This window comes from Lepisosteus platostomus, chromosome 13 (genome assembly GCF_059453375.1).
Source record: "Lepisosteus platostomus isolate fLepPlt1 chromosome 13, fLepPlt1.hap1, whole genome shotgun sequence".
Lineage (NCBI taxonomy): Eukaryota > Metazoa > Chordata > Actinopteri > Semionotiformes > Lepisosteidae > Lepisosteus > Lepisosteus platostomus.
In genome coordinates this window covers 17609992-17752769 of record NC_142623.1, presented here as the reverse complement: position 1 = coordinate 17752769, position 142778 = coordinate 17609992, and the positions used below count along the sequence as shown (strand labels likewise).

Genomic DNA, 142778 nt, shown 5'->3' with positions numbered 1-142778 from the left:
GGAAGATGGGATGGGATTGAAGTTGAGTTACAGATATTTTTAAACCTTTTGATCCTGGCCACGTTCTGTCCAAGCTGTTCTTTTTGCTCACTGACTCCCTAATGTTACTTAGTGAGAGGTTTTCTTATTTTGATGGTCCGGGTGAGTTTTTTGCAAGGTTTTGTCGGGACAGCCAGGCTTGTAGCCAGAAGATTTTTTAAACCGTTAGGAGTGTCACTGTGAGGGTACACAGCGTGGACAATGTGGTTGCCTCTCATTCACATCTTTTGCTGTGTTGTTGTTGTTTCAGACCCTACGGATGCTGGAGAACCGGTTGGAGAAAGCACAGCTGAAGGGCCAGGAAGCAGAACACATCATGAACGTGTATCTGAAACTCAAAGCTCACCTTCAGGTGTGGATCTCAGATCCTATTTAATATTTAGGTTTATGGATGCAAATTCGACTCCCTTTATGTACATTTACACCTGGTGCCAGTATTTTAAATCTCAGGTTCTTATTTGCCATGGATAGTTCTTCAAACTTTATTGAATCCTCATTCATTGTAGAAAGCTGTAGTTAAAATCTGTTCTAGTCGGTGACCTAATTCTAGTTTGAACGGCAGTGCTTACCTCTGCGATTCTACAGACATTATCTTTTCGACATACCCTGGCATCTGCTTGTCTGGATTAGTGCAACTGGTAAGCGCCTTTGGGCCCTCACATGAAGGGCAGAGTTTTCAGTCTTTTCTCTCTTGTCCTCACCGCCTGCCTCTTAATTCCCCATGTCCATCTCTTCTTATTTCAGGAGGAGAGCCTGACATTTCAGGTGCAGCTGGATGGTCTGGAAGCAGAGATCCTGCGTCAGCGGCAGGAGCTCAGGGAGCTGCAGATCATGAACAGTGATGCACACCTCTCCAGAGACGCTGCTAAGGTCTGACCGACATCAGCCTGTCCTCATGTACCCGATGTGCTAGTGGAACTGCTGTAGACCAGTGTTCTTGTAGCTGTGTTAATCTATTCAGTTTGTTACAAAACAGCCAAGTTGAAATATTCTGCATCTCTTCATTCCTTATACATTGTCCTTTGCTCTTTGACAAGACATAGCTTCTGAAAATGCAATACATTCAGACATAAGCCATCCCAGTGTCTTGACCAGCAAAGGCCCTCTCTAGTGCTGATTCAAGGTTGGGTCATGTCACTTGCCCACTGTGTCTGAGATTCTCACACACCACAACTCGTACCCTAAACCACGTCAAAGACTTTTGCAAGATCAGCTGAACCGAGTTCAGGCCAGACGCGCTTCTTTCCGATCATGGAAGTGTCTGTGTTCCGACGGGGCGCTATGCATGTGGCTGTTGCAGGCAGAGCTGCAGCGGCAGGAGGAGCAGGTGTACAGGGAGCGGAGAGAGAGGGAGCAGATCCTGGCCGAGTACAAGAAACAGGCCGAGGAGAGGAAGGCCCAGGCAGAGCGCGTGGAGAGGCGGGTAAGGCTGAGCCCGGGACAAAGGCAGTCCTGGTTACTTTTCAGTTTTAATCTCTAACACTGCTTTACGTTCAGATAATGATGTTGTAAATGAACATCAGTCAGCAGCATTCTTTGTTAATTTGTTACTCGTTCATCTGTTATTTAGCTTTTTCAAAAGCCTTCTCATGTAATGTACCTTAGCTATTAATTGTGCCATTGCTGCACTATAAGGACGCACTTCCTGGATGTTTTACTGCTACAATAATGTTGTAATGAACTACTGATGCTGCAGTCTTACTGAGCTGTGTCCTACTGCCTTGTGTTGCTGTGCTTGCGGCCATTCGCAGGCCCAGCGGGCAGCCATGCACCCCGATGAGGCGGGCAGCGAGGCCCACCGCAGCAGCACCAGGGTGGGGGAGGAGGAGAAGGTCATCTCCACCTTCGAGGAGGCTTTCCAGTGTATCAAAGAGGCCACCGGCGTCACTGACACCCAGGTACCGGATCGCGGGGGCTTGAGACGGTCAAACACTGCTCTCGCTTGCGCTTTCTCCATTGTCGTACGCTTTCCCAGAGGAGAATCCCATCATCAGTGTTATTTTTTAAATCAGTATAAATTTACATTAATATACACATATACGTATACATTTTTTTAAATAAATAACTTCAACAAATAGCTTCAAGTAGAGCTTAATTGTTGCCATAATTAATGTAGAGAGCCAAAATGGATTTTGGTTGTGTTTTACACCTGCTCCTATTTGTATGCAAAACTGCTTCCCTGCCCTGGTTGTTGGTATTTCAGATATGCGACATAATCAAAGAGGACATAAAGAATGCAAAACGAATTCTTTCTTTCAAGTAACTTAACAGGTCTCTCGAATTACTCATTTATAACAAGTGAATCGATGACTAAATAGTATGAAATTAGAACTTGTTCTAAATCTTGGGTTCATTCTTGTTATTTCATAATTCTGTGCAACAGTTGACTACTGCTATTTACAATGTAACCGAACCAAAAGATAACCAAACACACCAACATTCTAGTAAATCCAATGAGAAATGAATTGTGTATACTTTTAATGTACAGAATTAACCATAAATATTCTATTCCTTTTTATATTTACAACATTCAACATATTTAGTTTGATAAGTAATTTTTATAACTATAGGTGAAGAGCGAAGGCACATTTTGGCTTGTAGTATTGTACTGAAACATGTAAATATTAAATCACAGTAAATACATTGCATGATTAACACACACAACCTAACATGTTAATACAAATGCTGTATATAAATACAACGCATTATGGTCATTTCTAAGGTATAATTGTTATTATTAGATATGATGATAGTAAGGAGATGTACCTTTTTTATTTTAAATCATGCCACATTATTATGAGCAAACCCCCCTCCCCGCCACAATATCCATAGCAAATCTGTCCCATTTTCTCACAGCTCCTCTGTGTCCGTTGTGTAAATATCGTTCTTGTGCATTTAGGCCAGGGCATAGCTCAACACACAAAGCTGAGCTCTCAGACCCTGCTGAGATTGGTGTGTTTCAGATTCTGTGAGGATGTTTGATGGGCAGCTATGGTGTGTTTAATCACATTGTGTTAGTTACTGTCTTTCAGTAGACCACTGGAAGTACAATTACGTCTTCAGGTGATGAAGGGATTTCCGAAGTTGACTGCTATGACTCAAGTCAGGACACCCTGTTCTCCCCCTGTCTGTGTTGCGCACCTGCAGGAAGTGGTGGAGCGCTTCATCTCTCAGGGCGACACGCAGAGACACCTGGAGCAGCTGAAGAGCGAGAACGAGAAGACCCTGCTCAGGCTGAAAGAAGAGAGGGAGCGATTGCAGGCAGAGTTCCAGGAGATGAAATACTCCGGGGAGGCCAAGCTCTCCAGGTACACAAGTTCCCCATAAGTGCACTGCTCATTCTGTATAACCTGTGTTATGTGTGGGGGAGGTTAATAAACAGACACTACTTGAATTGTTTTAGCTTTATATTTTATGCCCAGTGACTCACTGTGATGTCTTTTCTGTGCTATATCCATGTGATGCCTGTGCATATTAGATGGAGTTCCTGCATTCACTGTGTGATTCTTTACTCTTGTTCTGAGCGCTGTCTGCCAAAGTGACAGCCAGCATACATACTGAGAAAGTGCAGGAGGCGGAGGAATAAATGGACCTATATCATACAAACCTACGACTTTCCAGGGAAAGATTGAAGGGGTACTGTGAGACCCAGACAGACAACAGAAGCAGACATTCCTGGGTGTTAAAACTTTATCCAGAAAAGATCAAAGGTCAGAGAAGCTGGAAGATTACTAGATATGGGTCCACATTCCCTTACTTACTTTAAGAAATAGTGCTTTAGCAGGACTTCAGGTAAACAAGAAAATCTATATAAGCTGTTGAAAACTTTGTATTCTGCAGATGTTGTGCTGTGGTAGTTCTAGCTCATAGTAAAACACACTGCAGGCAGTGTGCTGGACAGCAGTCTCTCCAAGTGATGCTTGGGGGTTGAAAGCAAGTTAAGCTGCCTTTATTTATAACAGCTGTAGTGTGCAATATCTGCAATATGCAGGTTTTCCATATTTCTGAGTTTTTGAGGAGTTATCTACCCCACTACACGTGGTCCTCATCACCATAAGCAGGAAGGATCCCACAGAATTGTGCAGAAGTTACTCTGATCATTGAACAATGTTCTAACCTCCTGAGTTGTTTGGTGTAAACAAAGCTACAGAAATTCTTATGCTACGGTCATTTTTACGTTTTTTTCTTTATGTGAGATTTTGACTCAGGAAAGCAACCCAGAGAAGAGAGCTAGCAACAACCTTTTGAATCCGTCTGTCTTCAGACTACACAAAGCATTTTTAGCACTTTTCGTTTGGATTGTGCACAGCGCCTGGCCAGATCTCCACCTTTTCTTGCATTTTTTTCTCCACCCTTTCCTTGAAATGAAGCACATGCTGTATGCCAGCCTGCTTGTCTAGTAAGGGAATAAAGCTGGTAATTGACTGAATTAGTTTACAGTCCTTAGCCTCCATAATTTCACGTCTCTTACCCGACATCCCTATTGATGCCCGTTCTCTGTCCTACAGCGGGCAGCAGATGCTGGAGGAGTGTGAGGCTCATCTGAGGGCAGAGGAGAAGCGCCGAGACGAGTCCAAGGAGAGGCTGGAGAGGCTGACGCGCACCCTCAACACCGTGAGGGCCGGAGTGGAGCACCTCAGCGACAAACTGCAGCACATCAAACTGGTACCTTTTCCGCAAAACAGATCAGAATCCCAGCTGCACAGAGGGTGGATCCACTTCTTGACTTTTGAGCAGCAGGCTCTTGCTCAGACTGCGCTGATAAAGCACACAAGCAAAACATTTAATACTATTTAAGCTTCATGGAGTCATTAAAATAAACTGATATATCTAATATCTGGTCTTGGTTTATAGGTAAGAGCCTTACAGAACCAGTAACTGCAGAGATCGCTGTGCAGTGGTAGTCTTATCTCATGATTTAAAATTGCAGATAATGACATTTTTTAAATGACTTTAACTTTATCAGCATGGGCAGTGGTAAGGATTTATATGGTATGGGGAGATTGCAAATAAGTGCATCAACATTTAAATAACTCTGGATCAGCCAAATGTTTATTGTTCTGTAAAAATGGGAATTATTTTTTTTCTAATTTGATCTACAATGTGGGCATTTATGTGATTCTAATTTTCTTTAAGGAAGATTTATTTTAAAATGTAGATCAGCAGAAAAAGACCCCTTGACACAGAGGGTGTTGGATGTCTTCCATGAGCTACTGTACCTAACCATCTCTTTGAAGCTCTTCTCTTCTCCCTGCTCCTTTAAGAAACAGCTGGATAAGATCCTGAGATTAGTTATTTCCTAGCAACCAAGCAAGGGAGGCAGCCCTAACTACGACCTCTCATTTGCAATATTCCTTATGCTTTTAATTAGGTTTGCATTGTCCAGCATAAATTAGCACATGCAAAGCACTTTTTGTTCTGTTATATGAGTGTAAACCTCTCAGCTATTGTATAACTGCCTCTTTGAATCTATTAATTTTTGCTGCAGCGCTTCTCAGATTGCAAAATTAGAATATAAAACTACATAATATCAACATAATGTAATGAATATCAACAAGAATAATATGTTAGAATGCTGTGTGTTCTAGATATTGCATACAGCAGTTCTCTTTTTATACAGTAGCTACTCCAGCATCAGAAATACTAACAATGTGTTGACTATAAGCAATATGATTATTTTGGATGCCTCTTGTACCTGAATATGTACTGTAGGATTATAAACAAGACAAACCTGTTCCTACAATCAAACAGCAGCAATGGTATTCTGACTGCTTTAGATTTAACTCTAAATCTGCTTTGGCTATTATTTATATAAATGTGTATAAATGTAATTTCATACTGAAAGGTAAAAATTACACTGAAGCATTGTTACACCATGCAAATAAGGTTTGTACTGATTTTATGCCAGATCCACTGAGCAGCATTTACAATTCTGAGAAAGATGCATTTTAAGATAGCTTTGTTAGATGCTTCCAGTCTTAACTGTAAGCCTTTGTTTTCTGAAGCTAGTCTTGAGTCTTTACTGACGCTTTAGTTTGCTAATCCAACCAGCACTTAACATTTTATTTGGTTCACCTGCATCACACAGTAAATTAAATGCTAAAAAAGTAACCTGAAAGTTTGCAATTTGCATAATTCTAAAATAAATAGGCAGGTTTTTAACTAAATATTTAGGTGGTGGCCAGATAACAAACTGACCTGGAGCTGGGAATCACGTTGTAAACAGCCAGGTTCCATCCTCATGAGAGAAAGGGCATGGAACTAGGTTCAGTCAACATCTCCCTTTCTGTCTCCCAAAGCCAAAAAGCCAGGTTCCGGCTGTCAAGGTACCCCCTACCTCAGAGGAGTATGTCCTGGAGCTGCTGTTTCAGTCAGAGCAGAAACTGCTGGAACTGCTGGAGGAGCTGCAGGGCAAAGACCTTGCTGCCATCCTCAAGGAGATGGAGGAGGAAGAGGTGAGAGCACAGAAAGAAACTGAACAAAGAAACCTAGAATATATTGTAAAAATATTTAAGAATCACTATTTTTATTATGCCCTCCTTTACTAGGTTTCAGTTTATTGGCTAAACTGAAACTTAGTAAAGATGTGAAGCCTGTTAATTTCCTTTGAATCATTCTTGTATTAAACACCAACACCGCAGAACAACAGGAGTGCCACTGTATTCTGTGAGAGAACCGCTATGCTGTGATTATAGGCCACTTAATGTTACCAACCTCTAAACACCTGAAACACATAGACAATTGAAACCAAGTTAGCACAGAACCGTAGCTGAAGTTGGTCATTCCTGACCAATAATGTCACACTCTCGGCCATGATATCTGAGTGTCATCAGGGAGATGAATTTTTGACAAGGCTCAGAAATAAGTATCCTTATATCAGATTTTAATATGGAACTTTGCAACATGTTATACTGCCTCTCAAATTTCATAATCTTACATGCCAAGATTACTTTTTTTGTAGAACAATTACTCGACTGTCACTTTATTTCAGCAGTGCTGGCTAAAATATCCATGCCTTCTAAAATAGCAACATCCTCAAAATAAATGAGTCATTTTGACATGGTATAGCATGTCAAAAAGTATTAGAAATTAGTGATTGATATACTGGGTTCTTTCACTCAGCATGAAAACAATAGTTTGGAGTTACCAGGTTTCTTTGTTTTCAGGTCTCTGTCTCTCTGTTCTCATGCAATGATGAAATGTTCCTGATGTTTGTATCTCTTTATATTGTAAAAGGTTTTTGACTTGGTCAATGTTATTGCAGGTTATGAATTAATAGATATTCACTTTTCAAAAAAACATTTTGTGGTGACAAGAAGTATGCTGCATATATTTATAATTATATTAATCTAAAATATTACTGTAGAATACCTAGTAACGACTTGTTTTCTCTGATAGAGCACCAAAGTCCATTGTCAAAATGCATAATCAAAGCTGTCCATTCACAATATCATAAATAATTTGTTCAGAAAAGCATATGTGGTTTACAACAAAATAAGTATACACCTCATTTAATTAGTGCTTCACATTCTTCGGCATCTTCAGATTCCATTAGAGTGTTTTTTTCTGAAATTTGAGGGTGTGCTCTTTAGCTGGGTGCTTGACTTCTGTGTAGGTCTGTATCGGTTTCTCAAAGAATCTAAGATTCAGAGCAGTATGTTAAATCAGAGTTTTCAGGGGATGTGCAACGATTGGTTGACTGCTGACACCATCTGTCCAGGGGGATAATACTGTAGGAGAGACGTCAGGCAAATTCTTAACGCAAGTTGTTTGTTATGGAAACAAGACTGGCTTTGTCAGCAGGCCATACCTGCTGGGAAATGACTGTGCAGGCACATAGTGTTCTGGCTTTTGGCTTCTGACTTCTGTTGATGATGGTATAAAATCATTCAACTTTGTTATTTTGCAAAGAATATGAGTTTTGCATGTTTCACATCATTATTGACACTTGAGGTCTGTCCTGTCAGGAATCATTCGCAGAGTTGTTTTATACCAATCAGTAATCCTTCTGCTAGCCAGCTCTATGCTTTAAGATTTATTGAATCGATTCCAGATGTCACAGGTTCGAGCCTGAGTTGTGTCAGGTTTGGGATAAGTCAGAGACAACTCTGTTGGTTTTCTGGCATTTTGTGGCTTGTGCCTGTAGGCTTGTTGTGACATTATTGAGAACAAGCTCACAGCCTGTCAAATGACAAAAGTCTCTGCTACACTGTGTTGTGAAAAAGCCACTACTGCAGAGCCTAGTTCTAAGAAATTACTATTAATTGGATAGTTCCAAAACTGAAATAAAACATCAAATCATTTGCCTGTTTTCCTTCTCAAATAATTCACCAATATAGAAGCATAATAGAGGGTTAGAAAACCTGTTGAACTGTGGACATTATTAGAGTTTACTTATTTAATAAAAAAAATATATGTTAATGCCCATAAGGTCCATAAAGAATATTCAGAATATGGTACCTAAAGGAATAAGTGCCTTCCTATTTTAGTAAACAGAAAATATAAATCTTCACTAATATTTCACAAATGCTTCTCTTTGTAGTTCCATACTAGCATTGAGGGAAAACTCCCAGCCTACAACATGAGGATCAAACTCCCTGAGACCCAGAAACAGGACCTCTATGATGGTGAGTGACTTAAATCAGCCAGATTCTAACATACTGTAGTTTGAGTTTTCCATTTGAATTGTAAAAGATGGAACCCTGGGTTTTTAAGCATGTAAAATGCTTTTATTTGGAGCAACTCCATTCCTCCATGGACAAAATGCTGCAAGTTATATAGCAGCTTTTAAATTTGCTAAAGATTAATACCTGACAAACATGTTTTTTATATTTTATGTTATTTTTATTGATGTAATCAAGATCTGAATTGCAATCCTGAGGAACCTGTGAACATGGAAACTGAAGAAGCCCCTCACTAATCTAAGGATTTCTGGAGACAAGGAATTTCTTCTCTAGAATGCTTTAAGAATTTTTAACATGCTTTCAAAATCTGTAATTTTGAGAAGCTGCACATCCAGTAAGTGCTGATAAAACCTTTTGTTGACCGAGTTCATCTTTGCTTTGTGCGTGACATTGTCAAGGTCACTTGCAGGTTGAAGATTTAGGTTTTCATATCTTCGTCTTGTTTTGCATTTTTCTAATTGTTTCCTCAATAGTAATACAGTCTTATTTTTCATTATGTAGGAAATTGGCCCTGTAATAATCTCAGTGAATTAGTCTTGGATCCGTTGTTTTATAAACAATAATATTGTTTCTGTTTAGTATTTAATTCTAGTTAAATCAAGTTGTGGTTAAATACTTTACGGCATACAGAATTGTCCTAAATCAGCAGGGTATGCATTTATTTAGTTCCTCCTGCAGAGTTAAAATCCATATTATGCTTCTAGTGTCTGTTTCTGGGCTCCTTAACACAGCAGCAACGAATGAAAAGTACTGAAGTAAGCAGTGCGTTGCTGCCGAATCTGTGTAATGCAGTGTATAAAAAGAAGTATGTTCTCTCTTCTCTATGCTAGAAGAGGAAGAGAGTGGAGAAGACGAGTCTGACATCGTAACTCGGGCCGCGCTGAAGAGGCAGTCCCAGCAGATCATCGACTCCAAGACCAAGAGGAAGACACGCACCAAGAAGAAGAAGGGCAAGCATTAGGCATGCTGCTGCCAACCCCACCAGCAGTTCATAGGACAGTTTTGGAGAGTAGAGGTCAGGTGGGTTTTGAGGGCAAACCCTGTTGACTTTCCCTAGGCCACTAACGTAGACCCTGTAAATCCAGTTTGACAAAACCAGCTCTATTTGCCAGTCTGTGAAGCTGCTAATTGTTTTACCGTGGTGAGGGTTCTAGCAATCCTGGCTTTCAGAACATCTTGCTTCACTTGCTGCACCAGCTCCAGATGAACTCCTCCCAGTTTTCCAAAACTGTTTCAGTGGAAAGGAAAACTAGAAATCTTTGCATGGGGTCCCGAGTGCAGTCCGCGTAGTGCCATAGTCTAGCAGGGTGTCGGAGCCTCTTTCACATATTTTGACTGAAGAGAAGGGGAAAATAAGTCTAAGGCTTAAAGTCTTTATAGTTCAGAGAGTCTTCAAATGCCTGCTGGACTGTGGCCTTCAAATACCAGAGTAGAAGACCCCTGCTCTATTCTACGCACATATGAGTTCTTGACCTAGTTTAACTTTAAACTTAGAAACTTACTCTGCATCAAAATGTCTACTTCAGTCCCTAGTAATACAGCATTCCAAGCAAAAGAAGCAAGGAGTTTTTATTTAACAAAGTGCAGAGTGTGATTTTTACAGCATTCTCAGTTGGGCACCTACGCACCCAGCCTGATCAGCTTTATATTCTAAACAACCATTTGTATTCATGTTGAAAGCCCTTTAGTGCTGAGGACACAGATCTAGTCGAATTTATAGACCATGTAGTTGTAGTTAATGTGATTTTTAAAACACTGACAATTTCAAGTATGAGCTAAAAGTATGAGCTTTCTGAGCTAAATCTGCCTCCTTGGAACTAAGTGGTTGTGCAAAAACTACATATCTACCAAATTCTTTAGGATACTTTATTTCTCTTATACTGGACATTTATAGTCTTTATCTTTGCTAAATGTATCCAGGATTAGATTGATGTACATACAAAAGTTAAATCTTCAACCCTCAAAATTTCCTTCTTAGTAATTGGGAAAAGATCTCATTGCTCTGTGTAATGAATATATTTTTTGAAGATCTTTTTATTTGCCATCTTTAAAAACAAACCTTTGCTCCCTTACAAGAACAGGCAATAAGGATATGAGGCTGGAAATGCTTTTGATTTTAATGGGTAAAGCTACTCTTATAGTGACCTCAATAACTCAAATGGAGAGAGACAGAGTCTTTTCAGAACATCAAAGCCATTCTCTGTCCTCTACTTGTATTTGAAACTGTTGTATGTGTGATCTGGTCTAGTAAATTTAGTTCTGACCTGCTTTTATTCCTGTAGATATTCAGAATTATGTCCACATTGTCTAAGGCGATGAGAATATTCTCACTTATTAAAATATTACACAAGAAAATTCATTTTCATGTTTATTTTGTTCTTTTAGATGTTTTAATTATTGTAATAATAATTATTAAAATATTATAAGAAGTATTTTGGCACCAAAATTACCACAGTTATGCCATAACCCCTGTGCATTAAATGATCGTGTTCCAGAGTGATCTTTTTTTGGTGTTTTATGACACTTGAAACCAATCCCAAACAGCCAGGGATGTTCTTTCACTGTTCTTTTGTAAAATGCCACCCTTTGTTCTGTTTCAATAGGTACTGTAGCTCCACATGACCTGAAGTTTGGATGCTTTTCTAGTGAATGTAGAGATACAGATAAAGGCACAACAGGAATTTAAGTGCACTTTCAATGCTTTCAGTGTTTTGTCTACGTCAGTGTGTCATGGGAGCATTATCACATAGATGTTTTTATCTCTGGGGTTCTTTAAAGGTATTCAGGGTATAGCATTAGCATCCAGACTACAGTCCTTCACACAAACAAGTGAACATGAATGAGATTAAATGTTTTTTCTTTATCCACCTTATGCTAAAGTGTTCCTTGCCCTGTTATACTTTTGTAAAATGTTGCTCTTCTGAGAGAAATCTATAAGTGGCTTCACCAGACTTACTTCCTGGCCTGCAGTATCTGAGTGTCCCATTCAGACTGTTCTGCTCTGACAGTTACACCCAGTGCTTGCCAACATTATAATGTTAAATGGATATAAATCCAATTAGCCTCTGATGCTTCTTGTTAACCTGGTTAATTGCTGTTAACTGTTGTTTATTTTAACTGCGTAGTTAAACATATTATTGTCAAAGCCATGTAATCTGAGATATCAATTTGTGATTCATATTATTGTAAAATTACTCCACACAAGTTTATCATCTTAAAACATGTTATGTATGCATTTAAAGTTACTGTATATATCCAGATATATTCCAATAGCAACTAATCAACTCTAAAAGCTATATAATAACTGTGGTTATTATATGTTATATGTATATGTTATATAATAACAAAAGTGTTTGTTGTGGATAGATATTTGGACAGTATTTGCATATAAATTACAAAAACCTAATATTTTGAGTGGATAAACATATTCCAAAGGTATGCAAGTATTTTTGTTCATGACTATGACATGTTTTGCACCTTAATTGTATGTCAGATCATTTTTTTTACCCATAAGAAGATTACAGGGTGACCAGAATCAAGTATTTAAGATCAAGGCATTCTATACTCTAAACCAACCCAGTGGTTCTTCAGAGTCACCAGTGAAACACAAATAGAAACAATGGGAAAGTATGTTTAAGACTGTGAACAACTTACACACTGGGCTATGGGAGAAGCTACAGTACATAGCTGTGTTGCCGAAGCTGGTACCCTAGCTTCTTTCAAGAGATGGTGTGTGATCCTTGGCTCAATTAGCTACTAAAAACCAAATGAGACAGGTGGAACTTTCTTATGTTCCCATGCTTTTAGACTTTGTTAACCACAGGCTCATTTATATCGGTAGAATGTAACAGTATTCAAAACTGCCAGTGTGAATGCAGCTGGACTAGAACAGTTGTGGACTCTTGTGGAAAACGGTACTGGACAGAAGCAAATGTTACTGTTGCATTCAATCCCAGTAGCATAAATGCTTGCAGCATCAAGTAGTGATGTGTGACATAGTGCATGTTCTGAAACATTTAATTCGGATAAGAAATAGCAATTTAAAAACTGTACTTGTTATATCTGCGCTAATTATAAGCCAGTTGAATGGTTATATTTTCGCAACTTAGATTGGGACTCTAGAGAGACCAGTTCATTAGTATTTCAAGGTTGTTAGAGTAACTGATTTTCATATCAAAAGCTGATAAGAAGACCTTTCTCAGATGTACTTTGGGTCCTGTAACTTTCCATTTCACAGTGCAGGTGCTGATTGTGCAAGTGTTGCAGTAAAAGGCACTAAGCATCTTGACACAGGGTTTTAACGCCTGGGAGGTGGTTAGTGCTTATGTTTGAATTTAGGAGAGTAGTTGTTCAGTTTTGAGACTTCACAGTCTAACCCTAACCCTTCCTCTTTCAATCACTTGCAGGAATTAAAGGGTTTATGACCAGAGTCTCTTATGGTCATTTGGCTTATTGTGTTAAAAATTGGGCTGCACAGTACTTTCTAGTGCTTTAGGCCCTGGGTTCAGTTCCAGACCTGGGGTGCTATCTGTGTGGAGTTTGTATGTTCTCCTCGTGTTTATGTGGATTTCCTGCAGGTGCTCTAGTTTCCTCCCACCAGTGCAAAGCCATACTGGTAATTAATTTGCTTCTGGGAAAACTGGCCCTGGTGTGAGAGTGTGCATGTCTGTTTTGTCTGTCAGTCCTGTGATGGACTGGTGTCCTGTCCAGGGTGTTTCCTGCTTTGTGCCCATTGCTTGCTGGGGTAGGATCTGGCTCCACCTCAACCCTGAACTGGATAAAGTGGTTAGAAGATTGATGGATTTTTAGCTAGTTAGCAGCATGTCTGCAAAGACAGATTTTTGCAGCATGTTTCATAGATGCTTTAGGGCTAAGACTTAAATAATTTTTATATTCATTATGTCTTAATTTGACTTTTGGTGACATCAACCTTTTGGTAGATCAAATATGTTCAAAGCATAATTGGATGTAAGTGTGCAAGGTGATGTCTCAAATGTCTTTGAGTACAGCCAAGGCCATGTTGAATGCCGTTAACTTTGCTCTTGCAGCACCTCCACTTTTCTTTTTCTTCTGCTGAATTCTGTGGCCTTAGCTTGCCCTGTGCTCATGGATACTCTGGCAGTGTGACTTTCCATGTGATCATTTTTAACATTTTTAATGAAAAATGTTCACGTGCTCCCTGCGGAGCAGTGCATGACTTAACGTTGTAGTTTCATCTGGCAAGTCAATGGAGCGAAACGAGGATTGTAAAAACAATATGCCGCTTGAGAAACCTAGATTACAAATGTGTTTAAATGTAGTATATCTCTGCTGCATATTTATTACAGTTGCCATACATGTTAAGAAATATTTGTTTTAATGTTACTCTAATAAGGCTAGGGTTTATTAATAGTGAGGCTGACATAATCACCCAAAGTATCTAGCAAGGGATTAGATTATGAAAATATAATCATCACAATAATGGAAATACCAAGCCATCTCCTCAGTTCACAAACCATAATTTCCATTTAGAGTATATGCACAGGAGTTATTTATTTTTGTGCAGCTAGCTACTACATCAGTGTTATAGTGTTTCTTTTGAAACCAGTGAAAATCTATCGAGAACAAATCAAAATGTGAGTTAAATTCTGATCATTTTATTAAATTCCGAAATTGGGATTCATCAATCCTTTCTTATGGATCTGTATCCAGTTATTCTCAGAAATATTCTTTATGCATCTACAATAACAGTGCTATTCTTAATGATTCATTTTTATCCAAACCACAGCACTGAGGTGAACTGTAAGAATTTAGGAGTCTCTTGTTACAGTAAGTAAAATGGCAAAAGTAAGTCAAACTTTGCTCTTGATTTGGAGCCAGTGGATAAATTATATGCTGATACACAATCGGGCAGATTAAGAAATATCTGAGTTCTCTTTTTCTTTCACGTTTAAAGATCTGAAAGCACTGATTTATTTTTAAGTGTCCAGACTGCAGTACAATTCCATTGCCTTTGTATTGCAAATGCACAGTAATTGCAGTGGAAAGTAATTTAAATGTAGTTGCATATGCACATGTGCTCTTTGTGTTGTCCTTTTTCCAACAGGAAAAGCAGCGGTGTGTGTGCTGAAAGCGCTGGTCCTGAAAAAGGATGAAAGCACACTTATACAGTTGATATATTTTGAGATACAATTTTCTTTTAATAATAATGCAGACTTCTTGTGTATTGCCACCCAAGATTATTGCAAATATCAATATCTTAGCAAGACAAACCGGTGTACAGATGGAGTGTTGTATTTTTTACATGATTTGGAGTAAGTATAACCAAAATAAGTTTTTAACTCTGTATTAAAGCACAGCAAAGTGCAGCTTTACCTAAAATTGACTTAAAGTGATTAGATAGTAGGATGACACCTTGGCGCAGTGGTTAGTTGTGCTGCCTCAGCCCTGGGTTCTGTTCTGGACCTGGGGTGCTGTCTGCGCGGAGTTTGTGTTTTCCCTGTGTTTGCATGGGTATCCTCCGGGTGCTCCAGTTTCCTCCCACAGTCCAAAGACATACTGGTGGGTTAATTGGCTTCTGGGAAATTGACCGTGGTATGAGTTTGTGTCTGTGTTTGTCCTGCGATGGACTGGCTTCCTGACCAGGGTGTATCTCGCCTTGAGCCCTTTGCTTGCTGGGATAGGCTCCGGCTCCCCCATGACCCTGAATTGGACAAAGAGCTTAGAAAATGCTGTTGCAGTCTCTGGTCATCTGGTCAAACAGATGCTTAATAATACACAAGGAATTATGTTCTATAGTGTTCTTCATCATGGAATGTCTATTGCTGAGTATTCAGTCAATGTCAAATATTTGCTGTTTCTCTCCAAAGATTCTTCTGCACTTAATGAACTGCTGCAGTCTCCAACAAGATGGCTCTATACTTTGCACCACAGTTGAATCTACCTATAGTAAGAGCAATATGCTAATGCTGGCTATGAGGTCTACAGGGAGAGCCATAACAAATGTTCAATTTCATTTGCCTTGAACACAAAAGAAAACCACATAACAAAAAGTATAATACACCTGTATCCACCTCTGTAATTCAATGTAAGAGGGTGGTTAAGAATAGGTCTCTTGGTTCATGCACAACAGAAAATGAATTAAAATGAATTAAAAGGGTAGGTTTCTGAGTGAAGACAGAAACATAATGTACTGTTTGAATTGAATTTGTGGTGGTTAGTGCTGCTGTCTCACATATCTTGGCTCCTGGGTTCGAGTTCAGACTGGTGCATCTTCTGTGTGGGGTTTGCATGGTTCTCTTGTGTCTGTGATCTTTTCCAAGGGCTCTTGTTTCCACCCTCCTTCCAAAGACTTGTTGTCTGTCGACCAGTAGCTCGAAATTGTTCCCATGTGTTCCCACAAAACTACACCTTGTACCCTGTGCTTCCAGGACAGCCTCTGGCTGGCTGCAAACCAGGAATAAATAGTTTTCTTATAAGGGATGGACTAAAATATTTAACAATCAGCCCCATTGAAACTGTCTGCATCCCTCTCTTCAGTGTTCAAGAAAATCCTCTCTTGTTGTAGATTCTATTGTTTTGTGTGGCGTTGCTGAGGGTATTTGCAATGCAAACGAACTCTCTAAGAACAGTGTCAGGAAAGGCTGGGGTAGATGTGTATCCGCAAGGAGAAGCAAAATGGCCTGTTCTTCCATGTGCTTTACTGGTCTTCATCACATCACTCTGCATTTAAATACAGTTTTCTTCTGGATCTGCACTTTGCAGCAGTAAGGGAGACAAATTGGAGGGCTGTACACAGAGGGAGCTGTACTAATGGATGGGCTGTACTTGTATAGTGTTGTATTCATGGAGGGCTGTACTTGTGTAGTGTACTGATGGAAGGCTGTACTAATGGATGGGCTGTACTCATGGAGGGCTGCACTTGTAAAGGGTTGTGTTCATGGAGGGCTCTACTTGTATAGGGCTGTACTCATGGAGGGCTGTACTTGTTTAGGGCTGTACCTCATGGAGGGCTGTACTTGTTTAGGGCTGTACTCATGGAGGGCTGTTCTTGTTTAGGGCTGTACTTATGGAAGGCTGTACTTTTATAGGGCTGTACTCATGGAGGGCTGTACTTGTTTAGGGCTGTAATCATGTAGGGCTGTACTTGTTTAGGGCTGTACTCATGGAGGGCTGTACCTATTTTAGGGCTGTACTCATTGAAGGCTGTACTTGTTTAGGGCTGTACTCATGGAGGGCTGTACTTGTTTAGGGCTGTACTTGTTTAGGGCTGTACTCATGGAGGGCTGTACTTGTTTAGGGCTGTAATCATGTAGGGCTGTACTTGTTTAGGGCTGTACTCATGGAGGGCTGTACTCATGGAGGGCTGTACTTGTATAGGGCTGTACTCATGGAAGGCTGTACTCATGGAGGGCTGTACTTGTATAGGGCTGTACTTGTTTAGGGCTGTACTTATGGAAGGCTGTACTTTTATAGGGCTATACTCATGGAGGGCTGTACTTGTTTAGGGCTGTACTCATGGAGGGCTGTACTTGTTTAGGGCTGTACTCATGGAGGGCTGTACTTGTATAGGGATGTACTCATGGAAGACTGTACTTGTATAAGGCTGTTTCCTTGGAGGGCTGAACAATACAGTCCAATCAATAAGATATTGTTGAATGTGATGCTTTTATGTAACTGCATCTCATTGACTCTCCTTTTAACAAAGTGGGTGTTTTATCTCTTAGAATCACGTTTTTTCTTTTGGATCCCGAGAGAGAGCAAATTGTGGGCTGATACACATTTATTGCTGATCCAGGTTAGAGAATATTTTGATGTCTTTTTATTTTTAAAGAATCGCCTAGATTTAGAAATGCTTGGGAATTAGAGTTTTTGCTTTGATGCTTATTGGTATTTTGATACTTCAGGCACTAGCATTAACAAGACTTGCAAAGGCTTTATCTTATCGCTTTGGTAATAGATGCCATATATGAGGAGATGACAGAATCTGGCATGACATCACAGGTCCCAAACTAATGGATTTCCCAGCAGCCCTGGCTGACTTGACATTGGTGCTGATGTAGCAATCTCTGCAGAAGTGTAATGCATTCCAGGAACAAAACCAGATATTACGGTATATCTTTAAAATAACCTGTGATCATTTTCCACAAATCTACAACCCCAATCCTAGGAAGCCCCAGTCCAGTCCAGCAGGTTTGCTAGGTAATTATCAATTCCTAACAACCTGGACAACTTAGATTGTGATCAGGAAAGCGGGTAATTTCTTAAATTAAGTAACTCTGAGATTATCTGGGGAAAAAAAGCTCTACCATTTTCCCCTCAATGACCAGAATTACTTTAACAAATCACGTCAAAAGATCAATTCCTTGCATGTATTCCCAGCTTTTAGAAACAGGACATCTGGGATGGCCTAGAAAATGTACGGGATTAGTGCTCTCAAGGACAAGAATAAGAGGCTTTGTTCTATGTTGTATCTATCCATCCATTCATTTTCTAAAGGCTTTATCCAATGTGATGGAGGGGGAATGATGTATCACAATAATAGTTTCTCATTCTTTCTATTGAATTAATGATCTTACAGTTTTCCAATAACTGTCATTATGGTGCTGCAGGTAAATACTGTGACATTTATTGCTGAGTAAAAAGGCTGATATGACGCAGTGTAGTTTATTGTTGTAGCCTGTATCACAGGGATTATTGTAGCTCCTTCACTGGTAAGACTTATGGAACTTCAGAGTACTTCAGAATCAAGTCCTTCTCATATATTATACCTGCCTGGAAGAAGTTTTAAAAATCAGCTTTTCAGCTTTGTACCCGCTTCCTGCGTATCAGAGACATTCCACGAGACTGATTCGCTCACGTCATGTGGTGTGATAGATTCCCGCAGCTCCGAGCTTCTGTCCCTGTCATGTGCATCGTACCACCTGATCTCTTGATCGTGCTCCGGGCTTCCTCGCCTAACCAGTCGTGCAATGGAAACGATTCTGTCTGCAATTTCTCTCTGTCTAGCAACTCTGCTATCGCGAAACCCAAGAGAGGGGCAGCAGTCTCCCTGTGAAAGTGCTCAGCGCCTCACATAGGGCGCTGTGACATCAGTACTACCTCAGCCCTGACCAGCAGCACGCCTGCTACTGTACGTGCTGCCATTGTTCCAGACAAACAAATTGTTCCGGCCCACCCCCACCCAAGGGGTTTTCTTTGATCCTCCACCAAGCAACCCCCCTCCCATCGTCTTAGCAACCTCACCTTGGCATACTTAACAAAGCTCAGCTCTGCGGAGAGCCCGTGAACTTGGCCAGCAGCATTCCTCGAATGCTTTTTGATCGAGTATCTTCTATCGTACCTGATTTTAAACAAATGAGGCTTAAAACAATGGATCTCCTACGCAGATTCTTAAATGCCGCGTGCTCTCATGAGACCAGGCGTGCTTGTGACGCTGATGCTGCTGGCGTGAGCAGGGCACGGCGAATGCAGGGATGTGGCGCGGGCAGGGCTGGGTGCATGCCAGCAGTGAAATTGACATGACTGTATTCAGTGTGCTCTGCTCTGCGTCTTCCCCATGGTCAAGAGCTAAGCGAGCAGTCCCTGTGCTTGTGCTGTCCGGATCATGACTGGGAAACGCCAGAGAGATCTGAAAGACTGGGTTATTGGCTCTCCTCTTTTTATCCTCCTTGTCCGTCCATCTGTCGTTTTCTCCAAGTTTGCTTAAAACCTATGGATGTACTATTTGATTAAATGCATTAGCCCTGAGTATTGCTTGTCTTTTGTTCATCAGTACTGTATATCAACAAGTGTTTCACATGCTTCTAATTAGTGTACCATTGTAACAGCATTTTTCGCCTGATTGAAAAGTTGCCTAAAGAAGAAACATTTTTGAAGACAATTAATTTCCAAGAGTTTTTTATCAGTGGTTTTGATTTTTTCAGGATTATATTTGTTGGTGTGGGGACCATTTTCAGCCACAGATAGAAATTGCAGAACTGCTCTGTTGAAACCCCGGCTAGGGTTAGGGTTAGCACTCTCACACTACTTTTTGTACGATTTTTTACGCTCAGTGCTGGGTTTTGGGTTCCAAGTCAGCTTTAGGAAGAGGGATAATTTGCTCCTATCTTCACTTATTTTTCGGAGAGTTTTGGCTGCTTGTATTGTACGTACAGTATTACTATATGTGGCTGTGATTGGGCATTTTCCTAGTTTATGCTGATTTTCAGCATGACAGCAAGGACTGGGGCTGATACTAAATTATTTTGTTCCTCAATGTATAGCTGCCATCTGCAGTATGCTGTGATGGGAATTATTCTTGCTGTCTGCTGTTTCCCTCTGTCTTGCAGGTATAGTATTGGAGAAACCAAAAGACGGTTAGCTGACCACTTTGTTGTACCTATGCAAAGCACTTGAAATGATATCACAACATTTCCCATCGCCCATCAGTACCAGTAGCCACACTGTTGAAGACATCACTATGTCTGCTAAATCCCTCCCTCCAGCAAACACAAAAAACAAAACTAGATGTTCAAACAGAGGACTTCTAGGAGCTCCTGGAGTTCATCCACTGGTGTTGTTAACCATAGCAAAGTGTTTAAATCACTGGTTACATTTCTTTCTACTGGAACACACTCTACCACTTGTCAGAAATGTTAATATATTATTTCAGAGAAGAGAGCCTGCTGCCCAGTTGATTGCACTACTTTTACTGATTTTTATGGGATTGTACCTCAATTAATTTGTACATTTGTTTCTCATTTGTCTGAAGGAAATGCTTTTTGTTTTTTTACATTTAAATCTAGTGTGCATCATAAACACTTACTTTTCTTTATCCAGGCCTTTATTTGTATACTGCAGTGTATAAATGAGAAGAAAAAGTGTGGTAAACCAGGCTTAAAATATTTTTAGAATTATTTATTTCAGGGCATTGGAAAGAAACATTCTGAAAGACAAGAATTTTACTCTTCTGTTATTCATTTAAACCTCCAGTATAACATATATATCTAACCCTCCACTCTGAAGATGTGCTAAGAAGCAGAAGGCCTCTCAGTACTCAAATTAAAATATAACTTTTTTTTTACGTTAGTCCTATGTGAAGAAAATGTGCGTTTAGAGAAGCTGTTTAATTTTTAGGTAGATTTCTTAAAACAAAATCGGCTTTGCTGCAGGTTTTCTATGGCAATGCATGATGGAGAGACAGCCCTCACGGGGAACACGCTACAGTAGCTTGTTCTCAGTAGCTGGGTCAGAGTGCAGCTGGATGGGAGATAGTATCTCTCTCCACCAACGGGGTGCAAAGCTTTGCAAGGGAGCAGTCGGACAATAATCAGCCTCCTAGAGGAATGTCACTGAGACTGCAGTGCTGCGCAGGTTCCACATGGTCAGCGTGTGATCCAAGAGGAAAGGAGCCAGGTGGCAATTAAAGACTTTCAGTGGCTATTCCATGCTCATTTGAGGGGGTGGGCGGGCAGAATGAATGAGTTCTGGGGGCGGAGGGGTGGAGTGGTGGCTCTGTGGCTAAGCATCTGCACCTGTGGCTGGAAGGTTGCCGGTTCAAATCCCCCGGCTGGCAGAGGAATCCTACTCCGTTGGGCCCCTGAGCAAGGCCCTTAACCCCAACTGCTCCAGAGGTGCTGTACAATGGCTGACACTGCACTCTGACCCCAAGCTTCTCTCCCTGTCTGTGTGTCTCATGGAGAGCAAGCTGGGGTATGTGAAAAGACAAATTCCTAATGCAAGAAATTGTATATGGCCAATAAAGTGATCTTATTTTCTGGTTAAAGACGAACTCGGCTACAAAGGCTGGAGACCATAATGTCTAGAACATAAGGTTGTAAAAAAGAGTCAATTTTATCCTATTTTTTAGGATTCAAGAATTCCATCAATCCATTTTTCAATGGGTCCCATGGTGTCAGCCACATTATTTGGGATTTGGTCATTGTCATCTACAAGCCTCAGTGTGACAGAGTGTCCTCGTTATTATGCTGAGTGGCCCAAGTGGAATCTCCAGTTCCTTATGTCATAGCTGAGCTTGTAGGATTGTCTCCTGAATTGATCCGGCCGATGATTTTCAGGAGGTTGAGCAGCAACATCTAGCTCCCCTCATAAACTTCTCTATTCTCTGGCTCAAAATGTTTATTTTCCTTAATTTGTGCAAGTACAGTTTCGTTCAGTTTAGGAATTATTCAGACTGGTCCTCTGTGCTGCCACTAGCACACCAATATCCTTCCAGCAGTGCAGTAACCAAAGCCAAACACAGTATTTCAAGTGGGATCAAACCAATGTATTGTAGAATTTCAACAATTAGTGGTTTCTCCACTAATGATGTGTCCACGCATTTTGTTGGCCTTTTTTATTGCCTCATCACACTATTTCGAGATGGAGAGCAGAGAGCAGAGAGCAAAAGGGCTGCATTATCCCACAGATGGGTGATCATGAATATAAAAGATGGGGAACGGGAGAAACAGAGCCTTGTTTTTGCCTTTAGGAAACAAGCGAAGCTGAATAAGCTGGTCTGACAGGAAGGGCTAGTGATGTGGATTCTCTGTGCCAGGAATTTGTGAGAGAAAGATTCCACACGCCCTCCCTCCCCGGTGAAAAGCACATTGGCCATCACATATTCTTGGATCAGAGGCAAAAATGGAAAAAAATCCCATCACAGAGTCAGTCTAGGAAGCCGAGCCAGCTATACAGTAGGTGGTTTTATTCTTTTCCCGAAGCTTTGCAGTGTCACACTGGAGAATCCCATAAGACCTGATCCTGGCTGTCGGATATATCAGCTTTCCATGCCAGAATTCCAGAGCTGAATAGTAAGTACAGCATTCCTAGGCTTCTTCGTGTCTTCTCTGTATATATTGGGAGGGGATTTGGATAAGAACAGGGTTTTTAGAAAAGTCAGTGCAAGCTTCCATTGGTAACTTGGGTTTACAGAGAGAAAATCCGAGCAGTCTCAGTGAAACCAGACCCTCCAGGGTGAAAAACTCCAAAGAAATAAGGCTGGCCTTTAAGATGATTGATGTAGCACTTCTCTGAAACAGGTATGTTAGCCTGCTTGTTATACAGGTATATTTATTGTGTCACCCAAGAGCACTGTCCTTTCTCGCTATTGGACATGCATATTTAATATTTAGCAGTCTGGAGTTCAATGGATTTGCTTAAAATTACTTGCAAGAAACGAGCCTCTGCATTGTCTTGTTATAGATTATCTTGCAAATGAGAGATTGAAATGCACACAACATATTATCAAATGCGATATTAAGGAAAAGTAATATCTAAATGTATTGTTGCCTTGTTAATTTTCTTTCTTTCGCAACTAGTTTGCACATGCTTATACTCAACATCCCAAGGACTGTAGGACACACAAATGTCAGGGACAGTTTAGAGCCACCTGGCAATGTAGCCAGTATGTCTCTGGGAATAGCAGACCTCCAGGGGAAAACTCACACAGACATGTGAGGGAGAACATGCAAACTTCACACAGAAAGACCTTAGCACAGAATCAAATCCAGGACCCAAGCACTTTGAGGCTGTAGTGCATATATTTCACTTCCTTTATCTCAAATAGCTGTGTGTAGTAGTGTATGATGGTCCCAATAAAGGCTTGGGTTTTCAAAAGCTGTGCCCCTGCACAACAGAATACTCTGGAAGTAACTAACCAGCTCATGAATCACAGAGCTATTAAAAAACAGATCTGCTTTGAAAAGGAGCTGTGCTGTTATTTTTGGATGGTCTGCTGTCAGAGTGTAATCTGGGGGGCGTTCTCGATCGCACCACCAGAATACATTTCCTCCACCTTTCTAAACAGAAAGTGAAGGAGGGGGCACTCCATTTTTTCCACATTGCAGTTTCAAATGACAGACCACGCTGATGCGGATTCCCAAAAAACTCTTAAGTGGAAATAAAGACAACCCTCACCCCCCTGCCAGAAATCACAAAAACACTTCCTCCAAGAGCCTCGGTTGGACTGTCGGTTGTGCTTCTTCTTTCCCTTTTGAGTCAAGATGGAATCCGTGACACAACGGATCAAAAATAGCCTCATTCGAAGAAGGAAGTAGAGATCGTTTCCAGTGCAGTTCTTTTCTCGGACCATGTGGCTTTTGAACCCGCAGCGCAGAGAATTCATGGTGATCAGGGTATTGATCAGCTCAATTCCAAGAAAGAAGACTGATAAAAGGGTTCATTGTTTTGGTTTTCTAGGTGATGGTGCAAGAAGACAAACATCTATGCTGTCTTGCCTTACAGGGCCACTGGACAAGAAATAAAATCAGTGTGTTTGTCCAGGAGATAGCCACAGATGCAGTTTAAAGGAGAACCGCAAGGCTATTCTTATATTTTGGGGTTAGAAAGAATCAGCATTGACGAGTGCATTTCAAACCACAATAAAAGTCAAATGTGCACAGTAACTTGTAAAACATTCAGTTTACATCACAAAATAGATGAAATTTCCAGGTAGGAGCAGCACCATGTTCTGTGATTCAGAACTTCAAATTTACAGTGGCATGATGTGTCCTTAACACATTATAAAGAAGTGAGAATCCACCTCTTTTAATCCAATATAAATATTGATCTGGATATTTTGATGGTTTTGCTGACAAAAACTACTTACTTGTTAACTCTGTATGCAGATAAGTACCGGCACAGCCGGTACTTATTTGCTTGTACATCACAGTACATTACTCATTACAGTGACTAGTGAGCAGGAAGGGCCACATCACATCGCAATCTGTTGGAACTGGAATTCAAGTTGGTGACTTACAGTACTTTCAAAAAGTTCATGGCTTGACATTTGTATATTTGTTCTATAGCATTAAGGAATTGATTTTGTTACCGAGATTTAATAACTGGTCTGAGAAAGTAGGACTGCAGTCTACCTATACAAGCTGAATTTCATTAGAAAACCTAGCACATCCTGACATATAATCAGAAATGTCTTTCTTCTTGCTCCTTCTTAATGGAAACCTATGAGTGGTGCCATGATTTAACCGAATCAAAAACACACACGTACAGATAGTTACATGATAGGAAGACCATACGCTTTAGTCCGTCCTAAGAATTAATTAGTTATGAGTCACACATAGTCTTCTGCATGTGGCGTGCCATTCTGCAATTTCCTTCATTCGTTTTCAATTCCAAGGAGTCCAGCAGGTGAAAGTGAAACCCGCAGCTCGCTCAAAGACAAGGGCTCTGTTGCGGCACAGTGAAAATCCACATCTGAAAGACGGCAGAGGAACGAAAGGGGGAGAAAGAGAGGAGAGCACAAGCAACAAATACTGCCAAGGATTTCCTGCTTGTCTGCATGGGTCCGGACCGCTCTGAGAAGAAACATGCAGCGCCTGCACTGTTTTAGACATGACCACTTTTAAAACCGTCCTGTACAGCACACAGTTTAGATGCAAGGACTGTGGCGGTAGAACTGATGTTTTGTGTTTCCCTCTTTGAGCATTTACTGGCCCAGTAACGGGATCTTTATAGACTACAGTGCCCCTGAGAAAATAATGCTGGTGACTGCAGTGTTTGAGAATCAACATAGGAGAGAGACAAATAATGCGACTTCCAATCCCCGTGTTTCATATAAGCCGAATGCATCATTTAATTATACACAAATAATTAAATTGAATAATTAGTCTTTTGAACTTTTGCCTTCTGGAAGATGTTTGCATTGTCCACAGTGCAAGACAAATAGAAGGACATTTAGCTTTGTTCCAGAGGCCATCAGTCTGGCAAACGATGACTGTAAAGACATTTTATCAATATGATCTCTATTGGATAGAGCCCCCTCTTACATGTACACACACTTTAATACAATCTTAAATATTGCACACTCTTACTCTTGTTATCTACATATATTTCTTAGTAATTTGTTATTTTATTTGGAACATGTTATATGCCGCACCATAAATTGGCTCCTTGGGATGAATTAAGTATTGTGAATTGATTTGAAAATCACGCAATTTGCAGGCTGAAGGAAACAGAAGAAGCCAGTGCAGAGGATCTGAAAAGGCCGGTGCATGACTGGCCCTGCTCTACAGACCTGAGGCACACACCCCTTGTGTTCAGAGCTAAGAGGTTTCGATTCTTTCGAAGACAGCAGGGCGGAAGGTGTCAATCTCTTCCAGGTGCTTTACATGATGCCCAATTGTCCCAGCAGGTTCAATTCACAAGTAATTCCAATGCTCTGAATAGACTCAGGTGGCTGATTTCAATTACAAATAGTGTTTTGCAGCCAAACTAAAAACAAAAAAAAAAGTTAGGGAGGAGATTTTTGAAGTTCTATTGTTTTCCAGTGCTGGAATGTGGTGAGTATCTGGGCGTGCTCGTCTGTCACAGCTGGGAGTGTGCTTGTAGTGATCTTTACAGATCAACACTCCACTGAGCCACTTCAAGCTGTAGCTCCATGTGTGAAGCATGAAGCTCGATGTGGATCCACTGCCCAGCCTTGTCCTTTTAGACAGGAGAAGGAGAAAAAAGTCCCTCCGAGCAGAGATGTTCGAGACGAGGAAACTATTCCCAGGCCAGCGCTGTCTACACTTGGAGCTAGTAGACGTGGTGCCGGGAGTTTGGCTGAAGAGCTTCCAGTCTTTGAACACGGAGCGAGATGATGAGGTCAGTATGTTCCTCCTTCCTAGAGAGGCTACAGATGGGTAAAGGGGAGCTACTGGACTGTGAGTCTATTAGCTGGGAGACTAATTAAGGAGATTAGAAAGAGCAGGATTGAGAAGCTGAGGTGAAGGAAATTACTCACTTAAGCATTGTTCCTTTCCTGAATTGTTTGTCACGGTTTAATTACCAATTAAATACTGGCAAATACTGTACAGTAGTCTTTCTAAGAAATTTAAGACCAAAATGTATTTTTATATGAATTCTACATTTTGCTCAGTGTATTTCTGCAGTTTATCCTTGATATCGATATAAATCTTGTTAATGAACCATGCTTTGTAGTAATTTGGGCTGACTACTGTATATACTGTAGATCAAATTGAGAGCACTGATAAACTATTCAGTGGTTTTGTAATAGCAGAAAGAATGGGCAACTGATGAGTGCAATTTGCTGGCTGCCGTTAGTGGTTTCGTGCCAGTGTTAATTTACCTAAGCTTGATGGTTGATTTTGAGGGTTGGTGGCTATCTGAATGCAGTTTTAGTATCCTAGCTGCTTAAACACAGTAAGGTTTGAAGTATGTTGACGTTGGCTACTGACCCATCATCTGACCCATCATGTCCAGATGGTTTGGGAGTACGCTTGTAGCGCTTTATATGACTTAGTGATAATTTGCATTGGAGGTGCTGAACTCTGATCCCCAGGGCTCACTCTTTCATCCCCTTGGTCCTTGATTGATCAATCGATCTGCTTATTTGATTTTTTGGAAACATGTTTATCTACTGAAATATGAGTAAAGTGCATCTTTTGAATAATGAGTCATCGGCCGAGATCCTGTACAATCCCAATCCAGTGTTATTTTTCCTTCTGTGATTTGTCCAGTGTTGAAGAAACCTCCAGAAATCATGCTGTAGTGTTCCTGTACGATAAAAAGACAGTGTTCAGCAGCATTAAAGATGCAATGAATCTGATCGCTCTCTGATTTGTATTAGGCTGTTATTGTAATTCTCAGATCATTTTTTTAATAATTTTATTCCGACTCTATATTTGCTTTGGCATCAGTTATTTCCAAATGGGTATATGAAAAAAAAAGACCCACTTATTCTCTGTGTTGTGAAAAAGATATTTCTGCTCTGGAGTATACAGAAGAGCAACCAGTTATTCCCAAGCTAAAAAGGAACTTGATTCAAGTATTCAAGGTCCTTAATTAATGAGGATAAAGACAAATGAATTGCGTTATTCAGAATTAAAAGTCAGACTTGAACCAGACAGCACAAGTCGAAACAGAATGCAAGTGCATTTAAAACCGAGGACAGGAGGTGCCCCTTTACACAAAGGGTGGTGGGGGTCTGGAACGCGTTGAACTGCCATGTTGTTGAAGCCGATACCCTGAATCCCTTCAGAAAACAGCCAAATGCAGCCTGGGGTCAGTTCAGTACTAGCAACCAAACTGACTTAATGTTTACCACTGTTCTAGCAAGCTCCTTGACTTTCCTTCTTTTTTTTAAAGTCTGTATTGATTAAATTAATACAAACCTCCTAGAACTTGGACAATCCTGCCTTTAGGAGAGTAAAGCTTCTTTAATTTGTCCTTAACAGATCAGGTGATGGTACTATGACACGATTCCCACACTTTTATTACTTGTGTTTTTGGGCAGTAATTTAAGTAGTCTCTCTTCCCCCACATTAGACTGCAATTGTTGATACATCCGGAGTTCTCTGTTTAAAGTCATAATAAATATTTTTGGGCAAGACATTGACAATTCTCAGAGTCCACACCTGCTGTGCAGTTCTTAGTAAGCTAAGATTTTGAGAATTTTTCTCCAAAGAGTCATTATTTATTTTCTTATGTTCTTCTTGTGGTTTGTTGTGATGATTATTCCCGAGGAAAACAAACAGTGGACTTGTGGAATGACAGAGTCACGCAAGACGTTTGCTGACAGTCCTGGTGCCAAACTAGCGCTGAAAAGCACTGACATGAGCAGGGGTCTCACAGTGGTGAAACCAGGGTGCTGCCAGATAGTTTTAGGGACCCCCTCCTCACGGGTCTGGCACTTAGACGCAGATCGCTCAGGCATTTGGGACAGGGCAGGCTTGTGGCTCGCCTGTAAATTAACACCGCATGTAAAGTGAATAGCAGTTTCTCAATGGATGATTATGTTTTAGCACCGGTAGGCACCAGGCTGGATTGTGATTTATAAAGTCTAAAATATTTTATGTGTGGAAACTTTTGTGGACAAAAAAAAGAGACTAAATCAATTATGTGATTCTGCCCAGATCACGTCTTAATGTGTTTCAGTCCAGAGGCAAGACCTGTCCTGTCTCAGAGTGGGCTGGGGTCAGCTGGAAAGGTAATCATTGTACCCTTTCTCCACCCTGGGGCTCACTAAGTCACCTACTTTGGCAACCTGTTCTAGTGCTTCAGCAAGAGGCTCAGGTCTCTATGAAGGAGTAGAGCTAGGAGGCTGTGCTACTTTTGGACATCAATCCATGTAATCAACTATTCACAACAATTCTACATCAGTGAGAGATATTTTAATTACATGCAGATTTGGTTTGCCGTTTTACTATTTTCATTATATTTAACCAGTGAAAAACGCTTTGAAAGTCGCATACAAGTAAATCGTGTATTAAAGTAACCGGGCTAGTGTTTTATCCTGCATTCCATTGTCTCTCTAGTAGTTATAGTAGTTTTAGTCCACTCTTTCAACTCGGGTGTTTAAAATAAAGTTTTCCCAGTGGCGTCTAGCGGTGTCCTTGGAGGTGACGTTTACAATTTCTGACTGTCATCAGCCACGCTTCCTCCTACAGTACACAGTACGCTAAATGAAGACGCGTATAGCAGGATGCCCTCCCAGCACGGACTCGAATCGCGGGACAGGCCTAAAAAGGAGCCGCCCACCGGACAACCTCCCATCTGAATTATTCAGCGCGCCTTGGGCTTTATTTCTGAGTGGCGCAGCTCTCGCCGTGCAGGTGCTTTTGACGGCGCTAAGCGCAGGGCTGTAGCCTTGGAGCAGTTCCGTACTGTACTTCTGAAACAAAACTGATTTTCCGAATTCAGAAGCGCTCTCAACACGCTTTCGGTCGTTTGTAAGACATCTGGAGACGGAGCAATAACAAAAAAATATATAACAAGGTCTTTCCATCATCCGATCTTTACTCCCTTATAAGACAGCCATGCACAAATATTCTTTTTTTTCTTTTTTCTCTCAAGTTAGATCGATCGGATGGAAGTCTTAAATATCTAAAATGGACTAGTGCCTCAGTAGTCAATGCACCAGCTTCGCGTGTGAAATGTGAAAAGTGAAGCGAAGACGGAGTTCCAATTTTCGAAAAAAATGAGGAAATAGATCTGTTTAAAGCTGGGATTGTAGTGTCCGCAAACCGATCTCTTTCCACCGTCGACCTACTGTGAATGCTAGGAAATATGGGCAAGGAGATAACGATGGTAAGCATTATGAATCGCAGTATAGCGTGTTTATGTATTGTCGATTTTGTTTTTTGAGTTTTTGGTGAAGTTGCGTCGGCAGCAGTCTTTTAAACTTTCGTAAATCCATAATGTCAGGTAGTTATACAAGTTATACAAGGTTTGACGTCAATAATGATGATGTACAGGGTGGCTCGGTGGCACACTGGTTAGCATTGCTGCCTTCCAGACCTCGGGTGCTGTCTGTGTGGAGTTTGTATGTTTCCCCTGTGTTAACGTGGGTTTCCTCCAGGTGCTCTGGTTTCCTCCCACAAGAAGATGGTGGTACGCTAATTTTTTGCCCAGGGTGTACCCCGTCTTGTGCCTGTTTCTTGTCAGGATAAACTCCAGCTACCCCTCAGCCCTGTTCTGGATAAAGCTGTCAGAAAAATGGATGCATGAATGATTTTCCTTAGTCTTTGAAACTAGGCTTGCAAATCACTTAAGAGTTATTGTAAGATATGGCATTAAATATCTATATACAGTATATCCAGTACAGTTGTGGATATATGGGCGTTAATCGAACAGCCACTCTGCGATGGCTTAATAACCGTGTGTCTCTTGGACGTGTGGAGAAGTTGTTCCAGTGCCCTTCTCTTAGCCTGTGACCGAAAGCGCATGTCCTCCTGCCTGCGTGTTTGTGTGTTCTTGTGGTATGCCTGGAGCTCTCCTGCTGACCTCCCGCAGTACCTGTGCAGGTGGTGACAGGAAAAGGGACAGAGGCACAGCTGAGTGCAGGTACTGAGGGCTCTGTATGCAGCTGTGGTGGGGTGGCCTTACACATGTACAGCAGAGAGGGTGGGTTGGGACTTGTTCCGTAGCTGTTCGGGGGAGAAATGGTTTCAAATGCTTTCATCTGCAGCCGGTTTCAGTTTGCCCAGAGAAGGGTCTGCTGTGGCCCTGGACGGTCACAGTCTGGCAGGTCCTTGCAGGTGGACGATCTTGCTTGGCGATCAGCTCAGCAGATCATGCGCTCAAGTTGAGTCATGGGTTCTTGAAGTCTGGGTCAGAGCCCCGTGGGGATCATGAGCATCAGCCCGTTGGGTCCCAGCAAGGGGCCTCAGCAATCTGGGGGTGACCACATGGGGCGGAGGGAGACATGACCCCCCACTTTCTCATCCTGTGTGTTTGCATCTGTGTTGTGGGGGTGCTACCGTTCATGATGGAGACCCCTCTGCCCAGAAATCTGGATCACGTGCACACTGTGTGTGTGAGAAGACATTCTGTGCCGAAAATGATCGCAGCCATTTTTTCCCCCAAGGTGCCTGGTCTCTCCTGAGTTAGTCCACTGGCTTGCCAAATCTGCAAATCGTTGTGTGGCCAGAAAAACTAAAACTGGCCCCGTTTCCAGCCCGATTGTCACTCAGTGCCTGTGCTGTGGTGCTGTCACAGCGGCAGGCGAGAGGGCTGCAGATCCCAGCGCTGATCTAGGGTGTGACCATGGGGAACTGCTGCTTTATTGTGTGGGATCTTAGCAACAGACACCTGTCGCAGGAAACTGGCAGTAGTTATTTAGTTATCCTCCCCCTATTATTCAGAGTTGGAAATTGCTCACTGTCCCAAATCGGTAGAAAGGAAAAAAACGTCATTAAGTCCCGAGCTTTGGGAGTTGTGGCAGGCAACCTGTATCTCTCAGAAGAGATCTGATTTTTTTTTTAACTTTCCTCTTTTTTTTTGCTTGGTCTTTTAACTTTAAACGCACAATAGCTGAGACAGCAAAAAAGATGCCGGAGTCATCTTTTTTTTTTCTTTCCTGCCATCTGCATTCAATGCAAAAGAAGGAAGACAGATTCCCTGGCTCAGACTGAAGAAGGATCTTGCACAAATGTGTTGGGCATGACTTGATTTTTCACGGGGAGAGAGAAACTGGATCTTGTTTGCCGTGCGCCATTAATAGGCGCTGGGAAATGCAGGATTTATTTTCCGCCTGTATCTTTTCCTGAAATATAACGCACAAAGCCAGGTGCGATATTGTGCGAGACCCTTTATAAAACTACAAGAGAATTGCGTGTTCATGACAAAAGTCCTTTTTATTGTAATCCGCTGCAGGTTTTTGAGAAGGCATTCAGTCTGGACGATTTCTGTATCTTTATTCCCAGCAGCTGGAAAAAATTGGTCTGCGTTTACGGAAGTGAGAGGGATTGCTCGATCGCGCTCTCTCCAGCACTGAAGATCATGAAAGAGTGTGTGTTCATGCATGGCCCTACTGCCACGCTGCCCCGCTTGGGCTACCACATAAAACCCGAGTTTATCGTACTTCAGAAAAGCTGAGTGTCTCTGAGGGGTCTGCCCACTCTTCCTCACTCTCCCGGCTTGTGGGCTATGTGTGGGGTTTGTGGCTGTGAGCTGAGACCTTCAAAACACACCAAATCTGGTGGGTGAAGGACACAAAACAATCTAATTTCTCTTCAGAAAAACGGGGGGAAATATTTGTGTGAATATTCATATTCAAATGTGCCCGAACAGAACCCACCTCTTTGAAGGGCATCATCTGCACAGGAGTCCTCAAAAAGCCTTTGATGAGTCAAGGCATCTCTTTTGCATGTGGGTGGACAGAGAAAATAGTTTCTTTCAAACACAAATGAGATGTAAAGTAGTCACGGTGATGGCTTCAGAACAGGCCTAGCTGGAACTGGACCGGGCCTGTCACTCAGTACCTGCCAAGTTGAAGACCATCAGCAGGTTAGCGCCACCAGGCTTCTGTCTGGGCCTAACAAACACATTTCTTCCTGCTTGGAAAATGGCTTCCAATTCGACTTTCCGAGCCAGTCCCACTACCTGAAGGGCTGCAGGTGTTTCAGTGTGAAACCAGATTCACGTCGCCAGTCTGGTCAGCAGATCTTTATCAATCTTCACCTCTCTCGCGAAACCTGATGCTGCGGGGGTTTTTTGTAAAGCCGAGAGACTTTTATTTTTGCTGCGGAGTTTCCACTCGCAGCTGAGTTTTCTTTCCGTCAGCTGGCCCCCCGAGGCGTGAAAGAACCCACCCTTCTTTTCCCTTCCTCAAAACCATCAGCCGGTAAGATAGGTGAACCGTTGTGGAAGAAAGGAAGACCATTCTGGCAAAGGTATCTGTGTCCTGATAGGAGAAACCCTGGCGCTCTTAGTTTCCTGACCCAAGGGCAGCTGAGCCCGTAAGGATTTTAAGTAATCCAGGGAAAGACCAGGAAGTATTTTTTCCAACTTTTCAGGTTTCTCCCTGTGAGCCCACGACCTCCATGAGGTTGCGCGATGTTACAATAAGGAGGCCCTGGATTGTTTTCTGTGGGATATTCCGCTTGGAAAATGACAGGGATCTGAATACAGCCTGTGCTCTGTGCAGGTGTCTGGTGTCTGTTGTCTGAGCCACAGCGACGCAGGTCTTGATCTAAAACTGTGCCTCTTAACCTCTGAGCTCAAGTGATCTTCTATACAGGTCACATCAGCCTGCGGCCATCTGGTTGGAGACTGTGTGTGTGCCTTGGCCACCGGAAGAGAATTTCTGTATTTTTGTCAAGCAAATGCATTACTAAGCAGGCCCTGATGTAAACAAGGCAGCGCCACAGCGAGGGTCTGTGGGTCCCCTGGCTGTGATAAGGATGTGTGATGAAATAAAATGCATTAAAGAGGCTGAGTGGTTCGTACCAGTCAGTCAGACTCTGTAGATCAATCCTAAGCCTATTATTACATCCAAGACTGGTTGGCTGGCTGTCTAGCAAGTAATGTCACTGAAGGACTTGGAGCACGCCGGTTTTTAAGAAAAATCTGATTCCCACCTGTCACCCCCATCATTGGCCCTGTGCTATTCTTTTTCAGACATAAAATCTGCTGAGTGCTGGGTTGTCCCAAGCACACCTAAGCCAAGGAGCTCTGTATTAATAAAACTCCTGAAATGCAATTAAAAAAAAAGATTGCTGGCGTACACTGACCTATTTTGGAGGTGAAATCAATAGCTGGCATGTAGTTGCAAAATGCTGCTCGTTGGGCTGCCAAAAAGAATTGATGGTAACCCCGTTGTCTCGTTAATTGATGACAGCCAGTGCGCTCTTCAGTTCGGTTTGATTTCTTTGTACCTGGTGCAAGAGTTGCAAGCCACTAGCAAGTATTGTATGGGAAAAATAGAAGATTTTGTGAAGCTTAATTTGAATTAGCTTTTAACCCCTGCTATAAAGACTCCAGATTGTCTTACAGGTTTTTTGTGAGATTAAAGGGATGTTCCTGTAAAGTCCTAGAGGAGCTGATGTACCTGTTGCGATCACATCGAGGGTCATTTTTCCAGAATATCATACTGTGCAGGACAAGACCGCAGAAACAACACATTCTTGTCTTTGCACAGACTTTAAACATTGCTGGGCTATGCATTGTAATGTATTATGTATAATATCCTGCGGTCTTTCCTTACGTGTTAGTAGCACTTGAGGGTGTTAAATTAACATTTAGTAAGATATAGAGGACAGATTACTTATCAATGACTTGGTATTGGAGTATATGGCAGCTGATTTAGTTGCAAATAATTCCTAAACTGTTGTTTTATTCAGTGCACCAGGTACAAAGAAACCAAACAAACTGAAGAGTGCGCTGGCTTTAAAATGGTGCCTAGATTTAACTCGCCTTGTTTTTAGCCTTTGTAATGTAACCAAGGGTTTTTGAAACGCAGTACAGTCCCACTCCGTATGGAAGAGTAAGCGGAGTTTACTTGACTTCTTCGTGCGTGTGTGTACAGCGAAACCAGGGAGTGTGAGTTTGTATTGGCTACAAAGCACTCAGCCATGCTTTCATGTCCTTTCGAAGGTCACCCGGTGACGTGCGGGCTTCTTGTTTATCGTCTTGCTTATCAGCACCTGTAGTCTAGCGAGCCTGTGAGGGAAACAAGGGTGGGGTGTACTGAGGAGTGGGCCAGCCACAGGTCACGAGTGGAAGCTGTGTGCAAGTTTCCTGAAATCTTCCCAGCAACTCTGTTTTGTTCTTTTTGCTTTCTGCACACGGCCTCCAGAGGTTTATTCTTCATTCCTCTTCCACCTGTCATTCTGCCTACAGCAGAGTGGCCCCGGGTTCTGGAGATCCCCAGTCCTGCCGGTCTGGGAAGAACCTGTGTGCTTCTGAGGGGCGGGTCTTCTGATTCTAGCCTCTGCTAAGCTTTAGTTTTTCTTTCAAGGTAATAGACTCCGGAAATCTTTCTTCCTCTCTGCAATTTCATTCCAAGGCAATAGAATAACTTTCTTATCTTCTGAGATGCTGGTGTGCTGAATTCTTTGTGGGTGGTTTGTTTGTACTGCTGTGTTGAACTCTGCTGTTGAATATATTTTCCCCAGGGGCTAGAAAGGCTTAAAGCGTGAATTGAATTAATGGAGCCAATCACAGTTTTCAGGCAGCTGTCTGTTTAATGAGGCTCACTCAGTGTGCAGTGTGACTGAGTTGCCCATTAACCCGTTGTTCCCGCATAATACATAATAAAGACCCAATTCTGTTCTTCTGCCTAGGGAACTAGATTCCGCTTTTCCAAATTTTAAAATGCATTGATCCATCTTTAGGAATACATCAATTCCCAGGAACACCACTGGGAAATGAAAGAGCCTTTAAGACAGGGGGAGACCCTCCTTTGCATGTAGGATTGTGGGAGTCTGGGACCACGTCCCGGGCCATGCGGTTGAAGCTGACTTTGTGGGAACCTTTTTGGACCAGACTGAATGGAATTCTGGGATTATTAAGCGACTGGCCATCGACCCAAGCAGAACAGGGTCCGGTGGCTTCATCTTCTCTTTAACTGCTCATGTCCTTTCTCTGTTCATTTCTCAGAACCCGGTCCAGGAGTGGGGGGAAGAGGTGGAGGATGGGGCGATCTACGGGATCACTCTGAGGAGGGAGCCGGTACAGCCCCCCGAGGACGGGGAGGCCCAGTCCACCTTCTGCTTCGTCCAGTACAGGACCTACAAGGTGCGGCGGCTCAAGGCGGCCACTCTGGACAAACTGACCTCTCGGCTGCTGGAGCCCGGCGACGACCCCGACTTCGCCAAGATCTTCCTGGCCACCTACCGCGCCTTCACCGACACCAGCACGCTCATCGACCTGCTCCTGCACAGGTGGAGCCACTCCCCCCTCCTCTTTGAGCTCTAACTGTGCGGAGCCCTGCTGTGATAAAGCCGAACTTCCTCGAACGTATCGTACTGTGGCCCTGTTATACTGTGAACGTAATAAACAGAAAGATCTGGCTTTCTTCCTGCATGATCCTTAGAAAAGCTCCCTGCGGTACCCCATGGTAAAAACGGAGTAAAGTGAGGAACGTTCGCACAGGCCTTTTAGTGGGAAATAGCAGAGTGGGTGATAGGAATTCTGGGAAAAGACCACGGGAATCAGGCTCTGACCCTCTTCAGTTTCTTCAATGAACAGCTAGTCTCCTATCTTTTTTCTCTATCTTTTGTTTGTGTGGGAATGGTGTCCTATTTTGAAAGGGTGGATGCTTGCTTGTTTTGTGGATTAAACCGGCTTGTGGAATGCTCCACTGTTGGACTGCTCTTCTATTTTAAGGCAAGGGTTGGTCCAGCCGGACAATGGCTTGGGCATTGTAGAGGGTCATGGATGGTAATAGATGATAGTCTTGTCAAGCTACCCCCAGTACTGGCAGAAAAACAGCCCTGGACACTTGAAGTGACCACTTTTGTTGTTGTCGTTTTTCAGAGATGACTCCATCACTGATGTGGACAGCAACGTCTGCCACGTTCGTCCGAACAAGAGGTGAGGGAAAGGGTCAGTCTTTGAGGGCCTGCTTTGATCTTTCCTCCACATGCTCCCCGTTTCCAGCTGCAGCAGAAATCTGTGATCCTCTCTTGAGCAAACTGCGGAAGACGTAGCACGGAGCTTTTGTGTCACACTGGAGCGGAATTAACTCCTAATTTGCACAATATCATTATATAGGCTCAAAGATGCTATTCTTGGTTGGGATGATGAAGAAAACAATGTTAAAGTGTTACTTTTTGTTTTGGGAGGATTTTGAGGAAGACGAAGGTGCAGTTCTGTAGTGAACCTGTTGTCTAACCTCTGTGAATCCCCTTCAAGCTTGTGCGTCTCATCTCTCCCTCCCTTTCTCCTCCTTTCTTTTCCTCAGCACTCTGATCCCGCTCATCCAGATGTGGCTGGAGGAGTATGCAGAGGATTTCCGGGATCCCCCTCACTACTCTTGCCTGAAGGTGCTGCGGGGACGCCTGCGCAAGCGTCTGTGCTACCGCCGTCTATCCCAGCGTGCCGAGACCCTGCTGAAGAAGTTTCAGGATGCAGGTACGCCCACGGGTCACACTGGAAACCTTATCCCCGCCCCCTAGGTGATTGCCCTGGAAACCTTAGCCTCACCCCATGGGTCGCCCTGGAGACCTTAGCCCCACCCAAGGGTCACCCTGGAACCTTAGCTGCTGTGCTCTGTGATCATCTTCCCACTGTTCATCCCTCACCCACCCTTCTTCCTGCTTCTCACCTCCAGAGAAAAATGGCAGACAGCAGGCCGCCCTTGGCTCTGGTAAAGGCGACTTGGAACAGGACTGCATTAAGGTGGTACGGGACTTCCTGGACTTCCCTTCCACAGACATTGCAGAGCAGCTCACCCTGCTGGACGCGGTAAGTCTCAATCACTCTCCTGTTGTGACAGCTTGTGATTGTCCAGGTACTATATTGCAATTGGAGCTACAGCCTGATCAGGAAGGGCAAGAGACCCAGGCCTTCACCTTCAGGGATATTGCCCAAATTGAGGAAACAAATTATTTTTGGAGATTTTATTCACTTTCTATGTTTATGGCTTTGTGGGAGGAAGAGATCTTCCACTCTCTTTTCTTTGATGGCCTGCAGCTAATCTAAGCAGCATACAGCCCCAAAAAGAGCACAAATCTCTCTGAGATCTATTCAGGTCTGTGCCCTTACTGTCTGCAGGTGCTACAGCATTGGCCCTTGGCATGATCTTGATGTCCGTTTTGAATTGGACTGTAATGCCTCTGTCTCTCCCTGTCTGATGCCTGCAGGGGCTGTTCATGAAGGTGCTGCCATTCCAGTGCATGGGCTGCATCTGGTCCCAGCGCGACAAGAAGGAGAACAAGCACCTGGCGCCCACCATCCGCGCCACCATCGCCCAGTTCAATATGGTCACCAACTGCGTCATCAGCACCCTGCTGTGCCAGCCTTCCTCCCAGCGGCCCTGCGACCGTGCCAGGGTCGTCGAGAAGTGGATCGAGGTGGCGCAGGTCGGTCTGCTCCCAGAGAACCGCCAAAAAAAACAGACAAACTTTGGCCCCGTTCTAGCATGACCCTGTACACAGTGGTTAAAGACATTGAGGCTGTGATCCACAGAAATCTGCCATCACAGCTTATCCTCCTATACATATTGATCTGAGTAGCAATCAGTGAAGTCTTTACATCTTAAACCCACAATCCTCCAACACCAGAGATCTCCACCTTCGAACCGCATTTCAGCGCATCGATACAAAGGGCTTTGGCTCCTCCCCTCTCCCCATCCAGTGGGCATTTAATGGAGGTCCTTCCTGTTCTCTGTGTTGCAGGAGTGCAAACAGCTGAAGAACTTCTCCTCCCTGCGTGCAATCCTCTCTGCTCTGCAGTCCAATGCCGTCTATAGGCTGAAGAAAACCTGGGCGTCCGTCTCTAGGTAGCACACCAACCTGTTCTCCCAGCCTACAACAATGCTCCATTGAGAAACCAGTTTCCTGGTCTTTGTTAAGCCGGTGGTAATTTTAAAGTTTCCACCTCTGGGTTTGGGAATTTTGCCTCCTATGTGATGCCTTTTGTCCTTTGTTCTTGATTGGATTTTCAGTCGGCAGACAAAGGGGTTGTATTTTTGTTGTCTGTGAAATTCCGTTTGCCTATGGATTGAAAATGGTCCAGTCTCCTCGCTTTTATGTGATGTGAGGACTCTGGATCCCATTTCCACCTGTAAATATGTACCTCACTGCTACATGGACAGCGATTGCTGAAGATCTCATGTTTTTATGTTGATTTTTCTCTTCCAGAGAGAGCATGACAGCCTTTGAACAGCTGTGCCAGACCTTTCCCGATGAGAACTGTGCCCTGGGCAGCCGAGAGATCCTTATGGAGGTAAAGAAATTCCTCTAATCTGCTTCAGTCAGCAGTGATAAGGAGATGTTGTGGCTCATGCAGGCTACTTAGGTTCTTGAGATCCCCAGTCCAAATCAATCAATCGATCAATCAATCGCGCTTTTCAATATAGCATTCTTGAGGCACTTTACCTAAATTATACAATAACTACCTTCATTTGTCATCTCTTTTTTAAAACATTTGTTCAGTTTGTATCATGCCTCTTAAAGGCTGAAATACATGCAAACTGAGGCTGAAGCTGTCCTGAAAGGACAGTTAAAAACCTAACACTTTCCTTTAAAATGTAATGAACAGCACATGCTCCACGTTAACTAATGTAAGTTCTCCTTCATTAAAGTGCATGCTTCAAAAAAATGAGGAACACAATTTTTGGAAGACATTTACTTTAAGGGGAACTGCAACTTTTTTTTTATATTTCACGGTGAGAAAGAATCACGATGAGTGCATTTCAAACCACAATGAAAGAAAGATGTACACAGTAACGTGTAAAATCTCCAGTTTACATCACAAAATAGACAGAATTTCCATCATTGTCTGCGATTCAGAATGAGGCAACAAAACATCCAGTAAGGTGAAGCAGCCCTGTGATATTGCAAACAAGTAGGCTTGTGAACCCATGTCTATTAATCCAATAGAAATAGAAACTTGTAAACTCTACATGGAGAACACATTGGAACATTTCTGCAGTGAAATGACTGCCACACAGCCTGTACTTACTCGCTCATTCATCGCATTACATTAGTCATTACAGTGACTAGTGAGTAGGAAGGGCCACTTCGTGTCACAATCTGTGTGAACTCTTGCTCTCGCCCGTAGTGAGACCAGTGGTTTGTGACAACATGGCGACTTACAGTAGTTTGGCAAAGTTAATGATTTTGTGCTTATTTTCGGAATTTGTCAAATTTAGAGATACCGTCAATTTTTTTCTAACCAGATTTTAGAACCAGTCTAGGAAATTGGCAATACAGTTCGCCTTTCATGTAAAAAAATCTCCTGCTTAATGAATCACAATTAACATCACAATTTGTTCAAGACCTGGAGAAACTGGTAATTTAATGCTTATAACAAGGAGGTGAGTCCCTGCCTTGTAATTGTCAGTCCTGCATCGAGGTGTTTCCACTCTGAGTTTCTCTCTCCAGCCCTGCTGTTCTGTGTTCACGGAGTACAATGACCCTTAAATGTTCTCTCAGAAACTCTGAGCTCCACAGTGTTCCCAAGACCTTTCTTTGTAAACACTCTGAGTGCTGAAGTGCAAATTGAACCCAGGGAGTCTTACCTAACAGCCTGGAAACAACTGGCATCTTTACAGGCCAGTAAACAGCCATTTGAAAGTACAGTTAACTGGGAAAGGTGATCCCAAAAAAGGACTTTTTTAACATTTTAACACACCTGTACAGCAGGCAAGAACAGGAGCAAGTTTAATAATTAACCCCCAAGCGCTGGGCCTGGGATTCTATAGAGAAGGGAAATGTGGTGTAAATCCTGTCCTGTAATCAGTGCTGGTGTTTGCTGATCAGGTCCTACAAGCCGCTGTTTATTCTGGGTTCATACAAGTATGATGGAGAGAAAAAACAAATAGTGTCAATACCATTAAAAGGCCAATGGAAAGCTGAAAAGGTAGTTCTTGGCAGCTTTTTAGTTATTTATGGCTTTTGAGCCTCATTCTGTACAAATATATTTTCATTCAATATTTGTGAATGAAGTCTTGTAATTACTGGTTTCATTTCCCCTAACAAGCAGATAAAAAGTCTGGCACCTGCGACCAAAGTTAAGCTGATGTCGCAGCCCAGATGGGATCAAAGTTTTGACCCCCCCCCCGCAAGACTCTAGCCCTCTATAAGGGTTGAATGAACGAGTCTCTGACAATCCAGGCTACTGTAGGGCTTGTGATTCATGATGGGGAGGCACAGAGGCCAGTGGTTTGACTGTGGCAACAAAGATGATGAGACTTATCTGGTCAAGTATGGTTTTGTTTGCAGGACCGTACCCATCTGTAGGTCTTAGTGGGGTGATCTGGGAAGTGTCCCACCTTGTAGAAGTTCTGGTGTGTGACTGATTTCTCTCTGCTCTCTACACAGGATGGCAGCACTCCAAACGACGACGGCTCCTGCCCCAAATCTCCCAAGCACTGCCCCGTTGCCCAACAGACGGTAGGTCCCACAGGAAGGTCCTCCTGGCTCGAAGAGCCAATATGGACTTTAGTGCTAGTGTTCGGAGCAGGTCATTGGTGTGGATCTGGAGAAACTGATGGAACAGTACTAGGGGAATTACAGGAGGAAGGCCATAAAAAGGGACTGCAAAACAAAGGTTGGGGAAGTAGTCCCTGGGTTCAGTGATGAGATTTAGTTCAGGAGAAGTCACAGCAGAGAAGGAGGTGCTGTTAAAACCCCATCTGCAGAGCAGCAGTGAAATAAGTGATTTTTTACACAAATTAGCAAATTAGTTTCCCCCCCCACCACATTTAAAATGGCGTCAGTGTTCCAGTCATAGCTTAGGGTCTTTATTTTGCTTTGCAGAAAGGCGCCAGGCAAATAAGACTTTGTGTGACCAACGTTTTCTTCCTGTCTGTCATACAGACGGGCAGAGTATGAGGGGCACCCCCCTCTCATACTGGGGCGGAGCGGTGGCTCTGTGGCTAAGGATCTGTGCCTTTGGCTGCAAGGTTGCCAGTTCAAATCCCATGGCCTGCAGAGGAATCCTACTCCATTGGGCCCCCGAGCATGGCCCTTAACCCCAACTGCTCCAGGGGTGCTGTACAAATAGCTGACCCTGCGCTCTGACCCCAAGCTTCTCTCCCTGTCTGTGTGTCTCATGGAGAGCAAGCTGGGGTATGTGAAAAGACAAATCCCTAATGCAAGAAATTGTATATGGCTAATAAAGTGATCTTATCTTATACAGAGCACAGGCAATGTCCCATACCTGGGTACTTTCCTCACTGTGCTGACCATGCTGGACACCGCCCTGCCTGACACAGTGGAGGTGAGTGGACAGACCGACTGCTGACCGATGACGGACCCTGGCTCCTGCGTTATTCTGATGTGCTGCCATCTCAGTTTTCTGACTTGGGTAGAAGCGTGCTGGGGGAAAATGTGCCCACAACCAGCATACCAAGCACAGCCTCATTTAACTGCCAAAGCAGGATTTCAGTGAGATGGCATTCGGGAAGCTGCACAGTTTTTCTTTGCTGGATTGAAGTGAATAAGTATATCCTTAATTTACAGATTGTAAGACAAGCACAGAGAAATGCCAAATATTGTCACTTGTTCTGCAGTGCCCCTGCACAGCTACAACAACAAGTACTTTGGCAGGAGCATCTGTCAAGAAACCCCTGGTTGAGGTCCTAGAATCAATCAGCCACTAAAAAATCAAATGAGTTAGATGGGCAAAATGGCCTGTTCTCGTTTGTAATTAATTAGAATGTGGTCTGAGTTGGGCTCAGAACATGACAGCAGTTTTCTTGGCTCGGTGGTGCTGAGGACTCACTCTTCTTGCCTCTCAACCTGCGTTTCTCTCTTTTTCCTCCAGGGGGGGCTCATCAACTTTGAGAAGAGGAGAAGGGTGAGTGTTACTTTATGTCACTCTGCAATTATTTTACCCAGTTAACCCAGAGTAAGGGGAGAGCACTTACATTTACTTTGGTTATAAAAAGGGAAAATATTGCTGTTGACCTGTAATTATGCCCATGAAAGAGTTATATTTCCATCCTCATTAATTTATTGGGCTGACATTTTTATTACTTTGCAAGTGACTCATATTATTACATGTTGAGGCAATTTTACTGTAGTATCTTGCCTGGAAGTACAATCCCAATTCCCTGCCTCGAATGTAAACATTCAACACTGCTCCATAATACAGCTCTCAAATATTTGTCTACTAGTTTTATGGGGAAAAATGATAAAATGGTTCTCGTGCCTCTTTCTAGGTGTCAGCTTTAGCTTCTGTGTTGGTTTCTGTAAGGTTGCCAGTGACGAACTGTAATTATTTCTCGTAAAGCTCGCTGCTCATTATTTAAACCTGTGCAGACCATGATACCTTTTAGATTTAGTAAAATGAAACTTGTATTATTTTTGGGGATGTACAAAGGAACAAAAAGTAAATGGTTAACAAGCATGTGGAGAAGCTATGCTTTATCCATAGAAACGTCTCTGAGTGTCATGGAAATCCATTTTGAGGTACTGTATCTCTTGTGGCAGGTGCCTATGTAAAAGTCTTGCTGGCATTCCCTCTCTTCCCAGGAGTTTGAGGTTCTGTCTGAGATCAGGCAGCTACAGGCCGCCTGCTCCCAGTACAGCCTGAGTCATCATCCCTGCGTCTCCACCTGGCTGCAGAGCCACAGGCCGCTGACCGACCAGGAGAGGTGAGGAGCTTTGGGTGCCGGTGGGGAGAGGACAGATATCCATGGTTCACAGGCGCTTGACACAGCTCTAAGACCACCTTTGTTGGAGTCTCTATGGTACTTTGTGGAGTCCAACCGAACTTCTTCGTGACCTGATAGCAATGTCGTATCCGAAGACAAACACTGGCATTGCTTGGCATAGATCCTGAGCGTTTAGAGATGTAGGTTTTGTTACTACCCTCCTGGCAGAGGAAATAAGGATTTGGGCACAAGTGCGCCGCAGTCAGAGACCCGCAGCTTCCAGCGTCGCTAACAGGAAGTGAGGGTCAGGCCACATGGGTGAAAATAGGGGTAGGAGTGATGCGGAGGGATGAAGGGCAGGACAAGGGTACATTCTTAACTGAGTTATACTTAATTGGGCATAGTAGAGGGATTCACCCTCCAAATTCATTTAAGACCTTCCCCAAGTCCTAAACAATTGATAACTCAAAGATGCCTATCCATTCTTGTTGGGGTCTCTGTGGTACTTTGGGGACCTAATGAAGGTGTACCCTGTAATTCTAGAGTTTTCCCTCCTTTGGTGGCTGACCTTTGAACTCTGTGTCCTTAGCTATGACTTGTCATGTCAGCTGGAGCCCCCGGTGGACACCTGCCCTGGGTCCCCCGGCACCTGGACCCACCGTCTCCTGGCCAAGAAGCTGACCTCGTGAGTATCCCGACCGAGAGAGATGCAAAACACTGCAAATTATGTTTTTTGGTGTTAGGAAAAAAACGACTTTTTAAGTGGAGAAATGTGTTCTTCCAATATACGACTTGTTGGCCATAGAGTTCCCGATTCAGGGACTATTCAGGGATTTAAAAATCAGTGATATACGCATTCAAAAGAGAAGCTATTGTCTCAGATCGGAGTCTCGCACTCTGGGTAACCTCATTTTCCTGCTAACAATAGGCTGCTCACCGTGACTGACGGATCCAGTGGGAAAACTCTTCCTGACCAGATCAGCGTGTCCTCGTCGGGATCCAGTGGATCGGAAATGGAGGATGTCTCCTCGCCCCACTCCCCTTTGAGGGGCAAATACAAGGTACCAAACAACTTTTATAACTTTTACAGAGGGGAGCTAAGGCTGGTCTTGGAGGAACAGATATTGCAGCTTCTGGGAAATCTGCTGTGATCAAGAAGTACGATCTTGGAGAAATCAGCTGGGGATGCCCTTCCAGGATGTGACCCGGCCCTACTTGTCTCTTGCAGCCCCTGTCCAGCTCCTGCCAGGATGTGGCCGAGGAGGTCTTCTCCCCCACGGGCTCCTCCTGCTCCTCCAGCTCCTGCAACTCCCAGCCCGACCTGCCCTCCACCCCCGCGCACCTGCAACACCGGCGCTCCATCTCCATGAACTCCCTGCCTGTCTACAACCGGCAGGTAGCCGACTGCTGCGTGATCCGGGTCAGCGTGGAGTGTGGGAACGGGAACGTCTACAAGAGCATCCTGGTGAGTGCGTTCACCCCGAGCTTGTGCTCCGTCAGCTAGGGGGCAGCTTGTGGCTTGTGTTACACATGGAAGATCAGACATGGGCCAGATCCAGCAAGGGGGGGGTCCTGAGAGGGGAAAGAACAGTCCTCCTTGTTTCGTCTGTGCATGGCGTTACTGTCACAGCAGGCCGTTTTTCCTGTACATTGAATCTCGGACTTCCAGCTGCAGAAACGTCTGGTTTTATTGCCATTGCCGTGGGTGATTGGGACACATCCAACTCCTGAAGCGCGCAGCAGAAGGATGAGCGATTAAGTAGATTCCATCGTTAAATGGGCTGGTGGATGGAGTGGTTTGGGCTCCTCACGTTTTGCTTTGGAATTTAGCCTGCTCGGGTTTTAACCTGAATAAAGTGCTTCTGTGGACGATTCTTCTTCGTTTGTGGAAATTCCTTCAAGAGGTCCCCACCTAAAGCAGTCTTGTAGGGGTTATTGTTTTGTTACTGGCACTAGGAGTGAGAATGGGGGTGTGGCATGTAGTCCTGGGGGCGTGTCCGGCTGTGTTCTGATTTGTGGCGTAGGGGCATGTCCGGCTGTGTTCAGTAACAGCTCATTTTCTTTCTCTCTGTTTCCATCTCCCGTGCAGCTGACCAGCCAGGAGAAGACGGCCCAGGTGGTACAGCGAGCCCTGGAGAAGCACAACCTGGAGAGTAGCAGTTGCAAGGACTTCTCGCTCAGCCAGGTCCTCTCCCAGGACAGAGGTGAGCTGCAGTGTAGAGTCGGTACCACGAGTGTCAGAAACCTCACCTCTAGACCACTTCCGTAGAGATCCTGCTACCTCCTTTACTTGTTAGTAGAGCTTATCTTTGTACTTACCTCACTTGGAGGCAAGATCAGCTGTTTCTTATTTTGACTAGCCTTTACTGATATGAAATAAAAGAAAATTTAATTGTAGCAACAGATTTATCCTGTTGGGATCTAGGAGTATGTCAGGGGTTCTCTCTCTTCTGTTTGACTGCTATCGTTTGCTTGCTTGCTCCGCAGTGTCAGTCCTTTCACTTGTCGCTCTGCTTTCCCCCGTGTCCCCGTGCAGAACTGGTCATCCCTGACAAGGCCAATGTCTTCTACGCCATGTGCACCTCTGCCAACTACGACTTCATCCTGCGCCGGAAGTGGCAGGGCAACACAGCGCTGCTAGCATCCCCCTCCAGCATGGGTTCCCCGAGCCGGCCTGCCAGATAACAGGTTTTCGGCACGGCGCCATCTGCTGGAGAAGGGGAACACCGACAACAGAAGTGGGAGGAATCGCAGCAGAGGGAATGTAATAAACTAGAGATCGAGGTGCTCCTGCCTCTTGCATGTCGAAAGTAATGACTGATGACAGAAGAAGATGATTTATGTTCAATCTGACTGATCAGTAGGGCCCTGGGCCTGAGTTGGCTCAAGGATATCGGCAGTAGAGCAACTTCAGCTACCTGAAAAGAACTGTTACAGACTTCTTCAGGCTATGAAGCACTTTATGTAGATGACCTGTCTTGGTGCAGTGAAATACATTGCGCTCGGATTTTCACTCCTATTCAACAAAAAAGCTACGGAAATTAATTCCAACGGGATCCTGTGCAATATTGAGATTAACAGCACAGCAGAACGCTGAGGAGCTCATTTGACTTGTATCAGCATCGTCCACAAAGAGTGACGATTTAGTTCTGCAAAGCAAGAGCCTCTGGGTACAGCGCAGCAGCCAGACACCTCCAGAGGGGGTGGAGTGTAAGGCTCTGGGCTTACAAGAGACCTGAATCCCTGCATTTGTGCCCTCAAATGATCCTTGTTCTCCAACATCTGTGGTCACTGGGTGGGGGGGAGTTTGTAGAGGAGTGATCACTTGCTTTTACGAACTGGATACATTGTAACATCTGGGTGGGCAAATGCATGAAAGGCTGGGACAGAAGAGAAACGGCCCACTTGCAAGGACCTGTGGAAAGGCAGAGTTTCTCGGGAGTGTCCAAAAAGAGCTTTTTTTTAAACCCTCAGTTTAAAACTACAAAAAATCTTGCCCTCTTTAGCACATAGGTATTTAATTTAGTCGCAGCTGCTGTGCAGTCTTGGTGAGCCCTGACACTATGCTCATGTTTCTGATGGACCCTTAAAAGCCCTTACTGGGAAGCACTAGAAGGAGAAGGATTGTGTTGAAATGCACTTGGCTTTCTGGGGCACAGAGACTGTCGGAGGTGCAGCACCGGTGATGGAGTTATAACTTGAGCGTTACTGAGGTTTATTGTCCAGCAGGTTCTTTGTGTAATTTTACCTGGGAAATACTGGTAGTTTTAAAGAAGATGGGAGCTGCTAGATTGCAATGACTTATGTTCCGAGGAAGAGCAAAAACGTTTTCCCTTTTCTCCTCTGTGGCTCCCATCACATGCATCGTATTAAAGGATGGAATGAGGGGGGCCATAGCCATATGGGCTGCCGTCATCTGTAAAGGAAAGCAGACTTCTTAAATACCTGTTCGTTGCATTTCAGTGTTAATTGTCCCAGTGGATAGAGATGATTTCGACAACACTGCAGTCCTGGGCCCTGTCTGAGACCACCTGTAGCTTGACCCTAGTAGCTCTGGATCACATTCAGAAGCTAACTATTATTCTCAGAACCTGGCCAGCTGTTTCTAAAGACCAAGGTGTAGGTCAATCAAGCAAGTAATTAAGTAATCTGGTCCATTGGGACTGGGACTGAAGGCCTTTTGTTTCCCAAATTATTTCTAAATTCCTCCTTTTAAGAAACCAGCTGCTAAGTTTATTGCAATGAAATTGTTCTAGGTGTTTGGAAAGTGCTGATTTAGCCATGGTCTATGAAACCTGCTAGATTTGATGCTCCATGGGACAGGACATTCCCTCACTCTTATTGGAGCTGGTCAGAAGAAAGCTTGGGAGTTGGGGGACAGTGTCCTTTGGGTGTTCTTCGTGATCGAACCCTGTGTCCAAGTGAGAGAGGCCTGGGCAGCAGGAGATCTCAATGAGCCCGAGCAGGGAGTGTCGGTACAGGTGTCTCTGATTTGTGTCGGATAACAACAGGACATCAGGAAGGGCAAAGGGAGAAGGTATAAGCTCTAAACGTTCAAAATGCCGGCTGTATGTCACATCAGAGCTCATCAGAGGCTCGGAACACCTGGAAATTCCAAAGGACTCAAAAAAGTGCAGTGTTACCATAGAGACAGGCATGGCAGTCCACTTTCCTTTACAACGATGGCAGGTGTAGAGAATTTATACAACACATGCTCTGGAATGTATAAAACGTCCTCCGAAAGCACTAAGCGCCATCTTTAAGAGACGCAAACCAGTGGTTAAACCATGAGGCGGTGAGCTAATGAACAGCAAGGCAGGCCCTGCAGTCAGGCACCTTTGTAAGGAACCAAGCTTGCCTGATTGGAATAAGCGTCAGTTTAGATGCATGCCGTTCCCTCGGGACACACACCCTGTTCTTTCTAAATTTAGCGAAGTGTGGGTTACAGTTACTGCCTCCAGCAGGGTTTTTGCTTGCAATTGGAGATGGTGATGACATCACAGCCTGTTGGAGTTTCAGTGTGGATTCCTGCCTGTGTAACAATGACCCATTTTTTGTTCCCCGCTGGTATTGTATTACAGCCTTTGCCAAAAAGCAAATCCTGGAACACGTGCTCTTTTCACAGCTCTACAATACCCTGACGTCACCCTCCCTGGCCAGGTGATGTCATTCCCTTCTAAATACATTACTCAAGGTTTTTTTCTCTTCACAGGAGGGGGCAAATATTAATATTTTTTTCGGTTCGCTTTGTGATCAAAACGCAAAAACCCCCTCGCAGTATTCATCCCTGATCCGCAGGTGGATTTGGAGTGTGCTTTACAATTTGCAAATGAGATCAAATTGCTGTGCTCCGAGCAGACTGTGGACTGTTTTTGTAGTGCGAGTAGTCGTGAGAAGGTGATCAAGACCTTTGCTGTCACTGCTTTTCAGAGGACGAAGAGTCTCGGAGGACAAACTTTGAGCTGGCACACGGGCAGGATTGTAAGATTCTCCTACAAACGCTATGCTGAAGTGGACCCCCAAAGAGTGGGTCCGGAACTAGCAGGTGCTCAGAACTAAAAGCCTAGCACTGCGTTAAGAGACACTGCACTTTTAGACGCACGTAGTTCCTGATACTGTTGAGTCAAATGTACTTCCTCCTGCTTGGACTGAAAAGAGGAAGTTTAGAGATTTAACTTTCCGAACCCATATGCTAACACCAAGTTTCAGTATTTGTATTTTTTTGGGCAATGAAGGATTTTTATGTTTGTTTGTGTCTGTATTTATGTGTGTAAGGTCTGTGTTCATCAGGGACATTGGATATAAGAGCAGGCAGCACCTGAACTCTGGAATAATTGATTCCATTAAGGATGTGAATAGTCAACCTTCTCTTTCAACAAAGCATAGTAGAATTATTCGGATTCTTTGGCGAGACCCTCCTTGAGTTCCTGTCCGATGTCAAATGTACATTTGTGTTTTTATAGAACCATTTAACTTAATTTAAGCACTTGTCTGATTGTTTTATCCATATATTTATTGATGCTAAGGATGTAAGAAATTAATAAATGTATTAGTTCCCTACTGGTGTTGCTGGTTTAATTAATTTTGCTGTCTATTGCAGCAGCATGGAGGAGTGGTTAGAGCTCTGGCCTTGGAATTGTAAGGTTATGGGTTCAAATCCTGTGGTATCTCTGAGAACAGTGCTTCTCTCTAATTGTTCCAATGAAATACCCAGCTGAAATAGATACATAATTACCAGACTTATAACAGTCTGCAGTGCACAGCTGTAAGGGTAAAGTATGGGATGCTACACAGAAGATTGCTGATGTGCAGCTGTACTTGGTAAACATGTGAAATATTGGCAGCCTGTTTTAGCAGGCAGGTGCTTTTAATGAACTGTAACCATTCAGGAAAACAGTCTGTGCCTGCTTGATGGTCAGGAGTGAATTGAGTGAATTGGCTGATCAGCAAAGTTACGGAAATCGGGTTTCATGAGGTGGGTGGTCGCAGTGGGAAGAAGTGCCTCATGGCACTGGGGCCCTGGGTTCAATTCTGAAGCTAGGGGCTGTCTGTGAGGAGTTTGAAGGCTCTCCCTGTGTTCGCATGGGTTTCCTCCAGGTGCTCTGATTTCCTCCCACAGTCCAAAGATGTGCTGATGTGTTAATTGGCTTCTGGGAGAAACTGGCCCTGGTGTGTGTGTGTGTGTGTGTGTGTGTGTGTGTGCGTGCGTGCGCGCGCGTGCATGCCCCCCTGCGACCCTGCATTGGAAGAAGTGGGGTTAGAACATGGATGCAGGGGTTTAATAAACCAGACAGCAGTACTCTGATGGACTACACATGAGGTGAAAGAAACTTTCCACAGGCGGAAGAAAAAAGGTCCCTCTTCTCTCCTGTCCCATCTCCTCTGTGCCCCAGCTGCAGTTTCACATGCTCAGACGCGCTGCTCTGTGTCTCTCCAGCGACAGAGATTCCCTGGAGCCGATGCTGTAGCCTGTCCCTCTGTCCCGGGTCATCAAGTGGATTTGTATCGCCTGGAGAAAAAAAAAAGGTTTCATGGCAACAGGCTGCTATTGGAAAGATGTTCCAGCTGACAGTTTTACCAATTACAGCAAAATACTTCACATTCTACAAACATAATTTATCTGTAGAATAGCTCATGTACTGTATATCAACTTTATAATTTACCAACTTGCATAAGGCTTTGGTAACAGTAGCAGCTATATCACCCTGCAGCCCACTGGAGCTCATCAGGTGTGAACCTGGTCAGTACCTGGATGGGAGACCTCCTGGGAAAAACTAAGGTTGCTGCTGGAAGAGGTGATAGTGGGACTAGTGGGCACTCACCCTGTGGTCTGTGTGGGTCCTAATGTGACAGTATAGTGATGGGGACAGTTTACTGTAAAAAGGTGCTGTCCTTTTGGATGGAATGTAAAATTAAGGTCCTGACTCTCTGTGGTCATTAAAAATCCCAGGGTGTTTCTTGAAAAGAGTAGGGATGTAACGCCAGTGTGCTGGCCAAATTCCAACTGGCTTTTACCAATCACGGCCTCCATATAATCCCTATCTATGAACTGGCTTCATTACTCTGCTCTCCTCACCACTGATAGCTGGTGTGTGGTGAGCGTACTGGCGCACTATGGGTGCCGTTGCATCATCCAGGTGGGGCTGCACACTGCTGGTGGTTGAGGGGAGTCCCCATTACCTGGAAAGCGCTTTGAGTGGAGTGCCCTGGTCCTGGAGGAACGCTGTCTCATCTGGTTTTTACCCCAAAAGAGTGCTAAATCACAGGGTACTTAATTTTAGGTTTCCATTTAGGGTTCAGTTGTGTAAGGGAGATCTGGGCTGGAACAACACACGGCAGGTGTGCATATGTGTGTGTGGTGTGTGAGGGGTGCCCAATACCAGGATTATGAATATATAATCTTGAATACATATGAAAAAAAAACAAGACCTAAATATGTAAAGCTAACCTCCAGCTTGAGTTCAATCTTCCTAGCTCAGTTTATAGGACATGTATAAATACCCAGGAAGAGCCATGAAATACAGAAAAACTACACAATTCTTTTGAATTAGGTTGTAACTTGAGTGGGTTTCCTCCAAGTGCCCATGTTTCCCTCCCACTGTCCAAAGACAGTTAACTTACTTTTGGGAAAACTGGGCTTGGTGTGTGTTTCTGTCTGCCCTGCGATGGACTGGTGTCTCGTCCCGCCTTGCGTCCTCTGCTTGCGGGGATAGACTCCAGCTTCTCCGCAAAGGTTTAAATAAAAACCTTCACATTTACGGAAAGCACGTAAAATTGTGCTATATTAAATTGACACCGATGTCCTTTAACCCTGGGCTTGTTTTCAAGTGCACATGTAAACGTTTTCTTAATTAAAAAAGCCCGTTTCTCCCAGCGTGACCGACTGTACGCATGCGCGCTAGCTACGCGCTGTGTCCGAGAAGAGCTCATGAGAAGCTGCACGTGAAGTTGGCCGATTTTCAAGATTTGTCTCTTGACGCAGGAAGCAATAGACGTAAGTAATGGAAATAAAATTAAGAAGCTAAAGTTGGCTCACCACGTTTTTTTTCGGTAAATGTCATTGGAGTAGGAGCTGTTTAACAAGCTGTGTATTCAAATACAATTGTCAAACCCTAAAAAGCACAACGGTATCTGTTGGGTTTCATCCTCAACAGAAAACGCCGCCGTTTTTAATACGCTTAATCTGTCTTACAGTGCTTATCAGTCGGGTTTCACTGTTTCCCCACAAAAATAATGGAAGAGACCTTAGAACTGTCTTCACCCTCTGGGAAATTCTAACTGACATTGCATGAAGGGGCATTTTCGCTTCCTTGTAGAGTTTTTTTCCGAATTTGCACATTCCTGATTGGGCTCCTGCACGCCGTGACCGCAGCCTTCTGCTAACGGGGAGATGGGATATTGGCTTGTTGGACTCCTAAAACCGAGTGGGACACTAAGAATAGCTCATAGGTTCAGCTTTTATTTCTATATGTATATGACTCAGTATATAATGCGTTGCCCCTTTTAGTCCAATCTTTTCAGATGTTAGAAGTTATGCCAGGCTGGGCCAGGTCAATAATGGAATGGAAGGCTTCTAAAGAGCACCAGGCTGCTGCTGTAATTGATGTTGTAGACCAGTAGGTGGCATTCTGGACCTGATATTCCAAACCAAGGCCCCAGTATGTGGTGACATTGTGCTGTAGGAGTGCCATCCTTCAGATAAAGACAATAAGCTGAGATCCTGACTACTTGGGCATTAAAGATCCCACAGCACTGTTGGTTGGAGTAGGGGTGTTAACCCTGGTGTCCTGGCAAAATTCCCCTCTGTCCTTCCTAAATGCATCTGGTGAAGCACTTTCTTAAGTCTCCACCTGATCAGCTGAGTAGTGGGGCTGTCGCATGACAGTGGTGGATGAATTGGATCCCCTTCACTATTATTTTTTGATCATGCGGTGTGAAATATTGTCATCTCTTTAGGCCTTGCACAGTGAAGTTGCAGACTGCTCATGTGACCTAGTATTCTTGCTTTGTTTCAGCTGCACACTCAAGTCCAGATGTTCTTCATGAAGAGGGGTGCTGGCACAACTGGGCGCCCCTGCAGTGAAAGCTCTTGGAGGAGGACTCTGCCCTGACAGGTGCCCAGGGGTTACCCGACAGGTCTCAGTCTATGGCAGAGGGGCAGCTTGAATCAGTGTGATCTTCCCATCGTCCGTTGGCCTTTCAGATAAGGTATGTTGGTGGTTTCTGTGACAGTACCAGTTCTTTAAAGAACAGTTTAAACAGCTCTACATCAGACCATCCAGCCTGTATCCATGGGCATGCATGGTAACATGAAATGTGTGTGACACCACCTAAGAAACCTATAAAAGTCAACTTTTCATTTTATCTTCAGTGTCAATTTGCTTGCCATCCTCCTCTTTGGTCATTTCTGGGGTCATAAATGACCAAAGTATTTTATGGGGTCACAGCAGTGTTCAAGCAGGTTGTGGTGCTGTCGATGCCTGATCTGTGCCTCTTCAGAGAAGGCAGTGGGTTTCCTGGAATACATTGTTCTGGCACTAGATGGTACTGGTACACAATGCAAACTAACATTTCTGTTACGAGCAGTCCAGCACTTAAAATTTGTTAAGTGCAGCTTAACAAACAAGTCTTACATTTTTGTTTTTCTGCTGTTTGTTGACTGATTATAGGCTTCCTTTCTCTTTTTGGTCTTTATTTCTACCTCTGTTCCTTTCTGCTTTTTTCTTTTCTTCTTTCATCTCTGGTCCATCTTGCTGGCCTCACTTTCTTGTCACTGGTTGGACTGTCTTCACTCTTGGTTCCACTAATTTATGTTGATGTTTAAGGTTTGTATTGTCTTTTTTTTTATTCAGACATGGTCTAGATCTCTGGATTCCCTATATCTTCAGCTCTGTGTTGCTGATACCTTATTACCCCTACACTTTCTATAGATTTCCAGAAAACACTAAAATCTTGGAAGCATTAGGAATTCATCTTACTCTGTCCCCTCTCTCTCGCTCTCATTCATAAAGATGGTGTGTACTGTATATAATTATGTAGCTAAGGTTTTTCTCCTGTCCTCGTGTTACCAGTGGGCACACTTTCATAAACGCACCACAAGATGGCAGGCTTACCCCACATGTTCCCTACACGTTTGATTTTTTTTGTTAGCTGTTCATTTTATATTTTTAGTATTGTCCATCATGTTTTAGGGAAGTGTCCTGCCAGTGGGGTCAGGAGGCAGGGGTAGAAGAGAGAGAAGGGGAGGCCGTGTCAGTTAATATTTAGAGCTGAATGATTGTGAGAGCATAGGAGGCAGTGCGAGTTACTGGGTACAGGAGAGGAGGCAGTATAGAGATGCACAAGTTTGGGTAGGTATTGCAGACAACCACAAGAAGGAGCAATTTGATTAAATGTTGTGGTACTGGTGGCGATCAGCTGCTTTTGTTTGTCTTTTAGAAATGTTATGTACCTTAGGAAGAAGTGTATGCTCTTTCTTTAAAACTCCACTTTAAGGTTTTATTGATTCCCCGCTGATTTCTTTTAATTTTATTTTACGTAAAGGAATGGATTTATTGGTGTTTGTTTCTCTTGTACATTTGAATAACTAGTTACTAACTAACTAGTAACTGTTCACTTTATGCTTGTTAACTTTCTGTTCATTTTTATGTAGTTTCAGTCCAGCTGCATGGTCACAAAAAGCACAATTTATTGTTTGTAGAGAGACAAAACACAATTACCCCATCTGTGTTTCAAACAAGGGTGTGGATAAAAATGATAAAAAGTAGCTGTAACATCCTTGATGGCAGTTAAAGCTTTACTTTTCTTGATGATTACTTGTAAATGTTTTTACAGAATGTGTTCATGCCATACAGTTAATCCCAGTTAATGTTTTAACTTTATGACAGAGGAAGATGATATTTATGAGAGCAGCTGTATATAAACTGTAACAGAATCCAGTGAGGATTTTCTCAAGATTTATAGATGCCATTTTATGAACAGCACGATTTTCAAACGGTTTTTAAATTTGCTTGTAACTGAAACAAATTGCAGCAAAATGCAAAAGAAGAAGAGTTTCCTTGACATAGCCCCCTTGCCAATTTAACTTCTAACAAATAAAAAGAAATACTTTGCTACATTCCTTAAGTATAGTTTTCTAAGATGTGTACTTGACATAAGTGTTTTATTTTCTAGATACTGTACCATTTAATCAAGTACTTTGGTTTAGAAAAGACAGTACTTTTACCCTACTACATTTTCCAGAAGCGTTTCAGTTACTCGTTCTGTCCTGGTTGTTGATGTTTACAATGGATGGGATTCTGATTGGGTGAAACGGAGGCGTGTGTGCATAGTGTCTTCTTGCTTTCATGATTTTGAAGCCCAAAAATAGACTGATGTTTTTTAAAGTAACCATTTAACAAACACAACAATACCACTAAAAAGGAATGTGGAATTCCCCTTTTAATGTCCTTATTGTTAAGCAGGGAATTATTTCCAATAATAAATAATGGGAATAGGATTAATGGGGACCAGGAAGCTGTAGATTTTCCCTGGAGGCTCAAGTGTGACATAAGAATCAATGTATTTCAACGGTAACACATGACATGCCGATGCAAGTCTACAATAGCATACTTTCATGTTTTCAATGCGTAAACAGAGTGCTTACTGTAATGACCTGTTAAGTTGAGCACTTAAAATGTAGTTTGAAATGTTGAAGAAACGCTTAAAATTTGAAAATTAACAATGAATGAGAGAGAGAGCTTGTATTTGTGTGTGGGATGAACAACATTTTTAAACATTACTGTTATTTAAATGTGAAAATTTTAAGTTTAGTCATTTTACACGTGTAATGCATCGTCTATGTACAATAAACATGAAGACAGCACAGCAAGTATAAATTAAAATTCAACTTGTTCAGTTCATCATAATATTGTAATATTAAATGAATCTGCTACTGGTCTCACTGATGTCTCGCAGTCATGACAACCACACCTTCTCCTGCTTTCATGGGTTTGAATGACATAAATATAGTGTATGATCTATATGATGTGCATGCAGAAGAATCACATGGTAAACTGCGAAAGCACAGATATTATGTTCATAGTCTCCCAGCATCAGCTTTACAGGGTGTGTGTTAATGCTACTGAAGTCAAAACCTTGTTGGAATTTAGAAACCATGGTGTTGCTTTGAACCCAGTGTTGTTGTTTTTTCAAGTTAGGAACGTAACTTTGGATGTCTCTGCGAGAACTGTCGTATTTATCCATACCTTTTATTTCAAGGTGCTAAACCAGCTTCAAGTATGCCCAGGACTGTAGGTCATGTGTTAAATAAAAGTAAAGTGCATGTGCACATAATTCCTGTTCTTTGGAAATTAAGGTAAGATCACTTTATTGACCATATACAATTTCTTGCATTAGGAATTGGTCTTTTCACATACCCCAGCTTGCTCTCCATGACAGACACAGGAGGGGAGAGAGAAGCTTGTGGTGAGAGTACAGAGTCAGCCATTTATACGGCGCCCCTGGAGCAGTTGGGGTTAAGGGCCTTGCTCAGGGGCCCAACAGATTAGGATTCCTCTGCCGGCTGCAGGATTTGAACAAGCAACCTTCCAGCCACAGGTGTAGAGCCTTAGCCACAGAGCCACCGCTCCGCCCTCAGTTAGACCATCTCTTTGTGAGCAGAATGTTAAAGTCTTTCACATATAAAGCACTGGATGGTCCAGCTCCAGATTATTTTAAAGATTTACAGTATGAGTGCGCTCCTTAAATCTGGGTTACGCTGAATCAGACCTTCTTATCATGCACATGATCAGGCTCCACACAACTGGCAATGGAGCCTTCTCATGTACAGCACCATCTCAATGGTAATCGCTACCTTAGAAAGACGCTGTCTTTCAACAGTTTGAGACATTTTAAATCTCCTTTAAATTCCTGTCATGAGAGTTATAATAAAGTGTTTTGGTTGGGGGAGATTGTATGTTTTTATAAGCTGTGCATAGTCCCGTACATCTAATCTGTGTCACTTTACTCTTTGCTGATGCTCTGCGTCTGTGTGCATTTCAGAAACGACAAGTCCACTTCTCTTCCCTAAAAGCCACAGATCTGAGCACAAGACCTCAGCCAAGATGACAATTTTGATAAGGTGAAATATATCCTGGCAGCACTGCATTAGCTTTTCAACAAAGCGAGCATTTCTGGGTTTCGAGAAGTGGTGATTGAATGTAGTGTTCTCAGTCAGACCCCTCGCACTCCGGGAGAAAGTCAGAAAGGGGAATTCAGCGTTAACAAAGGGCAAGGAGTCCTTCCTGGCAGTAAACTGTGACCTAACAGGTGGCTTTTTAACATGTTCAGCAAGCCCTCAAAACCTCAAAACCCGGAAATGTAGTTTTGGGCACACGTATTCCCAGCCATGACGGCTTACAGTATGCGTTGCAAGGAAATTCAAGGCAAAAAACCAACAATAGCTTGAACTTTTTGATGCCGGAGACTGAGCTGAGAAGGTACACAGTATCTCATCCACCTCAAACATATGAATTTCTTCCTAGTGCACCTGGTAAGAATGACTGTGTGGTTGGGGGGAGGGTGCACGTGTTGATTTATGAGGAGCGAACATGCCTGTGATGGTAAAAAAAAAAGGCAGTTGATGTAATTTTTCTGCTATTTCTTTTTTACCCAAACCCCAAGCGAGACAGCTCTGCTGAGTCATGCCGATTTCTGCCTGCACATTGAAAGTGCATGTCCCCTGGAAGGAGATTTTAGAGTGAATGGTAGCTGTGCTAGACATTCCCCATTATTTGGTTAATCGGTTAATTTATTGGTTAATTTGGTTAACTGCAATTGTGGGGTGTATTAGAGAGGGGAGGGAGGAGGAATATAGGAGCTTGATTACCAATTTTGTGGAGTGGTGTCATCTTAACCATCTCCAGCTTAACAACAGCAAGACCAAAGAAATGATCTTTGATTTTCGAAGGAATAAGTCTCCGCTGAACCCTGTTTCCATCCAGGGTGAGGATATAGAGGGCATAAATTCCTACAAGTACTTAGGGATACACCTGGATGATAAGCTGGAGTGGTCTGGTAACACTTACGCCCTGTACAAGAAAGGTCAGAGCCAACTCTACTTTCTTAGGAGACTCAGGTCCTTTGGTGTGCGTGGAACACTGCTACACATTTTTTATGAATCAGTGGTGGCGGCGGCCATCTTCTACGCTGTTGTGTGCTGGGGCAGCAGCATCATGACAAAAGATGCAAATAGGCTCAATAAACTTATCAAGAAGGCTGGCACTGTGTTGGGGATGAGCCTTGACCCCATGGAGGTGGTGGCGGAGAGGAGAATGCTGACCAAGCTCACAGCCATCATGAACAACACCTCTCATCCGCTTCATGGGACTGTTACTGGGCAGCGGAGCACATTTAGCAATAGACTGCTCCAGCTAAGGTGTTCAAGGGAACGTTTCCACAGGTCTTTCCTCCCAGCGGCTGTCAGGGTGTATAACGCTGCCCTAGACTAGGACTGTTAGCCCTTCATTTGCTCCTCTATGGACAGCATGTTTACTCCATTGTACTTTTTGGACAATTAGTCTGTATAAACCTATGCACATTTTGCACATATTTTATTGTTTATACAGTGACTATGATCAGCACATTTTGCACACACCTATGTATTTATTTATTTTTATTTATTTTGTTGTCTTTTGTTTTATAACTATTCTGATGTCTGTTTTGCTTGTCTTGGGCTGGACTGCTGTAACACATCAATTTCCCTACGGGATTAATAAAGTATTATCTATCTATCTAATTCAGATGTGCAGCTAAACCCATCCATCACTTCCAGATTAAGGTTCGGATGAAGCCAGAACCTATGCCAGCATGTAAGGTGTGCAAGGCAAGATACACCCTGGATGGGACGTGCACGAACTATAATTCCAAAAGTTTTGCTTCTGGTTAGGTACAGCAGTTAGTTTTAATGCATTCTTTATATTTTAAAAAGCAACCTTTTATGGGGTGAAATTGATTTCTTTTTCTCTAAGCAAGTGGCTTCTTCACCTCTGCTCCCACCCCCTCAGGAACAAATAAATCTGAGAAGAGTTAGTCTATAATGTCTAGGTGTTTTTGTGTATTAGCACATCCTCTTTTTTTGCATTTTTTACCTTTACCCCACATTTCTCAAATACTGTCCGGAATGGTTAATAAAGATTCTCTGAATGCCTCATGCAACATGTCTTGCTGAGTGAACAGAGCAGCTTCCTCTTACTATCTGTACAGTAGGTATAGTAAGAAGCAGAAGGGTTTCATTGTTTTTGAAGTTTTCTATGATTCATCAGATAAGATCGTTAGGGAGAGGCTTGAGTGTAGATTTAGAAATGGTTTCTGAGCTCAAATGGTGAACAGAATGGGACGAGGAAACTCGGGTGCCTTAGTAAGGCTTCTTATTGAATACTGTCTACAGTTTTGGTCGCCATATTATAGAAAATATATTGCTGCTCTGGCATCAGTCCGGAAAAGAGCAAGCAGGTACATTTCTGGGCTTAAGGGGAAGGAACTGAACTAATATTTATCTTTGGAACATAGTATTCAAAACTTTCAAATGCTTTGACGGTTAACCCAGCGAATGACTTCAGAATAAATACTGAAACACAAACCAGACAAACATGTGAAAAACAATTTAAAACCAAGAACAAGAAGTGTTTCTTGACACAAAGGGTGGTGGGAGTGTGGAACAAGCTCCCCAGCCATGTCGTTAAAGCTTATATTTTCTGTAAAGAAATGGCTGGGTGAGATTCTCGGATTATTTAACTCCTAATTACCAATAGGCTAGGTGAGCCAAATGCTCTCCTCTACTTCCTAAATGTTTTTATTGGTGTATGTAATGTTTTTTTGGTGGGTTGTGCTCCTTGGAGAAAATGTTTTTTTTTTTAATTTGGAATCTCTGGTTGTGTGTTCTTTAACCACCCAGACTGCAATCGCTGGGTGTGTCATGACCTGGCTCTCTGGCATCGACTCCTGTACCCACTCCAGAGAACGATCATGTGGTTGTGCTTCACCAACACGCCCACCTGCAGCATCTTTCGCCATTTGACGTGCTGCAGGCTCCACAGCGACTGACCAGGGGAATTGATGCCGGTTGCAGGGCTGGCGTGTTCCTTGCTGACATCACTGCAAGCCTGCAATCTTGCAGGAGATGATGCTTGCTGGAAAGCCGAGAGAGAGAGCCCAGGCCCACCTAATCCCAGCTCTCCCCACGTTCATTTGGAGGATCCTGGTCAGAGCTGGCCAGTGATGTCATCCGGGCTCGATCTTGCAAGCTTGCAGCCGCTGAGCTTACCCTGCCCACAGAGTGCGTGCCCATCAGAAGCCCTGTACCCCCGAAGAGTTTTAAACGGCCTCATCAGCATCCCACTTCTATAAGATAGCCCACCTTCATCAGTATAAATCTGTGGTTGCTTTCGGTTCCATCTCTTTATGAGTTTAAACCGAAAATTTGCAGACGTCAGTCATGGTTCCTGCCATCTGCCGTTTTCCTGTTTTGAGTCCTCTCTCACTTAATTGCCTGCATTATAGTGTGATTCACTCTTTTCTGTGCAGATAAATCGCTGTGCTTCTGTGCGTGATTAGTTGATGAAAAAGTATTTTCTGAATGGGATCATTACGTATGCAATACCCCGTGGAAAGTGGATGCACTTCCTCCACCCACTTCCTGCTATTCAGATCTGATGCATCTATTCAAAAGCCAAGTGTCAAGTGTCAGTGGGGACGGTTCAGACTGTTACTTCTTTGTGCACTGTATTTAAAAGGATCTCCTTACGAATGCCCATTTACTTCTGAGTTACTTCACAAAGATGTACAAGGGCTCCAATTTTCACTGAGGTGGAGTGGATATTGCGAGTCATTTAGGGCCATTGCACTTTGAAGAGCAATTGAGAAGCAGAGGAAGATGGTCAGGTTCAGTAACCTCTTTGAGCCAGCCTGTCAGAGTAGCATAGTTGTAGGTATGCAGGCCTGGAGAGGAGAAGGAAGGTTGCTGGGTATGTAGATGCTTGCCCGTTTAACCTTCCCTGTAAAAATAACCCTGCAGCTTGGCTTATTCCAGTTGGATCTTGTTGGCTAGGCTTCCTTTGGCCATAGTGTCCTGTTTTGACACTTCTAGTAGCAAGCTGGCAACTGGAGGAGATAGGAGCTAGACCTAAAGTTAGTAACTCCAAATGCAGCAGTAGATCCCAGTCTGTCTGGTCTCATGCCTGTTTACAGTTGCACTTGTGTAATTGCGAATATGCTGAGGAGCAATACCTTTCTCAATATCCTGTATTCATTATGGAACCTTTAATGTGTGCCAGTGGCTCAGGAACACGTATCAAGTAGTGACTTACTGGTGTAACTCAACTGAATTGGACCAATGGTTCAATTACATGAGCAAAAAGCTATTATGGCCAAGGTTTGTGTACAATTACTATAATATGCAATAAATTTCTCAGTGCTAGTTAACACCAGGTCTGAGGAGCACAAGATGTACAGTAGTTATTTGGTATCTCCTTGGTAAGGTAGGGGGGCTTAGAATAGAAGTGATGTGTAACAGCCTCTCACAGCTTGCCATTTTCTTTTTCTGAATTTGGTCCGTCTTTTTTAGAAAGTCTTTTTGAAAGTACAGAAGTGGAATTCAAACAGGAGAAGGAGAAAAGAGGCATGAATAGCGTTTTTCACCATTTATTTGGGTCTGAAAAACTGGAATTAGTTTTTTTTTCTACCAATTAATCTGAAACTGATTGCAGACCCGTACATTTGGAATTATCCTGTCTTCAGAGCACACTTACCTCCATCTTATTTCAGACTTTTCATAAAAAAACTGTAACAAGGCTGAATCTACCTGAACCATTTCCCTTTCCAGAAGATCTGCTCAAAACAAACTTCAGAGCCCTTCTTGATTGGTTAATTGTTTTGTTTTCTACAGAAATGCATTTTGGAAGAGGTGGCCTGCAGCTCAGATGTGATCTCTCTTTGATTATCCTCTGTTTCTTTTCTACCTTGTAAGGAGGCTTAAAAATTGTATGTCTTGTGCTGCCCATGAGTGCCATCCAAGATGCGCACAGTATGTTAATACTTACACACTGTGCCTCAGGTGTTGAAGTGGTCAGCGTTAGCTGACTCGGCTTACTGTATCTGCGTTAGCATCCCACAGTGCACCTCTTGAATAGCTGCTTTGTCCACCATTACCTTAAAGCAGCCCTCTTAGAGTTGAGACCATGATGTTGTTTTCTGAATTTGTTCGCCACAAGGAGCCAAACTAAAGATGCACCTCAGAAAATCATCAGAATGGGAGTTGGCTTTTTACTAAGGTTTAATAAGGTGTAAAGAACTGGAACATTTATAGCAGCGACTGAACTGTATTTTTTGCTTGAGGTGTGTATGAATTCAGACATGACTGACGTGACTGACTGAAACATTTCTGATTGGCTGTCGGATGTGCTGCAAGACCTGTCAAGGAAAAGTCTGTAGCACATTATTTAAATGCCACTGCAGTGTTCTCTTATGCACAATATAGTCTGTCAGTTGTGGACTTTCTTGGGCAATGTTTACAGTGGGTGTGAGAAAGAACTTCACAAACCAAATTGATTTGGTTAGTTTAAACTTTAGTTTAGGGTTTAGAAAGAGACACTTAGAAAGAGAAATGGGTAATAGATCGCATGTTCATACACTTACATGATATTAGAGATGGAACGAGGTGCTTTCTTCAGATAACCTGTAATTAAGGATATAGTTCCATCCACTGTCATGATTAGGGGTTTGTTGCTAATATGCATTAGACTAATAAGTCTAATCGGATAAGTCATCAGATTGTGATTCTACTAAAAATGGATTAATATTTAACAAATATTTATAAATGGCATTTGAAACCTCCAGTTTAGCATGCTACCTGCATTTGTGAGTCACAATGTTGTGCAATCCTTATAACCCCAACATTCATCATTGTTAATTTTTAGAATCTTTTTAATGGGCTGTGGAGAATCTTTATTTTTGTCTCGGATGTTTGATAATCTCTTGATAGCGGATATTGCTTTTTTTTTAGGCGTCTGTGACTAATGACTTTAAAGAAATGCTTTAGACCTGCATAAAGACAGGATTGATTGAAATGTATTTTTGTAATGTTTTTTAAAAACAAGAATGTAAAAAATTCGATAACTATTTTTACATGATAGTGTTATGATTCAGTGAAACAAAGCATAAGGAACTGAAACTTTTAGACTCTTGAATGGGCTCCTTGGTTGAGATGCCATACTGAGGCCCTGACTGCTTGATTGTTAGAGAGTCCATGGCTTTAGCTGTTAGCTGAAATGTTTTGGGGAGTGTTTTTGAAGTTTAAGTGCAGAAACAGAAAACAAACATTAAAATGATCTAATCAAGCATGAAATTCAATCACAGTGATTAAGAACTCGGTTGGAAAGAAATCCAGAAGAGACGGGGCTGTCCCAGGACAAGGGCAGAGAACCACTGTTGTGGCGAAAACTTGCTTTTGTTGACTTTTTCCAGTTATTACTGCTACCTTTGATAACATGGGGCCAGGCAGCTAAACTGAATGACTTTGTGTAGATTAAATAAACCTTTTGTGTTTTGCTTTTATCTACCATTACCTCAGCTTTGTAGTCACTGGCAAATAGGTCTTATCTTCCCTAAAGGAATGTGCCCCGAAGCTAAGGAAGTTTAGAGGATACTCAGATTTATTTGGATTTTTCTGTGGAGTAGCAATGTGGCCCAGCTTGTTCAACCACTCGACTGGGCTAGGGGAAGGCGTGTTTTATTATTGTTTTTTTTTTACATTGGTGAACCCATTAACCGTCCAAAATTTTGACATGATCGAGCTGCTCTTGTTTCCAAGAATAGCTCTCTGATCTGATTGGATTGTGCCACCTCAGGAAATTTATCGGAATTCACTTAATTTGGCTCACTAATTTTTGGATGTTTTTGGGTGTAAATACCTCCCCTTTATCCGAGAGAAGGTTATTCATTCATTTCTTATGTACTATGTAAAGACGTAAGTTAAACTAAACTCGTGTCAGGAGTATTTATTCTCGTTCATGAAGAACTCGTTCATCCTAACTCGGTCTGTGAAGCTGACTCATTTACCATACACTGCACGATTGCTCATGTAAGTTAGTGGTTCAGTTAAAGGTGTTGATTACAAGAGAATTGCTGCATGATGGAGTGGCATGGCCATTAGCACTGCTGTGTCACAGCTCCATGGCCAGAGTTCAGTTCTAAATTCTGGCCAGTGATCCACTCTCCAGATCTTAGATGGCCACGGGTTCTTCTCTTAAAGTTAATAATTGATGCAGTTAGCTTATCGTCAATATTAATTGTAACTTATTCCAAGCCATTAGTCATCGAGTAGTTTGGGTTCCTTATAAAACGTGCAGGGCTTTGACTTTACACGATCAGGAGTGAGGATCGCTTAAGTCCAGTGATACTTTTTTGTTGTGTTGCTTTTTATTGTTTTGGACATAGGAAGTGTAGTGTTTCCAAGTATTAGTTTTCAGTCAAGGGCTGAAATGTGCTTTATTCTTAAGTTGCTGGGAAAGTTGGTGAGTTTCCTAATATGCTGTGTGAGTGTCGTCCAAGTTCTAATGATACAGTAAACCCTCGGTTTAATGGACTTTGGATTCAATTAACAAAATCTGCTAAAGGGGAATTATGTTTGTAAAGTCAGATATACTGGACCTTCCCCACAATAGCGGGGAAATGCACAAATAATAAAATAAGGCAAAAAATATATACTGTATAGGTTTAAAATTCAGGATTATCAATGGTGCCTAGTAGTGGTAGGTCACTTGCTTATGATGGGTTAGTGTTTGTTGCATACTTTAGGGAATGTACATACTATATATGATAAACAATAAATATTTATGGTAAAAAAAGCCACAGAAACAATTTTTTTTACTGTTATGATTGCAGTTGTTAAAGATCCAGGTGAAAAGATGCAGAAATTATATGTAGTAAATATTGTTTTCTCATAGTGTGGTTTTGGACAGAAAAAAATGTAATTTGTGATTTAATGGACTTTTGACAATAACAGACACCCCTTCCCCGTTGTTGTTGTTGTTATTGTGTGAAACAGAGGTTTTACTGTAGCTGCTGTTCTCAGCTCGGCCAGTGCTTTGTTCCACTTTGCTCCAAGGGCTGTGAGTGTATTCTTGTTCTGTGCATCAGCCTGACTTTGTAGGATCTTGTTGGTGCTCAGTGACTGCTGAGTTAGTTAACCATTAATTGACATTCTGCAGTTACCTCATGGTGTCTCATTTACAAATCATTACTTAACCAAGAGTCATCAGAAAGTCAATAGTGCGATCTGACATTGCTTTTTAAAATAACAGATTGGAAAGCACAGGGTTTATTGATGTGTGAAGAAACCGCTTGCAGTTTCCTCAAAAAGTAAAAACATTGTGTGTGCATGTTAAAAAGTGCCCAACAATCAGTTCAACAGCGGTGCTTTTTTAAAGCTGGTTGGCAAACTTGTTTTGCTAGGCTTCTCGAACGAAGCACACTGTGCTCTGGTGCAGTGTAGAACTTGTATCCTTTCTGACCTTGGACAAGTGCTGAATTGTTTGGTCTTTTCATGTCTCACAACCATGGTGCTGACTCGACTGGACAGCACTAACAAGAGAACCCAATGCTTGTGCCTTTAGTACGCTTGAAAGAATTGATCAAAGACACCCAACCCCCAAAACTAGTCCATTATCACACAAAGCACATGGTGAAGCATGGTGCATGGCAATGAGGGCAAAGTTATGTAAATTTGGGGTGGGAGAACCCTGGGGGTCAAACTGGGAACAGCTCTAAAAATAGCGGCATGTTGGTCTTTCCATTAGGGTTGCTCATTTAAAACCTATTTTTGATATCGGTCATGGAGAATTTAAAATACCTGTTTTTTGCCTCCGTTATTGGGATCTGTCCCTGTCCTACTAACATTATGGAGAAGGATAATTGGGGTGTTTGTTTTATTGGGTTGGGGGGACATGTGTTTGAAAAGCGTAATATTGGTGCCCCTGTGGTCCTCCAACCAGGAATCCAGCCTTTCAGGAATGACTGATGGTGGGGGGGGCAGATTGTGATGTGATTTTATTGCATGTCAGTTATTCCAAATTATACCACCCAAGTGAAAATTCCAGTTTTCTTTGGCAGTGCGTTTATGCTGGATTAGGGTGGTTGATAAAACCGGATATCACAGGAATATGTTGATTAGTGATAAGAGCATGTTTCCTCTTTTGCCAGGTAAATAAAAGAGGGACAACAAAGCTCTGTTTGAGCAACACAGTTTCTTCTAACTGTTCTTCATTTTTAATGTTGTGGCAAAAATAATATCACATAAATTATCACATAAACAAAAGAACAGTTTTATAAGATTACAGTATATGCAGCTACCAATGGTATATGACCTGCAATACAAGAACCATACTCTTTTGACATTGGTGAATGTGGTGTACCAGATTTTATTTTGTTTTATATGGTGACCTCTAGGATGGCTAGCATGCCTGTTTTACTTAGCCAAGTCCAGTGTGATAGTAAAATATTAGCACATCTGTTACAAATGATCTGATTGGCTAACATTAAATACTTGTTATCATTCTTAATGCGAAAACGTGAGTATCAAGGGTTTACTGTCACTTTCAGGCTGTAGGTCCAAATGCATTTGCCAACACTCTTAAAGGAGTTTTTAAGATTGTCTTCATCCCTGCTCATTAGGGAGAGATCTGCCGGTTGCTCCCAAACCAACTCCTGTCTGCTCAACTTGGTCAGACTTGCCTGCTCATGATCCTTTCAAGCCTTTGAAGATCAAAATGCTTTGAACCCATGCCTGATCCTGGGAAAACGGCAAGGGCAATCAGGTGGAGGCGCTCTATGCCGATGCAAGGCTGAGAGAGATTGACAAGACGCGACTCGCAGGCTACTGTCTCGCCTCCTGGTCTATTTTCAGTAAAGATGTGAGCCAGTTCCAGAGGCAGCAATGCATGCTCAAACCATGACATTACCTGTGGAGAAAGAGAGGAGCTGTAAAATGATCCTAAGCACAGCCCCTCTTTTGTGAAGCATGGTGAAGGTAGGGTCTGAATGTGGCTTGTTGCTCCTCATCCCTGTGACACACTGGAGGATCTCGTTGAGCTCCAGACAGTTCACTGTTGCTGTGTGACATTGCTCCACAGGGGCTTCTGTGGCTTCATGGAAACCTATCAAAGCCCATACAATTAGTGTCTTCCCTAAACCATGGAAAACAGGAAATTTGTCAACTTACCAAAGGAATTTCTGTGACTAGTAATTTTCTTGCTTTTGTTTTCCATTCCTGCAGGCCTTTTGTTAGAGTCTTTTATGAAATTGATGTGTTTATTGTAACGCTCTCTTGTTGTATTAGCAGGTTGTTTTGCATCATTAATATTTTCCAGTTCATTGATTGTATGTCTCCTTTGAAAAAGTCTAGGTACCTGATACTAGTATATAGCCTTAGTAAGTCTTTAATGAGGTTTTCTTGTATAGTCAGACCAGTGAAGTCACATGTTCAGGGATCCTTCTACCTCAGCAGTATCGGTTTAAGTAATACACAACCCTGCAGCAGCTTTTCAGTTTTAAGGGGGTAAAATTATTACACCGCTAGGACATGACAAATTAAAAAGATGACCCCAGGTAAGTGATCTGTTTCCAGGTTCCACTGGTGGAAGGTTACCATATAGAGTCTGAGTGTTTCATGTGGGTCAGTCCTTAATTCCTTCGGCTTGTCACATTTGTCATTCTTTCAAGGAAGTTTAAAGTTGATGATTTACAAGGATCGAGCCAATTCAAGGGACAGCACCTGTTGATCTTTTTTCAGGCCTGAGCGCAGTGTTAAAACGTCCCCCTTAATGTGGTGATTACAGTGGTCAAGTGTGTAAGAGGCATAGGGGAGAAGGGGCACACTGCTGCTTGAGTTTGACACCCCAGGTGCCACAAACATCGCAGAATGATTTATCTTGTGCTTTAAATGTGGTGTGTATTCTTTTCATTAATAAATGATACCTCTAGGATCGTTTCCCAGATATTCCCACATCAAAGAAAAATTAGCTTATAGGTTTGTCGCACTTTCAGATCAAGCTCGCTCAGATTTCCATTCTCTATTTATATAAATAGAAATAAAAATTCTAAAAATAAACATTTTGCAAACTTTACTTTATATGAATAATATTGTAACGCATATGGCCATCAGGGTGTGTAAGAGCCGACTTACCAGAGCGGTGACTTCGCCGCCCTTCCCTGTGATAGCAGGACTACAGCTACTGGGCTGTAGAGAGATCTCTCTTTGGCTCACCGGGCTGGGTCCCTGCTGAGTGACGCGGGAGTCCCGGGTTCAAGCCCCCGACGGTGGGGGGCTGACCTAATGCGGCAAGGGCGCCCGCCTGAACCCCCGTTGCGTTACAATATTGTTACAACTTTAGGTGACTGGGAAGTGTGTCTTAGATTTTTGATAAAGTTTGTGACACCATGGCAGAGTAGGAAGAGGGGATGTTTGCTAGGATGTGAGGGGTCTCCTGAACCCAAACCAATTGTAAAGTTTACCTTGATATACCTAGGTAACACCAAAAGTTGTGTGTTAATGTTTGTGAATGAGTAGTACAGAAACACACCATATAAGATCACATTAAGTAAAGAGGAGAGCAAGAAGAAGATGTGGAAAAGAATAGAGAGAAGAGAGGAGTTGGGACTTGAAGCTTGCGCCAGGTGAGAGCTCCTACTTCATGATCGCTCAAACAAAACCTGGTTGGAGCTAAGTATCGGAAGATTGCTAGAGAGATCTTGCTATACTGTCAATATAGGGAACTTGGGTTTCCTGGGGAAAAGATACCTCAGTTAGAGATGTCTTTCCTGCTTAGGGTGCATTTTTAGGATAGAGAGATAGACCCCCATTAATTTTGTGGCATCCAGGGTGCAGAGAGAGCTTTAACTGCAGGTTATTTATTTAGAAAGGCAGCTTATCTCTTATGTGGCCTCTGTAGGCATTAAGAGTTTAATACTAAGTAGCAGTCTGTGGTTTTCTGGGCGATTAAGATGTTAGGCCTCTAAAACACCTTGTTTGTAAATGGAGTAACTTGTGTGTTGTATGTTTCCTTGTCTGTAGCATAGTGTTTGTCTTGTCCTTGTTGATAAATATTTGTTTAATCCAAGTGTGTCTGGATTATTACTCTTTTGACCAAAGCTGCGCCAGGGAATAAAGAATTCAAGTGCCTTTAATTATACCAGCTGCTCGGGTATATTCTAGAAAAATCACTTACAAGTTGGGTTTATGAATAATTATTTTACTTATTGACTTATTGGTCAGTGCTTTTCACCATTTTCATAACCCTCCATTTGGATCAATATGCTAATTTTATAGTCTAGAGACCTTTTTAGCATTTTTCTTAATGGAGTGAGAATTGCAAAGCACACTGTGGTGGGAGTATTTTTCTTTTTATGTATCTGATTGTGACTTTACCCTGCCCACTTTTTATACATCTGCGGTTAAGGGTCTTTTAGTTTGACGTTCTTTATTCTTTTAAAAAAAGACTGAATGTAAGCTAATGTAAGTCACTTGGATTCAGTTATTCTCTGATATAGAACTGGGAATGTTTAGTTAAAGAGATGTGGGTGTGTCAGTCTTGGGTCCTCATCCCTTGACTTTTGGGGTGGGGTTTCTCCCAGCTGGCATAAAGCTGGTTCAAAAGCTGTGGTAATTTTATAATTGTACACCTAAATATAGGAAGCAAAACTGATTAAAAGATGATCTTTTTCTGGGGGCTGTCTTAATGTATTGAATTTCAAAAGCTGTTTGGTGATGGTAAGTTCTGCCTCTCTAAAATGTATAAAAATATACTGCATCAAAAGTATACTTAAAATAAATGGGCAAGTTTAGATAGAAGCATGGGTTAGTTGTTTCATTCCATAGTTAAAAGGGTATCATCTGTAGAAAAAAAATGTGGGCAACATTGTAAAGTCTTTCCTGAAAACGATTCACCTGGAAAGAACTAATAAAGGTTAAGGTCGTGTTTTATGTTGATGTTGTTTTGCACATTACCTGTTTCCTTTTGTTGTTTTGCACACTGCCTGTTGTCTCTGTCTTTCTTTTATTATACAATTGTATTGTTGTTTTTTTGTACTACCTATCGTCTGAGAGCTAGCTAAATAGCATTTTGTTATACCATATACCTCTATATGAGTATAATGACAATAAACTTGAACTTATGGTGGTCCTGGGGGATACTGGCTCCTGTTGTATTCAACATATTTCTACTTTCGGTACAGTCGCACTGCCTGCGGGGTTATCGGTGACTGTTGTTACTAAAATCATGGACTCACAATTTTGCTTTAAACGAAAACTCTAATGAAAAATTGTTACCTGCTTTGTTTTCGCGGCTTCTAAGCGCACCATGGCAACAAAGGGATTTTTAAAACAATTTCAATAGTTCATAAGAAGTAGAGTCTTAGTTATTTTTTCTATGTACAGTTGGAGTCCATGAGGCTTGTGATTTATTATGTGATTATATGCCAAATCCTCAACAGTGTTTTAGGTCTTTCTTTTCTGTTTCTTGCTTAACCCTCCCGGCAATAAAGAGCCACGGGGCTTTCTAACAGCACAATTCCAGGAAGAGGCACTACGATGCTTTAAGATGATTCTTTTTCAGACCCAGCCTTTCTGCTGCTGCTGCCACCGCAGGTGTAAATATAGGATCCAAACAAAGCAAACAAAATGCTTTTTCACAGCAGGTGCCTGCAGAAAAACAGTGATTTTTGGCCGCCTTTGCCTGCGCTGCTCTCCAGGGGGAGACTCATTCATCGTTTGGCTCTGGCCCCGCGCCGTGTGGCGCGAGTGACTCACTACCTCTCCTCGACAGAGAAGCCCCAGGAGTCACGGAGCACCGGAGCACATGTCTTGCAGACGCAGGAGGCTGCTCCTTCACGTGGCGGCTCCTCTCTGCCCAGACAATAGCTCCTTTCTCCTCCCAGCTTCCCACCCGGCTCTCCCTCCTCCAAGCCTCTGGAGACGCACGCCTCCTTGGAGTCCAGCGTGTCATCTGCCCCCTCTGTTGTGTGGACGCCCAGACTTGTTGCCTGTGCATTTCAACGGTAGCCCTTCACTGGCCCGAATTGTAAAATGACATTTTAAGTCAATCGAGGTAGAAAAAGAAAAACCATCAACTCTGCTTACAGCTCAGATGGTTACACAGAGAATAGAATTATGCACAGTCAATGCATTTTATTTTTATTTTTTACATTTGAATGGTAAACAGCTGCAGCTGAAGGGTTTTCATGTGCTGTCAATTCACATTCATTCCTTTTTTTACCGAGGTCACCACAGATCACTCAGCCGTTTCAGGTTTCGGTAACTTCAATAAAAAGAAAGTGACTCCCAATAGGCTGTTCTCAGATTATAATTTTCTGTATGAACCGAAAAAAGCGAAACAACCTTTTGTGACAAAAACCCTTGGAAATCTCGAGACTCAAGTTAAATTTGCCAGTGTGAACGCGCTTTGCACTGGGCTCTTTGCCTGTTCACGTGCTCCTGTAACTGCTTTTAATTTTTTTTAATGCTTGCTGAAATGGCTCTCACGTACTGTAGTTCAGACACTGTAATCTGCCTAATCCTCTTCAGGTTTCGTAATAGCCTGATGCATATGGCGTAGTTCCATTTGGTTTATGTAACTCAGCTGGGCCCAAGTCAAGGTGTTACAGTAACTCATTGCCGCTGTCAGGCGTGTGAGGCCGCTGTCACATGGCGGCATACCTCAAGTGCTTTCTTGGAGATTGACATTGACATACCGTCTTTCTTTTCTCAGGGTTACTGTTATTTGCTGGTTCCCTGCCTTGGTTTGAACAAATTTTCTTTCCTAATGCACATTCACTCCACATCGCTGGGGTCCACTGCATTCTGTGGTGACTTAATTTGTTCCTTTTTTTAGTTATTGCCTCCTGTGGACAGCTGGAAGAAAAGGAGGTTGTTGGTCTGCTGACAAAACCTAGGCACAGAAAATTATAAAAGGCACAGAAGTGCATGTTAGTTTTCAAGTGCTACATTGAAGTGATTTTTGTAGAGGAGATGTCTCGTTTCTTGTTTGGACTACGGTCCTGGCACTGTACACACTGGTCATGGTGCCGTGCACTGGGCCTTGAAGTGGAGAAACTAGAAGTGGAGATTATTTGGCGGGAGAGGCAGGGATTGTGGTCTGTGACCCAACCGTGAAATCTGGACAGTATTTTCTTGGAATTACTCTAATTTCTCCAGGAGCAGGTTTTCAGGGAAATCATTCTTTTTTTTAAAATTCATTTCCTACTCTTAAAAATATTTTCTCCGTTTGCCTGAAGCGGATTAAATTAAAGAGAACAGTAAAAAGCGTTTTTCTGCTGTTTCTAATTTCAATTGCTGAGAGAAAAAACCCTCAACCGTTGAATGAGAAGTCTTAAATATCCCTCTTCCTTAAGTGAAAACAGAAAAAGAACAAAACTGGTTCCCGAATTAACCATGTTTAATTGCAAAGGCAAATTAACTGCACTGACTGGGTGGCAGCTTAGTGAGGCTGTTCCAGGTTCTTTTAGCCTGGTGTTGGTTTCCAAAGAGTGTAAAGAATAGAATACCTATTCTCTGACATGCACTTAAATTAGATCAAAGAATACTTTGTGGTTGGATTTTCTCATCCACTTACAGTGAGTCAACAGCTTTTGTACAAGGTAAAAAATAGGATCTTAGAAATTTTAGGTTAAGTTTCTGCACTGGCTTACTCTTAACACTGATTACACAGCCTTATATTTTTATTTTTAAACCTGTTTTGTATTTTTAAGCTAACAAAATACGTTTCCACGAACAAAGTGTTGGGTAATTGAAAGTGCAGCCAAGGTTACCTCAGTGAGTTTTGTTGTAATGGAAAATGGACCAAGAGGGAAAAGTGATTGGATTTCTTCTTCGTCAACCTGCGCATTCAGTGTAAGCATTCTCACTCGTTAAGAGTACGTGACTTGTATCAGCGTTTACTGTAAACAAGAGCAGGGGAGGAGACAGGAACTCAAAGGAGGAAGTGCAGTATGATGGGATGAGTAAGGATGAGACAGCGCGAGGTGCGGACATTAACAGGCATGCACAGAATTGCACCGTCATGACAAGAATGCTTTTCATCTTTCTTCGTGCTACAACTTGTAAAAGTGCATATTCATTTTGGGGTAGGGGACATTTTTTTCCCAATCCCCTCCATGTTGATAGTTTTAACACAGCTGTTGCACCCATTGCTACCTGAACTTGAGAGACGTAGACTGCTTGCATGCACCTTTCTAATATATGCAGTTGTCCCCTCTTGGGATATTGCACCAAGTTTTAACTGGTTGCAAGAAAGATACTGCCACTCTAGAGGCAGGATAAAGAAGAGCAGCCAGAACAATTTCTGGTCTGAGGGGGAATGTCATACCAAGACCATGTTTCGAAGGCTAACTGTATTTTAGTTAAAAATGGATAAACTGAACAAAGGCATGAGATTTGGATTGTGCAAATCTCATGTCTGCTGATATAGTAGATGCCAGTTACCCAGAAGGTTTAATGGGGTGTGCCATGCATTGTGTCATGTTAATATGCCATTGTATATTGTCCCTAACAGTATATCCCTACTGCTAATATTAATAATGCTTGGTAGTCATCACCCTCATCAGAGTAATTATTGTAATAATGACAAAGCTCTCCTTGTGAACTCTGAAGTGCTTCCACATTTCATGTTTGAACTGAAACCATGTTTCAGTTATGCTGTGGTAATTTAGTGGCGATCGGAGCATGGGTGGCTGATGGGCTGAACGCCATCACTCTCAAAGCAGGTCAACAGGAATGCACTTGAGATTCAAAGAAGCCATTGTGTGGGTTTGTAGTAAGCACACAGATTGCAGCTCCAAAGGAATTCCCTGCATTTCTGTGTGTTTTCCTCTTCCATTGAATTGACAATTGGGGCACCCATACATGTTATGTTTTGACTTTTGCTAGTAAATTTTTTTGAGGCCATGGAGTGTGCCACGTGGCTGTTACCATCATTGGCATGATTATTGTTAATCAGTTGTGATGATGCTTTTATCCAAAGTGACTTCTAGAACTACCAATTACCTCTTTTATTTCTAAACAAATTTTGGTTTCCCTTTAAACGGCGGAACTTGCAGGTGAACTCTGGGAAAAGCACATGGCTCAAGGCTCTGGCATGCTCCACAACATGGAAATTGAGCCTCACCCACTGGTCTGTAGACCAGAGTCCTAGACACTGCTTCACACTAATGTTTTGTGTCACACACCATGTTTAATCAAGCTTTTTTCCTATTAAAAATGATAAAATCAGGATTTATGTTGTTTACACCCTCTTTCGTTCACTTAGTCTGAACATTGTAGTAAAGCACTTTGAGACTAGTCATGAAAAAGTGTGTTCTGAATGTATTGATTACCCCAGCATAAAGTATCAGTACTGTTGCTGCACGTCTCAGTTGGTTTCGGAGAGCAAACACCTCACTGTTTGTACTTTTCCTTACTTTTGGCAGTCCTTTTCTCTTGGCCATTGAGAAGGTCCTAGGCAAAATCATGATTGATCACGCAAACCACATATACCCCTCAAGTAAACAGCTGTGAGCTGTTTCAGCTAATGAAGCTCACTTACAGAGGATTTTATAAATATGAGAGGATAGGATTAAAAAAAGTCTGTTGCCTGTTGTACAATTTGGTATGCTTTACACCAGTCCATGGTCTTATTTTGGCACGCACAGCAAGCCAGTCTGTGTTTCCAAGGAAGCTTCTGCAGTTATTTTAATATTTATGTATCACCCATATGCAAGCTTTAGCATGTCAAGTGCACGCAATCCTAAATTCACTTAAGAAGCTGTGAGGACAATTAAGGATTTCTTGGAATGATGAATATAGGATCTTTAAGGAAGGTAAGGAAGGGCAATGGTAACAATCCCTAGCTCTAAACTAAAGCTGTAACTAAAGCAGTTCCTTCTTCAGAGACACACAGATCTCAAATGAGGTGGAAGAGCAGTTGCACTGGCCTTGACTGAGGGCTTTCCCCACTCGTTCTCCTGTATGAAACTTCAGTTCAGCACAAATCTGCAGCAGATCATTACACCTCCATGAGTTTTCAACCATTTTACCGCTGTAAAGATTTCATCCATATACACAAATCAGCATGCTGGTTACTGCATTATATCAAAATGTGACTTCAGCTCTCTGTTCTCAGTTGAATTTGTGAGTCGCAGTAAATAACCATAACAGAATTGAAGCCAGTTCAGTAATGGGGGGGGGGGGATTGTAACATCCTGGAACATAAACATTACTTTGGTGCCTGAGGGGTTTCTCTGTTTTGCAAAGCAGTTTGCCTGTCCTCAGTGTGCCAGTATTACTAAACCCGCACAAGGGCTGGCACGCCACAGGGCAGACTGGGAGAGCCACCAGGACTCAAGGTGAAAACACTTTTGAAACATTCAGGTAGTGGCGCTCTCCAAGCACATTAAAGTGCCGAGAGAAACGTTGTGAAGCAGCCTTGTTCTGAAATGCAGTTTGTAACAGGGCTAGACGGTAGGATTTGTATAATGTTAGACGTTGGAGCCCTATATTCTTGAGTGAACAGTGAAGGGAACATGCTTCCCCTCATTTTCTTGCTGTTCCACTGAAAGGAAGCTTCTGCCCCGTTGACCTGCTGCGCCAGCTTGTGAGGAAACCAGTGTAACGCGTTAGGGTGGGGCTGACAGCAGCTGGAGCATCCTGCCAGGAGGGTAGATGTTGGAATACCCTAGTGTACTCGGGCCCACCCCAGCCTGCTCACATGTGGTCTGTTGTGAGCTGCCAGATGATGGGCACAGGCAGCCTGTGGCATAACCAACACTCAGGAGGGCAATGTGTGGACTCTGCAAGGCTCAGCCTCTGCTATCAGCCGCATCCTTTATCATTGAGGCACGCTGGTTCCGGATATTGCTGACTTTTTAAATCCTGGAACTGCTGGAATACATTGGACATTTTGCATCTTGATATTCCTGTAGAAAATACTGTCCTCCAGCATTTCTGGGACTACGTGTTGGACATATAAGCATTGGTCCCCTGTAAATAAAACAAGGTTTTCACTTCGGTTAAATAAATGTTGATCCTTCAATTACACTTGTCAGTGTAAACTCTTGAAGGTTTATCAAATGCCAATTTATTTCCCCCAAGATGTGAAAGTCTGTACATTTTAGTGAATTAACTCTTTTCAGCTGTGCTAGAACTAGTATTTTCATATGAACGCTAATATATAAACACTTTTAAGTGAGAGCATTTTAAGTCTTTAAAGTTGACTTTTTAAATAATTTAAAAAAGAACTAGAATGGCTGTGTGGACCCAATTGTGCCGTTGAGCTTTGCGTTTCTTCATAACATATTAACAGGATATCTTCATATCATATTAACGGGTGTATGTTGTCATTTCGGTTGCTGATGAAATAGTTCCTTAATGAGTTTTGAAGAAGAAGAATCTTTCATTGTAGTTACTTTTTAACTGTCTATTCATTAAGACGTATTGGGTCCACGTTTATATTCAAGTGCAGCTGGAGTGATATGAGGATGTACGTGGAAGTGGACTTTTACTGTGTGTTTTGCCTGTTGCTGTCCTGAACCGGCGCACACACGGCACTCGTTTGTTCAGATCTGCAGAAAGAATCAGGCAGGCAGGAGGAATGGCTTGTACCTCATTATCACCAGGAAAAGATTGGTCTTTTTTGTGCTGGGCTATATGATGAAACTTGCAGAAATGCAGATCCCTATCCCCCCTGCAGCTTGTCACTCCTAGTGAGCACCGAATGTTATTCTCTGAAACGGTGCACTACCTTTCCTGTTGCACAAAAGACAGCTGCAGTGAACTTGGGAGACTCTGACGAAAATAGCAACAACATCTTAGAGCCTGTGTTTGTTTGTTTTTTTGTTCTCGTTGTTTTTCTCCTCTGTGGAACCACAGATAAAAGTCCTTCTTTAACAGTTGCTATAAATAGCCACTTCTAGTGAGTCGAAGGCAACGACAGAGAGAGGGCGGGCAGGCCAGCACCCCGAGTGCTGGGCCGCAGCCAGGAGCTCCCAGTGTTGTCTGCGCACTCTGGAGCAGGCCTCTGTTTGGTTGCCATGGCGAGAGAGTTCATTCTAGGCCTTAGGAATAAACATGTTTGCAGGGGGAAGGGGGGTGGGGTGGGGGGGGGGTGTGTGTGTAAGACTGACCTACATTTACTGTGATCTCTCTCTGGCACTGCTCTGTTATCAGAGATTATTCTCCCAAGGCCAGCAGTACCTATTGTTTCTTAGCGTTTATAGAACTGTAATGCGAGTAGGATTGTGAAAAATTAAAACAGAGAAAGAGAGGAGAGACTTAAATACAATTTTACGTGGAAGCTCACTGTACCTGTATTCCACTTTACAATGGATTGGTTAGGTGGCATGGTGTGGGGAGAAAGAAATAAACACAGGCCTTATCTGTAGCTCCACAAGCACAACTGTATCTTTCACACATCCATTGCTGCTTGACAGTTTACTGAAATTGCGGCAGTGTGGCTGTCGCACTTATTGTGACAAACCTAAGCCTGGTGTCTTCTGGTTTTTGTTGGCCCTGGACTCAGTTACACAGCTGATCTAATTAATTAACAGGGTAAGTGTTAGTACTTGAAGGTGTTTTATAGATTAATTTTACTGAAGTACATTTTTCAGTAATAAGCTGTTAAGTTTCCTTTATGATGTCTTAATGAATAACACAATTAGTCAGTTAAACAATTTGCCTGTCCAGGTTGGGCCAAAAACCAGAAAACACTAGGGACACCAAGAAGTAAGTTGCAGCCCCTGCCTTACCAGAATGTGGCAGTAACTGCACACCTGGTCCATCCGACTTTTGTTAAAACACTGCAGAAAAAGTCTTTAAGCACAGCCTTCCATTGCTTGTCTTGTTGTGCCCTGGTTCTGGCTTGCTACGATACTGATATGGTGCTTTACTTTGGTTTCAGATCTCACATGGCCAGCACATGTAGTAATGGCCATTTCTTACTGTGCATGGCTGCCTAGTTGAATTCAAACAGACAGTCCTTTCTGTGACAGGTTCTGCTCCTCTTCATTATGTAATTCTAAAGCAGATTGCCTAGCTAATTAGAGTTCACCAGCCTGGAGAAGCTCCAGTTCATATAGCACTTGACTGCATGGCTTGTTGCTAAGGTACAACACTAACAATGCTGTCATGGAGACTGGAAGCTTTACTAAACTACGCTTAATCTTTCTTTTTTTAACTACATCCTCGCATTATTGCTTGTGATATTAATTAGTACTGTTGGAGCTGCTGTTCTCCTGATGAGATGTCAAACCCAGGCCTTATCTACGTGATCATTAAAGGTTCCTTTGCCCAGCATGTCAGACCCAAGGCCCAAGTGTGCTGTCTTAATTTCGGCTTCGGCTTGGACATTAAGATTTCCCTTTTGTTTAATTGGAGAAGCAATTCTGAAGGTGCAAAATGACTGTCTTGCATCACCCTTATGGATTCTCCTTTTAGGCAAAATGTATCCAATCCTGTATGTAAAATGCTTTGGGTTTCTTGAGGATGCAAAGTTCTTTAAAATGTTAGCAATTAGTTGTTTTTTTCTGTGTGTTGTGATAAAGATACTTAGAATAATGTTTTAGTATAGTGTGTTAATGAGGAGATATAAATACCAGCCTTCATAAATAAGTGCTTTAGAAGGGGGGTGAATTGTAGTACAGCAGAGTGGTTCGTTGAGAAGAATGGTAAAGCCTTATGCTGATTGCAGAAAGCTTCAGCAAACCACTGTGTGATACAAGGATGCTGAATCTGAGAGCATAGGGAGTATTCCAGTCCTCTTTCCAATTTCAAACGTTCTTAGGGGAGCATTGGAAACGCTGTGATGAGTTTGGCAGGTGGGCCTGCAATAGATTATTTTAGAATATGAGGAAGCCGCTTGCATTCCTTGGTTCACCGTTAGCCTAACTCCACTCTTGGAACTTGGAATAGGAGAGGATAAAAACTGTCTGAGGGGGAGATGTCATCACAAAAGGCTGGCAATGGTTATTCTTCCAGGAACGTGAACAATCTCCATTTCAGTTGTGTGTCTCATGCCTTCTCTCTGCACACATCCTGAAAGTAACAGTCCTCTTCTTTATGGGTTATTTGGTCTTGGATTTGATCCACGGATTATCGTGTCCTTTCTGTATGTCTGCATTGCACAGTCAGGTTACTGTAGAGTTCACCCTTTTCTAAAGCCTAACTCATACAGCCTATGTGTCATTCAGTTCAGCTTTTGTTCTTAATCCAGTTTATGTACAGTGACAGCTGCACTTGTTATTTCTTTTCAGAACAGGTATTCGTTAGTACTCAAGTTCTGCTTGTTACATGCAGGCAGTGTGTATTATTAGAGCCACAGTAATGAACAGGACATTCCCTAGCAAGCCAGTTATTCCCACTGGCCTTCTGAATGCTGAACAGAAGAGAGGATTGCCACCTCTGACTTCCAAAAAAGCCATTACATTAAATTACATTAGCTAGCTATGAAATTGTGAGTCTTCATACTCTTGCTGTAGTAGTTCTCAGCTTTATTTAAACAGATTTCCTCTTGTTCCTAGAGTGTAGCCTTGTGACTACTGACTAATGTTGTAGCCTTCTGGTAAATCAAAATTCAACTCATGTAAAATAAATACATGCAACAGTAATGGATCTATTTAAAAAAAAAACATTTTGCAGAAGCTGAATCTTAATGCAAAGCTGGTGATCGTTATGTCATCATTGAGGAGTCACAGGGAATGTGTCACTCCCAGGATAAAAGGAAGAACTGCTTTGATGCAGTGAAATTGGATTACTGTGATAGTTCCCCCACTAAAGCATCAACATTTTTAAAAGATTAGTAACTTCAAAAAGGGTCTCACTTGAATGGGTCTTCTTGAAAGCAGTCTCCATTCCAGTTCTGTTGGGAAGAACAATATGTGTTTTTTTCTTAAATCTAATCTTGTCTGCATCAACAGCCACTTAAAATTGTACCCGCCTGGAACAAAGCCATTCTCTCAGCAGTGCCGGCAGTCCTTGCTCACAGTGTCACGTGTGAGCCACGCTGTGCGAAGCGAGGAGCAGGGACAGGCGTCTGCTCCATTGTCCACGGAGGGTGGTTCGGTTTGCACAAGCTGTGGGCTCATGCGGAATGAGTGACCTGTGCGTCTTGTTCCCTACTGGGATTCAAGCACAGGCTTCAAGACACACCCTTCCATTCCTGAGCCACTCAGCGCCTCCTCAGGCTGCACAATGCCTCTACTCCAAAACAGGCCGGCCTCCCGTTGCCGAAGAATTGATTCCATTATGTTTCCTTGGCAATTACGTCACTCTGTAACAGGCTCAGAATGAAGCTGGAATTATGTAAATTATCATTGGCATGTTTCTAATCTTACTATATTTTCAGGAAGTTTGAGTAGAGAGGATGTGTGACGCTTAAAGTGTTTTTTTGTGTGAGGCTGATTATAATTAGCTCCCTTGCAGAGCATAATTAGTAAAAAATCCCTGTTTGATGAGGCTTAATTTGTGGCAGGTCGTCCAATAGTTTGGTCATTACATTACAAAAACAGATATTGGTGTTTTGAAACTGATCCAGAGAATAGCAACTGGATACGTTCTGGGTCTTAAAAGAATGTCCTACACTGATGGGCTGAAAGAGCTGAACCTTTTTAGTCTTAAACAAAAAAAAGTCCTTGCAGAGTCTGATTCAAGTATTCAAAATCCTCACGGTTCATTGCAGATAAAGTCAACCCAATGAGCCAGAACGCTAACAGAGGACACAAGTGGGATCTGGAAGTGCCTTTCAAACTGAGAATAGGAGACCCTTCTTTATGCAAAGGGTAGAGGGAGTCTAGAATTGGCTACCCAGGCACGTTGTTGAATCCAGTACCTGGGTTCATCCAATAAACAGTTAGAGATCAATTAACTGCTGACTACCAAATAGGCTGGATGGGCCAAAGGCCACCTTTTGTTGGTAACGTTTTGTATGTTCTTGTGTAGTGCAGCAGCATCTGTCAGCAGTGATAAACTTGAGGTAGTGTGGAAGTTTCCATATAACATGCAAAAAATGTTGATTCCTTTTAAAAACCATATCTGAAACAGCCACTGCTAGAGGTTCCCCTCTAATAAATGGAAGTCGTGTTTCTACAGTTAATTACAGTTAATGGAATAAGGCTTCAAGGGATTTTTCCTAGCCACATTTTCAGTTTTATGTAAGAAGAGTAATGGACACTCTTGGACCAAAGAGGATTTGTCTCCTTCACATCACCTCTCAATGTACTGCCCTCACCATGACTCCATCCTCTGTCTCTTTCTGTCCAGTTGCTGCTGCTGTCTGGTACATCATCCTCCACATTCCTTAAAAGCACAGAGACCTCATCGTCCTGTGTGTTGTACAGATAATGTATTATAACTTTAAAGAAACAAGTAATAGGTTTATTCCATGCTGAAAAAAAGAAGAAAGAAAACACAACGTTTCAGCCTTGGAGCCTTCTTCAGGTGTGAGCTCTCACCTATTAGTTGTTCCTTTGCAGCCTACACATGCTGATGCAGCTACCCACCTGATGTATTATAACTGCTCTGTCCCGAAAACCATGCACCACAGGGGTGTGAAATTTGGCCCACACTTCCAAGTGCAAATTATGGAGAATTGCTCACATCATCAGTCCCCATTGGATTAGACACTATACAAAAGCTCTGCTTTGCCCAGTGTAGACATTGGAGACATTAACGCCCCCTGCTGTTGGCTGTTAACATGTCCTTAGCAGGGGTGCTCTTGCTGCGTCCTAATCAGCCTGCCCTTTTATGAAGCAAAGGGAGCTGTCTGCTGTGAAATGCTGTAGTACATAAATGCACACCTTTAAAGTTTCTGGAAATGCAGCCACCACAGCCCAAGTTCCACAGAGTGTTGAGGGAACTTTCATTCCATCCTTTGTTACCCCCAATCTTTATTCATTCTCTCTACATACACCCTGCCTGTCAACAGACCTGTTCCCTCTCCTGCACCCCTCTTCACTGTGCTTGGATTGCTGACCTATTTTTCACCACAAAGGGAGTAGCAGTTTGCTTTGAAACTAAAGGCTCCAGTTGGCGTGGAGCCAGGCAATGTTGTTTTCCTAAAACACATTCCACTTCTAAACCATAAAACCAAAAGGCCCAAAAGAGGGCTTTTTTTTTGTTCAATTACTTGCTGAATGTATCCCAATGTGGCAAGTGTTTGTGCAGCCATGTATGGCACTAATAAATAGTGCTGCAGATCAGTCCCATTGAATGCATGCCCTGTCTTCAAAGATCTGTGTCTGAAAAGTCATTTGTTCAGTACAGGAGGTTGTTTTTCCACTTATGACAAACAAATCACCCTCCCAGCTTGAAAAATCAGTCTGCATTAATCTTTCTTATGACTTTAACAAAACTGTAAAATCATGGGATAGCTGCAGTGTAATGTTCTGTTAGTTTCTGACATAGCAGGACATGGGTCTCCACAGCTGTTATTACAGTATTGTAAAGTAAAGGAAAAGAATAATAAGAGGGGAGAGACTCTCTGTTGTGCGTTTCAATTGGCTGTAAACTTTTACTGAAAGATTTTGTTTGTTGGGATTTCCACTTTTGAGCATAACCATATTTGTCAGAGCAACAAAGGGGGAAATAACTTGCCAGGAGAGATATTTGATATTACTGTGTGGAGTTTTTTTTTTATTATTCTCCAAATAGCATGGAGGAAATGAAGGTACTGTAGTATGATGTTGCTCTTATATTACAGTTCTGGGAAAGGCATAGAATCTGAGTGCTACAGTGAGCTCTTTGTGTAGCTTTGATATATACCCCCCCTCTTCAGCTTGCTCTCTTTGTCTCTCTTTGACCTACTTTCTAATAAGGACTGTTGTTACATAACCCGACAGCTTTCTGCCTTAGTAGCTCTGGGCCCAGAATCAGAGCTGACCCCAATACAGCTCCAGTGAACAGGAAATAGGACAGACCAGACGGGCACAATGGCCGTAGCTTTTATAGGGGTACTGGGTCAAATTCTCCTGCAAGTATGCAAGGAGATCATCAGTTCATTCTCAATGCAAGTATCAACAGTTTGTTTTTAGAGGAGACACTGTTTCGTTCAGCTTTCACTTTCAGTTAATCTTTTTAACCAAATGATGAATGCTATCTATTATTTGGGATGAAGGACGTTATTACAGCTGCTGGTCTAGTGGGTGAATAACTTTTAACAGAAAACTGAAACACTTTCACATTAAATGGAGAATACAGTAGAAATCACTGTTCTTAACTCCTTTTAGCACCGTGACCTACAGAGTTGTATGACATGTGGAAGTGTTTTTACTACACCAGATATACAGTATAAGGCTACTTTTTCCATTATATCCTGTGTCCTGTGTCAAAGTCTCTGACCCAGGCTTGATTAAAGTAGTTAAATCAGTTTGATGAAGCGCAAATGAATGCCACACTGTGAAAATGCATCTCATTGAACTCTGTGCTAAACAGTCTACTTGCTCATTTGTCTCATGAAGACCGTGGTCCTGTGGAATCTGGGACAAAAATGGCAGGATGTTTATTAGGACTTCAGGAGGACAAACCACTGAGCACTGACCTCACTGGTGTCCATCAGTGGATGCATGTAAGCTTTAATCAACACAAGCGGTCTTCAGTGTACTGCCTGCTGCTCGGTGCTTTTGATGTCCATTGGAACACGTTACGTATTGTTCAATTCACATCTGGACCAAATTCCATTGCTATACAGAGCTCAGTTTTCATGATATTGTAGTCAGAATATTGGCAGGCCTGCTAACTATACTAACACCCTATTTATATTGTAGCTGTTTGAGGTGATTCCATTCTACTGTATTTGTAGACCATTGTAGATCTTGCATTAGCACTTGCAAGGTTAGGCACTCCCAGGAAATTAATTGCTATCTGCACTGCCTGCACTCAGCAGTTTTTACAGAGGAGGTGGGGGCTTGACCAATATTTTAAATAACTTTTCCAGTCCTAATATTTTGCACTGGCATGTCAAACATAAAAATACAGTAATACACCCTTGTTAGAGTGCAGCCTCTGTACTCATACTGTATTTGTGTCAGCTGTTGATATCTATATTAACATTGCAAAGAGTAGGAAGTTGGCAGTAGATTCATATCTATGGTTTTGTCATGTGTTATTCACCCCTAAGCAGTATTGTTTTTCCTCACCTCCTACATGACTACATCAAACCGAACCAACTTCTGCAGCAATGAGTTAGAAATGGGAGATTAATTCATTGCCTGCCTTGCCTTTGAAAAAAAATAAGAAAAGTGATGCACGTGATTTATCGCTGTAGGATTGGAGAAATGCTTTTCTTGCTGACTATTTTTTTCATTGTAGATTTCATAGCATTCTATAAACAGTAATAACCCCCCTCACCATCACCTCCAGACAACCACCAATGCATATACTTTTGTGTGAAACACCCATTCTGCATAGTGTATAGCAATTCAGCAAAAAATCAGTTACCACTTACTGCACCAACCTGAGAGATACCATGTGCCTCCTGAAACAGGCATGTGCTGTGGTTCCCTAAAGAGAGCGCGTCTTGACTAACTCTCCTATAAGGGACTGTGGCACTCTCTTAGGCCAACTGGCTGGCTCTGCAGGTAGGAATGGATGTGCACGTTTTATTCTCCGCTGATTGGGTGTGTGAGTACCCACTGGAGGGCCACCTCTTAAATTATGTATGATTTAAGGTTTGACAACTACACAGTAGCTGCTGGTTCTCAGTTTGAAATGAAAAAGACATACCATTACTAATGCATCGGCTATCTCAGCAGATGTAATTTTAAGTGTTCATTTTAATTTGCTTTAGAAAGGTACGTAAATTTGATAAGTGAACTACATCACTGATGCTGGCAGAGTGGCAGTTGTCTTAAATTACAGTCTTGGACCCTGAGATTGGAGTCTGTGGTGCGCAAATGCACTAAAGGACTAACTGGCAAAGGGAGTGAGCTATACTGCTGCAGAGCTTCCCACAACAGGACATATGTAAGGATTAAGCACAAGGAGGCTCTATAGCTCACCCGGGGTGACACATAGCAAACCAGTGGAGTCAACAAGGCTTAATTGACTTGAACCAGGAGCCCCCTGGCAAAGAAAAGCTCTCATTTTTCTTTAACCATTGGACCAAGTGGCAGGCTTTGAACGTAGTTTTATAAAGGTAGATCTGAAACAGACGAGGAGAGTTGAATGATTGCCAGCAACATAAGCGCACTTGGTCGCCACAGAGACCAAATCAGTTTGCCACCTACGAGGCTTTATCATAGCTGCACATTTCTAAGGTGTCAGTGTGGATTACATGGGGGTTTGAAAGCAGGGCTCATTAATATCATAATTGTAACCTTAATGTGTTTGCTTGTGCATTCCACATTTGTTTTTCAGAATGCAGTTTATAGTGCGTTCAAAATTGAAACTCTCCCAGTTTGCCGATAAGAGGACAGGTTTTGTTTTATTTGAGAGTTTTCCAGCTGTCACAATGCCCGGACAATAACAGTACGCAGATAAGACGGAGCTTTTATTCTGAGCCCCCAGGGTGGAGGTTGTGTTTGGTGAGAAGCGTCTCAGTAGTCAACCATAACTGGGCACGTTCGTTTGTTTTGTTTGTTGTTTTTTTTTTTTTGTGCCTCATCGACATGCAGGTCAGGTCAACAAAAAAACAAAACAACAGTTCCGTTGCGCTTGACTTGTGACTCTTGGGCTTCCACAGTGAAACAGACATGGGTTTTTACAGTGCTAGGAAAACTTCTTGGCTTAATTCATTGCTTTATCTGGTACCCTGCTTCACTTAATAGTTGCACCAAACTTGATAACGGATTTCCCTTGTCTGTTAATGCGTTTATGAGAAGGAATTAGTCACCCCATGTCGGCCATGCATCATTCTTGGTTCCAGTGGATGCTTGATCCAAAGCAACTTACATGTCAAATTCAGTCACCTTTTATTTCAAGCCCAGCTCAGACACCTGCTTATACAGTAGCATGTCAGTGGTCCTCTCTTTTTGTTAATTTCTTTGGTTTCAGTCTTAATTTTGCCATGTACTCCCCCCCTTTATTCAGGTGGCGAAAGATATCAGTTTGACGTGTTTCCAAGTACCTGTAGTAGTTAATGTTGATTAGACAATGCAAAACAAATAGTAATTGAAAGGCTTGGCAAACAATAGGCAGGGTTTAAAAAAAATTAAACAATAGTTGTTAAAAGGCTGAATATCACAAGGAAATCAATTCATCTGTTTGCTAACCGCTTTATTCAAATTCAGGGTCAGGGGGAACTGGAACCTGTCCTAGTATGCAATATCTGCAAGGCAGGATACACCTTGGACAGGACACCAGTACATCAAAGGACACACACACAGACACAAATGCACACACTATGGGAAGAAACCCATGCAAACACAGGGAGAACATACAAACTCCATGCAGATACCACCCCAGGTCTGGAATTGAAACTTGGACCCCAGCGTTGCAAGGCAGCAATGTTAACCATTGTGCCACTGTGCTTCCCCACGAGGAGAAATAAAATTCCATAAACCACTGCACGTTTAAAGGTCTGCATTTTATTAAGATGCTTGTTTAGCTTCTATAATCATTTACAAAAGGAGAAGTCTTTACTGGTGACTTGCTACAGCTGACCTTTTTGACATTACTCAACTGCATGTGTGACAATAGCAGCCTGAAAAGTTTAGTCGGTTAATTGTGCAGCCTTCTGCGATAGGAGTTTATAGTGGTTGTTTGACGTGGTGAACACAAAGCTGAAGAACAGCTGGTTCAGTTGATCAGTAGTATTTGGGACTTAATGAAAGGAAAGAGCTGCAGAAGGAGATGAAAGAAACTATTCACACATCATCGCATATTCAGGTTTCACACTGTCTCTTGCCAAATGCAGAGCTCGGTTCAAATAGATATTTTCTGCTGTGGTTTCCAAAAGCAGTGCTTGCTTTCTTTAGACCGTGTGTTGTTTCATAATGTCTTCCCCTCACTGAGTAAAGAAGGTAAATAATGAGTTTTATGAGAGATGACAAGAGCTCTTAAAAGTTCAAACCCATGCAAACAAAATAGTTATTTAATCGCCCATAACTGCGTCTTTCTTTAACGGTAAGATGTTAAAGAAGCCGTCAGATTCCACCAGGCAGCTATGGCAGCAGGAGAGAGGAACAGAGAGAGAAAGCTGCTGTCCCAGCTCAAGGTGAGCTGAATTGTCCAGCTGCAAGGGATAGTTTTGTTAAGCCCAGCCACCCCTACTTGCTTAATTAAACCCCTACCTTTGTCACCTTATCTGCACGACACAAACAAAAAAAAGAGGAAACTCAAGCCTGTTGTTTTCTAGCACAGTGTGTCAGCGTGTTTACATGTCAGGCTCAGAAGTAACTGCATACCCCTCCTCCATCATGCTTCCCCGTTCCTTTCTTCCCCTCCCTTCCCCTTCACTGACCTACTTTCCTGACCTGTTTTCACAAGCTCCCACGTGTTATAATCAAATCATCAAAAAAACCCAACAACAACCTTCAGCCACTGCGTCTGCCTGCAGCTGCCAACGGGATCAGACTTCAACACAACACGGGCCAGAGAGAGTGTGACAGGCCCACAGTGGACAGGGGATGCAAGCTCTCTGTGGACCACTAGGAGAGCTGCAGCACTTCCCAAAGGGAATACAGCTCCCAGGAAATACCCGTGCTATAGACACAGTTCAAATTATATACTGAACAGGTATCAAGGCTTTGATGTTGGCTGGTGTAATGTTTTGTGTGGCCTTTAGCCAGTGATGACAGGGCTGAAGTACTGCCCTTAATATCTGGCAAATAGACAAGACTCACCCTTGCATAGGTTAGGCCAGCCTTAGGAACTGTTAGTTGTACAGTCATGTATTTACACTCACTGCCCTCTCCCTCAGAATGAGTAGATGCTGGGTGCTAAATGAAGTATAGTTAGGTTTGTGGGACAAGAGGTGGACTCTATCACTTTCCTCGGCCAGAAGGATCCCCTGATCTGAGTAAGAACATGCACAGCCCACCCTGTGGCTTCAGCAGCTTCAGCTGGAGGTCACCGTGCCAGAAGCATGAGATAAGATAATGGACGGCGCTGCAGTATTTTCTCCCTGCCTGGTTTAATAAAAGGAAGCTCTCAGTGACGGCACAATGCGTCTGGCTTGAGAAGCCTGACACAGGCTTCCGTCACCTTCCCTTGTAAGAGCAGGTTTCTGGGTCCTATTGCAAGGTGGAAAAAGAGGTGGAGAATGCAGTTTGATCCTGATAGCCATTACCTCTCAAAGGGAGAAGAATGGGAATGGGGCAGCAGTTGTTTATCAGGCCTCTAGTGGAATGCCAGTGTTGACTCGTGGGAGCTGTTCTTTCTGCTCCACAGAGGCCCAAACGACATACTGTAGGGGGTGTTCATAATGTTTGGCCAGCGATTGTATAAACCAGCCTCAGGGTGCTTTTCCTACGTCAAGGCAGGTACCTCTTTTGCAGGTATGTTTAGCATGGGCAGAAGCTGAAGTGAGCAAAAATCGAATGCTTTAGGCCTGCAGCTGAAAGAAAAAACAGCACCTACTACTTTAAAAAGCTGTTTCAGAAAACAAACCAAGTTTGGCGATTTGGAAAAGTCATCAGTGGGCGTACTGAAGGTATCATCTCGATATTCGCATCACGACTGTGCAGGCAACAGTTCACAGCGTTAATTACAGTGCATGTCAGAGGTGAACAGGATTTTGGGGGGGATGGGGTGGGGTGGGGGGGAGTGTAGGTTTTTATCTTAAATTTCATTTTTGTTATGGGGCTGTTAACAAGCACAGCAAAGGGTATCTTTATACTGTTGTTGAGAAGAATCGTGCCGACAGCATGGAGTTGCAGCCGGAATGCCACTGTTGCCATGCCAGCGCAAGCCTATTAATACACACCTGCGTGGTTCGGTGTCACACACGTGCTGAGAAACATGTGGGCTGCTGGATTTCCGTGGGTCAGCGTGATGCATTTGTATGACCGAGCCAAACAACATCAAAAAGTCATGTTTATTACTTCTATCCTCTTCATTATGGAAAATGGAAAGAGTGAATGGGCTACATTTAAAAAAAAATACATGTAAAACTAAATGGGAGTTGCCAGAACAAATAGGCCACAGGGATCGGATTTAATGAGTGTCCATGTTCTTCTTAAGAAGAAAACTTGATTAGGGAGTTAGAAAAAGCTCAGATAGGAGCAGAGCCCAGTCATCAGCCTTCCCAAAACCACCTACACCTAACTCCATTTCCAGTGTGGGACTTGTCGGCTCGTACACGTTTCAGAGCTCGTCTTCAGTAGGTCAGGGAAGTACGCTTGGCACAGAATCTGCAGCCAAGTTCAGCGAGTTGCCGGAATGTAGGGCACCATTGTGTGCTGAAATTAGAAGCCCCAGTCCCCTCCTGAGATAATTGTGTGTCATTGGGCTGGCTGTGATTTTCATTCAGGTGCCAAGAAAAGAAATGCTCTTTCCCGGCTCTGTATTGTTTTATCTGCCTGTAGCAGGGGATCAGCTTCCACATGCATAGAGCTAGCTTCCCAGGTGCGTTAGACTACAAGTCATCATTAAAGGATTTAGTGCGTCATTGTCCCTTTTTTTCATTAATTTGGTTATCAAGCTCCTTGCCTTTAAACTTTCCTACACAGATCTAGTGTCTCTGTCAAGTTCAGATTGGGCGTGGCAGGGAAGGCTGGTACAGTTGTTCAGTTCTGTGTTAGTCCTGTTTGTGATGGCTCCCTTGGAAGCATATTTTTGGAGGTTGTGATGCACAGACAAAATTAACCTGTAACAGTTCACATCTCTCCCTCCCCCCACTTTCTCCATCTTAATAGGAAGAGAAGATATCCTGATAACATCAGGACAATAAATAAATGTGAAAGAAAGCCACCGGCAACATGCAGTTTTAGTTAATGAAATGCAGTTGTAACGTTTCAAATTCTAACACATGACAGTATTGTACTGCCTTGTAATCTACGTATGCATGAAACACAGTATCTTGAAATCAAAATAAGGCTGACGCAGAAATGACATCATTTTGGCTTTCAAAGCCAATCAACTTCTTTCGGCCATGTTCATCCGCATCCTGCAGTTTGAACAGTTTATTTGGCAATCCTGTGTGTTTTGACCATGAGATGTGCTCATGGTGTTATCAGGTTTTAGCTACCAGCTGACGTTATTCACAGGACGTGATATTTCTACCTCCTCCTTGAGAAGAAATATTGAGAACAGCTGGACTGATCGCACTGTGTTATGATGACTGACTCCTTAAACTTGTTTTGAATCTGTATTTTAGTGGGATTCAGTAGATCAGATTATGAAATATTTGTATTACATACAGCAGGGTCTTTATAAACATGTCAAGTTAAAAGCATGTCAAGAATTTCCCTTTGACTTTAATTGATTTTGCTTTCTTCTTTGTTAGTATATGGGCATGTTCATTACTGGTTTGTGTTCGGTTTACAGACCCATATGTCTTTGGTTTTGTGAAACACAACTGTGACATCTAGTATACAGTAAGACCCAACCACAGTTTTAATTGAATTATTGACAGATAACCGATACCTGTGGTTTCTTTAACAAAACTGTTGGCATTATTTAATTTCTCACATCTTATCACCTCATGTGGTGTAGGCTCAGCTTTTTTAGTGTCTGCATGTTTCTTCCTCTGCTGTTCTCTGAGTAATAGCTGCGGAAGTGACATTTCACAGGTATGAACTGTTCCTGGGAGGCAAATAAATTGGCAGAAGTAGTGAAAAGCATTAATATTACACCAGGGTGGTCCTTAGCTTTTTGTAGAGCCATTTATTGCTTGTTGACTTTATGGATTAAGCATACACTATTTTAGATCTCTATTTCCTTGTGCTTGTCATTGGTCTAAATAACAATCACGTGATCAGACATCCCTGTCTGTGTTGGCGACGTCATCCAAGTTTTCATTACTAGCTGATCCAAAGCCATATTCCATTTGATTATTTTGCAAAATATGAAACTGATCTTGAGCTGATCTTGAGATCTGTTTTGAGTCAATTAAATCAGCTAATTAAAGATCTGACTGCCTAACATTTCTCCAATGGCGCTGACTAGGAAAGGTTAGGTTCCCTGGCTGGTCCCTGTGCCATCCCACCGTAAGACAAAGGGAAACCTGTGGTACCTAACTTCAGGGTCTTCAGCAAAACTACAGAATCCCCGGTCGCTTAATTGAGCTAATTGTTGGCTTAATTACTTGAGATTAATTTGACCTTTATCCTCTGATCAGGACATCTGTGTAATGTTTTAGGACAGGAGTCTAGAGACCATTGAATTTTGACATTTGTCTAGAGCTGGACCAATCTTGTTGGGACACTTCAATTAGTAAGAAGATAGTGACCAGATATTTATGACAATCTTCTTTTGTTTGTAAGATTAGATATTTTCTCACTTTACCAAGCTTTTAGTTATAAAAGAGACCTTTTAAATAACCTATTAGGCCCTGGGTCAAACTGTCATATGCTTACTGCAATAGTTAATGCACCTGGTAATGAATGCTAGAATTAATCTTTTCATCAGCTCTGCAGTCTTAAAGTATAGCATCGTAGAGTAGTGGTGAGAACTCTGGTGCGTTGCTGGTGTACTCTTGAACAAGGTGGTTCACACAGAGTGATTCAGAAAATGTCCTTCTGTATACAGTACGTCAGTGTAAATGAGTCAAATCGTCAGTGTAAATGAGCGCGTTTTCTCAGTTGCCTTACTTGGTTACCCAGGTTATACCTGGTTAAATATAGGATTTGACTGATTTTTATTTGAGTTAAGTCTCACTGTATAAACCCGATGCAATTGGATAAAGATTGCTGTTTTAATTTTGAAAAAGTATTGTCAGTAATCCCAAAAATGGCATTTTACCGTGACTTAGTGGACATTTTTTATACTTGGTCAAGTTGTGCCTGGATTTATTTGGGAAGCTGCCTTCTGCAGCATTGTCAGGCACCTGCTATTCTTAGAGACTGACATCTGATCATCACCAGTACTCTTATAAATTGTCTCCTCTGTGGAGAAAGGATAAGAAATATAAATTAACCAAATGCATCTGCCCTGGGGCATGTTTCTGTCTAGTTCCTATTCTGTCCAAAATGTTGGGTTCAGGTTATTGATTGGGTATGACATCTACTCAAACTGTGTGATATGTTCTTATGGAATTAGCTCAGTAATCTGGGCAGGAAAAAATATTTTTGCATGGAGTTTGGTCCAGTGTTTGTATTTGAAGTCAACAGTTTTAACATGTAATGAGATTTAGCAAGGAAGTACAAAGTAGAGATCCCGTGCAGTTTTCAGAAATTCAGCATCCTTTTATTTTTTTATTTTTTCATTACCATCAAATATCAACATTAGTGTCCTGCCGTTTTTCCAAAGGCTATTTTTTCTGGTGGAAAAGCCTTCCATCCTCCACCCCCCACCCCACCCCCCCACCCAACATCAACACAACAGAGGGACGACGAGCCTTGTCCTGAAAAACCATTCATCAAAAAAAAACACAGCACTGTATACACAATGAAAAGGGTGGGATTACAGAATCACAGTTAAAAAAATGGGAAAAGAAATCAAACAAATAAAAATAGAAAGAGAACGCAGAAAACCTTACAACATTGTCATTGAGAAGAGCTGTACATTTATACACCAGTGCCAGTTTCAGAGCACTTCAGAAATTACAGAGATTGCACTACAGTGCAAGTATAGCATTGTTACCTCATATGGCAAGGGGATTAAAGGTGTATATTACAAAGGGGAGGCACACTTAACAATGCAATTAATACTCCTTTAAACGTGATTGTCCTTGTGGTCATCTACTTCTCAGAATCTGATTTACTGGGTTGCACTGTTGTAGTCTTTATAATTCCTGGGTTTTTTTTCAGACAGCAGCAGTGCATACTGTGGTGTTCAAATAAATGCTTCCAAAGCAAAATAATTCTTGAAATTGCTTTGGTGCTATACTACAATGGAAATGTGGATAGCCTATAAGCACTGGGGAGATTTCATAGAGGTTAAAAAAATTGTCCTAAAACCAGCATATACATCTGCATGTGTATATGGTCACTGGCCAAAATATAAGGACCATACCCTCTTTAATTAGATAAGTATGCTTGGGCCTCTAAGAGCAGTAAGCACAGCTCCAACAGAGTGATTCATGTATTCCACAAGGGTTTTGCTAAACAGCTGCAGCACATTCACATTCTTATCCACTTCAGCTGAGGCTGGGATGAGAGATAATGGAAATCGGGGTCAAACTGCGTGTTCCACTACTTTTTCCACATTCCAGCAGGACTGAGATTCTGGGGAATGGTGATGGAAGCCCGTCTCAGGCTCTTCAAATCAGCCACACATTCATATCACTTGCCAACAAATATTTTGAGCACTCAGTGTGTCTCTAGTCATTGGGTATAGCCTTCATGTACTTTATGATAAAAAGCAACAGCTCTCGTGGCAAAACAGCCGATAATATATGTATAGCAATTAAAAATCAGATTGGATTATTTAGATAATGGATATTCTGATCTTCGATTAAAAATTGGATTTAAAAAACATTGGTTCTTTTCACACATTGGAATTATAGCCTGACTCAGAGGCTCCTTGACCTTTTATCTTCTGGAGAAGGGGGCTCAGGGCTGTATACTGGCATACAAGACAATTCCCAATAACAAATGCAAGCTGTGGCACAAATCCTAACATTGCAGGAGCTGGAGCTGGAGCCGGCAGCTGGAGGCCCAAAAATAGCCACAGATACTGTTGACAGAGATCTGTGCTTATTTTTGTCGTGACCATGCAGCAGACTCGTACTGCCTTCTAGAAACGGCATGCCCATGACCTCTATCGCGTTGGTTAATACAGAACAGAATTTGCATGGGATGATAGCTGCAGTTTTTTAATTAAGCTTAAGGCATTCAAGTAAGAGGGTTTTGCTATTACACTATGCAGGGTATTTTGCCAAAGTGGTTGTGTGCATAAAAGAACATTTTCCTCTAGTTTTTCAGTTGTTCAAATGTCCCAGCAGTTTCATACCTCAGACATCAATTTGAGAGTGAGAACTCAGTGCCATCCTCATCTGTTAGAAAATGTTAAGACTCTCATTAGAAGGTAGTGACAGGTAAAGACAGATCTGATCTGTTTGCCTGGGAGGAGGGAGCATGTAGCACTTTTTATAACCTACATTTAAAGATTTACAAGTGGGTAATTTGATGAAAGAGAACTTTGAGTGTACCCCAGCCTGCAGGGTTACTTGGAAACCATACCCTAATTTTATGTAGGGAATAGGTTTTGATATAGTACTGTAAAGTACACATCAGTAACATTGTACTCATTTTCAGTTGCTGAGAACAGTGCATAGCATTTAATTAATTTCAGAAATCTTGTGGTACCCAGCCTCACAATGTCATTCACACACTAATAAAAGTCCAGTATTTACAATAACCCCTTATGTTGTCTAAACTCAGCTTAAACCCCACACTTCTCACTCTGAGACGGGATCTATACTTTTAGAGTTCCTATGGGTTCTTAAAGCTGTATTTTCTAATTGAGGAGGTTATGAAAATGTAACAGTCACAAACAAACAACAATGCTAGACTGTTTATACAGATACAGCTGTTATGGTAATGGTACAGTTGAAGGGCTTTGAAATGAATTGAGTGCAGAGCTGGAAATGCCTGCTGGTTTAAAGACTGTTTGACTGGTTCTAAGATTATAAACTAAGCAGGTTTTTTAAATAAAAGTTGGTGAAACGTCATTGGAAAAAGTTACATGGTATTGTACTTAAAAAGCAAAGAAACTAAAGAAACATGCTTTCTTTAATTGAATAGGATACTTGTTAAGAATTGGGAATTACAAAATTGACCAGATTACAGAATGGACCTGATGTAAACATTCTCATATTAATTGCTGTCACTGTCAATCTTGCAGTACACCGAAAAGATGTTCACTTTTACCACATATACTGAGTATACCTGAGTGGCTTTTATTAAATTTGTACAATGTACTGCAAGTCAAACTCATCACATGCTATAAACTTGTGCTTGCTCTCAGTTTGTGATAAAGGAGTTAAGGTAAACGTCTTTCCTGATTAATGTAATAACCTTCATTCCCTCTTGTTGATAGCGGCTTTCCAGCAGGGCGTGCTTTGATAAATCTCTGCACTCTTAAAGCCCACCCTGAAGCAAGCAAAATCTCATTGCCTCTGGGTTTCTTGTGAGCGGAGGCTGGTATTTGTGGTTCGGTGAAAAGATTTTCAGGCTAAGCATTGTTTCAAACAAGACAGGTTTGACTGTGAAACACATCCTGACATTGACAAGAACTGTCCAAGCCGCTCTCTTCTGTTTTTTTTTCTTAAAATATATATTTATATAATATGTATATTCATATATCACAGTAATGTACAATCCAAGTGCTTGAAAAAAAGGTAACCCAAAATAAAGGAAAGTCCTGGAGGGAGTGTCGGGCAGTTGTGAAGGGGAATGGAACTTGGAAACAGAAGCTTCTTTGGTCAAGGGAGTGTTCCCATCATGTCGTGCAGCTTGTGGAGTCACCTAGTGCTTTAGGTGTGTGTTGGCCACATGCTAACTGGACATAGAGGTCAAGCTTGGTTGCAAAGAAGTGTGGATCAATAAAGGGGTTGATAAAGGTGTTAGATTGAACATTAAGTTTCTTTTCAAAGCTTGGAAAAGGTTTTAGAACTGGTAGGGTTCCATTTTTCCATTTCCCTTCCACCTGCTAACGCCTTAATTAAGTGCTTTTGTCGTCTAATGAAGGAGAAAAAATCTGAACATTGATATCTACTGACAAGTTTGTAAAACAGTGCATCCAGATATCCAGCCTGGTGGATTATATTAAATTGTGATTGTTTTGTGTTCCAGGGCTGGCCTTTGTAGTCAGGGGTTGGCGTGTTTGAGAATTAGTGAGCCACCCCTCCCCCCAGCAGAGAAGGCTCTGTCATTTTCAGTCACGCCTCTTGTTCCGGCTGTTCACTCTCCGCTCTGTTTCCTTCTTCCCATCTTCCTTTTGTTCTCGATCTTGGGGTGCGGGTTTGCAGAACCCCAATGGGGTCTGGCTTTCCCTTGCTGAGATGCTGCTGTTGCTTGTTTGTTGGTTGACATGGGTAAGTGCTAGGTAAGGGTGCTGGGGTAGCACTGGGCTGCACACCATTGTGGCAGAAGTGTCATACTGGGAGTTGCCCCCATTGCTCAGAGCCCTGTACTTGAGGCGCAGCTTATGAGGAAGGGCTGTAGTTTTGACCTCAGTCTGCCCTTCGCCGGGATTCTGCGAGGTGGAGTAAGGGTGAGCTGGGGACACAGGATGGGACGACAGCCTGTGGTAGCCACCCGCTTCGGAACAGGAAGAGGAAAACGGGGACTCGTCGTCCGTGGAAGCATCTTTATCCGAGCTCCGGGGGTCTCCATCACTGGAGGAGGAGTCCTTGGCTGACCTCTCTTGATAGTACGTTTCAGAGGAAGGGCCACCTTCGTAGGTGAGCACTGGGGGCTCCTCATCTTGGGAGTTGAGGTAGGAAGGATGGTATGAAGAGAGATCGCTTTCCTCATTGCTGTTCAGAAGGTCTGGGGCATAAGAGTCTGGCCCAAGATCCTCTAGCTGGTGGTTCAGGTGCTGCTGGTGCTCCTGCTGAAGGTTATATGTGGCCTGTTCTTCCACAGTGGAGAATTCGTAGGTTGAGTCCAAGGTTTTGAGTTGGTGTGTCCCCTCCGTGATGGGTTCTGAACTTTCTGGCTTTGTGGGGTTCCCTCCCACTTGGGGCACGTGGGAGGCCAGTGTGTGCTGCGGTTCAACTTCTTGGGTCCTCTGGCTTTCCACAGGGTATGAGCTGCTACTAGACCTGTACAGGATCACGCTCCTCTGTGGGGCCAGGTTAGCAGAGGGCAAGCTGGCAGGCTCTTGGTGGTAATCCATGACTGAATCTATTTCCTGGTGGTGTGAGCCGAGACTGTGGAACATCATCTGGGTGTTCTCTTGCTCCAAGGTGTTGATGTCCATGCTGGAGCTTTCGTGCTTCACCTCGTAAGTCATGGGCTCGGGACTGTCTCGAGAGGACCCATCCGACATGTCCGAGAGCGAACCCCGGGGGGAGTACTTGGCCAGTGGAGTGTTGCCATCCCCTCGACTGGACTGCTCTGCCTCAGAAGAGTCTGAGTTGACCATGACCTGGGAGCCACTAGAGTAGCCGCTGGAGAAGTAGTGGTTGACGGAGTTGCCACCGATCTGCTGGCTCTTCTCCATGTAGGAGGCCGTGCTGATCAAACCGAAGCGAAGCTTGAGCTGCAACAGCTCTGTCTTGAGCCGCACGTTCTCCTCATTCAGCGCCAGCACCCGGTTCTCCAAGACCATGTCGTTGAGCCGGCGCTTCTCCCGTGAGCGCTTGGCGGCCTCGTTGTTCTTGCGCCTCTTCTCCCAGTAGGAGGCATCCTTCTTCTCTTCCGAGATGAACTCCCGCTTGCGGCGGCACGTCATGTTGGGCTTGGGCTTGAGGATGCGGGCGGGGCGGGCGGACGGAAGGCTGCTGCTGAAGGGTGAGAAGCTTTCTGAAATACCGAGGGAGTCCTGCGAGTTCAGATTTTCCATTGTTCTGAGGCGGCCAGTTTGGATTGGTGACGCCTGGCTGGCATTGAAAGGGACAATTTCCAAAGAGGGCGAAGGGGAGAAAAAGGATGATGGACACTGGAGCTTGGCTGAGGCGATTTTTTATTTCAAATTGACATTTAAGTGGCTAAATCAGACAAGAATTTAAGATGAGATGTTTGTGCTCTTCTGGGGAGGAGCCTCATTGGTTTCTCAATTGTTTTGCTTCTTTGATTTTGGTCCTCTTGTCATTCAAGTGTCTAAATTGGCTAGGAATATTAAGAAGAGGTGGGACTCCACAAAAATCTCCCACATTTAACACGATTTTGAAAGCCCAATATGAGAGGATATTTAACTGTTTCCTGTGGATGACCTTTGAGCCTTTTGCTAAATGAGCACAGTAATACTGGTGTCTGGAGGAAGGACTGAGTGTGCCTGCGTAGAGACTGTCGATGGCTTGCTCAATGGAAGTTTACTCTCAGCCCGTGCAGCTCAGGTATCTGTGAGAGCAGATGTTTGGAGGCAGTATTTTGTCAGTGACCTGCAGGAAGAAATGGAGAACAAGCATGTTATTCACTTCTGTAGGGAGTCGCATGATAATCTTGGAGAATCTGAAAACAATCACTTCAATGTTAGTAGTCAAATGCCCCAAATCACTGTGCTTAAGCATTTTTCTTAAAAGTACCAGTTTTAATGTGTGGTCAACAGGAGAAAAGGATACTCTTAAGTGAGTATATTATTTAAAGAGAAAGACAATATTTTGGCCTTCAGGCCATCATCAGCTGATACTGATAAGTTCACGCAATCTTTAACAATGGAACGAAGTAGGAAATACCTTTGCAGGACAGCAGATGCTGAAAATGTAAAAGAATGGCCATGGCCAACATCTCAAAGGCTTTAAGAATGAAGACTTTTAATTTATGAAATGTACAGACAAAAACACATGCTGGAAAACATTGATTTTCTGTTTGTGCCATGTTGCTTTGCAAAGTAACTACCCAGGATGATAGGGTAGAATTGTCATATTACTGTTTTTTTTAAAGAACTGTTTTTTAATGATAATCAAACAGCTGTCTCCTATGCCTGGCACATTGAGAGTTTCACCAAATGAGGAGCACATTGCTCACAATGGGAAATGTGATGAATGCGTTTTGTCATTTCGTTTATAAAATGTACCCCTACCCCTAAGTTAAACCATTCAAGGCAGTGGCACACAACACTTCTGCAGAACCTTTTATAGCTGGTCACACGATCTGATTATTTGTCATTCTGAAGGGACAAGGTCTCTCTGCAGAAGGAAGCAGGAGATGTAGCCACAGACACAGGAAACGAAGAGTGAGCAAGAATTTGAACTCCTGAAAACTGTCAGATGCGTGCTTTTACGACTGAAATCGGCATCAGTGAAAGCGTTTGACTGTGCTGTGTGAAAGCAGAGCCGTCCCCTTGTCTTCGGATGTGTTCCACAGGTGCAGTCAGCTCTGAGCTTTTCCGCCTGGGGAAGGAATCTGGGTCAGCCAGCCACAGCGAGGCCAGAGCTGACATTCCAAACGCACCCCCCGCCTTTTTTTCCATGACCTGATAATGCCTGTCTTTCTAAAACCGAGAAACAGAACCAAGCCATGAGAGATTAGGAAAGTCCTAGTCTTCAGAGCTTTGGATGGAAAAAAAACAACAATAAACGTACTAAAACGGGTGTACTATCTGGCTGAGTGCTGCTGCTGTTGCTTTGAGAGTGCGTGTGTGAGGGGGGGGGGAGGCAGTGCAGTGCCAAGTGATTTGGTAGCCTGGGCTTTGCCAGGCTTCAGATATTAGGGCAGTGCGCAGGAGAGGGCTCTGCAGAGGCCTTGAGCTCAGTCAAAGCCTGCCACACTGCATTAAGGCCTTTGCCTAATAGCTTGGCTTCCCAGATGTGAAAAATCAAAGAGAAAGCGCAGCCGCTAGTTTTAGGAGGAGAGGCGCCTTCTTCTCCTGAACTAGCAGGTGTAGTCTTCACAGCCCGTGAGAAGGGCAGTGGTGAACAAAATAAGCTGTGTCCCTTCTCATGAGCCTGAACTTGGGAGACACCTGGGGGGGACTTGTCTGGGTGTCATGATGCTTCTTTCTGTTTGACAACACAAAGAAGAGAGACCGATGGCATCCTTTGGCAAGAAAGGTGACTGAGTTAGTATAACTACTTGGTTTTGCTTTTGGGATTGTTGGTGACAGTTGTGTTTGGTCGTGCTTTTCATCCCAAAAGTTTCCAGTGTAAGAACTGTACTGATTCATACAGGTGTTTGCTGAAATGATTATTTCACTGATGAAGAAGCAGTTTAAGGGGCCCATTACTGTCTTGAATGTGTTTATTTTAATGTTATTATTGTTCTGAAAGTTTGGAATTCTATGAAACATTTGGTTTTGTTGAGTTTCAATTCAAATACAAGGAAGAAAGGTCCTAGTGAGTTGTACTTCTGTAAGGATAAATTGTCTTTATGAAGAACAGATGGCTCTGTTTTTGAGTGTGCAAGAACCAGGAATTTTTTCAGTCGGATTAATTCCCTAGCATAATGCTCTTTGTGAAATCTTCCACAAGAAAAAACACGATCATCAAAATATTTACTTATTCAGCTGTTAGTAGTGATTCATATTAGTTTCCAAGAAAATTCCCCAAGAAATTCTTAAATTTGCAGAAAGGTCTTTATGTGCATGTGCTCTGTAACTACATTAAAACCATGAACACGTCTCAGATTGCAAAACAAAAGTCTAGTTGTTTGGTTAGTTACTGTGATTGAATCAGTCAGTGCTTATTAGATCAGACCTGTTGTGGGCTCTGTTACAATCAAGTGACAATGTTAAAACATTAAACCTGATTTTCCAGGAAAACCTCTTAAATTTAAAGCACAATCTCTGCTGTTTTTCCACTTGCTCCCTTCCTCACCCTTTCCCTCTTTGTATTCCTTACTATTAACTCTCTATTTGTAACTCCTTCTCTCTGTGTCGCTCTGTCCCCCTTTATCAATATTTTGTTGACTCTTTCCTCCTCCCCTCTGGTTCCCTTTCTCCATCTCTCCATATCTCTCTGCTTTCTGTCCTTTCCCTCTCTGTTGCTCTGTTTGTCTTACTCTCTATGTCTGTGAAAATAGTGACTCAGAACAAGGCGATGAGCCAGAACCATGACAAATTTATTTTGGCTTATGAGGAGCGAGTGCGAAGTCTCGGTTTTTCCTAAACAGATGACACTCCGAATTCTCTGGGGGCTTGTTGACAAAAACTGTGATTCATGGAATTGAAGCTTTCCTCTTCATCCTTAAACATCTGGATCAAAGTAATAAGAGTTTCTATCCTGCATTCTAATATTGCTCATTGTAAACTTTGACAATAGATATTAAAGACCTATTTTGAAGTCGAAAGACTGTGGTTTTTAATTCGGTACCCCACGAGTCAAAAACTTTCTACACAATTAGTCTGTCCCAGCCTATTTTTACCTTTGTTAATCCTGGAGACTTTGCAGATTTTGCAAAACCTGATGTAGAAAGAAAACTTTAAAATTGTCCAAGCTATCGCTCTTCACATCTACTTTTAAAACATCACAAACTAGCTTACCGCATGGAATTGAGACCGATCAGGATATGTGATCTCCTCTCTAGCTAATTACTTCCCTAAACAAAGAATTGTATAATGATGGAAGGTCTGTCTTGATAATACAGGAAAGATGAACCATTGTCATCTCTCTGCTGTTCCACCTGTGTGTTGTGCAGTGAGGTCTGTCTTGTTCTTCTTCACCAGAGCCTCTCTTTGCATATGTTTAATCTGGGTCGATCTTATGGCAGGGCTTTTCCAAAACTTTTCCATCACTTTGTGGAAATGTGCAATTTAGAATAGCCAGTCAACGTATAAGCATGGAAAAACCCTGAGTGAACCCTGGGAGAGCATGCAGACTCCACAGAGAAGATGCACCAATCCAGAATCAAATCTAGGATCCAACAGCTGTGATGCAGCAGTACTAACCAAAATGCCGTTATACTTCTGTTTCTTCCTGAACACTTGCATTTGTTATTCCAGTATACAATCTGTTAAAAATACATTGATAGGCAAAGATGGTGAAAAACACCCATGAAGTACTTATAACATGGATGTGTATATGGACATACAGTAACATATCTTTCTGTTCATTTCCCCCTAAAAAACAATAAGGAATTTAAGGTATTCGAAAATGATTTCAGGGGTGGGAAATGAACAAAGAATAAAAAAAACAGGCACATTTAAAATCAATGCTCAATACAGCACCCACACATTTGTGTCATTGTCAAGGAACTATGGTGGGCCAAAGGCACTCGGAGGGCAAAGCAGAGAGCAGAAGGTACTTTTGTGATGACTGCTCTGAGATGAGCTTTGCAAAACGACAAATCCAAATCCAACCCCATTTCATTGCTGCTTTTAATAGGAAAACTTTTGCCGCGTCTTACTGACCTACAAAACAGGCCTCTACTGTAAATACTGCCTGTGTGTTGCCGTGGCTGAAAAAACTAGGTCAGTAGGCCTGCAAGTAAGGCAGAGAGAGAATTAGAGCATGCCCTATAAATAGAGAGAGAAGGAGGGAGGAGCCCGTTAAGGACCTTAATTTGTAGACGAGTGGGGAATTTCACCCAGACAGCAGACTGCACTGGTTCTAAAACGAGCTCTAAAACCTGAGACTTAAAAACCTGTGCCGATAGGGAACACACTTTACCATTTGCCTCCCCTGTGCTCTGTTTCTCAGTGACCACCCCAGCAAAAGACAGGTTAAGTACACAGTGCAAAAAAAATCCACCCCCTGACATCACAGATTACATCGCTGCCACATGTTATATCACACTCCCAGGGGTGCTGATGGGTGTCTGTGACACTTGCTTCTAATCCACCATTGAAAGGTGATATAACATGTTTTTCAAGAAGTATCTGCTGTCAGATGATAGGACATGCTTTCTGTTCTGCACAGCCACACTCTGTGTTGACCAGTCCTGGCCCTGGTGATCCTATCTGCTGTTCCTGCTGAGATCTAAATTTAACTCTGTGCTTAATTGAGCTAATCAAATGAGCAGTTTAATCCTGTTAATTGCTATCATTTCTTAAATTAGGAGATGATCCAAATTAACTGTTTTTAAAATGCAACTTTTTAGCTGCTGAAAATGATGACGAGTTTTCAAAGCGAACTTGCAGTTCACTTAGGATTTAAGCAGCTGGGAGCTCATTTGCATTTGTTAATGTTGCAGAAAGGCCTATTGCTGCAGTGATGAGAACCAGAAGTGGAATGATGTTCATGATTTGCAGAGAAAAAAAAAAAGCAACATCCTTTAGTCATCAAAATGCCACAGTAACTTTACCCCAAAGCTCTAAAAGTTCTGTTTTCCTCTTAAATTGGAAGGAAATCGAGAACTGTGTTTTTAAAGTTTGCTACTTTTCCCATGAAATCAAGGCAGAAAGAAAGAGATAAACAGTTTGCTTTAACAGCATAGCAACTGTTAGTAAATGTAAGTGCAAGAAAAACCAAAAATAAATAAGTCACTTCAAGTTATTGTGAACTCATTGTACATCCTCCATCAGCAGCAATTAACAACTTCCCCATTAACCAGCCTGGACATGTCAAGCCTTGAAAATCCAATACAGTTCACTGTGCACTGCTGTGTATCTATTGTAACCATAAGCTGTTTGCATTATTAGAATAAAAAAAGCCTTTTCCCTCATATTCCAAGTATGCTGTCGTTTGAAAGCTGTGTGTGCCAGACTTGTGTCTGTTCACCAGGCACGCTTCCACAGCACACCACACGGCTCTTAGACTCGGATCTCCATTCTTAAAAACAAGAGCTCTTCAGAAGGGCGGACTGCCTGGTGGAGCCTGGGGAGGCTACAGCTTGAAGTGCTGAAAAGGGGGCAGATTGACCAAGCTGGGTGCTGTTACACAGAACAGTTCTCATTGCTGAAATTAGTTGTTGACTCGAATGTTAGCATTTTCGTGCAGTATTGAAGTATTTTCTTTTACAAGTATGAGAGTTCAGTGAGGTGCATTGTTATAGCTTTCTGTTCTGATTTGTTCATCCTGTTTTAATTTCATTCCGTATCCAGTCATAAAACTATACTGCAAGGGTAGTAAGTTCCGTTTACACATCCTTTATAATCATGTAATGGGTTGATAACCATGGAGAAACTGTCCCACACTAAGGACTTATTCATTAACAATATTCAGATTGTTCTCAGAAGGTTTTTGTTAATAGATACTTCTGGGTTAATAATTGTGTATTATGCATTCATACAGTGTTGGCTGTATCCCCTAAACTAAAGTCCATTCATTGTCAGTAACTGCTTTATTCTTAAAACGGCCGAAGTGAGTCATAGCCTGTCCTGGCTGGAGCCGCATACAAGGCAAACTGAAGTGTTACCCAGAACACCATTCTTTAAACTGCAAAAGCAGACTGAGTCATGTGTCTGGAGAGTAGTGAGTGCACATCAGACCCCTAAACATGACCGGAGTCTGACTCCTACCAACTGGATCCAGATGAAAGACATCAATCTGCTTTCCTATCCATGACATTGCCGGCCTTATTTGTGCAAACTAAAGGAATGTTTGTGATATAAGTGGGAGTTTTTGTTTACCGACTGCAACCCATCTTTGTTTTCCCTGTAAACAAAATGAATCATTGAAACAGTAAAAACAAAAATTGCAGCCATGTTTATGTTTTCTAAGAAGGCACAATAAGTACTACATTCTCCTGTGTAATTTATCACTTGATAGCAACTCCTTTGTTAAAATGTTTCTCTAACCTGTGCATCCTAGTTAGATGCCTAGTAAATCCAACACGTTTTGCCAATGTACTTGTTAGACCATGTTCTAAAATGGTCTGAAAAGGTGCTTCCTGTCCTAGTAAATATCACTGCCACATGTGCTGCATTCCCATGCTCTCAGCTGCGACAAGAGAAGAGAGTGACCGATCTTTCATTTCTTTTTATCTTCTAGTCATCAGTCACGTTCAGGATTCCTGAGGAGGGCCATAAACTGTAACCATAGAAACCCCGCCTGGACAAATCACAGCAAGAAACAGGATCTGATAAAAAAAAACCTTCAATTGTTAAAAAGCGAAAACTCTTGCTGCCAGCCAAGAGGTTCAATTGCAAAATTGAAGAATTCCAGGAAGAAAACCAAAGTGCACAAGTGACGAGCTGACTTTTACCACTGAACGAAACTGTCTAAAATTTAGCAGTGCATTTCCACCACTGATGTCTTAAATGAAACACCACCCACGTACATTATCAGGTAAATAATCCTTTAGAGCAGTAAAAAGTAAAAGGCTTGCGATTATTACGTTTAGCCCTATTAATGCTGATGTTTAGGAACATCACACTAACTTTTTTTTGCCCTAATTATTTAGGATGGCAACTTGCACAAGACAGTAGGACGCATCTGTTGTCACATTTTGTTTAATTCTGCCTTAATTTGAACACAGATTTTTCTATTAAAAAAGAGAATGTCCTGATTTGTCTTTGTGTCCTGGCTCCCAGCAATGACCTTGGTACCCCCACATGAAAAGAATGTAGTTATGAGGGGCAGCTCTGATCTGTCGTGAAAGTGCATTTGTCTTTGGCGTGGTAAAGGAGACGAGTCCCTTGGTGACATCACCACGAGCCCACAGGGGCCACCGTGGAGCTGGGAGCCAGGAGCAGCCCCCAGATCACCCGAGCAATTATCAACTCAGTCGCCTGCTGAGAGGGCACAACATTTTGGTTCTGGTACAAAATGGCTTTCAGTTAGTGGCATGACCCAGGCTGGAACCCTTGGCATCTGGATCATAGAGCACAACCTGAACTCGCAGCAAAGTGCCCTTATTGGTTGGAGCCCCCCCTTTCCCCTCCACTAGGAGTTTGTCTGCTTTTTAGTTTTGGATTTTAAACAGTATTCTTTTTCTACACTGCTTGAGTAGTTTGTGTAGTAGTAGTTTCTACATGTTATGTAATAGGAAAACACTACGAACAGAAGTAAAAGTTAAAGAAGCCAAAGATTATTAAGTGTAATGTGGGAAGGACATTTGTTACACTTAGCTACAAAGTCCATGGAGTACAAACTGTGTATCTGATGAAATTCCTAAGTTATCCTCTTAGTTGCACAAAGTGCCTTCTTAGCTGCTGCTACAGAAGGGAACAGGCCAAAGTATGGTTCAACGATAGTGGGCAGAAACCTAGAAAGTGGAGAACAGGAAGATGTAATAGGTGACATATTAAACAGCAGAATATGTCAACACTTGGGAAGTTGATTTCCATACCTCCCTCTTCCATCTCACACTTGACCTTTTTGGAGCGTTCCTGAACACTCTTGAGAAGCTAGACAGTAAAACATGGGTTTAGGTGTAAACATTTAGAACTGCATGTTAGACAGGGGCATCTTAAAGGCCTTTTAGTTTTCCAGCCCCTGAATGTAATGCAGAAAAAAAACCCAGGGAACAATCCATCCCAGTAAGATTTAGTGGCTAACCTCGGCCAGAACAGATCACTCCATGTGCTTCCACAGTCACATGCCGAAAATGAAAAAGAACTGATGTCACAACATTTTCAGCACAACTGCATACTCCCTCTCACTCCCACGGCAACTCACAGCCCAGTGGTACAAGCAGGACGATGGATAATGGACTGACTGGTACAGGGAAAACTTTAAATAGCTGTCGTTTGAAAAACCTCAAATGAACTGTCTCCTTTCCGGCCTTGGAATATTAATCTAAATACTGTGGTGCTGACGCACTGCGAGAACATGTAGAGGTCTATGAATGAAATCATGCTTGGGTGTTTACGCCTGCCCCTTTGAAAAAAGGTAAAAGTTATATCAGATGTATATTGTACAGTGATGCTGTAACTTTAGTGTTCTCAGATGCTTTGCAGTTCTTCCATAGGGTTTTGTGGGAAAAAAAAGATATTGAATGCAGAAGAAAAACAAACAAACAAAGAGTCTTGTGCTGTGTCTGTTCTGGTGCAGAAATCTTAGATTGTCATGCCTGGTCCACAGGGAATATAACTGTCTTATGCACAACAAGAGCCTTCTCTCCTCAGTCCAGAATCTACACCTACTTTTCTATTTCCAGCTGAGCTCTGACGACTGACATCTAGTGTAAAACATTAGGAAGATAGTATAATTTGGCTAACATTGTTTACTCTCTAATACAAAATTGAACTTTATTTAAATGAATTTAAGTTGGCTAGATTTATTTGAATCTCTCAAAGCCTCCTGCGCAGGCTAAGTAGTTATTCCCTTGTATTTAGGGCTGTGTACAAAACTGGAGAAAACAAGCAAAAACATGTACAGCGTGATTTGATCAGGATCAAGTGACAGTGGACACCTGGTACTCTCTGTGTCTACGCAACATGGAGATTATTTTTTCATCTGGGTATGTTTCAAAAGAATTTACCAGAGGATGATCAGTGCAGTAACTCACTATGTCACGTACTGATGTATACTGACAGTTTCCTTCCCTCCCAAGCCTGTATTTCTTCACTGATTGTGCAGCGTGTGCTATACTGTACCAAGACATCTTCCCAAGTTTGTTCTTTCCCTGGCCAACTCTGAGTAATGTTCTCGTCTCGGCAGCAATAATTCAGGAGGGTCTTTTTCGAAACGTGGTGATAGTATCCCGAGTAGTGATCTGCATACCTTGAAGCTTATATTCTAAAATGTTTTTTTAGCAAAGATGTGCCTGAATAAATAAACTGACACGGAAAGTGAATACAAGTAGAATACCAATTCCCCTTAAAGATCAAAGGAAAAATTTTAAGTAATATATTTATTCTGCATGTTCTTTTTATGAGTTCTCGTTTAAAAACCTCTTTCATCTGGTCCTCCATTAAAGATCTGAGTTGGTTCAAAGAGTGAAAAAAGTTTTTAAACAAATCAGTCTGACGATGTTTGTTATTGCTGCTGTTATAAAATAACCTGTTAAAAGATATGGGCACAAAGTGTTATATGACAGGCCTTTCAGGTGACTTGAGTAGCTCAAAATAAATGAGAATAAATGCAGAGAGTTGCAGTAATATTCAGCGATATGCAGACTGGCCTATGGGGAAGGAGGCCTGCTCTGAACACATCACGGTGAAAGCGGAGTGGCTCAAATTCAGGAGCCAAGTTTCGTTGGAGAGGAAGGAGGTGGGGTGGGGGGTAGTTCAAGGGAACTGTGGAATTCCCCTTAATCCATACGGAATAGTCAAATTCTCACACTCCACTGTGGGCTGGGGGTGAGCGACCTTTCTCTTAAAGTGGAGTGAAAAGTAAAGAGCATGAGAGTAGTAAGAATGGCGGAGGGGTGTAAAAGAGGGAAAGGTTTGAACAGACTAGGGAAAAAAAGACAAAGAACGGAAGGCACATCACCTCCTTTTCCTATCCCTCCTCTCTTGATTTTATTTTTTCTTATGCAACCGAGCCTTTGGAAACATTATCCGTCTGCCAGAGGTAAAAAAAAACAACAAACGAAACAAAGCGAGCACATTGTTAAGGAGCAGATGGATAGTATTCGTTCTTTGCGGTCTGTTTGTTATGGCAGCAGAGAGCTCTGTCGAGGTGGCTGTTCTTGTTTTAATTGAGCAGCAGAGGGCTGGTCTCCCTACCCTCTCGCTCCTGCTGGCTGCCAGCATGACTAACCTGACCTACATTTGCAGCCCTGGCATGTGAACTGTGAGCAGCACCAACTGGCTGGAATGCACCGCCAAGCCCGACACAGACAGACAATTTTGCTAGCTTGCGTCACCTCGATTCTCTAACCCTGTTTAATTATTTTCGTTACACGACAAAAAAAATAAGAGCATATGGGGGCGGTCTCGTCCATCTGTGGCTTTGCAGTGCAAGTTAGAGTGCTTTTTAAATTGCATTTCACTGACTGGTACATCCTCAGGACACTCCAACCAAGCACATCTGGAACTTTGTCATTGTAATTTTCATTACTGTTTGAATCTGACACGGGCTGAAACTTTTTACTGGGACAGGACTGATTTTTTTTGCTCCTAGAAATTGACAACACTTTTTAATGAGGGCGGGGAAAAGTGTTGTCATGAAGATAAAATGTCGTAACGACCTTTGGTAAACCTGACAGCTGTTCTGCGTTTATTCCTTGACCTTTAATAGGCTTCACTAGACAGCAGTGTAGCAGACTAACAAAGCTTCTTATCAGAATCGATTGAAAAGGGGGTTCTTAATAATTTTATAACATGTCAAAATGTGTGTGATTTTGTTTGATCTCTCCATTCCTGTATACCTCTCATAATCAGCTTGAACCCAGTGTGACTTTATAGTTACGTCTTAGTAAACAACCAGCACCTACAGTATGTGCCAGTATTGTAATAACGGCTGCTTCCTGACATTTGAAATTGATCTTATTTTTATAGGGGCAGTTCTACTTCTGAATAGAAAGGTGTGCATGGTATATGTGCACAGACCATACCAGAGCACGTCCTGTTTGGGGGCACAGCTTATCAAATAATCGCAGTCCTTTTCCTTGACAATCTGAGCCCGAATTAGGGCTCCTTCTCCAGTTTTCATCAGATGGCCCTACTGCGTTATAATTTTCCATCACCATTCCACATGCCCAATGACGCGCTGGATCCTCTTAATACTTGGTTGTGTAACGACTGTATAAATCTGAAAGGGACACCATCCTGTGGATTTCAGAATTAAATCGGATGACGCCTATTTATAGGTCTGAACCCCCTTCCCACAAGTGATCCCGACCCACAAAAGCTGCTCTCTGCTAGCTGTGCGCCTCAAGATGTGAAACCTGCGTCATCCTGTGTTCAGCGTGCGTGTGGAAATGCACACAGTAACATTCCCATCTGCGGGCAGATCAGCAAGGTCCCTGCAGCTACAAATCACGTGCTCAGCGTTTCGGATAAACACAGATACCACCTTGTCAGAGGCTTCGACATAGAAATCGGTAATAAGCACTAATGTTAGAATGAATTAACTTGTTCTGCTTTGTTAATAATGCCCGTCTTGAAAAAAATGTATCCATTACTCCAGGTTAGGGTGCATTGTACACATGACTCTAGGTTAGAGTGCATTGTTTTGCAGTTCTGCTCACTTTGTGTTCGTGGTTAGGTAACAAATTCAACAGCATTTTATACATAGATCTCAAGGAAACGGTTTGTGTTTCTCGGAACGAACAGTGAGACATTCTGCGCCACTGCAGGCTGTTTTCGTAGTACCAGCTTTTGAAGACGTCAGCTTTGTTTTGGATTCTGACCGAAAAAGCTGCGCTTCTGATCGAACGTTGTGCATTACTCTGGAGTTCACCATTTTTTTCCAGACATCAAAAATAAAAGGTTATGTAATGTGTGATTTTGCACTGCCGATAGAAATCTCAGAGGTTGCCACAGACCAGATGTGCCTGCAGTGTGGCGTTTTCCTGAAGCAGCCAGCGTTCTGCTGGGAAAGGCGATTTCTGCCTCTGTTCGCCCTATAGCAGGCCTCAAGTTAGCTAGCAAAACTGCGTTCGCAAAATTGCCAGCCTTTTCACCGCCTTCTGCTGCCTACCTGAAGTCAGTCTGATTTACCCGAGAACTACAAAAACAGAACACTGGCAGTCTTGTAGAGCATTACAAAGTCCTTGCACAATACAGTCGTCACTTTTAATTACTTAACGAGGAAGCCTGTTTCTCCGTTAATCCCATCGGCTAAATCCACATGGATCGCACCCTTCTCCTTCCCAGCACTGTCAGACCGTGCAGACAGGGCTCATGCATGTTTGTTTGGCAATGGATGGACTGATAGGAGTTCTCTTGGGCTACTTCAATGTGCATTTATTTGCTTCTGAAATATACTAAATGAAGGGGACACAGTTCGTATGGCTAGGTAGACCCTACACGTATGCAGAATGCTGACACCGTGCCTACAGTACTGAAGTATCCCCATGTAAGGGTGCTAGCAAACATGAAAGAGATTTTCTTTTTCCAAACCTTTCATGAGATTACATCACCCTTGTTTGAGCTTTAGCAATTTCTGAATGCCTGGGTAGGCGTTGCTCAAAAGGTTTTAAAAATGTAATGTCTTTGCATTTCTCGGAATAATGGGCTGGATTTTAAAGGTACAGGTAATAACAGCACACAATCCCACAGTAAAAGTTTTTAAATTAAGGTCAGTGAAGGGAAACGACAATACTGGATGTTTCCTTTAATAAATGTAAATCCCATCATCTCTCATCCTTGAACTTGTGATGTGTGCCAGCAAGAATTACTGAACATTAAACAGATCTTACAGCAGTAATAGGCGAGAATCTATTCGGCCCATCTAGCTTATTTTTTTTTTTCAGGAGCTAACTGATCAGAAGATTAGATCCAGAGACTTCTTGGAAAAAAGCCAGGATAGTGGCTTCAACATGGTTAGGCAGTTTGTTCCATGTTGCGACATTTTTGTGTAACAATGTGCCTCCTGGTCCAGTTTTAAATGCACTTTCATTAAGCTTTCACTTGTATCCCCTCACTGAGGTTTCACTTTTGATTCTGAAGAAATCCATCAGATTGCCTTTGAGGATTTTGAATCATGTATACTCTATTCAAGATTTAGAGCTATATGTTTTGTCAGATTAGGACATTCCTTTAAACCCAAGGATGTACAGTATCTGGTTGCTCCTCTCTGAAATTATCCAGCAATGTTTTTTTTATTTTATCTTGATCATAATTGTACAATATATTCTAAATAAGGACTTAATATTGCATTGTATAATTTTAAATTTAACCAGTCTAGATTTGAATACTACATTTTTTAGTATATCCTATTGATATTTGACTACATGGCAGTGTCTGTGGTTTTACAACTAAACCAGCTGATTACTGGTGTAAAACTGGACCATCCTAATTTGTACTGCTGCTGTAAGGAGACCTAGGAAAATAAGTAATCCCTCCAGAACTAGCACTGGACACCCTGGTAGCCTCATTAGTAACATTTTCTGGACATTAGCAGGGTTTGCCCATCCTGAACTGCCACTGTTCCTATTCCGAGTACAGAAAAGTACACGAAACCACTTGAACAGCCTGTCTAGCTCTGTCCGTTCCCCATGTTCGCAGAGTGGCTAGGGGAGAACGGGGTCAGCGGCGCCGCGACCTCCCCCCTCCGCGCGATTACTTCTGCGATTGCGGGAGAACATTTCCTATTTCTTCTGAGAGTGCCGCGGAGCCAGACTCCCGACACGGCCAAGTGCACCCGCAGGACGTCCGGCTTCTGTTTGTGAAGGGAAGATCTTGACGGGACAGGAGGAGGGTCGCGAGTGTTCAATTACAGGACAAGTGTTTCTGACGGGGCAGCTCGGAAGGGAAGGGTTAATGGACACGGCAGGCTGTGTTTAGCCTCAGCTATTACTGTACGGAGCCACACGTGACGGCAAGACAAGGGGTTGTATTTTTCCAGGCTCCAGGTGATAAGGAGTTGTAACCGTTTTTTTGTTGTTGTTAATTCTTCTGTTTGGGGGGGGTGACACTCCTTACGCCACCCGGAGCCAAGGGAGCAAGCACCATAATTCAAACTTCCGACCTTTGTAAAAACACTTGGGAGTGACCCGTTCAGCGTCCTTGAAGTGAGCTAAGCCAAGCGAAAAGTATCCCCCTGCTCTTAAGAAGCGTTGTTTTACACGCCCCGCCGCGTGTAGAAATTTAAATAATGTATCTCATGGTTTTAGTCAACCTATATCTAGAATGCATACTGTACATGTCCAGTTTTAGCAACAACCCCTTAACATAGAGTAATTCTGTCCAGTCGTATGCGTTACAATATAACACTCACGCCTGTCGTGAGGGAAAGAAAACGACAAATAGAAAAACAATGTTAATTTTATTTGAACGAGTATGAACAATAGCCACCTAAGTTATTTGCCGAATGGACATATTTCAAATACAGCTCGGCTGTAGCTCAGGCTGTCGGATCATCCCGGAACAGCGTGTATTTGTCCACAGGAATTCCACTCGTGCCCCGGCTCTGCATTTTCCACACCATCCCCTCCCCCTTGGAAATGTTTCCATTGAAACTAGAGGCTAGAGCCTCGCCTTGACGTTGACCGAGAAAATGAGCACGAAACACCCGCCCCGTCCCGGCACCGCTCGCCGACCGGCGCAGGGGCGCAGAAACCCCCCACAGCTCCTCGCCCGGGGACTGCGGAGCCACGAAGTCGGCTGGAGACCCAGAACTGATGTTTTATTTTCTTTAAATGAATGCAACATACATTTCTACACTGAAAACAGGTCCGACGGCAAACAAAAGACTGCCTATTTCAACCACAAAAGGGGGGAAACCGAGGGAAATCCAGGATCTTATGGAAAATGGACCTCAAAATGTACTTGACCGGGGTTCGCCTGCACCTCGTAAAATAAAAATCCGCCAGATGGAATTCCCTCTCAGACGGAAGCGTGAAACATGCAGCGTACCTGTCGTGCAGAAGTCAAATCCACAGCGCCCGAGTCCAGCACGCTCGGCTCCCAGTTCAAATTGTAGCTGCCGCGGTGCTCTTTCTCTGTGCTGTGAACTGTCGTGTCGTGGGTCTGCCACTCGCGGCTGCAGTGCGGGGTATTCTCGTCTCTCGCTGCCCGGGTAGCTTCCGCGACTATTATTTTGCTTTGGATCCCTGGATGTTATGTTGGTTGACTTGCTCCAATTTCTCTCTCTCTTTCCGTCTCCAAATGTATGTTAGTAGGTCACTCGTTGCATAACAGCCCTCTTTGGGTGCCTAGTCACGTTTCGTTTTTCTCTTCAGTAGCCCCCCCCCGCTCACCTCCCCTCCCTCCTCCTCCTCCTCCTCCTCCTCTCCCCCCCCTCCCGTCCTTAGCAGCTCTCCCAGTCGCAGCGAGATGTGTGGAGCATCGCAGAGAAAGAGGAAGGACTCGGCGGCGCGCCAGGCATGGCTCAGATGTAGGGCACAGATACACATAATACAGTTACTAAACAGGGAAGGCAGGGAGAGAGAGAGAGCCGGGGCTTGGAAAATAGAATAGCGAGGGAGACATTTTTAGAAACAAGCCTGCAGTAGTCGATATAAAAAGAAACTCGCGTCCTCCTCTGCTTGTATTTCAATTTATCGTGCCAGTTTATGGGATTTGCACCCAGGGGACAAAAAATAAACTTAAGGCCCAAAATACTCCATTTATGTAATTGTTTACTTCAGGTTTGTTAACTTGTATGCGTACAGTTGTGTCCAAAGTTACTTTGGCCACAGCTTCAGAAAGGCTCTGCAGAGCCACGGAGGGGGGGGGGGGGGGGGGGTGAGTGAGAATACTCACTCCCCCCCCCACTGGAAAGCCCACAACAATGCAGGAATAAACATGCAGACTCCACACAGACTGCTCAAGGCTGCAGTCAACCGCATGATCCTGGAGCTGTGAGGTGGTGGTGGTGCTAACAGCTGTACCACAGCTCTGCAGACAATACTGTTGAACATTTCTTCTCATGTGGCTTTCAGGTGATATTAACCCAGTCTTTTCCTAAGGCGCTGTTTAAAAATGCACTCTCCCAGATAAAGGTTCATTTAGTAAAAGATTTTTAAATCACCAGTTGCTCTGGACTGTACAAGACAGGCCTGGTTTCCTTTTTACCAGCGCTTTTACTCAGCACTGTGGTGTCACTGCATCAGCTGAAGGATGCTGTGCTCATGTTGATTCTGAGTAGTTTTCTTCTTTGTAGCTTGCACACAGAAGTCCTCTTAGAACAGAAGATTCGTTTAGGAGGAACATTACAAAGCACATCTGATATACCAAGAAAATGGCATTCTGAGGAAAGTCTTGTGCAACTAAGTGACTTTTTTTGACCAGCCCTTGTGGTATAGCTTGAGCCGCTGTTAAGCAAACTCAAATTGGTTGCAAAAGTTACAGCTGTAGTGCTATTGGTTACATGAGCTTGTTTCTGTAGCTCAGACACAGAATTCCTGGAGGGCTTAGGGTCTGGTGGTATTTGTTTCAACCAAAATCAGGGAACTGAATGCGTGTCCCCTGCTCTAATCTCTTCATTTTGATTGGTGTAAAAAAAATATACCCTGAGTCAAAGTGTAAAAAACTTCTATGACTTTAAGAAGAGTTAAGTTCCATGCTGGACAGTAGGAAGTGGAAAACACCAGAAGCTTTGCACTGGAGCCGTCTTTCGGTGTGAAGACTATATAATTTGAGACATCTCATAAATTACCCAAGCACTGGTCTAAACCCTAATATTGTTCAGCTCCTGTATGTTCATATTGCATGACCAAAATCTAGAACACATGAGCAAGACATGTAAGGCAACAAATGTAAGACATACATTTGTCTACCAGGGTCCTACTATCTTAGTTCACAGCAACGGTATCTCTTGCACCTTGTTTGCATGCCTGGAAGCTTTGAGTGAGGTCGGGGAAAGATGCGCCAGATACTCCATTCAGTGTCAAATTCCCTGTAAATAATAATAATCCCTTACACTTATATGGCTCTTTTCTTGACACTCCACTCAAAGCGCTTTACAGGTAATGGGGACTCACCTCCACCACCACCAATGTGCAGCACATACTTGGGTGATGCGACGACAGCCATAGTGCACCAGTACGCTCACCACACCAGCTGTCAGTGGGGAGGAGAACAGAGTGATGAAGCCAATTTGTAGATAGGGATTATTAGGAGGCCATAATTGGTAAAGGCAAGGGGGGAAATTTGGCCAGGACACCGGGGTAACAGCCCTACTCTTTTCAAGAAATGACCTGGGATTTTTTAATGACCACAGAGAGCCAGGAGGGCAATAGGCCCCACACAGACAGCATCCCCTACTGGCCCCGCTAACACCTCTTCCAGCAGCAGCCTTAGCTTTCCCAGGGTCTCCCATCCAGGTACTGACCAGGCTCACACCTGCTGAGCTTCAGTGGGCTGCCAGCTGTGAGTTGCAGAGTGATGTAGGTTGCAGCCCGTTGTTGTTTTGCAGGTCAGCACATCAGAGGAGCATGTCTGCGGGTTATCATTCTCCCTGTTAACAAAGGTGTTATATTCCTCACCCAAGTCTTCATTTGCAGTTCCAAAATGGATTGATTTAGACTGGAAAAATAATGCATTAATTGAAACTAGCACACAGTGCCTAAACCTGGTTTAATGAGTCCAGCTAATTTGATGGCATTTAACTCTAAGGACCAGGACTGGGAGTGATACAGGATTTTAAAAATCCCCCTTTTTGCATGTTGTTCCTTGGAGCAATGTATAATTGAAGCACATTTTAAGCTGGACATTGTGAAGACCAACCAGCTGGTCTACAATTCAAGCTTTTTATTTTCTTATTTTACATAACCGTCCGATTCATTGTCTCCAAATGCAAGTCAATCACTGCAGTTTTGACACTGAGGCTTCCACAGGGCTGAATGAGACTGATCTGGGAGGTAATTTAGCTCTTCAGTGGAGGACCAGGTCCTCTGACTTGTAATCATCACTCCCTGAAGAAATGTTCTCTTGGAGCCACAGGCTTTCCCACAGAAGCTCTCATTAACACGAGAGGTGATGAGATTAATTGGGTGTTGATATTGTTCATTTCTAGCAATCAAGACAAAGTGAAAATGTTATTTCACGCAGATGGTCAAGGGGGGATTTTGTAGGTGTCCCGAACTTGTCAGCAAAGCCAGTAGAAAGATTCTTCCTCGCAGAGTGCCGTCTTCCCAATACAGTATTACACTACTGCTGCTCTGCTCGTTCATGTTGCTTCTGTACCAGTTACAGTGTTTACCAGCCAATTTCTGTTGTTGCAGATCACCTACATCTTGTTGCAAACAGCAGTAAAACTCCCAGTTCTTCAGTTCGCACTAGGCTACCTCTGCCTACAGTATGTTTATGACTCCATAGGTCATTTCCTTCAGGAGCTGCAGGTTGGGTGCAAGCACTGAGTGCTGTTATAGGGATTTGGACTACAGCCCAGCTGGGCGCACTGCAGCTGGACTTTTGAGCAAGGTACTTTATCCTGGCTGTTCTAGCTGCTTAAACTGGTACTAAGAAGTTTTGTTTTAAAAAAAAACAGTTGAGCAATTGTAATTTCTGTAAATTGCCTGGGATGAACGTGCCAGATATGTTGTGAAATATCTGTGAAACAGGAATAGTTTCTGTTATTGCATTAGCTTTGCTTTCCAGATGTGTTGCTCTTTGAAATGGATCTTCCTGTTTGATCAGTCTGTCAAGGCACGTTCTCAGCATGCCGGTAAAGAGCTTCCAGGAGAGGCCTAATTGGGACTTGTGCTTCGAGGTGAAGTGTAGTGGTGCTTCACAATACATCCTGTCCCGCTCTTTTTTTTTCACAAGACATTTCCTCCTTCTTGGAAGAAGGAATTTGGATCCGTAAATTCCTGGAAGGAAATTATCAGAGCGGATATGGTTTCATCTTTTAGGAAAGGCGCAGATGACTGCGAAATGGATCCCTTTTGAAGGGGATCTGTGCTTGATAGCTCGTGCCCAGGGCTTAGTCACGCTCTTTAATCTGACACGGCCAGGGATGAAATTAATTTCCTGAATGCCCCGTTCCTGTGGATGGGGGGAGGACAGGGGGTAAATCTTATTACTGGGTTCAAATTGTGGGAGTAGAATAAGAATTTTATTCTGATGTTCCTCGCCATTCCTTTTGTTTTCCTGCTTGTCCGAGTACTTTGTGTTGTTGTTCAAGTCCATTTTTTTTGACAATGTTCTGCCAAAAATAATTAAATGTAAGACATTTATTCAATACAAAAATGAAAAAGACACAACTAAGGCATGAAAAATGTAAAAAACCCAAAACACTTGCATGCAATTTTGCATTATGCTTGTGATCTAGAATATATAAATATAAAAAGGGGTTTTAATCAAGTACAAGCCCATCCACCTACAGGAATGTCCCCGTGGGTGTCAATTGGAAGTCTTTCCAGAGGAAAGGAAGGTGTGCATGAGGAGAAAGGATCCTTTTCCCCTCCCCCCTTTTTTCTTTGTTCAAGCCACAGTAGAAACCTTGCCCTTGAACTTGAGCCCACCCCCCCTCCCCTCTGTCTCCCTCCTCCCCCCTTTTCCCTCAGAGCTGCGTCTGCAGGGGTTCCCATGGCAACTGATGAGGTGCCTGCCTAGCAACAGGCTTTCTCCTATAGAAGAAGAGAGAGACAAAGCCAGGCCTTATTTACATCCCAGATCAACACTAGCGCAGAACATGCTGGCTCTTTCATGAATACTTTTAGATACTAGAGGATAAAAATAAGACTGCACAGCCTGGAGCATCTGTCTATTAATACACTTGTAGTACAGTATATGCATGCATAGCACATGCTGCTTTTTAATAGCCAGGCTGTGGAGGGTTTTATTTAGGGATGACATTGGTTAAAACTAGTCTGCCAATGTGGGCGGTACACATTGTGGCGGTGGTGCCTCTCCTAGGTTTGATTTTGTACTGGGGCTCGTTCTGTGTGGAGTTTGCGTGTTCTCTCCTTGTCCCTGCAGGTTTCTTTGGGTGTTTCAGTGGTCCTCATATAGTCAGAATGCTGTCCAGGTTAATGAGAGTCTCTAAACGGTTCCATGCAGGTGTGTGCCCTGCAATGGACTGGCATTGTGTCTGGAGTGCAGCTGTGCACTGTGCCTCCTGGGATTAACTCCATTGGGCTGGATTGCGTCTTCTTGTTTGTAATCATTCTAATAGCCAATACCCTGGTTTCTTTAATGAAATAGAATCTGGGAACTAGAAGAGATCCTTGGATGCATTAGTTACTGACTGCCCAGTGGGCCAGATGGGCTGAATGATGGGCCTCCTCTCATTTGTAACCAGTCTTATGTTCTTATCACACAGCAGCCTTCTGGGAAGAAAGACGTTTTTCATGCCTGGTGCCTGGCAGTGAGTGCTGTTATGACTCCCTGTGGACGCCATGCAAGGGAATTTGCAAAACAGTGTAAATGAACTGTAGTCATAAGGGCAGGTACAGAGTGCCCTCAAGCCAGCTGTCCTGTCTGACCTCAGTGGAGCGGTCTTGTTCTTGCTGTGTTCACAGTGTGGATTCAACTCTGCATTCTTTGCAAAAACTTGAAAATTACAACTATTGTTAGGTCTTCCTTAATAAAAAGATGCATTCAAGATGAGACTCCAGGAATTGTGACATATGTTTTTTTCCTGGTAAAAATGCTGTAGTGTTTTTGTCCTGAGGTGTAAACCTTTTGCTTCCAATATATGTTTGTTTTCTGTGGTGAGTACTGCAAATGTAGCCATAAAAGTACATAAAAAGTACCCATAAGTAGATTACAGATCTCTCAAGTCCACTAAAATAAACCTGCAAATCATTGTATGGCTCAGGCTTCCAAGTGGCTTTTACTTGTAGCGCTGAAGTTTTGCTAAATCTTTTTTAGGCTCTGGAACGATGGGGGGAGACCAGAAAACATCGGCTGTGGCGCCCTCAAGTGGCCTTAGTTTGGAATGAATCTGGAAATTGTCAGTCACCTGGTGTTGGTGGTATATTGGACTGTAGGCGTGGATTGCACAGTTTATCTAACAATGGAGGATTGCGAGTTAGTGTCCTTGGTCTCTTTTACGTAGTTTTGTGGTATATTGTTGCATGTTTGTTGTGTAATATGCATAGCTGCCCTTCAGAAAGGTTCCTGTGACCATTATAGAATAAAAACAAAAACAAAACATTAGCAGCAGAGGTAATATTAGATGACTAAACTTTACTCCAAAATTCACCCTAATTAAAAGGAATAAAAAAGAATAACTGAGAAGGCCATGAGAATTTCTTGAAAACAAGCATTATTTCTGTTTGGTGTAATAGGCATTTCCACTGTAACTGACTGCACTGTCAACAATGGAAGATGTGGGTGAGAGACATATTCCTGTTTGTACTGTTTTCTAGCATAAAGATGAGTGGATTAGAGTCTCAGCAGCACCTGGAGCTCTTGATGATGTAAGGCCTGTCACTGTGGAAGTACCCAGAAGCGCATTGGGATGCAGCATTGAAGCTTTTTCTGTCCATGTTTTCTGTGAAGTACCCTGTGAGCCAAGAGCGCCCCCTAATGTTAGCCAAAAGCAGGAGGAGCTGCCTCACAGGATTTGTGTGTGTGAGCGGAGAGAGAATAAAGGGCGAGTCGGCTTCTAAGCCACTGGAGATGCCTGTAAGAATATAAAGGTCACAAACGAGGGGAGGACATTCACCCCATCTGACCGGTTTGGTAACTGTTGGCTGGTTGACCTTTGTGTTTGCACTTTTGTCCTCTGGTTTGTGTTTCTCAGCTTATCCTGAAAAAGGACAGCTCCGTGGACCTTTTGAATACTTGAATCCAATCCTCTTGAAGTCTTCTTTGGGGAGGAATAAAAGGACTGAGTCCTGTTAACCCGTTATTGTAGGACATTCCTTTAACTAAACGTATCACTTTGTTTTTCTCTATACTGATTCAGGAGCAGCTGTATCATTTTGAAATGTAGTGACCAGATTGTTTGCAGGATTCTAACTGAAGTCTTACTAATGTGTGGTGCAAATTTTGGGAAAAGTAAATTTAAGTTCTGCTCTTTTAACCGCATATCCTAAGATTTTACCTTTTTTGATAGCTTCCACACACTGTCTAGAAGATGTAAATGATGTGTCGGTGTGAGAGGTACCTGGCTAGAGGAGATATCATCCAGGTGGATGCTGCACATTGGTGGTGGTGAAGGGGAGTCCCCAATACCTGTAAAGCGCTTTGAGTGGATTGTCCAGAAAAGCGCTATATAAATGTAAGCAATTATTATTAATTATTATTATATACGACTAATGTTGGGCTTGGTTGATAGCTTTGTGCAGCCTTACATCCGTACGTCCCAATCCAATGTTCTGGGAATCTGGGAATCTCACCATAGGTTGCTGTACCCTTTCCTGTCAATGGTCACTCTTGATCAGGGTGGGAGGTGAGGTCAGGCTCGGTTCCTTCCCACCTACAGCCTCCTCTGGCTTCTGTTGTAACCCAGCTGCCAGATTCCTAATTACGTAACTGTTTAAATGGAAGACTTAAATACTACCCTTCAGACTTAAAACAGTCCTGTAGAAGTTGTAACTTGGCTGAACTGTTCATCCTTTCAACTATCAATTGTAAATATAAGAATAAGCCTAATTAAAAATTAGTATTAATAAAGTAACTTACTTAATAACCAATGTTGCAGTATGCACTGCACTTCTGTAGGAATGCAGCGCCCCTGTTTAGACAGCCTGTCTGTTTTTAGATTTGTCTCTAATTTTGGTTTGGCCTGGTGACAACACTCCCTTTATGATCTTGCAGTCTAGGTAACAAGATCAAGAGGGAGACTACCATGTGTTTGTAGTGATGCAGATGTACCGTGGGGTTCATTTCACGTAAAATGAGTTACTGATAGTGTGCTACAGTATGTACACATACAGTTAGAGGCCATGTCCAATCCTGTGGATCTACAGTTCCACCGGATGCTTTACAGATAAAGAAAAGTCGGTTAACCAATTCATTGTTCCAATTAAGAAATAAAGAGCTCACATGAGCTGAACATCAGAAAGCCCCCTTGAGTCTCAATGATGTGTCAGTCGGGAGTCTGGGCTCTGCTCTCTGGTCAGTCATGTCAATGAAGAGAGCTCTCCAGAGTTATTTGTTAGAGTTATTTGGCTGCTCTCCTGACAGCTCTTTGTCACCCTTTGTGTGGAAAGAGAATGAATATACGAGGGAAATGGAACTGGAGGACCCAATTGTATGTGGTCTGAACCCAGTTTGACATGCAGTACTGTACTCCTATCCCGAAACAGGTTTGGATTTGTGTTCTTTTACCTTCAACCCTGGGCATCCTACCAGTTGAACACCCATGGTTTCAAGTGAAAACCCCATACCGAAATTCACCCAGTAGCACACACCACTCTTCCTCCTAGTGTCATCTGCTTGTCATTCCAACATGGACACTTTATCTGAATCAGCTGGTAACTTTGACAGTCACTTTTAGGAGAAGCAGAGCCTTAAATGCTAGCTGCTCAGTGCACTCACTAACTCCCATGACTTCAAATGGAAGCAGGTTATGACTCTACAGCCTGCAATTGTGCAAGCTGCTCACAGCATAGGGGCCACTTATTTTCTTGTAATATAACAATTATTAACCTTTTAAAAGAACTTAGAAGAATAACTTATGGAGTGCTCTTTTATTTTATATTTCTTTTAGGTAAGAGGCCAGGCTAGCAAGCCTCAAGGTATATCTTCTTAGGCGTGATCGGGATTCTGATGACAGCGATCATCTTAATAAGCTGTTGATGTTAGACTTTGGGGCATGCTGTTAGGTGTGCAGTTTAGCCAGAAAGACCGATTTTCTTTTTCAATAAAAGATTTCTGTGAAGCTGCAGTTTGATTAACTTAAGCACTTAATCACAAATCATTTACAAGAGCTGCTGTTGGTTAGCTTCATAACCAACATGAGTGATTAGTCGTCTGATGTGACCGAACTGCGCTGTGACCAGCTGCCACCTTCTCAGCCTTGTACAGGACCCGTTGCAAGAGCTGTGTGTCGCTGCAGAAAGAAGAGTTTTGCAGCTGCCAGGCTCACTTCAGTTCATCCCAACTGGGTTTCAATTGCTTTACACACAAACGGGGAACAGGATGTACTGTCCAAAAAAATCTTTTATTTAAACGTAAAAAAAGATAATATATATTATATACAATACATAAACAGCACTGTACCTTCAAATATTTACAGCACCCCTAGATATACTTCCAATAAATATACTGCATTTCTCTTTTATACATAAAGTGTACCATGGATATGAAATACTGTGTGAATGGGCATCACAATGCATCTTTCTTTGCTTTGTACGAGAACACAGTGTAAAACCTGAGCAGCACTTCTGCTGTGGGGGATTTTTGTGTGTGTGTGTTTGGGTGCTGATTAGTCCCTGCAGCCCTGGTCTGCAGCCTGCCTGTGTGCCCTGGTGACTCCAGGTACCTGGGGTCCAAACAGCTTAGGAAAACGAATCCGTAGTCTGAATCCTGAGCTCATCCTCTGGATGTTTGTAACTGTGAAACCTTTATCTGGTTTAAAAGGTGGTGGACGTGTGCCAAGTGTGACGGGAGATGAAATGGCAACATTTCACTGGGTGTGGTGGAGAGAGGGCATGCCAGTCCTGTCTTAAAAACATACAATATATTAATTACACCTGGACAGCAGAAGGAAAAGACAGAATGATGTTATACACAGCTGACACCCCCTTCCCCACAAGAGTATAGTACCGTACTTGCTACTGCTCTTCTGCGTTAGATGTGATGCTTTGAGGTCCTTAGTATAAAGAAAGTGCTCTACGAATGTAAAATAGTGTGTTCTGGTCTCTGCAGCCCCTCTAGTGAGTAGCGAGAGCCATTGAGATGAGAAAGTCTTTGCAACTTCAGTACAGCTGTAAAACCTGACCATGTAAAACTTTGTGGACTTATGCCTGAGGTCATCAAATAAATAAGGTTTAGTATTAGTTACGGGCCTGTGAGAACCATGTTTTCTTACCTAAACTAATTTTAGACATACATACCGTATGTTATGCTGAACTATATATCTCTTTTGGTGTTGTAGGTGAAGTTCAAAATTGACAAATGGATCAGGTACAATGAAGAACATACAGATTAGTTTTCTTGTGCTTTAAAGAATGGCAATATGTCGGTGTCAAATGTAAAACCTATTTTTTTAACATGACACATTTGGGTGGTCTGAAAGTACTTTCTAATCCTGACCTGATTTCAACAGGTAATATTTCACTAAGGCCAGTTACTGCAACATTTTTCTCTGCTAAATGAAAAAGCACAAGAGACCCTCCTCCAAAACATTAACATGTTAAATTGATAGCTAATTAAGAAGAGATGAAGAACTTGCTTTCCAGATTAAAGCACTCTCTGACCTTTTGTTCCAGTTATGCAACAAGATTAATTTTACGGTGCTAATGATTTCAAGGAGTAAAACACTCAGTGCTTCTCTCTTGCATACTTAAAAAAAAAAACATACTTGCTACTAGGGTATTGAACCATTACAAATGAATTTTCAAGGTTTTTAAATGTCTCTTCATTAAACGGGCCGAGTCCTGTCCCTCTGTTGTGTGGAGATCGAAGTGTTCTTCCTGCGCTGGAGGTGTGCAGGAGACGGGCTGGCGCCGTGGACAGGTCGTGACCTCTTAGGCCACTTTGGAAAGCAGCTGCTGAGAGAAGAGCTTCTTGAGCTGGGCCACTTCCTCTCTGAGGGAAGTGAGCTGGGACTTGAGGGCCGTGTTCTCCAGGTGGAAGGTGCTGTCCTGTGGGGTGGCGGAAGGGTACCCGCCCGGCGGGGCACTGTACTGCGGGTCTTCCCTCACGCGCCCGCTTTTCGGATCCTCACCAGGCTGGTACCGCCACGAGGGCTGGACCAGGCCCCCGCCGCCCCCGTTTTCCAGCGGGCTGTTGCCACCCAGGAGAAAGGAGCCTCTCATCGGCTCCCGCGCCAGTTCCCGGCCCCCGATCGGCTGGACAGGGCTGCGCCGGCTGTCGGCGCCGACGGCCTCTGCGCCCTCGGGGCTGCTGGGGGTCTTGAAGCGCAGTTTGTGGGGCAGGCTCTTCATCCCTTCCCCGCAGTCCAGCCTCCCCACGCGGCTGGCCTCCCCGGGGTAGTGTCCCGAGCCCGCCAGGCCCTCTGCTTCTCCGCCCGCGGGGCAGGAGTGGGCCTCGTACCCCGGTTCCTCTGCGCCCCGGGGGGAGAACTTGCCGTGCTCGCTCAGGCGATCGTCGAAGAACACCGGACTGCCGACGCTGGAGCTGCCCGGGGTGGAAAACCCAGAATCCTCTGAAAAACTGGGAGTCTCCCGGCTGCCGTTCAGGCCGCGGCCTCCATATCCATGGAGATACGGCTGGCTCGCAGAAGGGGCTTGCCCTGCGTAGGTGCTTTCCGTCCTGGGCAGGTAGCCCGAGTGCATGGGCGCGCCTGGGTGGAATCGGGCTGCTGCAGGGGCAGGAGGAGGGGGGGCGGGGGCAATAGGGGCGGCGATGGGCAAGATGGTTGTCTCGCAAGGGTCCTTGACGAGGCCGAAGCGGAACTTGAGGGCCAGCAGCTCGGCCTTGAGCCTGGCGTTCTCCTCCAGCAGGGCGATGACGCGGTTCTCCAGCACCATGTCGTTGACCCGCCGCTTCTCGCGCGAGCGCTTGGCCGCCTCGTTGTTCTTCTTGCGCTTGTCCCAGTAGCCCTCGTCCTTCTTCTCGTCCGGGATGAACTCTCGCTTCCTTCTCAGGGAGGCGCTGTCCTTGTGCTTCAGCTGGGTGCGGCCCAACAGGGACCGAGCCAGGATGCTGTTGGTCGTGAGGATGGACACGGCCTCATCTGTGAACGACAGCCCCCCCGTCTGAGTCTCCGGAGCAGCTGCTGTAGGAGACGGAACCAGCTCCTGCAGGAATTCTGCGTCCAGAGTGCTATGGCTCCCTCCTGGGATACTCTGGTCCCTCATATCGTGAGAGCTGTTAGCAGTGCCCCCTATACTGCTCATCAGAATCGAGGGTACGTACTTCTGTCGAGTTCTCTTCTTCCACGTTGTCTGAGCTCGGTGGTGATCTCTGTGCAGCAACACCCCCACCTAGCGGCGAGAAGAGCAAAGCGCAGGGGGCGGTGAGGGACTGTATTTGTGTAAGCGTTATGTAAGAACTGTTACAACACTCCCGTTACGTAACTCACTTGTAACCACTGAACTGTCTCTCCTGTACAATTCCCGTTGAGCCACTTTTAATCATACATAAAAACAAAACAAAACATCCACGCTAGGAAGAATAAAAGATTTCACTTTGGCTTCTATGTTTGAAAAAATAAGTTTAACCTTTTCCTGGACTCGACTAGAACAGAACTCCTTCTCGGGATATGTGGAAGAATGGATGATATAAAATAGGACTTGATGTCATAACTGTACTTTTTACATAATGATCTTTAAAACGTTTAACTCGCCAAGTTTTTCATACTTCCACTAAAGCTTACAATTATTTAATTAAGCACCTATTGGCTTGCCTACTGCACTACTTTCTCTGACAGAATTAAGCTATTAAGTGTTAAAGTACGCCGTTTTTTTAACCATTGCACTGCCGCGTGACAGCTACTCCTTTTTTGTTTTAATTCTCCGCGGTGGATTTAAATAACGGAAAAAATACGTAAAGGTCGAGTCTGAGTAAATCCTTGAACCCCTATGCCTCCATCGCGGAACCCGACTGCGCCTTGGCGTCAGTCGAAAGGAAACGTCCAGACCTACAATGTCCTTGACGGAGCTCACGCTTAACTGGGACGGACTGCTGTATCCCCCTTCACGTCACTTCACAATCGTGACAGTCCCACGGGCCGGATTCTCTAGATCGAGCCCTTACTGCGAGCACAGCCCTGCATCAGGGTTTGGGTTTGACCCGGGGTCTCTACCGGGGCTTGAGAAGGTTTCCCAACTTTACTTTTCATACATAAACCAAGCGACACGAACGAAGTGTAAATAAAAAATCTCTTATTGTAGTCGCCTAAGCCCACTAAACTACGACACTTTTTGGTTATCTTCAAAGTATCACACAAATCAGTTGAATCCAGTGTGATCGATCATCAAAGCAAAACCACGAATCGGGTATTAAAAAGCGCTTCTGAAGACATCCACGCAGTGGTCCTCAAACCACAATTGATCGCACGCACTGGATTGGATTATTATTTTTTCCTTTAGTTTCTGATTTAATGCAGATTTATTCTCGTCATTTATTATTAAGAGTCATCAACAGTGGTCAAACATAATGGTGAAACAATATTATCTGTTAAGGACGAATGGCAGGAAATATACGATGTTTATATCTTTTAACCGGCGTGAAAAATGAAATCTTTTTTGCCTACTTTTTTCTGAATCCTATCAATCCTACATTTAACTACAGAATTTCTTAGATATACATAATATTTTTATTAGCATCCCTGTCTTTTTGGCGTACTTTACAGGCATACCTTTGCATGTTTTTAACATTGAGCTGATTAACATTTCTTCCAAACAAGGAATATAACGTCTTTTTTTTGTGATACCTGTACTGATAAAGCATCGGACTTGTTTAAGTTGAATTCGGGCAAAGACTGAATTTACGGCTGAACTTTTCTGTCCCAGTTTCTGCCCAGATCACTTAGTAGGTTGCGGTGTTTATTTCCAGTACAAAGGTTACTTGAGTAACATTTTTATTGCTGCCGTAAATAGCCCGCAAATCACGTATCGCCCTGAAGCACTAACGTCAGTCCCAGAAAAAGGTTATTTTATACGAGTCGCTGGAAGAAACCGGAGTAAAAGACTCAAAAGTTGCACGATTCCCTTGCAATTTCCAAATGTAAATGTGTTTTTTTTTTCTGGTAGCCACGTCAAAAGCATTTACATAAATATTATGTCGCTCCTGTAACAGCGAAACGGTTGGTCGATAGCTAATCCCTTTATAAGTGTATTGTATTTAACCTATATTTAGTAAGTACGGATCGTACAGTACAAAGTTTTAAAGATTTGAATGCGGGGCGACAATTCAGCCGTTAACATCAACCGTTTATATCGGTTATACTAATATGAATAATAATGATAATACAATAGTGCTTTTTTATATTTCCTTACCTGCGCGCAAGCAGGACGTCGGTTATTTTAGGTCCTCTCAGGTTAGCCGATATCCCCCGAACTGGCAGTTTTTTTTTTGTTGAGTTTTACGGGTTTTATAAAGGTTGGTGCTGCGTTTATACTAGCGTATGAAGGGAAAGGGAGCGAGAACGACAACCTCCAGTTCTCGCTGCTCGGCTCCGTTAAGCTCCTTCTCCCAGCTCGGCTCGTTTGTCTCTGCTCACTACTGAATGGCGCAGCCTGTATTTGTTTCTTTTCCCCGTGAAGTTCAGATAAGGACGCGGCCTCACCTCAGATGAACCGCGGGGCTCTGGTAAAGTGGGCCCGGTTAAGACCGCCCAGCAAGCCCGCCTCTCCGCTGAGCGAGTGAAGCCCAGCCCCGCGGCCACAGCCTCCTGTATCCCCTCCTCTCCGCTAAAGATCTTACATCGATAGCTCTCTGGCAGGCTCCAAAAGCGAGTTAATCTTTTCGTAACGATTAGGTAATGTCTTTCCCGATGACCTGCATGTATTGGAACAGTCGGCGTTCGTGGTTCCGAGCTCCTGTTTTTGTTTATCGCCACGCGTTAACATAATGATTTCATGACGCATCGGCGAGCTATTCCTCGAATTCTTCTGGACTACTCCGACCTTCCTTGCCTTTCCGCAGTTGTTACTAAACGATTTCCTCAATAGTCGGCTGAGAATAAGAGATACGCTGTTTTATCGCGGTTCAATTCAACGACTAGAGAAGTGAAGTTTTGGCCAAGGGACGTATTTCAAACCTTTCCAGATGCCCGATGGCCGTCAGGATTACTGCGTCTTGGCTGCTGCATTTAAGCAGAAACCGTGAGGAAGATGTGATCGCGCAGCCCTGACTCTACCCTTTGTACCCCCCAAACACTTCTGAATTTTAGGAGATGAACCACAAATTCTCGTTTGTTTTTTAAGTGTCAAATCAGAACATAGTTTTATAGTTTCTGAAAACTACAAAAATAGGACTGGTACCGTTCCTTTAAGGTTTGGAGTGTATGGGGGGATGAGTTGTGTCAGACAAAACCTAAGTTTGGGGGGCTGTCTTAACTCAAATTTATTTTTTGCAACTTCAGCTAAGATATAGATTTAATCTTGTAACCCCTTAATGAACATGAAATAACTTTCCAAATGTACCAGGAATTGCATTTTACCCAAAAGGTTGTGGAGTGTAGAAAAAGCAGCTCGGCTCTGATGTTAATACTGTTTTCCTTCAAGAAATGGCTGGATGAGATCCTCGGATCAATTAACTACTAATTCCCAAACGGGTCAGATAAGCTTAATGACTTAATAACTAATAGCTGGATGAGATCCTCAGATAAACAAGGTACTAAGTCTTAGTAGTGGGTCAGATGGGTCAACCGGCCCCTTCTCATTTGTAACCCTTCTTATGTTCTTAACTGAATTAAAAGAAAATCTCTTGGTGATTACACAAAACATTTTCTGTCAAGACTTCCTTGCAAGACTCACTTCCCCTGCACTCCCTGTCTCCATCCATGTCTCTGTGCTCCCTTTCTCAGCTTTTTCACATTTGCTCTCCCTTGTCTTGTCACTCTCTGTGTTTCTTGCTCTTTTAAGTAGAACAGAGCAGATTGGCATTTCTGACATAACGAGCCTCTTGTCAAAGGATCTCGAGGTAGACCAAGTTATGATAGACCTGTAGAATAGTTTCAGTTCACGTGCCTCTCTTAGAAGGCCAGTATCTTTCCCTCCATGTGGAATAGGGCTCCCTAAGTCTTCGTGTTTGAGGGGAAACATGTTTTGGAGGTCCTTCTTATTTTTGTAGATAACCAACAGCACAGGACCTCATGAAACAGATCATTTAGTACAGTTAAGAGACTGTTTTAACTCTTCTGCATGGGTCAGAAGCTGCTGATGGTTTACTAATAATAATAATAATTGTTTACACTTATATAGCACTTTTCTGGACATTCCACTCAAAGTGCTTTACAGGTAATGGGGACTCCCCTCCACCACCACCACCACTAGTGTGTAGCCCCACCTGGATGTCAACAAAATGCCATCTTTAAGGAGGGAACAAGCCACGGGAGGCCCTGATATAGAGCCTGTTCGCTAGAAGACCCCTTTAAGCACTTCCTGCTGCACAGAAGACCCAGCCATTTCTCTGTAATGATGAATCATCTTCCCCTTTTTCCAACCGCTTTGTCCAGTTCAGGATGGGTAAAGGTAACCCCTCATCAGAAGACCAGGAAAGGAATCAGAGTCCAGGCTACAGAGGCGAAGTGATCATCAGGTCTTGATTTCAGCTGAGGTTAAGGCATCATACAGCAGCGTGAAAAAAAGAAAAAAGTTTCTCTCTTTTTCTCTGCCCGTTTCCCCTGGCAGAGCTCTCTTTATAGCCAGATATCAGTAGATACAATTTCCATGCAGCCCCCTCTTCCAGCAGCTGGATGACTTTCCTTTCTTGCCTTTCTGTAATCAAAATAAATAATTTGTATCTACCTGTGGTCTACACATTACACATCAGAATCACAAGGACATTTTGTTAACAAAAGAAGCATTTTAAACACAAATAACGTTTTACAGATGTGAGGTCATCATTGCTTTGACTAACCACTGGTACAGGCATAAGGTTGCAAGTGTAAAGATTGCCATAATTTTGAGATTATCATGGTGTTATATAAAATCTAGATAAAAAACAATCCGTTACGAGGGAGCCGGAGTCTATCCTGGCAAGCAACTGGCACACCCTGAACAGGACTCCAGTTCATCACAGGCCAGGCAGACACAGACACACACTTGCACCTGGGCCAGTTTTCCAGAACCCTTAAATCTTAAGAAGTAAATCTTAAATGCCCGGAATGGTGAGTTGCAATCTTGCCAAAGCTACAACAGTTAGCAAAATATTTACATTTGCAACAAAAACATAATTGCTATTATTGGACGCTTTCAGAGATTTTTAACGACATAAAACTATTTGAGACAGTCTGTTTCCCAGGCTGTGACAGGAGATGATCACACACTGGGCTTGTAGCTCCTTTTCATTCCCCACCTCTGATTTAAGCAATGGATTCTGTCGGGGAGACTGGGAGAATATCTGTTCTGATCTGAGGAGTAAATAGAACTGGGGCTAAAGAGAAAAAAATAATGAACCCCAAATGAAAGGTTTTATAATACAGTGTGGCTTTGCCAATTAATCATATCCACTTGTGATGTATCACCTCAGCCTTTTGCCTGTGTTGCTTCTGTTGAAGGTGGATGACCTTTTTAGAAAATTCAATATGGTATTTTGAAAAAGTTTCAACGTGCCTAGTATGCAATTCACTAAGAGGTCAAGTAGGGAGCTTAGAAACATTCTATTTTCCTCAAAAAGCTACATTTCATGTGATTTTGGTCATCCCACGTAAAGAGATGACACACTTTTTACAGTACAACAGTACTGCTTTTTGTCTCATCAAGTGCAGTCTACTGTCTAGCAAAAACATTTTGCCCTTATTAAAAATAATTTAACCATTTGTCTCAGTACACATGACAATGTGTTAGCTAAGGCTCATTTAAAGAGCAGGCTGTAAAATGTTTTGAGATGGCATTGGCACACATGGTGCAGTTGCGTCTTCTAAAATGTCTGCATGGTGGTGTTAAGAGCAAAACCATCTGGGCTTGCTTTAGCAGAGCACCCCACTGAAAGCAAACCGAGCCCACAGTGTTTTCTGTAACTGCGTTTTGATCTTTAATCTCTACAGTTACCCAGTGCTGCCCCCTCATCTCAAACATTTTTGCGGTGTCCTTCCAAAAAAAGACCTCACTAGTTTTTACTGAGAAACTCAAGACCATCCTTTTACTCCTTTCAGATGATTGCTGTTCCTCGATTTGAACATTTAGAAGGATGACGTTTTTCTCTTCAGATCGGGTGATGTAGTGATTCTTTCTTTTCCAAGTGGATGTGACTTTATCTGATTTTCAAGCTTAAGGGTGTATCAAGTTTTCGTGTGTTGCCTTTAACATACTGTCCGTCTTCAATTTGAACTTTGTAATGCTATCTTTTAGATCCTCAATATGGAAATCGAAATGGGAAGAATGCTTCTTTTGTTGAATTCGCCTTAAAAGCGCATGTGAATGCTGCAATTTTACACATTTTGCTCCAGTTAAGAACCAAACAACAGTGTCTCGTGTTTTATTTCAGATGGTCCAGCTCTGGTGAGAGTAAACCTTAGGGGTTCAGACCAGCCTCCTTAAATAAAATCAGTTGAAAAGGAACAGTAGGGGTTAATTCCATGCTGAAAAGTAGAAAGAAAAAATGCAACATTTACCTTTTTCAGGCATGAAGGAGAGAGAGGAAGGTAACAGGAATATAAAGGAGAGATTGAAGATGGGCAGACATGCTCTCTGACAGGCCCACCTATCAGTGATATTCATGTTTCTGACATGCTGCACACTTACAGATATGGCATTGCTGTTAAGATGCACTTTTTTTAAGGAGATCTTGTCTCTTGCTTTTACTGGTGGAGGAAGTTTGATATCAATTTAGATTAGATCACAGGTCCTTAATTATACCGGTCCAATAACTGCACTATGACCCAGACATGGCTGTTTTGAGCCTGGGTCATGGCCCTACGCAGCTGGGCCCCTAATTTTCCAAGCGGTCACACATAATTGCCTGAGCGCTACCAGGGTCAGGGTTGGTTTAGTCAGCCAGGGTGCTGCCAATTTCCTGCAGCTCCTGAGGTGTGCCGGCTGGGCTCCTCCGCTCTGTGCCACCTCTCCTGTGGGGCTGGGAGTCTGCGACACATGACGCATCTCCAAGAGCACAGCTGTGTCTCATCCCATCCCAAGCAGGTACCGAAGTCACTGCCGAAGAGCAATCAGACTTCACAGGTTGAATGAGTATATAATAAAAAAAAGATATTCTAATCTTTACTGTTGAGGAGAAGAAAGCAGGCACTGGAATAGACTGGAAGATGTGAAATCTGGCATTCCCTTATGCAGCAGATTGATGGCTTCTATTGAGAGAGCAAGAGTCTGTGAGTCTCTGAAGTGCCGGGTCCCTTCTTTACTGCAGTTCCAGACCACTCCAGGCTCCATGGACAGTTGCCTACTATTGTGTGTGTAACTGAAGTATTGGAAGGACTCAAAGCCCTGTCATATTAAAACAAGCAGCCTTGACATGGAGATAATAGCTGTTTTACTTGTGGGCAAACTACGGGCAAAGTGCCCACTCCACAGTAAATGAATTAGATGGGCAAAACGCCCACGGTTTTGCCTGCGGGAAAATAAAAAGCTACACAAACACGCAGAGAATATCTGATATAAATTGCCTTTGAGAGTCAAGCAGGGCCTGGAGCAGACTGCAAGGCAGAAGGCCGATATTTATGCTGTGTTCCATCATGTTTGGTAGCGGAGAGGGTGGGTTTTCGTTTTGAAATGGACAGATGCTGGCTGAAAATGTTGGCAGCACAGGCTGAGCTCTGTCTGCTGCAGGAATCCTGCTCTTCCAGCCTGCGGGACTGTGAGCAATTGACCCATGTTCGCCCGGGCTGGATTGCAGTCCTGCTGGCTGAGTTCACTGGCCTCTGCATGTTTGCAAAGAGTATCGCAAGCCCCAGTGTCCAAACACAGGGGGTCAAGGGTCGATGCAGCTGGGAGCAGGAACTGAACTGGACAAACACAAACAGGCTAAGTGGAGCACTGCTGGGGGCAGGCAGGACCCTTAATTTGTGGTGGAAGTCATTGAATCGAGAGAATTATGCATTTTAACACAGCATTGAGAAATCACAAATGAATAAGTGGTCACATAAGTAATGATATTTGAAAAGATCTGGGGGTCAGGAGTGAAAACCTGCAAAGAGAGATTTTTCTTTTCTTCTCCTGTCTTGTAAATACAGTGGAAAGATTCTTAGTCACAGTGGCAGAAGAAAACCATGCACTGAGTTGCACGGTCATTTGACCGGTGGCCATGTTGCACACAAGAGGAGGAACTACGCAGCTTATGTGACGGTTAAGTCAGTTTGCGTGGCCACCCTACAACCTGGGATGTCTCCCAGCCTACTGTTATAACTAAAATATGAACCAGAACTGGTCCTGGTGGTGCTTGTGGTGGTCCTGTATTCGGGCTCAGGCGTTGCCGTTTTTACTTTTTCCCCCCACCATGCCACATCGCAAACTCAGCTTTGCACAGGAAATGCAAAAACCTACAAATATTGATTAGTTACTGAAGGAGATTTCCACAGAAATACGCACAGGAAGTTCATGGAAGTTTAAAACTTGACTGGACAGGTACATGTGCCAGTTCATTGCAATGAACTGGCCCCAACAGGTATTCCCTGACTGATGGCATGCTGGTCAGTCCCTCCAGGGACTGGGTGTAGCTGGGTAGGGCATCACTGTTAGCTTTCACCATAATATTGACCCTTTCAGGGTTTGCCTGGAAATCTGCTGGAAGTGTGCATTAAGAGCTGTGGCTTCCTTCTGTTGCTTTATTCCTGCCATTGGTGCCATGGATGTTCCAGCATGAAAAGGGAACTGATAAAGTTCCCAAATGGCTGAACCTGTAAAAGAGAGGCAGCGTGCAGTTTTGCGGAATGCCTTGGGATTTAATCAGCCAGGATCCGCTTTGGTTTTCGGTGCAAGAGAGGTGCCTGCAGGCTTCCAGTGACCTCTCCGAGAGATATTCTGCTCCTTCGGCCTGTGCTGTGGAGCTTGGAGCTTCCCGCCTGTCAGAAACGTGAATGGCTGTGATGACTGAGGATGTCAGGACAGTATTCAGTCTCTGTCCATCCTCATTCTGCCCTTACAGACGTGTAAAGAATTAGATGGAGACTAAGTGAAACGTGCAAAAAAGAAAGGTGTTTAAAAAACAGCTGTTGTATTCATATCTCCTGTGTTTTATGTAGGTTTGTATGTTGGTAGAGAAATAACTGGAAAATGGAAAAGTCGGCAAATAAAGGAGACCTTTCCTTTATTTCTCTTCTCGTGTTTCTGATGTTTGTAAATCTGAAGGCCCTTTTCAGCATTAGCACATGCACTGTCTTAAGGCATGACAGCTTTATAGAGATTTTTTTTTCTGTCAGTGTAATGGACACACTGGGGGTATACAAAAATCGAAAACAGAAGCGCTTTTGATCTCCTGCTAAACTTGTCATTTTAAATCGGGAGTCATCTGATTGCCAAGTGATCGCTTCGTATTAGAACCAGGGCGCCTGCTCGCTGGGCTCTGCCGAGGAAGGGAGCTCAGTTATGTTTTTGAATCTCTAGGTTTGGGAGTGAAGGAGGCGGGTGCTGGGGGGGGGGAGGGTCAGTTATGCAAGATGAAGGGAATGTGTGAGGACACGATGCCGAAATGCCAAGCAAAGGTCGTTTCAGGTTTCTAGAACAGGGTCTGCGATTGTGCACTATTGATAAACCTGACAACGAACACCACTGCAGCTGTCCCAAGTTCAGCTCGGATAAGACCACTGTCATTGCATTGCACCACTCCAGAAGCAGAGGGCCACAGCACGGGGTCAGTAGCCATTTCCAGTGCTTGCTGTTAGATCCCAAGCATCTTTGTGCTGTCTTTTGTTTTGGAGAGAATATTATGTTTTATTGTGTAATCACCTCACTCAGAATTGCCAGTTGTTCAAGACTCTGATTCATGGCTGCTGCTGAGAAACAGGACCTGTAGACCTGCTCATCTGCCACAAACAGACTGCTCCTGCGAACGACGTAACATCTACACTCCCTCAGAGACTCAGTGCTGCCAGTCAGTCAGACACTGCTGCATGGGCACCTCTGGTCCAAGTGGCCTGGTGAGATGGTATCCAGGTTCAAACTTATCTAGGCCACAGGGTTCACCCTGTGCTCTGGAGAGCATGCATTAAGAGGCTGAGACACAGCACGTCCAGTGAGTAAATTGAATACACCAGCAACTGAAGCAGCTCTGCCTGGTAACACTCCATGCTCACAGGTGTGCACAGTAGCCTGGCCATCCAGTTTGGGGATGCTCTGCCAAGTACTTGTGCCTGAAACACTCCTGGTCATAGGCAGGTTATGACATGAAACGTGGTTTGAATCTCTTCTCTTTGCCAATCATTCTTTTTTTTGTCTTTTCCCATTTTCTCCTCTTTTGAGGAAATTTCAAAACCTTTCCTCTTCCAGTCGCACATTCATATTGACCAGATTAATAAGCAGTTTTTTTTAGGTCTAATCACTTTATTTTTCTCCAGTTATGCAACTTTAAAGAGGGTGGCAGAGTGGAGAGGTGGTTGGCGTTCTTGACTCGCAACTGGAATGTTGTGGGTTCAAATCCCAGGTACGACACTGCTGACATAGTAACTGGTATCTCCAAGAGCATGGCTGTGTCTCATCCTGTCCCAAGCAGGGACTGAAGTCGAGTGGGTATAAAATAGAAAACAAATCATTAGTGAGTCTGCATTAAAGAAAATGACATTCTAATCTTAGTTATTACTATTATTAACTACAATATCACTATTATAAACTTTAAAGTTATCAGTAAAGGTCAGAATTTCCCTGCAGCAGCTGAATGAGCAGGGAATCTAAGAGAATAACTACAGAGTCCTCCAAGAACACGGAAAAAATCCTTTTCCTGCGGTGCCATGGGGGCAGCCATGGAGGCCGCAGTGTAAGTCGAGCAAGACACAAACATGCAAGTGATCGCTGCTACAGCGTCTGGAGAGCTGGTCACAAAACGGCACAAAGGCCACTCTCAGTCACGTGAGTTGGGAACCATGTATGGGAGCAGCTCTGAGAGCAATGGAAGGAATGGCTAAGAACACAACCTGAAAACAACTTGACGTTCTGCAGGCTTTGAATGAGTGCATTTATCGAACTATTGCAGCAGTGTTTGTTAGAGCTGATGGGCGGGTATACAGTGTACTTTGATTCTGCTGTGAAATAGTCGAAAACACTGCATGTTAGACAGTCCATACGGTCTTTCCTTAGTTGGACAAGCATGCTCATCCCGGTCTCTGCAGCGCCACGAAAGCCCTGTGTCTTTACAGCTGCCAGGTCTGAGCGATGGCGGTGGCTGTGGGCGTGATGTCCTGGGATAGCTCCTGAGCGCTGCACGTTCGCCAGTTCACGTAAGGAGACAGCTCAGCGCTCCCCCTCTCTCTCCCCTGAGCAGAAACCACTCTCTAAACCCACTCGCTGACTCCCTGCCAGCCTTCACATTATGACAGTTTGTGTAACAGCCTGAAACATTCTCAGAGCAGCAAGTCAATAAGCACTTGGCATGCCGACTTAGAAATCGCAGAGCTGCCCTACAGTAGTGCGCTACAGTACTTTTTCATTCTTTTGTTTCTTAGCGACCCTAACGTGACCTGAGAAAATTCAGATGCAATAACAGAGTAGCTGGTTTAATATTTGTACTGTTATTTTTAACCTCCATGATATTGCCAAATAAAAGATAGACGCTGCGTATATCATACCATTAATGATGTTTTTTGGTACCTCTGCACAAGATGGTAACGTTTGATAGGCTAATAAATCTCCAGTAGTCAGCTGCTCTATCTGCAACTCATCTCCTTTTCAGTCTCTCTCTGTCTTTTGCGGATCAATGGGTGCATTCTGCTATAATTCAAATAGATAATAAAATTGCATGACTCTTCCCAGCGTTACAGTGTGTTCTGCAGTTCCAGTATAACTTCAAAAGCACCGATCTCAGAGAACAGACTGCAAGATCTAGTGCACAGGGCTCCCACGTGTCTCATGCAGTAGGCATACCTGTGCCTGTAACTGGATACTTCTAACATTCAGGAGGGGCTACATCCACGGAATGGGACCATGGGAGTGAGCGTCATCTGTGTTTGCCAGGGAGCACACCTGCCAATGCAGTGCCCTCCTGAGTGCCCTGAAGCCCCACTTGTATGTGCTTTACATTGAATTGCTCCACTGTGCACTGTTTTTATCATGCAGTTAATGATGGTTTTGGGCCAGCCGATGTAGGTTTAGTAGCACTTCCCTGTTTGCCCCTTGGTTTAAACCTTGAATGGGAGTTTACAGCTGGTTACAGAGTTTGCTGGCAAAGTGTAATTCAGTCACATCAGAAGAGAGTCAATTCCCATCTCCAGCAAGCAGAGAGGAAGGCCCATCCGTATATGGCCTGAGAAATAAAGAATATATATGGAAACTGTTGTATTTATAGATCTGACTCAGAAAACATAATTTGGAAATCTGTTGCGTAACAAGGCCCCCCTTTCCCTGCCAACCTCTGCAGAATCATTATAATGAGAAGGAAAAAAAGAAAGCTGGCATAATGTCAGACTGACCGGTGACTTCATTCATAAAAGAAACGCTGAATTGTTTGAGGAAGGTGGCAGTACTTACCTCACGGATCCCATGGCTACTATTCTGGGCTCCACGCTGACATCACTGTGTTGCTCCGGCAACCAGTGGTTGCTAGGAGGTTGCTGTCGGGGAGGTGATAGGCGCTGGGATGATATAGAAACGTGAATGGCAGGCAGCGTTCATGGTTGATCTGAGAAAAGCCGTGAAGATACTCTTAAAGTAGAGCTAGCATACAACAACTCTTTCTTATGTACTAGTGTTTTCTTGGAGAACTAGGGCATGAAAAGATTTGGGACATTTTCTGAGTCATTTTGTCACTTGTATATTGAGCATTTTATGCAGACTTATTAAATACAATCACTAATGGAGATGCCTGGTTATCTAGCACTTCTCCAATGTGTAGCTCTGTATAATGCACAGGACCAGCTGTGTTTTGTCTTCTCCCTATTGTGCTTGGTATTATCCTATCTTTGTCCTATCTGCAGTAAGAGATCAGCCTATTTTAATTTATAAAATATTCTAATAGCTGAGTGCACACTTCAAAAAATTTTTTTTTGTTGCTCCTGATTTGGAGAAAATCAATTAAAAGTTGGAAGAAAATGAAAATTTGATTACAATAATAACCAAAGAAAAACTCAGACCAGAGATATCCCTGATTACATTGTGTAAGTGATGACTTGAATGGATACAGTACACTGAGCCATTTAATTATATTCTTTGCTTGACATTTTAATGATATGAAATGTAGCAAGTGGGATCTATCACAGTTTCAGGAGGTGCAATCTACTGTAAATCATCCTAGAAATAGGAAATATCATTGCCAGATATAAAGAGTGACTCATGTGGAAACTGTGAATGCTAGGCAAAAAACATTCCTGTCTAAAAATAATTGTAATTATGTAAATTGTGATTGTGTGACCGCAAAATCAGGTTGTTTTTCAAAATAGTGGAGGAGGGCGGAGTTAACGAGCACAAATCAGAGCATGCTGTCAGCCTAGAATTGCAGGAAAACTTACAAAACTGTCAGAGACAAAGAAGTTAATGAGGCGGGACGATATGTCACCGGGAGCCAACAGGTTTAAACAGAGATGATTATGAGTTAAGATAATAATGTCAGCTAGGGCACACGATGGTCTGACCCTTCACCTACATCTCAGAGTCTTAAGAAGTACCTTTTCTTAATGTGGGGTTTGAAACTGAAATTGGAATTGTATTCTGTGAGGCAGTACTAGTGTGCTGCATACCTAAAGGCTTATCTCCCTTTGCTTTCATTCTCTTTTAAACCCGAATGCTCCATCGGCCCCGGTGAAGACTATCGTAAAGTCAGATGACAGAGAACTCCAACCCTTCTCTGAGCTGCTTCTGCATGTCCAGTGGCACCAGAGGCTGGACAGTAGACTTTAATAAAAGCTTCTTACAAGATGGTTAAAACCTTGATATGCTCTTTGCTTTGTGGTTCGTTAAATTGTAGTGTGTAATGTATGCGTTTGCCTGTTGTGGTTTTTGTAATGGTACTCATTACTGCCTTAATTAAAAATGTTGCCCTTCAAACTTCAGGTTTTCCAGTTTTGCCCCATTTACCTCTCAGAGGTTCCTGGTATCGGGTCTGTTGTGCAGGTGTTTGCAGTCTCTTGTGTTGAATAAAATCCATTGCAATATTGTGAAACTCTCTTGATTAAAAGGGATTTTTTGATATGATTAAAAAATCACTAAGTTAAAACAAATAAGAAGGGTTATTGGACGAATAACCCTTTTTCCTTTTGCGGTCTGTTGAGTCACTTTCATAGGGCACTGATCAATCAGTACAAACTCCTGCAGGAGTTATTCCATTTTTTCATTTAGTATCATTCCAAACCAGGAAGTCTCCAGTTTGGATACAGAAGTGTCCAGTCCTCTAAATGTTTTAGTTCGGACAGTTATCACTTGATTCTCAAGATTCAGAGCATTTGCAAGCTAAGCAGGTAATTCAATGTAAGAACTATGATCCTTGAGAGCTAAGGGATATTTTATTTCCACCTTTTTAATTGCTTACTATAAATTGTTCCAAGTCTCAGATAACATACACCTAATCAGAAATAGTTGATTTAGGATGAGTTATCAATCCTCCTGGATTGTGGGGCTCTCTGAAACCTGTGTTAGGAGACCCTGACTTAAGAAGAGCTGGTCTGTTGCCCTTGAGGTCCATGCTATGGGAGCCTGGCAGTACAGGCTTTCAATAATAAAATGGCTGTATCGTAACACTGTAGATATAACACATCTTTCAGAGCTCAGGCTCATCACTGTAGTCCAGTCAGCACAGATTCATGTTTTTTTTTTGCCACCAAACTTAATTGGACCTGATAAGCGGTTTTACATTGTGAGATCAGGTTGGTTCATCAGATTTGTTCAAATTAGGGTTTGAATGGAAGCCTGCAGCTGTAGGGGTGCAGAGGCCTGGAACTGGGAGCCCCAGTCCTAAACCAGCTGCTGCGTGTGGCCGAGCTGGCCAGGGTCTCCTTGATCTCCTGACCCTGCTGGGAGCGCTGGGGTGCTTGTAGTGCTGTTGGGGAGACCCACACCACTCCGACGGTCTGTCCCGACCCTGCTAGGAGAGCTGGGGTGCTTGCAGTGCTGTTGGGGAGACCCATACGGCTCCTGTGACCATCCTGACCCTGCTGGGGGTACCTGCAGTGCTGTTGGGGAGACCCACACTGTTCTTCCGGTCTCTCCTGACCCTGCTGGGGATGCTTGCAGTGCTGTTGGGGAGACCCACACCACTCCTCTGGTCTGTCCTGACCCTGCTGGGAGAGCTGGGGTGCTTGCAGTGCTGTTGGGGAGACCCACACTGTTCCCCCGGTCTGTCCTGACCCTGCTGGGAGAGCTGGGGTGTTTGCAGTGCTGTTGGGGAGACCCACACTGTTCCTCCAGTCTGTCCTGACCCTGCTGGGTGTGCTGGGGTGCTTGTAGTGCTGTTGGGGAGACCCACACTGTTCTTCCGGTCTGTCCTGACCCTGCTGGGGATGCTTGCAGTGCTGTTGGGGAGACCCACACCACTCCTCCGGTCTGTCCTGACCCTGCTGGGAGAGCTGGGGTGCTTGCAGTGCTGTTGGGGAGACCCACACTGTTCCCCCGGTCTGTCCTGACCCTGCTGGGAGAGCTGGGGTGTTTGCAGTGCTGTTGGGGAGACCCACACTGTTCCTCCAGTCTGTCCTGACCCTGCTGGGTGTGCTGGGGTGCTTGTAGTGCTGTTGGAGAGACCCACACTGTTCCTCCGGTCTGTCCCGACCCTGCTGGGGGTGCTGGGGTGCTTGCAGTGCTGTTGGTGAGACCCATACTTACCCTTTGATCTTCTGTTGTCTTTCACTGAGCTGAGAAGAGGATTCTATATTTCCTGTGGAATCTGCCCAATACCTAAAAATAACTGGTGACCCACGAATAGACCTCAGGTTTTTCTTTCACGGTGTGTTTCAATATGTAAAATCATCCACCGACTAATAGATCTCCTTTTCTTAACACCCTAAGTAATAAAAATACAGCTCTGTTTGTTGCATTAAATGTAATACACTACAGGAGGTTTGAAATACAGGCAATGCGCCTACTACTTTTTATCTGTCAGTCACAAATAGTATGTTCTTTTCATTACAGATAGAATCCAGCAGTGTATCTGTGCTTCCAAAAAAAGTCATCTTAAAATCAAACCTCAGACTTTTACAAAAAAAAATCTGTAGCGCGCACAAAGGCTTTAATCATGCTCTTGATGCTATTAAATTTTGATTTAGTTTAAAATAAGTAGGTAGGACGTAAAGCTTATATTAAAATAGCATCTCCCCCCACTCATTCCTCCCTGCCTTCTCTCCTGATTTAGATTCTTTTCACCACACATATCACGCGGTACTCTGAATAAAAGGTACAGTATGTGGATCCAAATACGTCAAAGCAATGAGCGATTCATCAGTCTGAGCCCGGCAACAGCTTTCCATATTCCCCTAGCGACAGCGCTGTCGTCACTTGGGCCCTAGAATGCTTCTGCTTAATAAAATGGTACAGTGTTTAGATAACCAAGAGGGGCAAGTTATATAAAAAATTTTAAAAAAAGGAAAAAGCACCATCCGGGACAGAGAACTTGGAAAGGGATAAAAAGAGAGAGAAACCAGGGTTTGTCTGTGGTTATGTAACCATTTCTCGGGGTTACATAATAAATTTATAAGGCGGCGGTGCTCCACTGCAGAAGCCGAACAGCAGCTGGGATTAAACACAGCGCTTACATTAGCGGGCCAGCAGGTCGTTTTAGTTCAAGGCAGTTCAAGAGCTCTGGCTTCTGCCCGGTTTTCGTCTGCCACTAGGCCTGCAGTCCTTAAAATAAAAGTGGGTGTGATCACTTTTTTTTCCTTCTTGCTTACACGACCTTTGTTTCTCTGAAACTACGGTGTGCTTTTTTGACCACAGTGAGAAACAGATGCTAAATCATGCTGTGGCGATTTTGGTGATCTGAAAAATCCATTGTGGTGAGGAGTTTTCACACCCTTTATATAAAGTTAATTTGAATTGAATAAATTCCCATAAATTCATTTTCTTAATAAAATGTAGCAAAAGTTTTCCTTGTAAGGGCCCGGTTGCGCACAGCCCATTTACTTTTCCAGTCTCTCTGGGCAGCTGGTGCTCGTCGAACTGTAGGTTTTCACTTTAATGCCACCTAACCACTGTCCTTCCCCAGCACAACGGAAACGCTTCCCGGCTCTTGACAGCCCGGTCTCCTCGCTCTCTGGAGTAAAATCAAGAGAGGAGTGAGATCGATCTGGCTAAGCTTGAGTGGGGTGAGGGTGGACCTTGGATGAAAAGCCGAGGAAGACTCAATGGGAGCTTTTATGTCTTCCTGGTTCACCCAGGTTGATTCATCCTGATACTGACGTGCTACTGTATGCTGGAGATCAGTGACCTTGCAAGAGCTTGGTGGAGTGGGGCTAGAATGGCAGAAATATATTTTTTAAATGTTTTATTGTCTTACATTATGAATAATCACCATGTTGAGCAAGACCTCTATAATAGTAACTAAGAGGAAATGGCTGTGTAGTGGAAGTCTAATCACATTCTCTGGAATCTTAATTAGCTGAAAGTAAAATGCTGAAGGCTAATATCAGTTTCTCTTGTCAATTTAATGAACTGGAAAAGTTGTGTTTATTGTTATTTATTTAACATGGATGTTTTATCCATTTATTGGACTTATGTCTCCTCGAATAGTGGTGACAGCATGTCAAAGTGAGAAAGGACATTTTAGGGGGATTTCCACATGTTAATCAGGTTTCTGCCAAGTAATGGAAAGGTACGTGTGCAAGACATTCATTGTAGGATCTAAAACCTCTGTTCATGTTCCTTATGGTGAGGAATTGGATTTCGTCTCTGTCAAGCCTTCTAGCCCACAGAAGGATTAATCGTAATAAAGGAAGTGTAGCTAGACAGCTCCCGATTCAGATTGACCTCCATGTGTGGCTTGTCCTGTGGCTCAGGTGTCAGCCTGATGTCCTGCTGTAAACTGCAGTGCTCAGTTTTGGCGAGCTTCCCTGTGGATTCGTCGAGTGTGCAGGCAGCGGGATTTCATTCCCTGCGGAGCGCAGGTTTCCGTGTGGATTCAAGTGGCAGGTCCTGGAGCGGGGGTGTGGGTGGGTCACGTCGTTGCACATTGAAACACTGGAGGGGGTGGGGGAGGTCTCTTCTGTTGGATTCCAAAG

At 43.1% G+C, this 142778-nt stretch overlaps 4 protein-coding genes and 1 long non-coding RNA gene across 8 annotated transcripts in view; 3 read left to right on the top strand and 2 right to left on the bottom strand.

Annotated features, from left to right (window-relative positions):
• The window catches only part of odad3 (outer dynein arm docking complex subunit 3), a 16202-nt gene extending 5124 nt beyond the window's left edge, over window positions 1-11078 (top strand). Inside the window, exons 6-14 of the mRNA XM_088603641.1 lie at window positions 290-391; window positions 784-909; window positions 1340-1462; window positions 1791-1937; window positions 3187-3347; window positions 4548-4704; window positions 6339-6494; window positions 8582-8666; window positions 9554-11078. Of these exons, the coding sequence (XP_088459767.1) occupies window positions 290-391; window positions 784-909; window positions 1340-1462; window positions 1791-1937; window positions 3187-3347; window positions 4548-4704; window positions 6339-6494; window positions 8582-8666; window positions 9554-9684 (1188 nt within the window). The 3' untranslated portion in view covers window positions 9685-11078. The remainder of the gene's footprint in view (window positions 1-289; window positions 392-783; window positions 910-1339; window positions 1463-1790; window positions 1938-3186; window positions 3348-4547; window positions 4705-6338; window positions 6495-8581; window positions 8667-9553) is intronic.
• Window positions 11079-22346: 11268 nt separating this feature from the next.
• rgl3a (ral guanine nucleotide dissociation stimulator-like 3a) lies at window positions 22347-46572 on the top strand. 3 transcript variants are annotated; one of them, XM_088603638.1, is made up of 18 exons: window positions 22347-22495; window positions 26134-26288; window positions 35526-35809; window positions 36405-36461; window positions 36832-37001; window positions 37201-37334; window positions 37733-37951; window positions 38267-38370; window positions 38732-38816; window positions 40916-40987; window positions 41736-41816; window positions 42363-42395; window positions 43073-43194; window positions 43784-43879; window positions 44123-44255; window positions 44423-44659; window positions 45284-45398; window positions 45731-46572. In XM_088603638.1, the coding sequence occupies exons 2-18, from the start codon at window positions 26169-26171 to the stop codon at window positions 45877-45879; spliced, it is 2211 nt and encodes a 736-aa protein (XP_088459764.1). In that variant the 5' UTR covers window positions 22347-22495; window positions 26134-26168; the 3' UTR covers window positions 45880-46572. The 3 variants fall into 3 exon arrangements, with proteins under 3 accessions (XP_088459764.1, XP_088459763.1, XP_088459765.1); XM_088603637.1 differs by having other exon boundaries at window positions 22358-22495; window positions 25644-26288; XM_088603639.1 differs by lacking the exons at window positions 22347-22495; window positions 26134-26288 and adding an exon at window positions 28060-29732.
• A 5023-nt stretch (window positions 46573-51595) lies between these two features.
• LOC148650130 (uncharacterized) lies at window positions 51596-129248 on the top strand. 2 transcript variants are annotated; one of them, XR_015926037.1, is made up of 3 exons: window positions 51596-51688; window positions 52710-52902; window positions 129000-129248. It is a non-coding gene; the product is annotated as an uncharacterized LOC148650130 (long non-coding RNA). The 2 variants fall into 2 exon arrangements; XR_015926036.1 differs by lacking the exon at window positions 129000-129248 and adding an exon at window positions 104283-104803.
• Window positions 92026-97736, bottom strand: nfil3-5 (nuclear factor, interleukin 3 regulated, member 5). Its single transcript, XM_088603635.1, has one exon. The coding sequence runs from the start codon at window positions 97316-97318 to the stop codon at window positions 95684-95686; it is 1635 nt and encodes a 544-aa protein (XP_088459761.1). The 5' UTR covers window positions 97319-97736; the 3' UTR covers window positions 92026-95683.
• On the bottom strand, window positions 123273-127586 carry nfil3-3 (nuclear factor, interleukin 3 regulated, member 3). Its single transcript, XM_088603636.1, has 2 exons — window positions 126817-127586; window positions 123273-124800 (listed from the first exon to the last, which is right to left on the bottom strand). The coding sequence occupies exon 2, from the start codon at window positions 124711-124713 to the stop codon at window positions 123379-123381; it is 1335 nt and encodes a 444-aa protein (XP_088459762.1). The 5' UTR covers window positions 124714-124800; window positions 126817-127586; the 3' UTR covers window positions 123273-123378.
• Window positions 129249-142778: the final 13530 nt, after the last annotated feature.

Bases quoted from the DNA above. Each gene is read 5' to 3' on its own strand.
- rgl3a (XM_088603637.1), top strand. From the start codon at position 26,091: ATGAAGCTCGATGTGGATCCACTGCCCAGCCTTGTCCTTTTAGACAGG. The intron at 26,289-35,525 runs GTCAGTATGTTC...TTCATTTCTCAG, and splicing joins ACACGGAGCGAGATGATGAG to AACCCGGTCCAGGAGTGGGG. The intron at 37,002-37,200 runs GTACGCCCACGG...TCTCACCTCCAG, and splicing joins GAAGAAGTTTCAGGATGCAG to AGAAAAATGGCAGACAGCAG.
- nfil3-5 (XM_088603635.1), bottom strand. From the start codon at position 97,318: ATGGAAAATCTGAACTCGCAGGACTCCCTCGGTATTTCAGAAAGCTTC.
- nfil3-3 (XM_088603636.1), bottom strand. From the start codon at position 124,713: ATGAGCAGTATAGGGGGCACTGCTAACAGCTCTCACGATATGAGGGAC.